Source organism: Bos javanicus, chromosome 3 (genome assembly GCF_032452875.1).
Source record: "Bos javanicus breed banteng chromosome 3, ARS-OSU_banteng_1.0, whole genome shotgun sequence".
NCBI lineage: Eukaryota > Metazoa > Chordata > Mammalia > Artiodactyla > Bovidae > Bos > Bos javanicus.
Window position 1 is genome coordinate 119,773,408 of NC_083870.1, and position 123,879 is coordinate 119,897,286.

Consider the following 123,879-nt stretch of genomic DNA (forward strand, 5'->3'; position numbering starts at 1 on the left):
TCATCACGGCCCTGAACTCTCAACATAATCGTCCGCTGACAACACTGCAGAGAAATACTTTCAATTCTATAGTCATCCAGGGGGACAGCAGTGAAGAAAGGATAGACCTCTGCCTGTCGTAACCTGGAGGAACTTCACAAATACAATTGGAGCAAAAGAACCACACACGAAAGAGCTGGCACCGTATGAATTCGTTTACGTAAAACACAAACCCAGACAAAACCCACTGATGGTGACGGAAGTCAGAGAGTGGTAGCCTTTGGCGGGGGAGGATAAGGGAGGGGCACCGAGGGCTGGTGGGAGTCTGTTCGGTGCCTTCGTCTGGGCGTGGTTCCATGGGTGTGCTCGCTTCTCAAATGCGTCAGGCTGCAAGTTGATAATCTGTGACCTTGTCTGCATACATGTTATTCTTCAGGGAAAAGCTCACTAAAATACCCTGCCCATGAAAACGTATGCGCAGCGTCTGAAGTTCAGGGATAATTTGCTCGCCCCAGACGCCGCTGCAGTCCACAGCAAAGACGGCAACTGCTGAGCCCACAAACCAGCAGCCAGCAGAGACGGCGGCTCCAGGCCCGCCGGAGCAGCCCGCCGGCCCAGGAGCTGCGAGTCTGCGTGCTGCACTCAGGCGTGTCTTCACCAGTCCTCCGAGACAAGGGAGAGGAAGGGCTTGGGAGGCTTCTCACGTGCCGTTCTTGCTTCGCCACTCAGTTGCTCCCTGCCAGGAGGTCAGCTCTGCAACGCAAACCTTGCCGTCCAAGGGTGAAGCTGTCTTTCGGCTCCACGCTCTGATGAACCTGAGGGGGGAATCACTGCTCAAGATCAGAGCGTCCTCCGTGCAGCCCACAGCCAATTCTAGGAGATCCGGTGCTGGACGGGCCCAGGGGCCAGCCCCAAATGGGATGAGTGGGGGCCTGAGGGCACCCCGCGGCCCTCCTCACAGCCAGCCCCTGCCTGCACCAGGAAAGGGAGGCCCCCTGGCTGCACCTGGCTTCCTCCCGGTCTCTCAGCTCAGACTCAAGCCCCAGTGCTGCCCAGCCCCGCCTCCAGAAAGCGCATGCTCACTGCCGGCCCAGGACGTGGGGCTGCAGGGTCAGTGGCGGGACGCCAGGTACCGGGACTCGTCAGAGGGAGTCATCAAGGAGCCCTGAAGGCCGCCAGGAGCACCCACCGCCCCGGGAGGAGCCGCTGCGTCCCAGCCGGGACACTCGGCCCCAGCAGGCTACCCTGGACGTGCTGTCTCACCGTCCCTTCCCTTCTCTTTGCCGTCCTGGTCTCTCGGCTGGCCGTGGGTCCCTGAGGGTGGAGCCCGTCTGGCACCCTAGGCCTGCCGTCAGAGCGCGACACTCACCCGGGTCTCCAGGGGAGTGAGCAAGGGGCTGAAGGGCAGGCCCAGCTCCCGGGTCGGGCCAGCCGGCCGTGAGGTCCTTGCAGGCCGCCCCTGTGAGGAGCAGCGTGCAGGGCCCCGCTGGACACGGCCAGCACCTGCGTGTGGCGGCCTTCCCCACCCCCACTGCCCCCGCAGGCTGCCTGCCGGGCGGTCCCAGGTGGGCCTTGGGGTCTCCTGGGCCTGGGAGGCCGCTGCTCCCTGTGCTCCGGCCCCAGCATGGGGCCCTCAGTGGGTGCGGGAACAGGTCTGGCGGGGACGCCCTGTCCTCAGGGTTCAGGACACAGCTTGCAGCAGGCCCAGGTCAGGCCCACCCAGGGGCGCTCCCAGGGCCCACGGGGGAGGGAGCCACGTGAGGACTGGGGCGGGCATCGTTCTAGGGGAAACACCGAGTGAACCAATTCTCAGTACATCAGCTGCGAACACGCCCCTCACAGCAGGCCCAGAGGTGGAAGGAGACGCTGGGTGCTCACTTAAGGACAGGAAATGGGGGTTCCACAGGACCCCACAGCCTGCCTCACACCCACCGCCAGCCTCAGCCCCGCCCCCAGGCCCCTCCACACCGGTCCTGGGCTCCCTTGGGGGCAGGCCCTCGGCTGCACAGCCCGGCCAGGCTCCACGTGGGTTCCGCGATGGCCCGGCTCCAACACACACAGCATGTCCTGCTGTAGGAGCAGGGCTGGGCCGGCCTGTGAACACTGCCCGGCTGGGAAGGCTCACGGCGCCAGGCCAGCCCAGAGGAAACCTGTCAGCCCTCCCCCAGCCCTCGGGCCGCCGCAGGCCTGGAGAAGCAGGTGGCAACGGGGGTGAAGAGGACTGGGGTTGGGGGGCCTCGGGGCGCCCGAGGGGGTCGCCCACCAACAGGGCACCACCACAGGGGTCTGTGGCCCTCCCAGGGGGAGGCACAGGAGTGCGATGACCCCGGGTAGCCCCCCAAGGGCTGTGGGGGACCACTCCAGCCTGGAGACAAGGGGGCAGGAAGGAGACCCCAGTCCTGAAGGGACTGGCAATGGAGGAGCTCTTGGAAGGTCTTTGGAAACTCAGGGGAAGCGGGCAGCCCCAAGGCCAGGTCAACACAAAGCGTCCAGGACAGCACGCATGCAGAGACGGACAGCGGAGGGGTGGTGGCCGGGCCGGGAGGGGCGGCGGGGAGGGACCGCCCCAGTCGCGGGGGCTCCTTCCGGGGTGATGGAGGTGCTCAGGGACTGGATGGTGGCGAACGCTGCACCACTGGGTGCGCACACGTAAAAGCCCCTGAGCTGCACGCTGTATGTGGGTGAGCTACGTGGCGAGTGAATCATTTCTCAAGGAAGCTGCTATTAAAACAACAGGGCGAACGCTTTCCCTGCTCCAGACCTGGATGCGGCCACTTCACCAAAAATCCCTGGGAGTGCCCGTCCGCACAGTGCTGTCCAGACCCACGCGTGGGCACGTGTGCTCAGGCCATCAGCTGCCTCCAATTCCTGCCTTTTCTGGGCCGTAAGCTGGGAAACACACGTGTTTGAGAAGAAAAAAAAGATGAATTCGTCCTGACACAACTCAAGCCTGACAGTCAGGATTTTAACAAACTTCTTCTCTCCTACTGTGTCTCGTCTCTTTCACTAAAACCCTTGGCTCCTCATCTTCTACAACAGATATAAACCCTGGAGGAGGAAATGGCAATCCACCCCAGTGTTCTTGCCTGAGAATCCCATAGACAGAGGAGCCTGGCGGGGCTACAGTCCATGGGATCGCAAGAGTTGGACGTGACTGAAGTGACTGAACACACACACACACCAGATATAAAAACGTGCACACACGTGGTAAGCATTCACATAGGGCTTCTAACAATTAAACTAAGATTTCTTTGCAGCTCTGTTATCCTAGAACAGTCAGATAACTTGAAATCACAGATAAACATAACCTTGGCATTTCAATCAGAACATTCATGTTTCAATCGTATCTGAACACTGTGAATAAAAAAGCCTTAATGTCTACCAACACATTTCAAGACTGATGAATCACCGAGCTTTAAAACAGTCGAGTCATGCCATCACAGACGGCTGGATTATAAACCTGACGACTCCTGAGTCATCTTCAACTCCCAAGTCACCACGTCCCCACCCGCAGACCCTCAGGGCTGGAAGGGGCCCCAGAAGTCGTCCCCATGGGAGAAAGCCTGTCTGGAGGCCTCTGGCCAAGGCAGCCCCCATGCTCCCACTGGCCGTGGCCCCACAGGGGGAAGGCAGCAGGAGAGGGGGAGAGGGGGCGGCCCAGAGCAAGAGCCCTGAGAAGCAGCTCCTGACACGCCGCCACTGGGACCCTCTGCAGCCACTGGGGGCCCAGGCCCTGTGCCCACTCTGAACACACAAGAGGAGGCTTGCTCAGGCTCAGGGAAAGAGGGGGCGGGTGTAGGCCCTGCCAGGTCAGGAGCACCTGTTCCTCCCACGGAAGTTGGGCCCCACCTGGCAAGGCCTGCAGGCCCACCTCCCCTCTCACCGAGCCCGCAGGAGGGTCCTCTCAGACAGAAGACACGCCAAAGGTGGCCAGAGCTGCAGGCCTTCCACAGACCAAACCTGGCACGGCCAGCGCCGTCCACCCCAGACAGCGTCACACAAAACGGTTCCGGCCTCCTGGCCGCATACACAGGGAAACGAGGCGGGCCGGGGGGCCAATGCCCCCAGCCATCCTGCATGGATGTCAGAGCCGTGACTTGCAGTTCAGCCCCGAGCAAGCCGTCCAGAGGGAGGTCCCGCCGCCAGGCCCCAACAAGGACCGTGGGGGCTCACCAGGCCCACGCAGCAGGAAGGCAGGACCCTCGGGGCCCTGAGTGGCCTCCAAAGCCTCCAGCTGGGGCGGGGGATGGCCAGGACATCAGGCAGTCCTGGCCCAGAATACAAAGGGTCAACGCTGGGCTCCATCCCGAGGGTGACCCAGGCCCCGCCGCTCCTGGGGAGGACCTGTCAGGCTGCTGCATGGAGAGGGCCTGTGGCAGGGCCATCCGGGGGCTGAGCAGGGAGCAGAGATGACCAGGCCTACAGAAGGCAGGAGCTGGGGCTGGAGGAGAGGGGATGCTCCTCTGGAGTCCCAGGGAGCCTGGCTCCCCTGAGGGCGTCTGGGGAGAAATCCCGGCAGTCACCATGGAGAGGTGTTGATGGCCAGGGTTCCCCAGCATCAGGCTGTCCTAGAGGCCGTGGAGAAGGGTGGGCCCGGGAGCTGTGGTTGTCCAGTCGTTCAGCCGTGTCTGACCTTTTGCGACCCCATGGACTGCAGCACGCCAGGCTTCCCTGTCCATCACCATCTCCCAGAGCTTGCTCAAACTCATGTCCATTGAGTCAGCGACGCCATCCAACCATCTCATCCTCTGTTGTCCCCTTCTGCTCCTGCCTCAATCTTTTCCAGCACCAGGGTCTTTTCCAATCAGGGTGGCCCAAGAGAGGGGTCCCCAAGTGTGTCCCAGAGGTCAGGCCTGGCTTCCTGATGGCTGCGGACAGCAGGACACACAGGCCTCTGTGAGGCCTCCGTGTGGCCAGGCAAAGGCTTAGGAACAAGCATCCCGCACTTGAGGGACACAGAGCCCCCTGCTTCCTTGGGGGTGCCCATCGGAGCCTCCCAGTCCCCCAGTTGCATTCATGCAAAGGCAGGAGCATGGAGAGCAGACAGTCTCATCTTATAAGATCAAGGCCCAAAGAGCTGGGTGCGGGAGACCCGCCCGGAGCTGCCCAACTTTGTCGGGGTCCAAGAGACGTCCCTCACGCTACGGATTCGGTCTGACTTCGGTGAGCTGCGTGAGGGCTTTGGGTGCGGGCCTGGGGCGGGGCTGTTCCAGCTTGTCTCTGGGGAATGACCTCATCTTCAGGGGTGCTGAGCGGGGTGAGCCAGTCCCCCATCATCCTACCCCGCCAGTCCGCCAGGGCTCGGGACACAGGAGGAAGCAGCCACAGCACAGAAACAGCGCCAGCAGCGAGACCCGCCTCTTAAGTGTCCAGGACAAGCCTGGGCATCCGGGGGCTTCCCGAAGCTTCTGTCTGACTGCGATCACCCCAGGGAGGGCCGTGGGGTCTCCAGGTCCTTGGCCATGGTCCTCCCCTGATCAGAGGCCAAGTCGCCACAGTGAGAAATCACCACAAAAAAAGTCCAAGATGTACAGCGTTTGGTCCCAGATCTCCGAAGCTACTGTCCAGTAGATGGAATGTACTTTATCTAGACAGTTATTCTCAAGCAGCTTAGTGGGTTGGAAACTTAGATGGCAGAGCCCAAGATGCCAACCAAGAAAGCACCATCTCCCCTCCAGTTTAGGGAACAAACCAAGCTCACAGGAGACCCAGGCCAGCGGTGTGATAGGAAGGGGGCTCCCCAGGGCAAGGCGAGTCCTTAGAGGGGAGAGGGCCCCCGACACCCTCCCGCACCTCTTCTGAGGGCCAGTGGGGTCTGTGCTGGACGTGGGATGAGCGCTGGGACTGTGGACTTTCCGGTTTATTTTAGAATCCATGCTGAGCAACCACAGATGCGCTGAGGCCTGGGGTCTCGCGTCTCCCCACCAACACCGCCTTCTGCAGCTTCGGTGATGGGGGGTGATGTGCTAGGGGCCCCAGCGTGGGTCCTGGGTCTCCTGACCTTCGGCACCACCATGGAGACACGCAGAGTGACCTGGGCAGTTCACTGATGGAATCACGTCCCCCACCCACAAAGGTGACACAGGGTGTGTGCAGAGCCCAGGGAGCCCTGCACCCCAGGGACCCGGGGGCACGCAGCCAGCTGTGTCCCGAGATGGTGGCCCTGCAGCGGGCCGGTGAGGCCTCTGTAGTGGACGCTGCATGCGCTGCCCAGACACCCCTGCAGGACCGGGGGTGCGCGAGAGGGAAAGGACGCATCCTGCACCTCAACGAGGCCCCGGGGCTCCCACCCGAGGCCGCTGGGGGCTCAGCAGGCAGTCCCTCCCAGTGGGTGGTCTCCTTGAAGGAGGCTCCTCCCCAGCCCGGGCCGTGAGCTACCCACTGTCCACCTCCACCTGACAGGCTTGGCCGCCGTGGCCGGGGCAGGAGAACGCCGGAGAATGGCTGCATCTCACCCAAGGGTCTGAGGTGCAGGTGCGGAGCTGTGTCCGTGGAAAGGACACAAAAGCTCCCAGCTGCCTCCAGACCTCAGCCTCATCTCTCGCACCCCAGAGGCGGACCTCTGACCCTGGTTGCACTAGAGAGCCTTGGAGGGGAATCCTGGACTCAGATGTCCAGGGAAGGCGAGGTCTGGCTTCCCTCTGACCCCAGTGAGTTAGGGCTCTCCCAGCTGCCTTGGTTCCGCCCCAAACTGCCCTGCGGCCACACGCCCTCCAGGGCTGAGTGCGGGCTCACCGCTCACCCAGCAGGCCACGGGCTCACAGTTAGCTCTCCATCCCTGAGCTGCTCTGAGACCTCGTCTTCCAGCAAGATGGCTGGTCCAGCCAACATGGGGGCCAGACCCATACAGACAGGGGCTCAGACACAGGATGTCGGGACAGGGGCCCAGCCAGGCCGGCCCCGTGGGCAGGCAGGGCCCTGTGGAACCAGCTTCCAGATGTGTAAGGCTGGGGTGGGTGCCACGACCCCGCAGAGGGGTCTTGCTTGCAAAGGTAGGGGTGGGTACAGCCTGAAGCAACACAGGGCATGCAGGGCTCCCAAACAGGGTCCAACCACCATGTGCGGGGCAGAAATGTGATCAGAAACTCCACGTTGCCCCCACGCCTGGACATCAGCTCCAAGCAGGCCAGCCAAGGCCTGGGGTCCTCAGACCCGCCCCCTCGGTCCCGGGGATTGAGGGCGCTCACGCTTGAGCACAGCCTGGGGAGCCAGTGAGGAACACCGAGCCCTTCTGCGCTAGAGCAGGGCTCACGGGCCCTCAGGGGAGAGGGGAGTGGTTCCCGGCACCCCAGGACACGCCGCCCGGCCCAGGCGGGCAGCACCGCTCTGCGGCTCTGCCCTCGCTCCTTCTGGAAGCAGGGCTGGCTGAGTGCGGAGGCTCAGGGCCGGCCCCAGGAGGCCGTGCTGAGGTCTAGGCCCACCGCCCCTGCCCCAACCACCCCCACTTCCAGAACCAGCCCCACCCTGGGCAGTCCTCCAGAGGTGCCCCCGCACCAGCCAGCAGTCCCCCCGACTTCCTGCAGGCAGGCGGGGGCTGGGGCACCGGCTGGTGGACAGACGTCGTTAGATCGACTTTTCCTCTTCCCTCTGCTCCCAGTTCGACTTCTGCCCCTGCCCCAGCCCCAGCCAGAGACCAAGGGGAGAGGCAGGCACGCCCTGAGGACCTCGCCCTCCCGAGGAGCTGTGATGCGGTCTTCCCCACCTTCACCGGGAGAGGCTGTAGAGAGAGGGTGAGGGTGAGAGGGGCCAGGGTCGTCCCCTCCCCGCCCCGAGTGAGGACATGCCCACCCCTCTGGGGCTCAGAGCCCACCCCCCAGGGCTGTCCTCCACCTACCTGGCCACAGCACTGTCTCTTTCAATGGCACCTTCCTGCTGAGTGAGTGCACGGGCCAGGGTCCCACGGGGAGGAACCCCACCTGAGTGACAGCAACAGCTCAGAGAAGACGGGGCCACACGTGTGATGCTAACAGCGCCTGGCACGAGGCGGGTTTGGGGAACTGGGCAGCGTGAGGGCAGCTGCTGCAAGGACTTCCGAGGGCCCCTCTCCTGGCAGCCCCTCCCTGCCCCATGCAGCTGGGAAAGTGGCCCATCAGGCGCCGTGGAGGGTTCAGCACATGACCTAGGGTCAGCGCCCTCCGGGGAAGGCGGGGCAGGCGGAGGGGAGCCGCAGTAACTGACAGGCTCCAGGGGAGACCTGAGCACAGTCGGCAGGTCTGGGAAGCCAACCTCCAACCCACAGCCCCAGGAGGGCGCCCCAGGGCGGTCATCACTGCAGCAGGGCCCTCGGCCTGCCAGGAGGGAGCGGGGTCCTGTCTGGGCCCACAGGCCCCGCAGACTGGCATTCCCCGCTGCAGGCCCCCAGCCTTGCCCATCCAGGCTCAGAGGCCAGACAGGCCTGGGCCCCTCTACCCACGCCCACGATCCCGCCTTTGTTCCCACATCTTCAAAGCGAGCACAGGAAATGCCGCCCGCGTCCCTCCCTAAGCCTCCTGACATCTTGAACCACTTGGCGGATTCCAGCCCCGCTGTCCACATTCACTCCCTGAAGCCCCAGCTCCCTGGGAGCGGCTGAAACAGGGTGTGACCCGCTGGCCCCGCGTGGGTCCTGGGCCCTGTCCACCGAGACTGAGGGAGGGGCCTGCGCTGGTCCCCGGTCACCCGCAGGGCAGAGGAAAGGACTCCGGGCAGGGCGGAGGAGCGGCAGTGAGCACCCAAAATGGCAGGCCTGCCCCCGCTGAGCTCCTGGGTTTCCTCTCTGCCTTCTGTCTGGAGCCGCGTCTGAGTCTCTTTCACTACAGGCAGGACTGCAGAAATTCACACAGAGCCGCAGCCTTGAAGGGGCACCGCGGGTGGAAGGCTGGCATCGCCTGGGGCCCAGGGGAGGCAGGTCGGGGAGGCTCAGGACGCAGGGCCAGTGCTCCCGTGGGGCATCGAGGAGCTGGGGCAAGACGATGGTTCCCTGAGGGCCAGGCCAGGCCAGCCCCGTCACAGAGCCCCCAGGGGCTGCTCCACGGCCCCGTGAGGCCTTAGGCAGGAGGGCCAGGCCACTTACTTCAATTCAGTTCACTCGCGTCCAACTCTTTGCGACCCCATGGACTGCAGCACGCCAGGCCTCCCTGTCCACCACCAACTCCCGGAGTCCACCCAACCCATGTCCATTGAGTCAGTGATGCCATCCAACCATCTCATCCTCTGTCGTCCCCTTCTTCTCCTGCCCTCAATCTTTCCCAGCATCAGGGTCTTTTCAAATGAGTCAGCTCTTCACATCAGATGGCCAAAGTATTGGAGTTTCAGCTTCAGCATCAGTTCCTCCAATGAACACTCAGGACTGATCTCCTTTAGGATGGACTGGTTGGATCTCCTTGCAGTCCAAGGGACTCTCAAGCGTCTTCTCCAACACCACAGTTCAACAGATCGATTCTTTGGCGCTCAGCCTTCTTTATAGTCCAACTCTCACATCCACTCAGGCCACTCAGGCCTCCACAGACCCCAAGAAGACCCAGGAGCTGCTCTGCGCCCACCTCCACTCAGCCCCCGGGATCCTGGAGCTCCGGCATGGCCCTGCTCCCATGGAGGGTCATCCCCCCGACCTAGGAGAGGGGACAACAGTGAGTGGGATCCCAAGTGCACCCTCCCCTGACGCCCACTCCCAGGGGCAGGGCTGGGGCATGCCCCCCCAGGGTCCCCTCCAAGCCTACGGAGGGTGGGCGCATCCAGGTGAGGAGGTCGCGGGCATGGTCCCCTGGGGGCAGGGTAAGACCCAGAAGCGGTGTCAGGCCCACTGGGGTGACACCAGCCCATCACTTACCGAGCGGGTCACTCAGGCCGGCAGCTGGACCTCTGAATCTGGTCTGCAGGGTGATGCCCGCTGGCCCGCGGGATCTGGGGAAGACTCAAGGAGCAGCTGTGCAAAAGCTCCGCTTCCCCAGCCCCCACCACCATGACCACTGGCCCCGCAGACCAGGCATCCTGTCCCCCAGATGAAGCCAGGAGTCGGAGGAGGTCCCTGCCCAGGCCCTCTGTCCCCCAGCCCCCCCCACCCCCATAAGAGGCTCGCCTTCTCTAAGGACAGAGGGCAGTGGGCGGAGGGACCTGAGATCCCAGGAGAGCAGGGTCTGAACTGGGAGGGGGAGGCCCAGCCTGGTACCTGCCGCTGCTGCAGCCGCAGCCCGAAGGTGGGGCCAGCATGCCTGCCCAGGCAGGGCCCGGCCGGGCGGGACCTGGGACACAGACATCAAAGGCGCCAGGCTGCGCCTCGCAGAGCAAGACAGGCTGGAGCATGGAGGGCCACAATGAGCTGGTCCCTGAGAGCCGGGGCGCCCAGCACCCCAGCCCCACCCCGGGTCAAGGCCACCTGCCAGTGGGGCCTGCCCAGAGACCCTCTCCCTGGGAGGTGCCACCTCGGGGCGCTGAGCTGCTACGGGGGGTGCCCGCCCTCCGAACGGCCTCTCCAAGGAGCACACGCGGGTCCTCAAGCGGATGTTTCAGAGTACAGCCAGGGGCCCCCCTGCCTGCCCCAGAGGTGCCCCGTGTGCGTGGACATGGGCACCCCCAGCCCTGACCCCCAACACACACACAGGCACCCACGGGGACAGCCGGTGCATCAGACCGCAGCACCCGAGGGTCTGGGGACCCCCTGCCCACCTCCCCTCACCTATGGACAGGACGTGAGGGTGCCGGGGTCCCTGGCCGGGCGAGTCGCCTGTCTGACCCCCCAGAACAGGGCTGTCACCTGCGATCCAGACACCCTGCCTCGTGCCCAGCAGGCAGGCCAGAGGCTCCCCCCGGGGGAATGGGTGCCTGGGAGGGAGGGGCCAGCAGGAGGGGCAGCAGGAGGTCTGGGTGCCACCTTCCCAGGCGCCCAGACCCCCAGGTGCCTGGGCAGGAAGCTGATCCAGCCCTTCTACCCCTCGGGGCGACCCCGGCAGACAGCGGCCCATGGGCTCCACACAGGGGCAAGAATGCACTAGGAGCAGCCCCCAGGGATGGCAGAACCCGGCCCGCAAGACATCCCCATCCTGAGACTCAGAAACCGCGACCGTGTCCCCCCCGGGAGAGAGGACACTGCGGGTGGGACTACGTGGAGGCCCCCGAGGTCCCACTGTCCCCACGTGGGGCCTTGTGAGAGGGAGCCCCGAGGGCCAGAGAAGGAATCAGGCTCCGGGTGAGGGGGCCTCGGGTTGCAGGCACCTCCAGGGGCTGGAGGAGGCCAAGAAGGGACCCCATGGCCCCGCAGGTTGTGGACTCTGACCTCTGACCTGGAGAGAAGGCAAGTGCTGCCTCAGCCACTTATCTGGGGGATCAGCCCCCAGGGGAGGCCGGGGAGGGGCTGGGGGCTGTGCTCTTTGCTCCGCCCACCCCAGGGTAAGTGGGGGCAGGGGCAGGAGTGCCCACCCCTGGGGCCAGGGCGTGTCACCCGGGGAGACTGGCGGGTCTGGAAGGGCTCAGCTATGTGGTCTGGGTGTGTCCCGATTGTGAAAACTCAGCCACCGGACACGTCGATTTCACACTTCAGGAATATCAGGGGTGAGATGGAGGCCAGAGAGGGCTGGGGGGGCAGGGGGCGGACAGGCGGGACGCTGGGGGCTGGCCGCACACCTCCGCTCGGCGCAGGCACCGGCCGTGGACAGGCCCTGGCTCCCACCCTGCGCCCACCGCCAGCCCCCCATGGCCCCCTGGACCACGAGCGCCCACCCCGCCTGCGGTCAGCGCCCCCGAGGCTCGCAGCACAGCCGCGGCGGGGAGCTGCTCTGACCCCAGAGTCCGCCCCAGGCCCAGGTGCTCAGTCAGAGCCCAGGGTGGGGGACGAGCCCTTGGACCAGCCCTGGGGGCTCCGCAGAGGCTAGACTCTGCCCCCTACGCCCCAGGGACCCTCCGTGGGCTGGGCATCGCTTCTCTCATCCCCAAAGATAAGGCCCCACCCCGGCCCCACACACCCGCGTCTCCTCTCCCGGAACCCCTCACCCAAAAAGCCTTGATTTCCAGCCTGGCACCCCACTGTCCTCCTCCTCGCTGCCTCCCCGTGGGGCTCTCCCCACGCGTCCACCTCCCCTATCCCCCCACCCGGGTCTTCATGCACCCGCCCCGGAGGTCATGCCCGGCCCTGGAATGAGGGTGCACCCCAGCCTCCGCCAGCCCTCTCGCCCCAGGTCCCAGGCAACGGGGCGACGTGAGCGCTGAACGCTGGCTCCGCTCAGCATGTGCAGCCCTGGAGAGCTGGCAGCTTGGACGGAGCACCAGGAGCGTGAGCGCGCATGGCCAGGGCCGGGACGCGCACGTGTCAGATCCCGCGCACGTGTCAGATCCCGCCGTGGAGCTGTTTCCAAAACACACAGAGTCAAAGCAACCCTGAGTGATTAAAGCATCTGAGATGTGGGAAACAATTCCACGTATCAAAGACTGAAAAAACCAAGGAGCAAGATTTACAAAAGTTTGTCTTAACACCCAATGTGATCCTTTGCTATGAAACTGTTCTTTTATATCAGATGCCGTGCTTTACTTCCTGAATACATTAATCAAAATTCAGACTGGCTACCTACGGCTAACCAACTCATTGGAAAAGACCCTGATGCTGGGAGAGATTGAAGGCGGGAGGAGAAGGGGACGACAGAGGATGAGATGGTTGGATGGCATCACTGACTCAATGGACATGAGTTTGAGTAAACTCAGGGAGATGGTGAAGGACAGGGAGGCCTGGAGTGCTGCAGTCCACGGAGTCACAGAGTCAGACATGACTGAACAGCAACAACCCACATTCAGCGTTCGCCCAGAGTGTCCAGCTGTCCTGCAGGCCTCCACACGCTGGGGACTGTGGCCAGCTTTTCCTAGAGGACTCCTGGAAACACGTCCAAAGTTAAAACGTGCAGACCTTTGACCCTGCCTTTCTGAGAATTGCTTTTAAGAAAACAATCGTGCAAAGATGTGTATGGCAGGAGCCTTTGCTATAACAATGGAAAAACTGGAAAAAAGCCCCCAGAACCCGGCTGGTGGAGGGAATAAATGGTCTCCCCACAGGGTGGGGTGGGTTCGCTGTGTGCATGTGGCTGGGAAAGCTGCTCCTGGGTTCCAGAAGTTACAGCAAGATCTCAGCTATGTTAGGAGGGAGCTGCAGTTCTCAGCCAGGGACAGGTTCCCACACCACCCCCACCCCCCGGGGACACGGCCACATCTGGAGACACTGTGGGTGCCACGACTCCTGCGTCTAGTGGGTGGACAGCACCCTCCCATGAAGCACGTCCCCCACAGAGTCAAGGTTGAGAGACCCCAGAACACAGCCTTCGGGGAGTCTGAAAGTCTGCCGGCCACATCATTAACAAAGTTGGAATCCGAGATGCAGGGATGAGAGTGGAGGGTTCGGATGAGACTGACTGTCTACATATTGTTTGAATTTTCAATAAATTACTGTTTTACATGATAGGAGATTTGTCTCCAAAACACTGCTGTGTGTCCATTTCCCTCAAGGCTCCTACTCGGGCACAAAACAGCCTCAAGGCTCCTACTCGGGCATGACGCACTGCTTCACGTGACCCCGACCCCTCCTTCCAAGGCTCGTCTCTGCCCGTTCGGATGAGAAGGCCATGTGCTGAGGCTGCTTCCTTTCCCCCGTTCCACTGGCTTCGCCGGGCTATAATTCACATAACCGTGAAGTCCACTCAACCTAAAGCGCACAGTTTGATGGTTTTAACACCTTCACAGAGTCGTTCAGCCGTCGCCACCATCTCTCTTTAGAACGTCTTCATCGTCCCCAAAAGAAGCTCCGTTCCACATTGCCCACGGCCCTGGCCAACCACACCTGCTCTGTCTCTTCAGATGCGTCTCCTCTGGATGTTGCGTAAATGGAATCGTACAACCTGTAGCCTCGTGGGACTGGCTTCTTTCACTTAGCATAACGTGTGCTGGGTGCACTCACGTCATAACTCGGATCAGAACTCCAGTCCTTTTTGTGGCCGAATGATATTCCACTGTACGAATAGATGACATTTTGCTTATCCATTCACCCGCCGTCGGACATCTGCCGTTGGGCTGTTTCCTCCTTTCGGCTACGGTGGATGACGCTGCTGTAATCGTCCGCGAACAAGTCTCCGCAGGAACATGTGTTTTCATTTCTCTTGAGCACACGCCCCGGTGGAGTGGCGCTGCCGGGTCACGGGGTGACGCCGTGTTTAACCTTCCAGTGAACCGTGGGGCCGTTTTCCAAAGCGGCTGCACTAGCAATGCACGGCATCCCCATTTCTCCGCCTCAGATGCGTCCTTCTGCTCTTAAACAGGAACGTTCCAGGAGAGCAGGCGCTTGACAGCAGCCGCCCCACAGACCCTGCAAGGAGAAAGCACTGGCTACCTTGTCAAATCTGTGGACATAAATGTGGAAAAACTGGATAAAATGGGCACTCTCCTAGGAAACATAATTTACCAAAACTAACAAGAGTGGGGGGAGAGATCTAAACAGAACAATTGCCAGAAGAAAGAGAAATTCATTAAGCAGCAATGTTCCAAAAAGTACGAGACCCAGGCTACGTAACCCAGGAAGGCTGCCTGACCCCCACCCCCCTAGAAAAGGATTGTTCCAGCGTCATTCAGAGTCTTAGAGCGCACAGAAAAGCTCCGGTCACGCCCAAAGCAAGCACGATACCCATGTCAAAATCCAACCTCTTCATAAAGGTGGATCTCTTCTATGAAGATCCACGCAAAAATCCCAAATAAAACGCAAGCAAGCAGGTTCTAACCTGTCTGCACATTTGAAACACCACACTCCATGAGAAGCAGGGCTTACTTCAGGGGCAGTTACTGGCATAGCTCATGGATTTGATGAAGACGTTTGATGAAATGGAACATTCATTCTCATTTAAAGTTTAAAAATGAAATAGAAAAAAACGTTTTAATGAAGTTTTAATGAAACAAATAGGTAGAAACCCGTGTCACATGATAAAGACACCTATCTCAGCCCCACACCAGCATCGTGCCTGATGGGTCTTTGTCCCCAAGACCTAAGCAAAACAAAGCCACCGTCCGCCCTATGTTTGGTGAGAGAAGCATGCATGCATGCCCACATGCTGTTGTGTCCCACTCTTTGTGACCCCATGGACTGTAGTCCACCAAGCTCCTCTGTCCATGGGATTCTCCAGGCAAGAATACTGGAGTGGGGGGCCATTTCCTTCTCCAGGGGATCTTCCCAAACCAGGGATCAAACCCACGTCTCTTGCATCTCCTGCACTGGCAGGCAGATCCTTTACCACTGGAAAGCCTGAGAATAGCCCAGGGGCATTCAAATTGAAAAGAGAGAGGTACAAGTAGCACTATTTTCAGATTACATGATTGCATACTTGCAGAAGTAAATAAAATCAACTAAATATTGTTATAAAACAACAGAGAATCTTGCATGATGACCAAGTCCAAAAATGCTGTACAGGAATCAGTTCAGTTCAGTCACTCAGTCGTGTCCGACTCTTTGCGGCCCCATGGTCGCAGCACGCCAGGCCTCCCTGTCCATCACCAACTCCCGGAGTTCACTCAGACTCACGTCCATCGAGTCAGTGATGCCATCCAGCCATCTCATCCTCTGTCGTCCCCTTCTCCTCCTGCCCCCAATCCCTCCCAGCATCAGAGTCTTTTCCAATGAGTCAACTCTTCGCATGAGGTGGCCAAAGTACTGGAGTTTCAGCTTTAGCATCATTCCTTCCAAAGAAATCCCAGGGCTGATCTCCTTCAGAATGGACTGGTTGGATCTCCTTGCAGTCCAAGGGACTCTCAAGAGTCTTCTCCAACACCACAGTTCAAAAACATCAGTTCTTCAGTGCTCAGCCTTCTTCACAGTCCAACTCTCACATCCATACATGACCACAGGAAAAATCATAGCCTTGACTAGATGGACCTTTGTTGACAAAGTAATGTCTCTGCTTTTCAATATGCTATCTAGGTTGGTCATAACTTTTCTTCCAAGGAGTAAGCGTCTTTTAATTTCATGGCTGCAGTCACCATCTGCAGTGATTTTGGAGCCCCAAAAAATAAAGTCTGACACTGTTTCCACTGTTTCCCCATCTATTTCCCATGAAGTGATGGGACCAGATGCCACGATCTTCGTTTTCTGAATAGGAGTCTGTAGCTTTCATCAATACCCCCAATAAATAATTGTAGAAGATAAAATAGAAGACCCCACTTGAAATATAAGCAACAAAAGCTGATAAAATCCTAAAGAATACACTTATGGAGACACGTACAAATTCTACATGAAGAAAATGTTTAAATACGTCTGGGAGACACAGATATGTTTTGAACAAATAAAAAATCAGTCTGTGCCCTTGTGTAGATATGTTCAACATCATAAAGATGTCTGTTCTCCACGGCTTCATCTAAAACATTAATGTGATTCCAACAAAAACCTCAATAAAACATTTGAAACAGAAAAGGAAAAGTTTAAACTAAGACGTGTCTCGAGGCATCACTTGAAGATCGGGAGGTCCGTCACCCGCCTAACCAAGTAGGTGCTGGACGACGCAGTCTTGGGACCCACCCCAAACACACGTGACCACGTCATGCATGCAGAGACGGGCTGTTCGGCGTGTGACAGGGCACGCTGGGACAGATGGAGCCGGCTGGGGGACGGCTGAGATACGGATCTCACATCTGACACCAGAGAAGTCCCAGACATTAATACAATGAAAGCATGAACATTAAAAGGACCCGTGGGAGAATATTCCATTTCCTCATCTCAGGGTGAGGAAGGCCTTTCTGCACAAGGCAAAATCTGAAGCCACAAAACAAGTGTGGTACAAAGGAACTGCCCAGGGGCCTTTTCTCATTTAGGATAGAAGAGGTGACGGGGAACACCACTCCCCCGAGACGTGAATAAGCCTTCAGAATCATCGTTGTGGGGTCCCTGGGCGCAGAGGTGGAGGACAGCCAGGGGAATCCCGAGGACAAGACCATCTCTGGCAGAACAGCCAAGCTGGGAACACCAAACGACTGGCATTTCGGCAAGTTCTGAGGACCCCACAGGGGCTGGCGTCCGTGTGGAAGCCCAGGAGTCCAGACCCAAGGGTGCGTGCGCGAGCGGCCACGCTTTTTAGGTCCTGGGGTCCGCCCTGGGCTGGAGAGCCGCCCCGCGGGACAGGGCAGGGGGTGTCCAGCCAGCCGGGTGGGGGGTCAGGCTGCGTCTGCTGGCAGGCAGGCATCCTCTGAGGCAGGGGACAGGGACCCTCTTGCCTTCGGGAGCGGGATGGGGTTCAGGTAAACCCTGGCCTGGGTACCCAGGGATGGGGAAACGGGCAGAGAGCGCCCTGGAGGCCCGGCACGTTCCATCTCAGGCAGCAGGTCCTGTGTCTGCCGTTTAGGTCGGGGAACCACGAAGGCTGAGTGTCAGTGTGGACAGAGGGACTGTCCCGGCATCGCGCGAACAGTCTCCCGGAACTCTCCAGTAGTCAGCACCCACGTGCCGACAAGTTGAACAAACGCCAGCACCGAGGAGCGGCTCCCACGCCGTTCCCCTCCTGCAGCCTCCATCCAGCGCAGCAGAAAAGGCAGCGGTCCTGCCTCTCAGGTGGCGCTGGTGGGAAACAGCCCGCCCGCCAGGGCCACATACACAGGAGGCACGGGTTCCATCCCTGGGTCGGGACGATGTCCTGGAGGAGGGCATGGCTACCCACTCCAATAGTATTCCTGCCTGGAGAATCCCATGGACAGGGGAACCTGGCGGCTACAGTCCAGGGGGTCACAGAGTCGGGCCCGACTGAGCGCTGCTTGCCAGTGGACACCGGCGCACATCCTGGCACGGGCTCTCCCCGCCTGCTGACCCTCGGGCGCTCGGGGCACCAGCCCCCACGACCGCCACCCCTGCCCCCACCCCGCTGCCTCCAAGTTGACAGCTGCATTTCGAGCCCCCGCTCTCTGGTTCTCGCCCTCCCCTCCGCCCAGGTCAACCAGAGACCTTCTCTGCAGACCCCAGAGCTGCACGGGATGTTCCTGGCTGGAAAAGGAGAGGGGGTCCTTCCAGGAGGAGGACGGGCAGGTCAGACACGGGGGGACCAAGGGCCCGCTGGCCCTGCCCTGGGAGCCTGTGGCCTGTTCAGACCTTCTCTCCCTGTCACTGATCCCAGGCCGGCCAGGAGGGTCTGGGGGAGCTGGGCACGTGGCCCCCTGGGGCCTGTGGGCTCCATGAGACCACAGCAGGACGTGGTGTCCCAACCCTCCCCGCGGTTGCAAGCCCCCAGCTCATCCAGTCAGCACCCCACAGGGCACCCCTGCCATCCTGCCTTCCTTCCCTTCCCATCCCTCACTGGGTACAGTTCCTGAGACCTGAAGCAAAAGCCACCCTGGCTCGTGAGCGCCCTGCCCCCGGGGCCCCAGGCACCTCAGCCTCCAAGTCCTCATTTCTAGGCTGGGGGTGGCTGCTCCTTCCTCCAGGTCTTAGGCTGTGGAGGGAGGGGGAGCAGGTGGGGGGTAGAGGGGGGACCCCGGGAGAGGCGTCTGCCACGGCTGCACTTGCCGCCCCCACAGCAGGCTGCCCCAGCAGCTCGGGCCCAGCCTCAGCCTCCTGAGGGGCCTGGCCCACCCCCTCACAGTACAGCCACCCTCGCTTCCCGCCCGGGATGTGGCCGTGTCCCCGTCCCCGGCGTCTGGGCAGAGTGGGTGAGGGGGCTTGCTGTGACCTCCCCACTGCAGCTCATCTTTGCCATCCCCACTCCCGAGGGTCCAGGGATCACGAGGTCACAGCAATCATGCCCTCGAGACCTCAGACACGCAGGCGTGGTCCTCCCCCTGCAGTCTCCCCTTCCCACCAAGGGGGCGGCCAGAGAGGAGTGAGACCACCTGCTCCTCACCACCCCCAGGGCGGGAGAATCCCAGGAGGGGCTCAGGCCAGGCCTCGGTCACCGGGTGGATGCTGGCAGGGAGGGTCAGTCCAAGAGGGGAGACGGAGGGCCCCACAGGACACTGTAGGGCCGGGCTCCCATGTGCTCGGTGGGGCGGGCAGCAGCTGGAAGGACACAGGCTGAGTCCAAGCACTGGACCCCAGCCTGGCCCTCCCCCAACCAGCCACATGGCCCAGCCGTGGCCTCATGTGGAAGGTGAGTGGCACAGGCCTCTGCCATAGGATGTCTGCCACGTATGGGGTTTGAGGTTCAGAGCCCCCCGGAGGCCATGGACCTCTGGGTTCAGCGAGGGGTGGGCGGGGGAGAAACTCTCAAAGACGGGTCCTGGGCCTGCGGGGACCTGCATGGGCCTGCGGGGACCTGTGTGGACCTCTGCCTGTCCCCTTCCCTCTCCGCTGTCATCAAGGGGCTGTTGCCCAGTGACAGCCAAGGGTCCTGGAGCAGAGTTGGATGGGGTGAGGGTCCAGGTCCACTCCTCGGTACAGCTGCACAAGCGTGGGGCCAGGGTCTGCCCTGCCCTCCCTCACCAGGCCCAGGGTCTGCCCCACCCTCCCCGGCCCCCACCTTGAGTCCAGGTCCCCAGGGACACCCTGGGGACGGACAGCAGAGGCTCCTGTGGGGGGTCCTGGAGCTCGGAGCCCGGGTGTCCTGGGGGCAGTGATCAGTTCACGTGACTGTTCTGTTAAGCTTTGGTCCCCGTGGTTCAATCACACCAGAACCCAGGTGCTGCTAGGAAGGCATTTGTACGCAGTACCAGCGTCCAAGTCAGCTGACTTCAGTGACCCCCACACTTCTGGGCGGCCCCCAGAAACCCAAAGTTGCTGATAACAGGTGGTCTTGGTTTCATTTCTCTGACACAGCGGGTTTTCAAGGGCAGGGGAGAGCCCCCTTTCGGTGTCATCCCGAAGATCTGCGGGCCTGTCCTCCTTATAGACTGAGTGGGGGTCCCGGGGAGTTACTCTTCAATTAAGACTTCTCTGCTAAAAGCAGAGCTTTCAAGCCACTGATGGAGCCAGACCTCAGCAAGGCCCAGAAGGAGGCCGGGCTGGTCCAGGACAAAGCCAGGCGCGGCACTCCTGCGCAGGTAGCGCGTGGGGGAGCCGGCCGTGCGCGCTGAGGTGGGAGAGGGACCCCGCGGAGATCCACCCGCGGCCGCGCCAAGCTGCCCGCCTTCCCCGCTGGCAGGCAGCCCCAGGCCCGTCTTCAGTCCCCAGGGAGGATGGAGCCGCACTTCGGGAGGACTCCGCGCCGGCCTGCTTCACTGCTCCCGCTTTCTCCAGAAGGCAGCTGGCGGCCCAGAGCTGCAGGTGGCCCACTCCGTCCCCCACCTGCACTGACCTGGGCGGGGGCTCCAAGCCATTCCCCCCCGGGCCCGCCCCCACGTTCATCCCAGGGGGTGCATCCAGGGCCTGGGGAGGAGGGATGGCGGTGGTGGCCCCGGGGCTTAGGGGCTGCTGCCCGCCTGCTGCCCGCCTGCTGCCCGGGAGACAGAGCTGGGCGCTCCACAGCCTGCCCTAGGGACAGGCCAACCCCAGTGCAGTCTGGGGCCCACGGGGGCTTTGAAGCCCCAGCACTCTCACCCCAAGGGGCCTGCTCCCGTTCCCTCTCTGCTCTCCACTCTTCGTCCAGGGAACCCCTGGGAGGGCGGCCCCAGAGAAGGGGTGACCATGGGGAAACACACAAGAGGCAGAGACGCCTCAGAAGAAAGAATGCTGGTCCCAGTGGGTCCCCAGACACCCCCAGGGCCAGCCCGCCTAGCAGAGGCTGTGCCTGCACGCTCGGACGCTCAGTCGTGTCCGACTCTGTGACTCCACGGACTGTAGCCCGCCAGGCTCCTCTGTCCATGGGATTCTCCAGACAAGAGTACTGGAGTGGGCTGCCATTTCCTCCTCCAGGAGATCTTCCTGACCCAGGAATCCAACCCACATCTCCTGCATTGAAGGCATATTCTGTACCACTGAGCCACCAGGGAAGCCCAGCAGAGACTCTGACCTCAGCCAAAACAACCGGCCACTGCCCCCAACTACCAGGAGGTGACCTCTGTGCCCTTTCAGGTTCCACCTGGCGGGGCGCCTTTGTTCACCTGGAGACCTTGGGCCATGCCAGACAGTGCCAGTGGGGTTTGGGGTGCTGCCTTGGGGTCACGTGGTATCAGTTGCCCTCGCAAGGGCCTGGACCGTGAGGTCAGCCACTTGGACAGTGAGTCAATGAATGCTCACATAAGGGCCCCAGGAAAAACCTCTGGACTCAGGCTGGGTTGACAGTCCTCCCCCACCATGTCCAGGACCCCCAGGACAGTAGGACAAGTCTTCCGCAGCAGCTCTGGGGGGTGGGGTCCAGGGTTTTACCTGGCACAGGTCGGCAGGACCATCCCTGCAAGACCACTTCTGACATGAGTGGCAGGTTTGTTTTGGGAGTTGGGGCAGTGGCTCGGTTGTTTTGGGCAAAGTCAGATTCTCTGCTGGGCTTCCCAGGTGAGTCAGTGGTAAAGAATCCACCTGAAATACAGGAGATGCGGGCTCAATTCCTGGGTCGGGAAGATCCCCTGGAGGAGGAAATGGCGACCTACTCCAGTCTTCTTGCCTGGGGAATCCCCAGGGACAGAGGGGCCTGGGTGCCAGGAGGCGCGCCATCCCAACTCCAGGAGAGGATCGTGGAGGCTTCCTGTCCGGCATTCTCCTGGGCTCTGCCCCCAGCGTCTGCCCAGGCTGCCTTTAATCTCTGTCCTTTCCTGGGAGGAGCCATAACCCCGAATGCAACAGCTTTGCTGAGTTCTGAGTCTTTCTAGAGAATCACAGCACTCCAGGGGGGCCCAGGGACACACACTTGGCACTGATGTCGGGAGCAGCATCATGTGGATGGTTCCCTTCAATCTGTGCCAGGTAAACCCAGGATCCTGGGCTTCCCTGGTGGCTCAGTTGGTAAAGAATCCCGCCTGCTGTGCAGGAGACCATCTGCAACCCAGGAGACTCAGATTCGATCCCTGGATCGGGAGGATCCCCTGGAGGAGGAAACGGCAGCCCACTCCAGTATCCTTGCCTGGAGAATCCCATGGACAGAGGAGCCTGGGGGCTACAGTCCATGGGGTCGCAAAGAATCAGACACGACTGAGTGACTAACCACCGCCGCCTCCCAGAGCTGCTGCGGGAGACTTGTGCTGCTGTCCCGGGGGTCCCGATCGTGGCGGGGGAGGCCCTGGAGATGGGCCACTTGCTCCCCTGAACACAAGCGCCTGCGTGGTGGGTGGGGTGAAGGTGCAGAGGGGTCTGTAAACACCTGAACGAGCGCTGGCACTGCCCCTCCAGGACTCAGGGTGCCGAGCTGGAGGATGGCACGGGAGGGGAAGGGTGGGGGGGTCCGCCCACCTAGGCCACCCCCCAGGACACTGCGGTCACACTGGGGGGCCCGGCCCCAGGCTCCACCTCTGCCCGGCGGGCCCATCTGCACAGACCTCAAATATCAAACAGAATCAAAGTCTTCTTAGAGTTTGGGCAAAAATCTTGTGATTTTTTTTTTTTTCAAATAGTTTGGGCTTGGCAACTCCTGAACTAGACTCTGCCAAGTGCTCCTTCCTCCTGTAATTTAAAGAAGAAAAAAAAATAAGAAGCAAAACCACTGTGCATTTCAAGGGAAACGTGGTCTGCGGGCCGGTTCTGCAACGTCATCAAAATCACAGTTTGGAGAATCGGCATTGGGTCCAACTTGTCTCAGAGCCCTTCCCCAGCTTCGTTCGTTTTCTATTTGATAGTTTCAATCCACCAGTGAGGCGCTGTCTCTGCAGGGCATTAGGAGCTGGCCAGGCCGCAGGGAGCCAAGATCCCCTCCTCGGGGCGGCCAGGGAGCCAGCGGGCTGGACCCCAACCCTGGGCGGGGTGGGCACAGCCAGTGAGGGGGTCCTGGGTTGTGAGCAGCCGCCCTCGGTCGGCCTGTCCACTTCAGAGGCCAGGGACCCAACACACACTTTGCTGATCCCCTCCACGTACCGGGTCAGACAAAGACTGGCCGCCGCCACCCACGGCGCCCGGAGGGCCCCCAGGGACTCTGCTCAGTGCTCCTGGGGGCAGCAGGAAGGGGCTGGGGAAGGACGGATGAAGGCCATGGGGTCACAGCTGTGCTTGACCTGCATCTTGTCCTCTGAGGCAAATAAAGGCTAGAAGGACAGCCTCCTGGGTAAGCAGGCACCAGGCAGAGAGGCCCGGGGGTCTGGGACCCCAGAGGACTGGTCACCCCTGGAGAGCTGGGACCCCGGAGAGCTGGGACCCCGGGGGGCTGAGACCCCTGGAGAGCTGGGACCCCGGAGGGCTGGGACCCCTGGAGAGCTGGGACCCCGGAGGGCTGGGACCCCTGGAGAGCTGGGACCCCGGAGGGCTGGGACCCCTGGAGAGCTGGGACCCCGGAGGGCTGGGACCCCTGGAGAGCTGGGACCCTGGAGGACTGGGACCCCTGGCTGAACTTTATTTCAGGATGGTCAGGCAGGGTCCCGAAGATGCCTTCGCTGTCTGGGTTGCCCACCCCGTGCTGCGTGTCCTTCACTGGCAGGTTTTCTGTGGCCCTCGGGGGAGGCGGGACCCGGCAGGCCCCCCGACAGCTGCCGAGAGGCGGGTGCCAGGCCCCAGGGAGCCGCCGAGCTACACGCCCACAGGTAATGACAGGGCACCAGCCCGCTCACAGGTCCAGGAGCCAAGGGTCCCCATCTCTGAGCTGCGGTCTCCAGTCGGATAAGGGTTGAATGGTTTCATTTCCGCCGTGTGGCCCCTTCTGTGGATCTACCCAGGGCGCCGGCCCGCTGGGCACAGCAGGCCCACGAAGCCAGGCGCAGGCCGGCATCCAGACCTCATGAGGGGAGGCCTCCGCCCTCCAGCCCTTGGGCAGCCCTCAGCTGTGCACCCTGCCTTCAGTATTCCAGAGAACCAACTAGGAAGACGCAGGGGGAGAGGCCGCAGGCCCCTGGGTCTCAGAGGCTGGGCACGGGAAGGTGGGGGGGACTCTGCCCGCTCGGGGTGCCCAAGGCCCTGGACCTGCAGGTCCTCCGCTGGGCTTCTGCTCAGAGACTTGCTCAGTCAGGAGCCCCCCCTCCCGAGCAGGCGGGGGACACAGAGTCCCTCCTGCAGGCCTGCACCCGTTTCCAGGCAGTCCCTAGGAAGGCCACGCCAGGCTTCCTGAGGCAGGACGGCCCACCGTGAGCACAGACGGTGCTGACCAGGGACACTGAGTGGGCCACGGGAGCCCAGGGCAGGACGGGGTGGGGGTCAGGGCTCTACAGGGCGCATTCCAGACTGGGGGACACTCAGGGCCGGAAGCTGGCTGAGGCAGGCCAGGCCCGACAGCATCCCTCACACCTTGGCCAAACAGCAGCCAGAGGGACACGGGGGACAGAGCCACGGACGCCCACCACCCCCTCCCACCCGACTAGTCCCGGCAGAGTGACCACCTACCCTCAGCCCAGCGAGGAGGGAGAATTCACCCAGACCATCGGAACTGGGGAGCTTCGGGGCTAGCTGCAGCAAGCCACAGCCCCACAGGATGGGGTTGAAAATGCCTGTATTCACATAGGGTTCAGCCCTGGGGTGGAAGGACACTCAGTATCAGTAAATCTATAAATATAACCCACGAGGCTCAGTGAGGAGGAAAAAAATGACATGATCATCTTGAAGGTGTTGAAAACATTCCAGATCCTTTCCTACCAAAAACTCTGAAAAGAGCTCTCTTAGCAAAAAAAAGAAAGCAGTAAACTTGCCCACCTTGATAAAGATTTCTTCTAGAAACCCTCAGCCAAAGTTGTGATTAACAGGAAAACTTTAAAAGTACCCCTTTAGAGTCAGGGGGAGGGGCGGCTTCCCTGGTGGCTCAGATGGTAGAGGATCCGTCTGCAATGTAGGAGACTCGGGTTCAATCCCTGGGTCGGGAAGATCCCTGGAGAAAGGAGCAGCAGCTCGCTCCAGTATTCTTGTCTGGAGAATCCCACAGACAGAGGAGCCTGGCGGGCTACAGTCCATGGGGACGCAAAGAGTCGGACACAACTGAGTGAGTAACACTTTACAGTCAGGAGAACAGATGAGGGTCTTCACCATTTACAATACTTTTGATACATTTATCTTTTACCAGTATTATACTAGAGGTGATAGTCAAGGCATTAATAAATGTACTGTTTTTAAAGAACTGAAAGGCTAAAACGTTTGAAAATAAAAAGATCAAGCCATGACTAACTGAGAAATCAGAAGTGGACCAACTGAAAAGCTGTTAGAACTAATTACATAATTTATTCAAGTTGTGAGATCAAAAAGCAACATTCAATAGTCATTAACTTTCCTGTACAAGTAATGACCAATGAAAATACACCTTCAAAGCTACTGCTTACCAGAGTCCCCAAAAATCTAAAAATAAATTTAAAAAAATGTAAAAGGCTTCAGTTCAGTTCAGTCACCCAGTCGTGTCCAACTCTTTGTGACCCCATGAACCGCAGCACGCCAGGCCTCCCTGTCCATCACCAACTCCCGGAGTCCACCCAAACCCATGTCCATGGAGTCGGTGATGCCATCCAACCATCTTATCCTCTGTCGTCCGCTTCTCCTCCCACCTTCAGTCTTTCCCAGCATCAGGGTCTTTTCCAGTCAGTCAGCTCTTCACATCAGGTGGCCAAAGTATTGGAGTTTCAGCTTCAGCATCAGTCCTTCCAATGAACACCCAGGACTGATCTCCTTTAGGATGGACTGGTTGGATCTCCTTGCAGTCCAAGGGACTCTCAAGAGTCTTCTCCAACACCACAGTTCAAAAGCATCAATTCTTTGGTGCTCAGCTTAAAAGGCTTAGATAGTAAAAATTATAAAACTTAACTGAAAAGCAATTTTGAAAAACTGAATAACGTGAGAAATTTGCAATACACAGGATTCTCAATTTTAATTAAAAAAAAAAGTCAGTTCTCCCAAAACTAACCTACAAATTCAGGGCAATTGATGAGACTTAACAGGTTGAGCCTTAAGTTCTTACAGAGGATAACATCTGAAAGAAGAACTAAGAAATTTTAAATTTTAAGAAATGTGTGTCCAGGATTCCCCCAGTGGTCCAGTGAATAAGACCCCATGCTCCCGAGGCAGGGGGCCCAGATTCAGACCCTGCTTGGGGAGCTAAGATCTCACAGGTCACAGTGAAGTCTGTATGCCACAGCAAAGACCCAGCACAGCCAAAATAAACGCTAAAAAAAAAACGAAGCTAAAGAAAAGTGTGTCCATGAAACTGTGATGAGGTCTTGGTGCAGATGGAAATCTGCAGAGACTAGAGGATGGGCGTCTGGGAACGCACACATGTGGGTCAGAAATCGTCCAGACTAATTCACGTGAGGGGAGGGAGGGTAACTGCCTCCGGGACTCAAGTGAGAGGCTGCATTTTGATCCACGGAGAGCTCCTCAAATATCAACACAGGAAAACAGTCTGGCACCTTCCTAAACACATACAGTTACAGCTCAAATTCTACTTCTAGCTGTTTACTAAGGACAAAACACACGACCACCAAAAGACTCTTGCACGTTTAAGGCAGCTTAACGGGCAAATAATGTAGGTGGCCTCAGTAGATGGATGGATGAACTGTGGTCTGTCCACAATGGAATCCTACTCAGCGATAAAAACGGAATGCTTGCCAGTACACGTAATATACTGGCAGCCACAGTTGAGGGAGAGAAGCCAGACACAGAAGAACACCTAGCAGGAGATTCTGCTTAACATGTGCAGAAGCAAAACTAGTCTATGGCATCAGAAACTAGATCAGTATTTTCCTGGGTCAAGTAAGCTTCGGGGAGGAGATCCACTACAAAGACAGAAGTTTCTGGCATGATGGGAGCTTTCTGTATCACGACCTGGGTGACATTTACATGAGTATATACACTCGTCAAACCTCAACAAGTTGTAAACTTAAAATGTGTAGCAATGATACCTTAATAAATTTGACTACCAAGAAAAAAAAAATCAACACAGAAAGACCAACAACGAAGGTGGGAAATGGCAAAGGGCTCGGATATCGGACCCTGGGACACTCTCAGGGTGTGAGATGAGAGCATCTAACCTCCGGGTCCACGGGGAGAGCGGACAGATTTACTCGGGAGGATCACCGGTCGTCCAGGTTGGCATAGGACAAGGGGCTTCGCCTGGCCCGGCGTTCTGGGGAGACAGTTTGGCCATGTTCATTTAAAATATTAAAACACACACCACGTAACTCAGCGGATGTTTTTCTGATCATTTGTTCTACAGAAGAATTCCTGTGCTCACACAGAGTGCCTGGCAGGTTTTTAATGTCGCTTTGTTTGAAATAACAAAACTCTGGGGCTTAAAATAGAGGGAAGATGCAGCCCTTTTTCGGAAATCAGGCAACAGATGGAAAGGAACAAGGGGGAATCACCAGGACATGAAAGTGAGCGTGGTAGCTGCTCAGTCGTGTCTGAGTCTTCGTGACCCCATGGACTGCATCCCGCCAGGCTCCTCTATCCATGGGATCCTCCAGGCAAGAATCCTGGAGTGGGTCGCCAGACCCTCCTCCAGGGGATCTTCCCGACCCAGGGATGGAACCCAGGTCTCCTGCATTACAGGCAGGTTCTTTACTGCCTGAGCCACCAGGGGAGGAATCAGGGCTCAGCTAAAAATGCACCAGGACAATGTGCCTAGCAGACCTGAGCTACCAGGGTCTCTCGGCTGCCCAGAGACGACTCACAGAAAGTTCCAGAAGGGCACGCCTGCAGTGTTAACCTCAATACTCTGGGTGGAGTGTGATTTGAGTTGTGAACAGGGACTATTCTTTTTCACACTTCTGAATTTAGAGTTGTAGCAATCACGCATACATTACTACTAGAGACATTTTTTTAAAGTTTTTAGGAAGTTTTAAATTCTGGCTGTTGGTCATGCAAACTGGATCCTGTCTGAGAGCAGCAGCCTTCAGCCTCCTGGGGCCTCCGCCCACTCAGGCAGGGGCTGCAGCAAACACTCCCCCTGCCTGAGACCCTCCTGAGGGTGGCGGACCCTCCTGAGTGGGCAGGCCTGTCACCTGGAAGCCCCAGGGTCCCGGCCCACCTGCCACCCTGCACATGACAGCAGTCTGAGTGTCACCCGGACCCAACCCAGGCAGGGGACACGCTGGCTAACGGCTGCAGGGCTGGGCAACCAGGCCCCAGGCGAGGGCTCTGGTTTTGAAGTGTATTTTCTACAACTGCAATTTAGTCAAAATACCCCACCTGGACAGTTTGAAGGTGCAGACCAAGAAATGGCCTTTTGGCGAGACTAGCTCCTTCTAGGAAAATCTGCAGTCAGGGTGGGAAGGAGCCTGAGGCTAGAGGTCTCTCTGAGGCAACGAGAGGGTCGGCACGCCTGCTGGCCGGAGACCACGGCTCTGAGCCCCATTCTGAATGACTCTGAGGGGCATGTCCCCTCCCCACAGGGGAGGCCCCCGAGAATGCAGAAGCAGGATGTGTGGGGGGTGCCTTCCGGGTCTAGACCAGAGCACAGGGCCCTCGTGCAGGGCGAACGCTCAGGAGAGGGCCAGCCTGTGGGTTCAGGGCGGAGGTGACTGCCCCCCAGGAGCCACTGAGCTCGGGAGCCAGAGCTGGGGTCAGGGTAGGAAAGGAGGGGCTGCAGCCTCGATCACCTGCGGCTGGAGGAACAGCGGACACATCAGCTCCGCCGCGAGCTCCAGGCCCCCCATGGCCCGTGGCCTGGGAGGGACGGGTCAGCGGCACCCAGGGCGGCCTCTGTGGCTCTAGTCCATTATGCAAGTGTCACTCCACCCCCGGGGGCTGGGAGAGTAAACACTCAGAGTTTGAGAAGCTCTCCTCTTGCCAGGCGCTGCCCCTGCCCACCCCGAGCCTCTCTCCATCCAGGGAACCTGCCTTCAGGGGCCGGGGGAGCTTCGAAGTGACAAACGCAGGTCCCCATCAGGGCTGGAGCCACGGTGGACACACTTCCGGCTGCTGTCCCCATCCTGGAAGGTGCTCGTCACAGGGACGCCCTGGGGGATCGCTGACACCAGGCACACCCTCAGGCTTCACAGAAGTTAACCAGATGTACGAAGGACGACATCCCTGGTTTGGGGAGGGCGGGGTGGGTTAAGAAAGCTCACAGAGTATGAATGAACCGTTTTAAAGACTCAGCAGCTTCTGAGGCACTTGCAATGTGGTGCAACCGCCTCCTCCACCTGGTTCTAAAACTCTCTCATCACCCCAACAAGGTCCCCCCAGCTGACCTCACGAGCAGTCAGCCCACGTCTCAGCCCCAGCCCCTGGCTCCCACCAACCTGTGGGCTGTCACCTGGGATTTCTCTCCTCCAGACGTTTCACGTTAGGAGGGGGTTCCTGTGACCTACTTCTTTCGCGGAGCCTAACGATCTCGAGGTTCAACCAGGTTGTCGGCTGAGTCAGCACTTCCTTTTTATGGCCGAATACAACTCGCTGGACGGCCAGAGCACACGTGTTTATGCTGTCATTAGCGGGGAGACATCTGGGTTGCTCCCACCTTTCATCTCCTGTGAATGACGCTGCTGTAAACAATCGTCTTCGAGGTTTTGCTTAATCACTGTTCTCATCTCTTTGGGGTACGTGTACTTAGGAGCTAGGTCAAACGGTATTTCTGTTCTTCATTTTAGGACCCGCCAAACTGCTTTCCTAGTGGCTGCACCGTTACACACGCCCATCAGCAACGCATGGCCTTTCCAACTCTGCGCATCCTGGACAACGTCGGTTACCTTCCGTCTTTTTTATTACATCCACCCTGGTGGGTATGAACAGGTGCCTCACTGTGGTTTTGATTTGCGTTTCCCTCACGGCCTAACTGCGCTGAGCCTCTTTTTATGCACTTTTTGGCTATCTACATATATACGCGTCTATCAACCCTATCTATGTGTTAATTTCTTCATACTATACATACACGAGATCTTTATCAGTGTGAACTGCAAACATTCTCTTCCCCCCCAGGGGCTGTCCTTTCCTTGCTGCATAGAAGTTTCTAGTTCTGACGAAGCCCAGCGTATCCGTGTTTTTCTCTCATCGCCTGTGCTTTTGGCGTCCTGTCTAAGAACCTATGGCCAAATCCAAGGGCATTAAGATTGACCCGTTCTCTTGGGAGTTGTATGGCTTTAGCTCTTCATTTGGACCTGGCTTTTGCGTGTGGTGTGGGGCAGGGGCCTCCCTTCGTTGGCCTAGCCCCACGCGCTGAAGGCACCAGGCTTGCTCTCAGTGAACAGTCTCAGCACCCGTGGGGAAGCCGACTGGCCACAGGCCCCACGGGCTCCCCCATCTCAGGGGCCTGAGTTTATGCCAGTCTCAGGCTGTTTCATTACTGGCTTTGCAGCACGGTCTGAAGTTGAGAAATGTAACCCCACACACACTCTGTTGCTCTTTTGTAGGTTATTTGGCTGTTTGGGGAACAACCCTGTATTGTGCCCATTTTTCCGAGAAAGTGGAGAAAGCAAAAGACATGTCGCCCTCCTGGGCGGCTCAGCGGGTCACTGTCAGTGTTGGGACCAGCAAGCCTGCAGGGGAGGAAGGAGTGGGCCTGGAGGCCAGGCCAGGGTCTGTGGGGCCAGGAGCTCCTTCGGGGACTGCCTCACCCCAGCTCTGGGCTGCCAGGGCTGAGGCCAAGAGCACAGCAGACAGGCATCCCTCTCTGCCCTCCCCGGCTCCAGCCCTGGCCTCAGGCCTGGGGAGCACTTGGATCAGGGCCCCTCAGGAAGGGCCAGACTCTCACTGAAGGGCTGGTGTCAGGAGCCACGCATGCTGGTTTAAGCGACCACCCACCTCTGGGGAGGGGACGCTCGACCTCCAGTGCCCCCGCCTCCCAGGAAGGGTGGACCACTGCCCTGTCCCACTCGCCCAGAACCGACCAGGGCTGGGCACTCGGACTGAGCGCGGCCGTAGGGCTGACTCCACGGCCAGTCATGGCACAGGCTGTGGCCCCAGGCCTCCCCTTAAAGTCCAGCAGGCGCCGCTTTACGTGTGGGGATGGCCTGGCTGTGCTGGGGGACAGAGGGGCTGCAGCCTCCCATGAGCAGTGCTGGGGCCGGGACCCCCCACCCTGGGCTGCACCCACGACAGCCCCCTCCCCCAAGACCTGCAGCATAACCCTGACTCTGGAAGCGCCCCGCCTTCCACGGGCTTCAGGGCCTCCGCGTTTCGCCTGCAGCCTGTTCTCCTGGGCCGGGGGACCCGGGCTCAGCATCAGATGCCCCCCACCCAAGTCTGAAGGGCTTTCCTCTTGCACAGTCAGGCCTCAGCAGTCTCAGCAGCAGACCGCGTGGGGCTGGAACCTTCTTGTCTTGCAGCCTCACTTGCCAACGCCTCCCCTCAAGGTCCAGAAGAGCCCTTAGTCTGCACCCAGGTCTCAGCCCTCCTGCTGAGGTTGCAAGACCCTGCTCCTGGGACCCTGCAGAGCAATACCCGACTCCACCCCGGAGAAGGCCCTGCTCTGCCCCCCAGCATCACAGCTGGCAGGCGGCTCTGGGCCCTGACACCACACAGGTGGGGTCCTTCTCAGCCTGGTGTTCAGGCCCCCAGCCTGCAGGCTGCCCGCCAAGGCCACCGAGGCCACAGTCACCTCCCACTCGCCAGTCCATGGTGCCTGGCTCCCAACAGGGGGACGGCTCCCCCCAGGCCAGCTGACCAGGGCCCCACCCTGGCCCCCTCCCCTGCCCTCCCCGGAGAAGACCCTCAGAAACACGGCCCTGCCCCCACAGCCCCTTCGTACAGAGTGGCAAAGGTGGGGCCAGGTAGCCAGCGTCGGTTCCCAGGCACCTCCCTGCAGCCACGCGGCCCAGCAGAGTCCCCGCATCCCAAGCCCGTCGGCATTTCGCCTGCAGGAGCCCAGGGCACACCTGGGTGAACGAGCAAGGTCCCGTCCGGGGGGGCAAGGGGATGGCCTATTTCAGACACGGGTTTGTTTCTTCCTACAAATGACGGCTGGGATCCCGGGTCTCCTCCAGCCACATGGTGGGGCTTCTGGGCCAGCTCCGCCCCAGGGTGAGTCCTCCACTGGCTTCTCAGAGGGCACCTTGAACTTGGCCAGGCCCTGGAAACTGCTCTTTGTTTGAGGGATCCAGAGGGCTGTGCACACCCTTTGGGCAACGGTGAGGAAGAGACGCCGGGAGACCTCACATTCAGACCGCCTTCACCAAGACCCTCAGGTGCCACCCCTGCCTGGACACACACGCCCTGGGCCCCAAACCTCTGGAGCTGGAAGCAACCTCAGACCTGCCTGAGACTAGTGGAAGATTCTGGGGCAAGCCACGGACGTCTGGGGAGGAGAGGGTGGCCTGGTTTGGTTCAGTGGGCTGGTTGGCCGGTCGGCCGCGAGGTGAGGAGCAGCTGGGAGCTCGCCGGCATCACTAGCAGGCATGGAGAAGGACTGGAGATGGTGCACGGCGGACAGACAGAAGCCAGGCGGGCAGGGAGGGCTGGCAGGGCCCCAGGAAAGCAGCAGCTCCCATACCGGGCACACCAGGAGGGCTTCCCCCAACATGTCAGACAGTGCCTGGGCGCCTGGGGTCCCAGCTCAGCCCTTCCTCCAGGGCCAGGCCAGGAACCTGGCAAGGAAGGAGGCTCAGGGGAGGCTGTGCCAGGCGGGCCCAGAGCTGAGCACGCGGCCACCTCCTCCTGGGGGTGCGCGGACCCCACACTCAGGCACCCGCCCACAGCTCCTGCCCAGCCCCGCCCGCGTGCCTGAGCCTCGCGAGCTTGGAAGGCCTGCCCAGGTTTCTGGCTGATCAAAGGGCCCCCACGGAGCTGAGCGGGCTGCCAGGATGTCTGCCTGAGGTCCGAGCCCTTGCAGGAGTTGGAGCAAGGGACGGAGGATGGGCAGGACCGCCCTTGGGGGATGACGGCACCCCCGTTTCGTCTGACCTGCAAACCCCGTGCTCAGCGTGGGCCTTCTCCACCCTCCCTGCTTCTGAGGGGCGTCCCCCACCCTGGTTTGGAGGAGTAGTTCAGACTCAGAGCCGAGTCAGCCTTCTGGGGGTTGGGGACGAGACCCTCGCTTGCGGGGCCTCCAGGACACTGCTGGGCGGAGCCCAGGCCGGGGCCACACCTTGGGGACTCTGCACTGGGGCGATCCTGGGGCGAGATCTTTTATAAGGACAAGAAACATGTTCCCAAAGGGATGCGTGAGCAACTAGAAGCGTTGGCCCACCTCCCCGTAGAGGCAAGGAGCAAGAGAAAACCAGCAGCAGCCACGAGGCCTGGGAGGGCGCCCCCTTCACCCCCAGGCTCGGGGAGCCGTCAGGGACCCCGATGACGCCTGCCCACAGAAGCCTCTGCTCCGCCAGAGTCCCATTCCTCTCCTCCGGCCACACCCAGGGCGCCCACTCCCTCTCTCAGCCTGCTGCCCGGCGGCCCCCAGCGCCCTACGGAGGTGGGGGTACCCTGTGTCCTCTGCAGACCCCCAGGCCATCACAGCAGCTCTGGGGCCGCAGCAGGTCAGCGGCAGCCCAGCTGTCCTGGGCCCAGCGCCCCCTGACCCCGCCCGGTCCTGCCAGCGGGACAGGGTCTTGCTGGGGACATGTCGGGCAAAGACAGTTCTGTGGATGGAGGCGACCTTAACTGCTCAGTCTACCTGGACACTTGCCTTGGGGGTCCCGAAAGGCGCCCACCAGAACACAAACCCCGTTACTCCCCAGCGGCCGCAGGGGGAGCCCCAGCTGTTAGGGCTCCACCGGGGTGGAGCCCTAACAGCTGGCTCCCATGGCTTCTGAGCAACCCTGGCTGCCTGCCCCTCACCGGCCAGAGACAGGAAGTGGGGGGCAGGAAGTGGGCTGCCCTCCAGGACTCGGGGTCACTCCTCGAGGAGACGGAAATGTGGGAGAGCACACGCCCCCTTCTGAGATGACTCTAAATGATCCTTTTCTTCTAAGCCCGCACTCTGTGTCAGCAGAGGGCAAATCCAGCCTCCATCACACACCCACTCGACAGGGATGATGCTGTTTTCTCTTTATGAGCAAACCACTCACGCCTTCCTCCCTTCGCACATCTGTGCCCAAACGTCTGGCAGACCGGGACACCAGAGCAGAAGATGGCGGTCTTGGCCGGAGCCACAGCAGCCACCTGTGGGCTCATGAGGCCCTCCCCAGTGCAACCTGGCCCTAGATCCTGGAGACCCGGGCTGTGCGTTCTCCTGAGGGGGCGCTCAGTCTGCATAGCAGGCCCAGGGCCATGACTGGGGGCAGGGCACAGGCAGCTGTGTCTTAGGAGCAGTGGACTCCCAGCAGCTGGCACTGGGGTGTTATGACCCCGAATGGGGCCCCTTCCCTCGCCCAGTAAGGGGTCAGCATCTGAACTCAGAGAGCACACCCCTGGGTGGAGCAGCAAGGAGGCAGGCTCTGCAGGCCAGAGAGCGGGAAGGGAAGAGAGGAAGGAACATGGGGGTGCAGATGGCGCCTCCTCTCCAGGCCCCAAGGCCTGTGACCTGCCGCCTTCAGCAGAGCCACCCGGAGCCTCGACCGCCTAGCAGTCAGCTGCCCCTGCGCCTGGCCTCCAGCTCCTGGTCACAAGGCTCCTGGCAGGTGCTGGACCCATCCGGAGCCAGGGGGACAGTCCCCTGCCTCCCCGTGGACACGGGCCGACACCAGGCCCTCCACAGCATCCCCTGGCCCCGAGGACAGGCCCTGTACCGGGTCTCTGCAGCAGCTCCAAGCCTGCTTGGGCACAGCCAGGCCCCGCCCTCAATCCTCACGAGGAGACACGGAACCTGGTTGAGTACGGTGTCTGCAACCACATGGCCAACGAGTGTGGGGCTGGGACTTGAACTCGGGTCTGCAGCTCTCACTCTGGGATGGAACCAGGGAGCCCGCTGGCGCCGGTGATGAGACAAAGCATGGGCTTTCCCTCCCACTGCTTTCTGTCACCTTCAATCAAAGACCTGGTGATGGAGAGCCGGAAAGATGGTACCTGCGGGAGGCGCGGTGTGCCCCGGGGGACCCTGGTCCTCAGCCCACACCGCACCCTGGCCGCCCTACCACCTCCCCAGGCAGCCCCCCAGCGTGGGATGGAGCAACAGGGGCGCAGGCAGAGCCCCACGCTCCCAGGAGGTGGGGGGGCCGGCGGCCCTCGCAGCTATCCTCCAGGGGGGACCGTGCCCCTCGCTTGCCCGGCTCGCCCCCACGTCTTGGCAACAAGACGTCAGAACTGCCTGGGTACAGTTCCTCACTAGTGGAAGGACCCTGGCTCTGAAGGGGAAAGAACACAGGACCTTAGGGGCGGTGGTGAGGGCTCCTCTAAGGCACGGAGTCAGCACACACCTGGGAGGAGCCAGGGAGGGACTGTGCCCACGACCACCACATCCGGGAAGCCAGCCGCATGAGAGCGGCCCCCCAGGCTCTGGTGCACTGATCCCACCCTGAGGAATCGCACGGTCTGGCCGACTTGACAGGTGACAGACCCCAGTAACTACAGCGAGGGTGGGTGACCCCACCAAACCAGGTGGGGTCAAGTTTAGCCCTCAGGCCAGGTTTAGCCCCCCACCCCCCTCCTGCCTGATCCGGAAGCAAAGATGGAGGGGGGTCCTGGAGCGGCCGCCCGAGGGCTGCACCCCGAGTCACCCACTGCACAAAGCAGCAGGTGCACGCCGAGAGCTGGAGGCCTGCACACCGCGGGGGCCTCACCCCTGTCTCCACACAGTGACTCGAGGTCTCTGGGTGAGGGGCTAGGAGACACTAGGGCTGGGGCGCCCACCACTCTGGGAGCCCCAGGGGAGGGATGGGCCCCCCTTCCTCCCACAGTGAGCAGGCTTGCTCCTGTGAGATGAGACAGTAAGGCCCCAGGTTCAAGGTCCAGGAGCCTTACTGGCTCACGGTGGTGATTCGGGGTCCTCTCCCAAGGGTGCGGGTTCATTTGCTTTCACCCCATTTCTGCCCATCAGGCATCTGGGCTTGGAGCCTGGTGGCCTCTGGGTTCGGCGCTCACAAAGCAGGAGAGCAGGAACGCGAAGCGGGGGAGGGCAGCCGCTGGGAAGAAACGAAGGAGCCCTCTGGGTGCCAGTGCCCAGCTTCTGATCTCCCTTCCCGCGCCCCCCACCCCGCCCCTTCTCCCTCTCCCTGCGGCCGACAGCACTGCGAACCCCCAGCGCGCGGTCCCGGCCACCCCCTCGGTCTGCGAGCGCTCCCCGCGCCCCCCCCCCCCCACCTGATCTGCTCTTTGCCCAACCCCATCCCTTTCCCCAAGAGGTCACCTGCCACCACCCGGCGGCCCCAGCCCTCGGACAAGCCTCTGCCCCGCTCTCGCTTCTCGAGCATCCAGAGCATCACGTGGAGGGGACAAAAACCGGCCGACGATCTCCGGCAACTAAGCAGCGGGTTGCCTCTGCGCGTGAAGGCGAGCGGGTGCAGGCTGCACTCTTGGCTCGTTTCCCGCGTACAGCCCCCCACCCTCCTCAAAACAATCAAGACGGGGCTGGAGCCGCGGGCGAGGAGGCTGAAACGGGCGCGAGGGTGAGGGGCCGGTGAAGGGGTGAGGGCCAGGTGCGGACGACGGACACTGGGGGCAGAGGAGGCTGCGGGACCCGGCGCGCGCGGCACGCTGCCAGCAGGGCGCAGGCCGGCAGGGCCGGCGCGGGGCCGAGGGAAGCTGGGAGGGAGGCCGGCGGGGGGCGGGGAGGCCCCTGATAGGCGCGCGGGAGGCGTGACGTCACGTCCGGCGGGGGAAGCCCTGCCTCAGCGCCCCCGCCCCGCCCCCGCAGGTGGTGTCACCGCCCCGGGCGCCGGGCGTGGGGGGCCCGCCCTGGGGACCCCGGACGCGGCCCCGCGCTCTCCGCCACCCCGCTCTCCTCCAGCTCTTGGCAGATCCGAGCGAGCCGGGCAGGCCCCCGCCCCAGACCCGGGAGCCGGAGGGGCGCCCCGTGCGCCTGGGATCGCGCCCCCGCGCTGCGCCCCGCCCCGCGCGCCCCGCGCGCCCCGCCCCGCTCGCCCCTCCCCGCGCACCCCTCCCCGCCCCTCTCCCCGCCGCCCAGGGGCCGGGCCCGGACTGCGCGCTCGCCTGCCGCGCTCTGGGGCCGCCCGAGCCAGCGGCCGGACCTCGCGCCCCGCCGGCTTTTGTTGTCTCCGCCTCCCCGGCCGCCGGCGCCTCCGGACCGCCAGCCGAGTGCGCGGGGACCTTGGCTCTGCCCTTCGCGGGCGGGGGCTGCGCGGGCCCGGCCGGGGGCGCCGCCGGCCCCGCCATGGAGCTCCGGGCCCGAGGCTGGTGGCTGCTGTACGCGGCCGCCGTGCTGGTCGCCTGCGCCCGCGGGGACCCTGCCAGCAAGAGTCGGAGCTGCGGGGAAGTGCGCCAGATCTACGGGGCCAAGGGCTTCAGCCTGAGCGATGTGCCCCAGGCGGAGATCTCGGGTGAGTGACCCGTGCGCCCGGAGCGCCGCTGCGCCCCCTCTTCTCTCCCGCCCTGCGACCCCGCGCCCCGCGCCGCCCTCCCTCTGCCCGGGTCTCCTCCACTCCGCCCGGCCTTCCCCGGCCGCCGGCGCGCACACACCGGCCCCTTCCCCACGGAGCTGTCCTCGCCGCGCAGCCAACGGGGCGCTCCCCGACCCGGCGAGTCCTCCAGGGCAGCCTGGGCTGAGCCGCTGGGTCGGCTGTGGGGGCGCAGCCGACCGCGGCCGTGGGCTCGGGACTCCCCCGGGGTCGTGCGGGCCTTCCCCGGAGGCTCCTGGCGTCGGCCCGGTGATTCCTGGGGGTCCCCAGCAGAGACATCCTCGGGGCCCCGGCGAGGCAGGGAGCGAGCTGTGCGCTTGGGGAGGGGCGAGGGCCGGGGCGGACGGGCGCGACCTCGGCCAGCGGGAGCGGAACGCCACCTCGCAGGGACTCCTGCCTGGGGAACTTGTACTCGCCTGGCGCTCCGGGCCGCCTCCGGCGGGGAGTCCAGCTGCAGGTGGTCGGCGCCTTGGATCCCGCCCAGGGGCCGTGCCGTTTCTTTGTAAGAGCAGCGCCGTCGCAGGCGGCCTGGGCCCTGCAGCTGCCCGCAGTCCTGCACACCCTCCCTGCGGGCCTCGGAGGAGCTGTAGGGACCGGAGAGGGGTTGAGAGGGGAGCGCGGAGTCTGCGGAGCTCGCAGACACTCCCCCCACCCCCAGTCTCCTTCCTCAAACTGCAAACGTGTCCAGAGCCGCACCGGGTGTGCACGGCGGTGCAGGGTTCCCGGGACCCAGGGTGGAGGGGGGCGGCCGGGAGCAGAGCTCCAGGCTCCTGTCCTGGGGACGCCTCCCAAGCCGGGGGGAGGGGGGTGGCTGGGAGAGACCACACTCAAGTGGAGACACGGGGGACAGGGAAGGACCGCAGCCACAGCAATTCTGAATGAGAGAGGAGCGTGAGGGCCGCGTCCATGGCCGGGCCTGGCTGGGGAACGGGAGGGGGGAAGTCAGCCAGGCCCTTGACCCCTGCCCCCAGGAGGACAGAACCCACAGAACACTGCCTGGGCTCCTTGACAGCCCCCTGCCCAGGGCTCTGGAGATCCCCCCTCTCAAGTCCCCCAGGCAGGCCTTCCTGTGCTTCTGCTGACGGAGCCCTGCCATTGATCGTCAGAGCTGTCTCCTCCCTTGGAGGGGCGATTTTGGTGGGTGCGTTTGGGCACCCCGGACCAGCACAAGACCCCCTGCACAGTCGGTTCAGGCTCTCCCCCGACCCTGCCCCATGCAGGGACCGGGTGCCTGGAAATGCTTGAGCTTTCGGGTGAATCCCCGAGCTCCAGGGTCTCCCAGCCCCAGTCTCGGCTGGCACGCCCCCAAGTCCCCTGGACCCCACAGCCCTGCCTCAGATGTCCACTCCCACGCGGTCTTTGTGCCCTTGGGGGCCATCCTACTCTGGATCGCATCCACAGGCCTCTGTCCCAGTTAGGCTGAGACACAGAGTGGCGGAGTTTGGGCCGCCGCCAAGGGCTGGGAGCGCGACGGGCAGGCTGGGGAAGGCGAGGCCGGTTGGCGGCCGGGCCGAGTCTCGGCCTCCTTGGGCTGCAGGGTGCAGGGCTTCAGGGCCCAGGACCGGCAAAGCGCGCTGCTGTGCATGTGATGGGGGACTTTGCAACTGGGGAGCGTGGTGCCAGCCGGGGCTCCGGGTGCCGCCCTCACGGAGCCTTCCTGCCTGGACTCCCTGTGACTCCTCCGCCCCAGCTCCCGGGGGTCCTGTGGCTGCACCCCGCCCCCCGTGAGTGCCCCGCAGGGCCCAGGCACCGAGAGGAGTGCCAGCGCCACGTGGGGTGAAGGAAGCGGGGTGACCTCCCCAGGCAGCGGCCGGCCCTGTACGCTCCTCCTGCTCCGGCAGCTTGGCGCGGCTCCGCGGGCCTGGCGCCCCCTGGTGGCCGCGTGGCGGCACGACGCTCTCCTGGAGCCGGGCCTTCCGTGTAGTCTTGGGGGCCGGTGGGTGGACTCCTCTGGCCTGGGGTTCCCCCGGGGGTGGGCGCCCGAGTTGGCTGGTGGGGTGGAGGCTCCGTGTTTCCCAGGACTGGAGGGGAGGGAGGGCAGCCCTGGGCCTGTGGGCGACCTTTCCAGCCTCCACCTCCCCAGGGGGGTAGAAACTCTGTGGGCTCACGAAAGAAGGGCCATCAGAGCACAAGGGGCTTCTGTTCATGACGTGTGTAGTTGTTTGGATGGACAGCCAGGCCCAGCCAGGGTGAGGAAGGCAGTCATCCCATTTTACAGTTGGGCCTCCCCCCAGCCAGAGCCCTGCATAGAAAGTGAGAGGGAGCCGCCCCTCAACCTCTATCCGTCTGCAACGGCTGGGAAAAGCCCAGCCCCAGGCTGCATCTCACTCACAGGACATGCACACACTCGTACACACATGCACACACACACATGCACACACGTGTGTGCATACACGTGATACACATGTACACACACCTGCAGGCCCATGCACACATACATCTGCACCTGTGCACGCGTACACGTGCACACACGTGCATACACATGTACACATACGTATGTATAGGTGCCTGTGGTCTCCCGGCCTTTGCCTAGGGGCTTGCTCCCGGGGCGCCTGCTGGCTCTCCTGACCCTTTGACGCCACGGTTCATCATGATCTCTCTGACCCTTCGCTAGGGTCCTGGGGCAGAGGCGCATCTGTCTGTTGTGTTCTCTGCGGCAGCCGCAGAACCTCGCCCGGTTCCTGGCACGGAGTCGGTTCTCAGTCCACACCCACACACGTCCCACTTTATGCCCGGCCACGGTGGGGGCCGTGGGAGGTGGAGGGCCCAGGCCGAGGAGGAGGGACCTGGCTGCCTGGCTTTGAGGTTGGAGGTCAGAGGGGGAGCCCGGCACTGTCAGCGGCTCCTCTGCTCCGGGACCCCAGCTGGCCGGGGCCCCCAGCAGGGGCCACCGCTCAGGCCTCCCAGCAGAAACCATTGCTTCTCCGTGCGGCCTGCCCAAGGCTGTCTCTCGGTCATGGTCAGCGGGCCTCGCATAGACCACCTGGTTTCCAGCCCAGCCCCAGACCAGACAGTGTGCACATCCCGCCCCGTTGAGAGGGCAGAGGCCCAGGGGCCTGCCCTGGGTCCCCAGGTGGTCTCCAGCCTCCACTGAGCTGCTGCTCTGGCCCCTCACCCCTGGAGCTGCTACAGTTTCATCATCCCCAGCCTGAGGACAAGGCTGGAGGGAGGGGGAAGAAGGGTGGAGGCCCAGGGGAGCCAGGAGCCGACAGGGCCACTGCATGATGCAACAGCCTGGGCCCCTGCCGGAGCCCCGGACACGCCACCGTGCTCCTCAGAGGGGCAGGGCGTCCTCCCTGGGCCTGGGCGCAAAGGCCAGCCCTGTTGCTTCGCCCGCCCTCTGCCACCTGGGCTTTCTGGCCCCGTTTCTCCACGTGTGACAACGGGCATAGGACCGCCCCAAAGGCCGCAGGAGTGGGGAGCGTGCCGACCCTGTGCGCTCTGGGGGCTGCCTCCAGCCCTGGAGCCCATGCAGGCCCTTCCGGCAGTGGTGTCTAGCAGGTGGGAGCTCTGTCCTGCCCTGGACGCGGGGGGTCACTCCCCAGGACCGTCTGGCAGGTGCAGTGGGTGGGGTGTCTGGACCTGACTCAGGGGTCACTCCCTGGGACCGTCCAGTGGGTGGGGGTCTGGACCTGACTCAGGGGTCACTCCCTGGGACCGTCCAGTGGGTGGGGGGTCTGGACCTGACTCAGGGGTCACTCCCTGGGACCGCCCAGTGGGTGGGGGGTCTGGACCTGACTCAGGGGTCACTCCCTGGGACCGTCCCGCAAGTGCAGGGGTGGGGGTCCTGGACTTGACTCAGGGGTGAGTACCCAAGGCCACTGCCACTTCTCCAGCTCCACACGCACCCACTGGGCGCTCAGGTCCAGAGCCCGGTGTGCTGACCCCCAGGCCCATGGCACTGCCGCCGAGCAGTGCTGGGCTCAGGCTTCTGGCTGCCTCATGCCACCCCAGCCTGGAGGCCTGCCGTGGGGCCTCATGGCCCAGGCCTTGCTGGGCCGCCAGCTGCCCTCTCCGCAGCTCCCCCAGTCCCGGCCCACCTCTCATGCCAAGTGGGAAGCCTCTGCACTGACCCCTCCCGGGTGCCTCCCTGCTCCTCCCTCACTGAGCTGACGGCGGCCCGGCCTTCCCAATGGGTGCACCCCTGGCCAGTCCCGGCACCCGGCCAGTGAAGGCCCGCTGCCCCTACCCTGCTCAGGAGGGCTCCTCCAGGGGCATGACCCGAGGGCGGCACAGCTGTGACCCTCGGGGCAGGCCTGGCGTATCCCCAGCACCACAGCAATCCAGGTCCCCCGGCAGTCATGGGGATGTCCTGTCCACTCTGGAGGGCTGGCCGGCAGTCTCGGTAAACTGGCCCCATGCTGGCCCTAGTTAGGAACAGCATGAGCCTGCAGTGGACAGGTCTCCTGGCAGAGGGGCTGGGGCACACTGGCCAGACGGCAGGTGCACCCCGGAGCCGGGGAGGGGAGCACAGAGCGGGTGTGGGTGCACCGGGCCTGTGCTGGGCCCCCCAGAGACACGGGCACAGGTGTCAGCCAGGCCGGGCCAGGCCAGGAGGACAGGCCAGGCCAGGGGGACAGGCCTCACCGGGTCAGGTCGGGCCCTGGCCAGGACTCGCCCCCTGGAGAGAGGCTGGCCGGCTCTCCCCAAGGCCTCAGCTTATTTCCGGAGCGTTTCAGACCAGGGCTCAGGACCAGGCCCTTGCCTGGTGCCCGCCCTGACCACGTCCAGCCACCAGGCTAGTCCTGTGGGGCAGGCCCCTGCCCACGTTCGGGCGGGGCTCCCGTGCAGGGCCACCCACCCTGTACCGGCTGGCGGCCTTCTCATCGCGCGCATCTAGGAACAGGCCTGGGCAGGAGTCCCGAGCTGCCTGCAGCCTTTGGGCAGGGCTGGTTTGGGCGGGGTGGGGGCCGCGGTCGTCCCCTGTCTCCCCCTGTGGGGTAGGGGGTGCTGGCCTGTCCTCCCTGCCGTGGCCTCTGCCCTGGGGGCACAGCCGGGGCCTCCCGCTCTCCTGACTATTCCTGCTCCAGCCGCAGGTGCGGGGGCACCCTGGGTGTGAGGGGTGCGGACCTGCTCTGCTGGCAGAAGCGTGGGAGCCTGGGCAGGTCGGGGAGCCCCTGCGGGGCCAGGCCAGCCTCAGCCCAACCCGCGCCTGCCTGTGGCCTTGGAGTCAGCTCCCACTGTCCTAGCACACATGCCCCCTCCCACAGGCCAGCCCCCTGGCCCACCTGCACGGGCATCCCTCGGGGGCGTGGTGCCCGGCGTCCTGAGTGCCCCCCCCACTCTGGGGGCTCTTTGCCCCCCAGGGTGCTCCCCAGACTGGACAGCCTCAGCAGTGAGGTCTCTGGGCACCGGCTGCATGGCGCCGGGCTGGGCTGGGCACTGGGACCCGGGCACGAAGCCGCTTCCCCGGGGCTGCCCATGGAGATGCCCCAGGCTGGGCGGCTCCACGGCAGGGGGCTGCGGTCTTGCAGTGAGGGGGCTGGAAGTCCGAGATCTACGTGGTTCCTCCCAAGACCGTACGGGAAGACTTGTTTGGGTCTCTGCTTCTGGAGGTGGTGGGCAACCCTTGGTCTGGGGGTCTCTGCTTCGTCTTTACGAGGCCTGTGCCTGCCTGCGTGCAGATTCCACCTTATGGAAATAAGGACACCGGTGCCTTCAAGTTAGGAGCAGAGCACTTACGTCTGCAAAGACCCCACACTCAAACGAGGCCCCATCCTTGGGTCCGAGGGTTTAGGACCCAATGTGTGGACTACAGACAGGATTCAGTCAAGGTCAGGGGCGCTTCCCATCCAGTGAGCAGGGCTCCTGGGCTCTGGGTGTTCCATGGGGGGTGGGGGGCTCCCTGGGCCAGGGCCTCAGTGCAGCTGTGGGGCCTTGTGACGGGGTGAGAGGGTCAGGCCATCCTTAGCTCGCTCCTCACCCCCACTGGCCCACAAGCGTCTCAGGAAGCAGCCAGGGCCCTGCCCCGTGGGCCTGAAAGTCTCCATCAGAGTCGGGTGGGGAGTAGGGAGCAGGGTCCTCTGCCTCTGACCTTCCCTGGCACTCAACCTGCTGAGGTGTCTCCCTGGTGGTGGGGACCACCCAGAACCTGGTGGGCAGTGAGGGCCCGGAGTGAAGACCTCCACAGGAGGCAGGGCCACCGGGCCGGGACCGTCGTGACTCAGTGGTGCCGATTTGCGTGGACAGGCTTGGGGTCCCTGCCGACGCATGGGAGGCCCTGGGAGGGGACACTGTGGGGGGCGGGAGTCAGTGTGTGGGGCGGGGCGGGAGTGAGTGTGTGTGGGGCGGGGCGGGAGTGAGTGTGGGGGCGGGGCGGGAGTGAGTGTGGGGGCGGGGGCGGGAGGCTGGCTCCTGGCTCCGCATCCTGAGGACCCAGGCTGCTCCTTTGTGCTGAACGCTCCTGGGTTCTGGAGGCTTGGCCGGATGACAGGACAGCTCTGGGGGCTCCCCCACGAGCTGTCCCCCCACCCCCGACCTCAGCCCCCAAGAGGCCCAGAGCCCCACCCACCACCCCCGCCTCAGCTGGAAGGAGGAGCCCTGGGAAGCTGGCGGGGACGGCCAGAGCTCTGGGAGGCTGTGCTGTGCCAGGCCCTGGGCGCCGCAGGTGGACGGCGTAAGCACAGCCAGGCCTGGGGCCGAGGGGAGGACGGGGCTGGAGCTGGCCATGCAGGAGGCCCTGCGGAAGCACCAGCTCCGGGCCCTGCCTTCCGCAGCCCGTCTTCCCACCAGGTGCCCGTGAGCCAGGCCAGGCCCGGGTTTGTGGCCCTGCCTCCTTCCTCCACGCCCTGGCCTCTGCCTGGCCCTTGCCTGGCAGCCAGCCCCACCCAGCCTTCCGGAGCTGGCAGGTTAGGGGGCTTGCAGGGCAGGCTGAGCGCCACCTGATCCAACCGCTTAGTCGGTCAGGGCAGAAACTGGGTCCCAGCGAGGGGTCCCCGCTGCTCAAGGCCCTGGTCCTGGAGTGGCTGCTCCCCCATGGCCTCCCTGCCCTGGCCTCGCTGTGCCCCCGGTGCCTGGTGTGAGCATCGACGGGGTGTCCCAGAAGGGAGCAGGTCAGGGGCGGGGCCATCACGCAGGCCCCATGGGGGCGCTGGGGGGCATCCGTGTGGCTCTGTCCATGGGCTCTGGGCACGCGTTCCAGGTTGCGGGGCATGGTCGATCAGAGGATGGAGCTGGGGGTGAGGTCACAGAGCCCCTCGCACTTGCCCGCAGAGATGGGCCCTGGCAGACCCTGAGGACCGACTTCTCCAAGGCCGGGGGGCAGGTGGCGAGTCCCAGGTGGGGCCGGGTGGGGGTGGGGGCCAGGAGAGGAGCGGGGCCCATGAGAGCCCCACGTGGACCCGGGCCACAGGACAGCCTCCTGAAGTCAGAGCCGGTCCTGCTGACAGTGCCTGAGGTTCGAGCCCCACCCACCAGGAAGTTCCAGCAAGAGGCGAGGACCCTCACCCTCCCACCCATCCATCCTTCACTGCTACGCACACACCCGTAAGCCACGGGCCCCCTCCACGAGGTCAGGGTCTAGTGAGAAGCTCAACCAGGGCTGCGAGGCCCCCCAACCCCCACAGTCCAGGGCCTGGCCATCAGCGGCTGTACCACCCGCCTTTGTGCCCAGCTGTTGGCCCCGCGGTGCGTGTGACCACAGTCACACCCTCAGTTCGCCCAGCAGCCTGAGGGGTAGGTCGGCATGTCTCCCTCCCACATGGGCAGCCAGCCCTGGACAAGTGCCCCTGCGCCTCCCCGGGGGCGACTTTCCTTAGGCTCACTGTCAGCCCCAGAGGCTTTGGGTGCCTGGGGCCCACGCACACCTTGGGGCACCTTCCCCAGCACCAAGGACACTGTCTGACCCTGGCTGTGACCGCCCAGGCTCATCCCTGTGTCCAAACACGTCCTGGGCACCCAGGGCCGCCAGCAGCACTCTGGCCCCGGGGCTGAGCCGCGTGCTGCAGCTGTGTCCTGCAGCAGTGGGGCTCCGGGCGCCCATCCAGGCTCCGGGCCGCAGGGAGTGCCTCCCGCCACCTGTGACCGCCCGCAGACCCCCGGGACACAGATTACGCCACCTGGTGCAGGGCTGGCTCAGGCGTTCACACCCGCCTCCCGTTGCCTCGGAGCTCGGGATGCACTGGACCCACAGCCGTATTTTAGAGGCTCTTACAATGTTTAGCCCCACCATCCCCGACCCCCTCCCTTGGCCTGGCAGTGGCTGCCCCCAGGGCAGTCAGGCACCATGGCAACCTCTCTTCAAGTGACCTGATACCCAGGTGACCTCCCTGTCACTGTGTATTTGGGGGCTGGGGGGACACTGGGGCAGCTGCGGGTCAGACGCACAGCTAACCACCCTCCCCCTAGGGTAAAGCGGTGTCCCCAGCCAGGAGCAGTTCCCTGGGGCCATGTTTGGTCATCACTGTGTGCAGGGCAGGGGACAGGGAGACCAGGGGCCCCGTGAAGTGCAGGTCACTCCTGAACAGGTCAAGGGGCGGCTTCCAGAAACACCGGTCGCACCGCACGGGAAGCACTTGAACCACAGCTCTAGATGGGACGCAGTCAGCGGCCGGGGGAGCAGGGCGGAGGGGGCGGCCCTCTGCTTGAGGCCAGGACAGGCTTTGGGGTTGGGGGTGGACTCAGCTCTAGAAAGATCGGTGAACTGCGGTGGACAGATTCAGGTGTGAATTTGAGGCTGGGGTCCTTAACCAGGGTGCCCAGGGGAGGCCCAGGCTTAGAAATCCAGGAGTTCGTGAACTCGACTGAGAAAGACAGTACATCTCCTTTTTTGCTCACCTTTAGCCAGAATTTAGCACCTCTTGTCATTATGAACAACGTGGCGATGGCATTCTGGAGTCCAGGGCTCGCTCACCGTGGACCGCTGGGTCCCCATGCCCCTTTACTTCTCGAGCAGATGTCTCCAGGTGCCGCTTCCACTCATGCAGCTTCGCGTTCCCCCTTGCTTGCCCATTTATCACATTTCAAAAGCCGCGTCACCGCACCTGCGGCTTCCTTCACTACACCCTGCACAACCTTTCTTTCCTAAGCGTTATTCTGAGAAAGGGTGTGCTGGCTTCAGTGGACACTCAAGGGCGCAGAGGAAGGAGGCCTCTGGGTGGTGGGCTGGACCCTCAGCCCAGGTCGAGTGCTGGCGGGGCCCTGTCTGCTCCAGGAGAGCCTGTGGGCCAGGGGTGGGGGTGTGGGGCACACAGTCTGAGCCCTTCGGAGTGTCCTTGAGCGCCTACTGCATGCCCGGCGCTGTCCTTGGTGCTGAAACATAGCCACAGCGCTCTCTCTGCAGGCACTGGGCGGCCGTCAGAGGTCTCATAAGCTGCAGCTCTGCCAGCCGTGGTGACCACGTGTTACTTTTGTAAGTTACAAGTAGAGAGAACCCGTGCAGGGTTAGATGGATGCATGTGGTTTACAGGCTTCACAGCTGGCAAAGAACCCACACGCTAATGCAGGAGACAGACCCAGGTTCGATCCTCTGGTGGGGAGCTCCCCTGGAGGAGGGCATGGCAACCCACTCCAGTGTTCTTGCCTGGAGCATCCCATGGACAGAGGAGCCTGGCGGGCTATGGCCCATGGGGTTGCGCAGAGTCAGGTATGACTGAGCGACTTAGCGTGCACACGTAGTGCACCATCATATACGTGTCCCCACCTTGACTGTAAGCAAAGACCTCTCCCAGCCTGGGGTGGCCCGGGGCCCAGCACTTCATGACCACTCTCGCTGAGACGTGGTCTTCCTGCCCTGTCCTCCCTGGGGACTTGAGATGCTCGTTTGGCCACAGCTACCTCCCAGCCCCAGGGCCCTGCGCTGCCCGTGCAGGACTCTTGCCCTGGGTGGACCACCCACCCCCGGCTGTTGCTGGTGCACGGAGCCCAGCCCCCACCCCCTCTGCTGTCTGGAGTTTCCACCTGGAGGCCAGGGATCGTGCGTGCACTTGGTGTGCAAGGCCAGAGACTGAGGAGGAAGATCCTGAGGCTGTCCCCCACCCAGAGAGGGGGACACAGAGGACCGCTCTGAGGAGGGTGGGCACTGCCCACAGCGCTCTGAAGGAGGCAGCCTGCTGGGCTAATGGGCAAAGCCCCTCCCCTGGCCCAGGGCCAGGTCTTTCAGATCCAGTGGCCATTCCCAGTGGCCGATGTCTTGGGAAAGAGGTGGGGCCGTAGCAGAGGCTAAAAGCTGGCTGCCCGGACCCAGCCGTCCTGCCAGCGTTCAAGCCTAGCTCCACGCTTGAGCGCTGTGTGACCTGGAGCCAGTACTGAACCTTTCTGAGCCTCAGAATGCCTCTGTATAACGGGGATGGTAGCAGCGCCTGCCCCGTGGAGTGGCTGTGAGACTGGGCTCTCGTGTGGCACGCACAGCACAGGGCAGCCAGGTGCACGTGCGTCGTGGGGGCATCACGTCAGGGCACACCTGCTGGAAAGGCCGGCCCAGCCCGTGTCCAGAGGGGGGGCACTGCCTGCTGGGGTGAAGGAGATTGGCCAGCCCCGGGGCCCTGCTGGGGGTCGGCGGGGCAGGGGCTGGAGGCGGGGGGACTGTCTGCTGGGGGTGAGGGAGATCGGCCAGCCCCGGGGCCCTGCTGGGGGTCTGCGGGGCACAGGCTGGAGGCGGGGGACGGCCTGCTGGGGGTGAGGGAGATTGGCCAGCCCCAGGGCCCTGCTGGGGGTCTGCGGGGCACAGGCTGGAGGTGGGGGACTGCCCACCGGGGGTCAGCGGGGCACGGGCAGGAGGCGGGGGACTGCTTGCTGGGGGTAAGGGAGATCGGCCAGACCCGGGGCCCTGCTGGGGGTCTGCGGGGCACGGGCAGGAGGCGGGGGACTGCCTGCCAGGGGTCAGCGGGGCACGGGCAGGAGGCGGGGGACTGCCTGCCCTGGCCAGGCCCCAGGGCCACACTGGGGGTCAGCAGGGTGCAGGCTGGAGGCGGGGAACTGCCTGCTGGGGGTGAGGGAGATCGGCCGGCCCCAGGGCCCTGCTGGGGGTCAGCAGGGTGCAGCCTGGAGGCGGGGGACTGCCTGCCGGGGGTCAGTGGGGCCCGGGCAGGAGGCGGGGGACTGCCTGCTGGGGCGGAGATTGGCCAACCCCGGGGCCCTGCTGGGGGTCAGCGGGGCACAGGCTGGAGGTGGGGGACTGCCTGCCGGGGGTCAGCGGGGCGTGGGCAGGAGACGGGGGATTGCCTGCCCTGGCCGGGCTCCAGAGCCACGCTGGGGGTCAGCGGGGTGCAGACTGGAGGCAGGGGACTGCCCACTGGGGGTCAGCGGGGCGCGGGCAGGAGGCGGGTCTCCCCGTCGCCACCGCCGCGTCCTGGGCGGCGCCATCTCTTGGTGTCTCTGCTCCCACTCGGCTCGTCCAGAGAAGCTGGGAATTTCAAGAAGCATCAGCTCTGGGCCCCCCAGGAGGAGCAGCCCACAGTGTAGGAGGGTCCCTTCTGCCCCCGCTTCCAAGCCCAGGGCCAGCCAGGAGAGCTCCTGGTGCAACCTTGAGGGTGGCAGCTGGCTTTCAGAAAGGAGTCCAGCAGAGTCTCAGAGGGCGCTGCAGAGAGATGGGAGGCGATGGGGAGAGGTGCCCACAGGACCCTGCTCATGGTCAGCCCACGGCCAGTCTTGGGCCCTGGCGGCCCACATCAGAGGAGGCCTGTCCTTGCCCAGCTCACTGGGGCCCACCCCTCACTGTCCCTTTGTCCCCTTTTGAGGATGGGGTTGTCTGCCCCAGGAATCCCAGCTGCCCCGGGTGAGGCCATCCTACCTCTGCCTGGTGGACGTGGCTGGACAGAGTGGGGACCGAGACACTCACTGGGTGCTTGGGGTTCCAGATTCCCTGCCAACCTAGAGACCGTCTCTGACAGATGCTTCAGCTTGACCATCCCTGAGGACCTGAGCTGGAGAAGTCAGGAAGCAGGCAGGTCCCACCTTCCCACTTGCCCCCAGGACCCAGAGGAGGCCAGGGTCCCACCTCTGGGGAGCCGGGCAAGCAGCACGTGCTGAGCTCAGCTGGCTGCCCAGGGCTGGGAGCCCTCTGCGTGTCAGTTTTGGGGGCCCTTTCCAGTGGCTGTCCTGGCCCCTGTCCCTCCCGGGTACAGGTGGGGTGGCTGCTGGCCCTGCACGCTCCTGCCGGTGTCCTGGGTCACTGAAGGGATGGTGCAGCCAGCAGGGTGGCCAGGGCTGTGTCTGGTGAGGCCCACTCTGCCCTCATCTTCCAGGAGGCTGGTGGGCCCCTGAGTGCCCAGGACATTCATCTCCTCCCCTTCAGTGAAGACAGGGAGGCCTGAGGGCCAATAGAAGGAGGCAGCGTTAGGCAGCAGGTCTGAGCCATCGAGCGAGTCTCAGACGCCTCCAGCCTCAGTCTTCTCATCTGTGAGATGGGGATAATTGTATCCTCCTGTTGACAGAGACGGTGAGGCCCATCATTCTCCAAGGAGGCTGGGGGCTGTGGGAGGGCAGGGCCCCCTCTGACGTCCACCTCCCTGCTTCTGCTGCTCGCCTGGGCGGGGTCTGAGGGCCTCAGAAAGGAGTACACACGTGTGCACACCCACACATGGTGGGGACCATGGGTGACTCAGTCAGGCTTCTCCCCACACCCCACAAGGACTGCCAGATTTAGCAGATAAAACTATCGGAGACCCGCTTAATAAATTGGTATTTCAGGTAGGTAATCATTTGAGGGCATATATCTTGAACACTTAAATTTTGAATAAATGACAAATGCGTTTTTAGGATAAACGTCTCCACGTATGTAGTGCAAGTATGTCCCAGATGTTGGGGAGGGGGTGTGCGTGCATTTTTGTGGTGAAATACACATAATAAAATTTCCCACTGTGACGATTTTGAGCGTATGCCCGGTGGCACTGCGGCACCGACGCTCGTGCAGCTGACCCCACCGTTTGCAGAGCTTTCCTCTTCCCCAACTCCGGCCCCACTGAACAGCCCCACGCCCTCTCAGTCCCTGGTCATCACCACGCCGCCGTCTGTCTCTAGGGGCCCTCGCTGAAGCGGAATCCTAAGTGTTTGTCGTTTCAGGACTGGCTTTCAGGCTCCGCGCCGTCTTTGGGGTTGGTCCACACTGCGGTGGCTCGGCGCCTGGTGACTCCCTAAGGCTGTGTGGCGTCCGGCCCCTTGTCTGGCTGGGCCCCCATGTCTATCACTTCACCGGACGGTGAAGTGGCCGCTTGGGCTCTTTCCACCATTTGGCCTTCTGCCCAAAGCTGCTGTGCACAGCGGTGGACAAAATCGCATTCAGGTCCTCGCTGTCAATGCTTTGGGGCCAGATACTTTTATTCTGGAAAATAACGCATCGTTGATCTGAAGTGCACGTGTAACTGTGTCCTGACCATATCTGTGCCCCACCCCAGTCGTGCCTTCCAGGCTGGGCTCGGAAGCGCCCACGCGCGGCAGGGAGGTGGGCGATGCTGTGCCTGGAGGTGCTGCCTGGGTGGCGATGCTGAGTCAGCACCGGGGGTGGGGGGCACCCCACCTGCTCCTGCCCGGGGCCCTCCAGGCAGGCGGGCCACGGGTGACCGGCTCGGTGGCAGAGCATGTCAGCTCCTGCCTCGGCCTCCGCCCTCCTGCTCAGGAATTCCCCTGGGACTGGAATCAAGGGCAGCCTTTCGCTGGGAGAGGCGGGGAGGCCTGGGTCCTTCCGGGTCCTGTGCAGCACTCCGGGCTGAGTGCCCTGGGCCCGTGGCTCGAGCTCCCTGAGTGGCTCCAGCAGGAAGAACCGGAGGGGACAATCATGAGTGTGAGAGGACCCTCGGACCATGCGGGCCCCCAGTGCGCTCTGCACCTCGTCGGGGGGTGGCGGGGCCCCTGGAGGAATGAGGGGGTCCTCGTGGGTGGGGGAAGCGCCCCACCACCCCCCTCATACCAGGGGGAAGCATACCAGCTCTGGGGAGGGGTCAGGTCAGGGGGGTGCTGGCTTTCCAGTGGAGACGGAGGCCCGAGGCTGCAGCTTGCGGCCACGCTGCTGTCCAGCCTTGTCTCCCAGAATGCTGGCACAGCCCAGAGAGTCTCTCTTTGGACACAGGTCCCTGAGCACCAGGTCCAGCTTGGGCCTGGTCAGAGAGGCCCCCACCAGCAGGCCCAGCAGCTCTCCGGCTGCCAGGGAGGGTGGCCAGGCAGGAAGCCCCCACCGAGGCCGCTCACGCTCCGAGAGGTCAGAGGCTGCGCAGGCGCTTTGGCTCAGAGGAACCTGGAAGGCTTCCTGGATGAAGGGCTAGACGAGTGGGTCTTGAAAGAAAAAGTAGGGCAAAGGGGAGGGTGCGTGCGACCCGGGGGCTGGGGGAAGCAGCAGGTCAGACGGGCGCCAGCAGGGGCGGCTGTGACCTTGGACTTGGCTGCCAGGTTTCTTGGAGCGGCTGGGTTGGGGGGATTGGTGAGCAGCCGAACCCATTTGTCCGCTCCGTCCTCATTACTGGGCATGGCCGGGGACAACTGCTGTCCCCAGAGGCTCCTGCAGTGGCACCGGGGTCTGCTGTGTTCTGGCCCAGCCGGGGCTGTGTCCACTGCCTTTCCGGGGTGGACAGACAGGCCAGCATGGAGACTTTGTGGGGAACCTACCGAGAGGAACCTGGGGCTGCAGCACCCCCTTCTGCTATTCTGGGATCACCCGGGCAGACGCAGCAGAGGTGGGTGGCACCAGTCCATCTCCTGGGCTACTTCCGGCCCAGAGGTGGGGTGGTCAGGCGAGGGAGACGGGAGAGCCATACGGAGCCCGTGTTCCTGGGGGCCCCTGTCAGGGACGGGTCTGCAGCATCTCGAGTGAGTGCCCTCTGCAGCCTGGCCTGAGAGAGCCGCACGGAGCTCACCCTGGTGGGCGAGGCTTCCGAGGGGTACCTCACTCCCGGGCCCCGAAAGGCTCCCTGGGCCTGCGTCCAGGCCCACATCCGGGGGCCCTACCACCTCACCAAGGCAGCCCCCAAGGCCAGTGCCCACTGGCAGGGTGGCCTGCTCAGGGGTCTCTGAGCAGAAAGCAGGCCGCAGGGAGCACCCTTGTGAGCTGCCTGGTGGGGCCCCCTGCTCCTGGACCTTGGGTGCTGTGGGCTGCCTTGGAGAGGCCACTTTGCTGAGAGCTGCCTGTCCAGCAGGTCTCTTTGCAGGCCAGCCTGAGGGGGGGGGGGGGCGTTCCAGGGCATGCGGCGCTGCGGGGAGGGGGCCTCGGCTGGCAGGCCCTGCAGTGGGTCTGGCTCGTGCTGTGGCAGCCAGGACCAGAGCTGGGGCTGCGGGGAGTGGCGGGGACGGGGGAGAGCCAGCCATGGTGACCGCCTAAGCGTGTGGGAGGGGGGCCCAGGAGGAGGTGGGTACTGGGCCGGAGCAGGGCGTGGCCAGGCAGGGGCCTTATATTTCGCAGGGGAAGTAGACAGGACGTTAGCATGCAGACCGGGATCACCGACTCAAGACTAGGGGCGGGTAGAGAGTACGGGTGGCTGATGGTGGCCTTTGAGCGCCCAGCGTAGGGCTCTGGTCGTTGTCATGGGGAGAGGGGGCTCGCTGGCGGGGGGCTGCCATGCTCCATGGGGAGCGAGCTGGCGCCCCCCTCGCATCCCCACGCCGGGAGGAGCCCCGTGGGGCAGGAGCCAGGCGGAGGCCGGGGCCGCGGGAAGCTCCGGGGCTGAGTGCGGCCGCCGCGGTTTCCGGGGGAAGGGGACGGCGCGGCGCGCGGCGGGGCGGGGGCTGCGGGAGGAGGCGGCCCCGGACCGTGCGCGCCCGTGCTGCGCAGGGCTGCGCGGGGCGGCGGCCGCCAGTGCGTCCTGCTCTGCTGCGCTTCCGCTCGCCCGCTCCGCAGCCTCTCCCGGGCGGACCCCAGACCTCCATGCACCAGCGCCTGGAGTCGCACGCCGCCTGCCGGGACCGCCGCCGCCGAGAAGGGGGTTCGGGCTAAGCCCGGGGCTGGCATCCAAGCGCGGGGACCCGCCGTCGCCCGCGTCCCTCCGCACTTCCATCCCCGGGCGCGTCACCCCAACCCTTCCTACTGATCTTCCTCGCCGCTCACCCTGTTGCCCCCATCACCACCGCCCAGACCCCACCTTCAGTCCGGCCTACCCCACCTTCGCCCCCAGCGCAAGCCCCTCGCCGTCTCCGTGTGCGCCCCATCGGGCCCCCGTCCTCACCGCGCCCATCCGTCCCCCACCTTCGCCCCGTTCCCACGCCCCACTCCGCTGCCTCCTCGCCACCCATCCGCGTTTATGCCGCAGCCCCCTCCTGCAGCAAGCCCCCCTTCCTCCTCCATCAAGCCCGTTCCCCTCCCCTTCGCTCTCGGCAGCCCCCGTGCGCGCCCCGCCTGCCGCCCCCAGCCAGGCCCGCCTCGCCCACTGCGGCAAGCCCCTTCCCCGCCAATCACAGCGCCCCCGGCCCCCCTCCTGCGGCGCGGCCCCCCTCCCCTCGGCGCTGCCGCGCCCACTGCGCCAGCGCCCGCTCCTCGCTGCGCCAGGAGCGCGGCCGCCTCTCCAGACCGCGCCGGCTGCGGCTCCGCGCGTGCGGCCCTCTGTCCCTGGCCGGCGGCCGCTGAAGCCCGGGCGCTCGGCCTTTGTCCCGCCGCCCGCGCTGCCGCCCCGGGGCGGCGGGGTCCCGGAAGGGCCGGAGGGACGGACCCCTCCCGCCGGGCGCCGGGGTGTCGCAGGCGACACCACTGGGTTTCGGGTCCCCGCCGGTGACGGAGGCTTGGCGGCGGCTGCGGGCCGGCTCGGTGATGCTGGCAGGTGGCCGGAATGGTGGAGGGGCTTGGGGCCGGCGGTGAGGTGCTCCGAGGGGGCTAGGGGAGCGAGGCGGGGGCGGTTGCGGGGTGTGTTGCCGCGTTAGGAACCGGGGATGGTGGCGGTTGAAAAGCCCTGTCCGCGGTGGGTCTGTGGCTGCCCCCCGGGTGGACCCCAGCCCTCAGGGCTGACCTGCCGCAGACAGAGGCCAGGCTCAGACGCCTCTCGGGTGGGAGGTGGGGCGGGGTGAGAAGATGCAAAAAGGCGGCCTGGGGATCCCACGGTGGGCGGTGCCCAGGGAACCCGGGGTTGCTTGTCCGGTGCCTCCCCACCCACCACGTCCAGCCTGATGGACATGCCCGGGGGGTCCTGCAGACCATCGGAGCAGGAGTGGGCACGGACAATCGTCCAGAGAAGGATCTGCGGCTCTGGGAAAGCCTCTCCCCACCCCGCCCCTCCACAGGAGGCCGGCGGGGTCCAGGGCAGACTGCAAGGGCGGGGTGGCTAGGGGCCCCTCCCTGCTCTTCCAGCCCCGGCCTCCCCTCTGGTGTTTGGGGGCCCCGGTGCCCGGAGCTGCCCGCATAGCTGTGTTCCGAGGGGTCTGGGGAGGCTGGCTGTCTCCACTGAATTAGCCAGTGCATCCTGGGGGTGGCTGGGGGAGCTGGTGCCTAGCACCCGATCGTGGCTTCAGAGGCTGGTGCCGCAGGCGGTCTGCGTGCTCCTGTGTGAGCCGCAGAAGCTTCTGGAAAGATGGGCTTGGCCTGGCGCCATCTTCCCGCTGCAGTCTCCTTGGGAGGGCTCCCAGGCACCAGTCAGGACTGCTGGGCTGGGCCGGCACAGACGTGCACTCTGTCCAGCCTAGGAGGCGAGGACCACCGCTGGCATGGCGTCTTGGGCTCCAGTGCTGGGGTCACAGAGCTGGTGGGCGTGAGGAGGGCTGTGGCCATGTGCGCAGGTGGCCGGAGGCGTGAGCCTCAAAGATGTTTAAGCTGTAGAGATGGGATCTAGCACCGAGGAGCAGGAGTCTGGGGGGACTCCAGGAGGCCTGAATATGGGGGGGCTGGCTACGTGGTCTGCTGTCCAGCAAGGGGAGGACCTGCCATGGGGTCAGGAAGCGAGTGCGGGTGTTTTAACCTGGGGAGGGCAACGGGGTGGGGGGGGCGGGTTCGGAAACGTGGGGGTGGGGCCCAGAAGTGGGGGAGCAAACCCAGCATGAAACAGCCCTCCCCTCTCACCCCCCCCCAAAACCTGGATCACGAAAGAAGGTGTCACAGAGACAGAGGAAAGGGAGAATTCTAGAAGGATCTAGGCGGCTGTGGAAAGAGCAGCTGCTGAGAAAGAAGGAGGGACCGTCGTGGACCAGCCGTGGACCAGCCGTGGGGGGGGGGGGTCAGTGCAGGTGGGGCGGGTCAGCGGGCAGAGGGGGCATGCTGATGCCTCCCAGAGGGGGCGGGAGGGGGAAAGTGGTGATGAGAGGGGTGGACTGGGCCGCTCTAAGGTGGACGGGAAGCCAGCCGTGCCCCCACCTGGCCCAAGGACCCCTCCCTACTCTCCAGGCGTTTAACCGAGAAGAGGTGGGGTTTGGGGATGGAGATTTGAAATGATGGGAAGAGAATTGCATCCGTCCGCCTTGCACACCTCCAGGGACCTGGAGCTCATGCCCTCCTCACACTGGCAGACCCCCCCCCCACTATTTGGCTAAGATGGGGGGAGCAGGCCTACTGTTCAGGAAGGCGCCCCGCAGAGTCTGCCCTCTGCCCGGGAGGTGTCCCGACCCACAGGTGACCCTGGAGCGCGGGCCCTGACCACCGGCCACGACATCCGCCCCGCAGCGGCTCGGGGTGCCTCGGCCCAGCCCGCCCGGGGCCCCAGGCCGGCGCCCAGGCTCTGGCTCCGTGTCTTCACTCCCGTGTGTGTCCACCGAGGGAGGGAGGGACGGGGGCTGTGCTGGGGCGGCCGGGAGAGCGCGGGCGCCCGGGCGGCTGGACGAGGTGGCGGGGGCGGGGGCCAGAGCGGGCAGCTCCCTCCCAGCTGCGGTGCCCAGGAGCCCCTCCAAGCCGGCCAGAGAGGGCTTCCTGTGTGTCCTGGATCGGGTCGGGGGAGGGGGTCAGGTTCACCAGGGGATCGGGAAGGTTGGGGAGGGGAGACAGGAAGCCTGGGACGCTGCCCCCAAAACCCACCCCGTGGCGCAAGTGCTTAGGTGCTGGCAGCCTGCAGCCCCCTGCCCGCCTGCCCCCAGCTTACCCCCCACAGGGCTGGTGGTCCCAAGCAGCAGGGAAGGCGTGCTCCTGGCCCATTGTTGGTGGGGAGGTTCAAACCCATCTGGCTGGGTGCACAGCCTCCAGCACCCCGGAGACGGCCAGTCTCTGCCAGCTGGCCCTGCGGAGACCCCAGGCCCGCTGTCCTGCCCCGCCTGCTGTGAAGGGCCAGGCCTAGGTCAGAGTCAGCAACGGCCGAGAGGAGGCCTCCGGGCGCCTCCTCAGGTCCCAGCCCCTCTGCCGGGTGCTGCCTGCTCACCCCCACGCTGCTCCCACCCCAGAAGCTCTGCTGGTCAGACCGAGTGCCCAGGCCCCCGACCCCAGCCCCACATGGCCTCCATCCAGGCGGGACCCCTGAGGCCACTCCATTCTGCCCACCCCAGGCCGGCACAGGAGGGAGCCTCCTCCTGCACTGCTCAGACAGGAACTGTGGCTGGTGCGGGGTGGGCTGGGAGTCGGGGGTGGGCTGAGGCGGCCCAGTGGGTGTGGGGCCTGAAATCGGGCAGCCTGAGCCGCGTGGCCCTTCACTGTGTAACTTTGGACACGAAAGCTAACCTCAGCCAGCCTGTTTCCTGGTCTGCAAAGTGGGTTCACACTCAAAACCCGGACCAGCACGTTTTGAAAGGTGCGCCCTTCACCACAGGGGCCACCGGGCCAGCCTCAGCGCTGTCCTGGCGCTGCTGTGAGCTGGGCCACTGGGAGCCAGTGCCTGGGCGGCAGCAGGGGACGGTGGAGGCCCTGAGGGGCGCAGGCGTGTCCTACCGAGCGGGGCAGGGCTCACAGCAGGGCCCCGCTGGACGTGTGTCCGCTCATCCTGACGAGAGGCCCCTGCATCTGGCCAGCCCAGAGCTATGGGTGGGCAGCCCCCCAGCTTGCAGGGCCTCCTGCCCTTGGTGGGAGCTGGCACCCCAAGCTGCTGTGGGGAGGCTGGGGCTGTCCTGCCCCTCAGGCGTCCTCTCGTCCCCCTGCCCTCAGCCTGGACGCCGGGGAGGGCTGCCGGCAGTCCTGGACGCCCCTCGCCCTCCTCCATGAACCTGGAGTCTGGCGGGCCCCCACCACCACAGGCCCTGCGGCCTCTGTGCTGAGTTTGGGAGTTGAGCTGAGCTGCTCGGGGCGCCTGGGACACCTCTTCATGTGGATGGGGGCAGGGAGGGGGGCTGGGAGCGGCACCCACACCCTGCCCTGGCTCTCAGGGCCCTGGGAGACGAATTCTGCCGAGGGCAGCGTGGCCCACGTGGGGCCCAGGCCCTTCCCGGGTCTGCCTCCCCTGGGCGGCCCCCGACCCCCACTGTGCCCCCTCCTGGGGCCAGCCCCCCCCAGCCCCTCCTCTCCCTCACGCCAGCCCCTCCCCACAGGTGAGCACCTGCGCATCTGCCCCCAGGGCTACACCTGCTGCACCAGTGAGATGGAGGAGAACCTTGCCAACCGCAGCCGCGCTGAGCTGGAGACAGCACTTCTGGAGGGCACCCGGGCGCTGCAGGCCACGCTGGCCGCCCAGCAGCGGGGCTTTGACGGTGAGCAGGCTCGGGGGCCACGGACACTCGCGGTGGAGGTGGGCACCTGAGGCCTCCCCCGGGGGGCGGGCCAGAGCGGGCGTGGTGGCAGGTCGCCTGCGGGCCTCTTCATCTGCTCAAGGAGCCAGCGTGTCTGTCCCGTCAGCCCTTCGGAGGGGACCGTCCACCTCCAGGGGCTCCCCGGCACCCAGAGCTCTCCCAGCGCCTGCCAGGGACTGGCCTGGGGCGGGCCACCCCAGGCTCTGGAGCTGGGAGCTCTGCGTGAGGACAACAGGGCGCCGCGAGCGGGGGCCCGTGGCGTGGTCCCGGTGTCTGTGGGTCAGCGGTTCCCTCCGGGCGTGGCTGTCACATCTGGCCCCGGAGCAAGGAGTGGTGGGACGACTTGGTGACGTTTACTGTGGGCCCCTCGGAGGGGGCGGCAGCAGGGGCCCCCGGAAGCGACCAAGCTGTCAGAGCCTGCACGTCACCCACTCAGGACGCTCATCTGTGTTAAAAGCGATTCTTCACCCTCTTCCAGTCCCACCTGGGCCCCCCAACCCTCTGCGTGCCACTTCCCACCCCAGCCCCACTGCTGCACCTGGTCCGGCCACCCCAGGTCTCCCAAGCACCCCTCCCCAGGCCGCCCGCACCAGGGGGCCCTGGTCTGAAGTATTCCAGGCCCTGAGCCCAGCGGGCGCATGCTGGCTGTGTTCCAGAACACAGCTCTCCAGCCGCAGTCACCAGGGCTGTCATCTGAGGATGGGGCAGGGGGCTGGGCATGTGCGTGGCGGCCCCATGACCACCCCCTGTGCTGCTGGGCTGGTCGCTGAGCTTTCTGGAGGCCAGGCTGGGGTGGGGACCAGGCCCCTGGGGGGGATGGGAATATGGACTGGCTGCTTCCTCCCACAACCCCCACCCAGGGGGCTGCACGTCTCAGCCAGGGCTGTGCCAGGGTCTCCTGCCCGAGGCCCTGGGTGGGGCGGATGTGGGCACTGGTCCAGGGGCTACAAGCCTGACATCCCCATGGCCTCAGAGCAGAGCTGAGCTGGCCTGGACACCCGAGGGTGGGCCTGGGTGGGAAGGGGTGGCCACAGCTCCTGAGGACGCATCTGCATGGGCGGGTGGTGTGCCCTGTCCCCTGCAGTCTCCCTGCGAGAGAGGAGGACGATGTAGGGGCCCCGGTTCTCAGCACATAGGGCAGAAGCATTTTCCCCAAAGCCCTGGGGTCTGCTGCCCACGGTCACCCCGCACCTCCACAGCCCTGACTGGACTCTGGACGTGTCCTGAGGGCTGCAGGGGGCCCTCTCCAGACCCCCAGGCAGGCCGGCTTCCAGAACCAGAGGGAGGGCCACGTAGAGAGGCGGGAGGGCAGGAAGCCCAGGAGAGCCTCAGAGACCCGCAGGGTGAAGGGTGGACAGAGACACCCTGGGGGACTGAAGACTCCCCAGGACGGGGGACTGGCTGGGTGACAGTGGGGGTAGAAAGGAGAGCTGCTGGGAAGGAGAGCAGGTGAGGGGCACCTAGGGCCTTCCCCCCAGTGGGTCCCACCCCAACTCTGCACCTTCCTGCCCTCGGAAGCAGTCCCTTCCAGGTGCTCGTGTGGGGCTCAGGTCAGAAATAGATGCTGGACACTGCAGTCTCCAGGCCAGGAGGGGGAGGGCTCAGGACCCCGTGGGGGCTGGCATCCAGGGCCCCCACAGGTTCTGATGACTCAGAGCATCGGGGGTGTGGGGGCATCGCTGGCAGAGCCCCCAGGAATGCCAGTCGGGGCTGCTGCAGCACGTGGGGTGGGCAGGGGCCCCTGAAGGCCTCACGCCCACCTCCCCCCGCTCCCAGATCACTTCCAGCGCCTGTTGAACGACTCGGAACGGGCGCTGCAGGAGGCCTTCCCGGGCGCCTTCGGAGAGCTGTACACGCAGAACGCCAAGGCCTTCCGCGACCTGTACGCCGAGCTGCGCCTCTACTACGGCGGCGCCAACCTGCACCTGCAGGAGACGCTGGCCGAGTTCTGGGCGCGCCTGCTCGAGCGCCTCTTCAGGCAGCTGCACCCGCAGCTGCTGCTGCCTGACGACTACCTGGACTGCCTGGGCAAGCAGGCCGAGCCGCTGCGGCCCTTCGGCGAGGCCCCCCGCGAGCTGCGCCTGCGCGCCACCCGCGCCTTCGTGGCGGCGCGCACCTTCGTGCAGGGCCTGGGCGTGGCCGGCGACGTGGTGCGCAAGGTGGCCAAGGTGCGCGCCCCGCCCCCTGCCCCGCCCCTGCCCGCGGGAGGGGTGGGGGACCTGGGTTGTGAGCTCTGCCCTGGGCAAGGGCCCAGGCCTGTCGGAGCGGGAAGGGGAGGGGCCTGGGGCTGGACGCCCCAGGGGCTCCAGGGGTCAGGTGGACAGGACATGAGAGGGCTGCCCGCTCCCTGGCTGAGCGGTGGAGTGCGGTGTCCGGTGTGGGAGGGCATAAGCGTCAGAGCCCTACGGGGCTGGGTAGAACCCACCTCTCTACCCCCGCACCCCCCCCCACTCCCCCAGCGAGGGCCCTCAGTAAGTCGCCCCGGCCTCGGGGCCCTCGTCTGCATGGCGGGCAGTGTTCTCGCTTCCCCAAGGAGGTTTCGTGACCGCAGTGTTCCCGGGGGAGTCCCAGCATGGTGACCGGACTGGGTGGACTGAGCGCGCTCCTTCACTGCCCGGGGCCGCAGGCCTGCTTGGTCATTTGGGAGGACACAGGGCCCCAGTAAAGGCCCCGCCGTGGTGGGGCAGACCTTGGCACCCTGACTCCCGCCCAGCCCCGCCCGGGGCTCTGTGGCTTCGGGGTCAGACTGCCTTGGCCCTCCAGGTGCCCCTGAGCCCCGAGTGCTCGCGGGCCGTCATGAAGCTGGTGTACTGCGCCCACTGCCTTGGGGTGCCCGGCGCCCGGCCCTGCCCCGACTACTGCCGCAACGTGCTCAAGGGCTGCCTAGCCAACCAGGCCGACCTGGACGCAGAGTGGAGGAACCTTCTGGGTGAGCCCCCACTGCGCGACCGCCTGCAGGGGCCTGGCCCTTCGTGGCGGCGCGCACCTTCGTGCAGGGCCAGGGCCACCTCTAGAGTGGGTGGTCCCCGAGGCTGGGGGGCAGGGTTCCCTCTAATCTCCCAACGGAAGGTGCCATGGCCAGCTGCCCGGGAGGGTGCCCTGAGGGTCAGGTTCCTGTCCTTGCCCACTGAGCGAGCACGCCGAGGTGCACGCGTGAGACGCGTGGCAGGGCGACCCGTGCGCGAATTACCGTGTGCACTGCTGCCATGGGTGAGCCGGCTGGCATGTGCAGACGTGAGGTGGGTCACCAGACGCACTCATGTGTGCATCTGCTCGTGTGAGGTGAGCCAACACGCATCCGTATTGACACCCGTGGTGACACAGGCCAGCACGCATACACGCCCAAACACAGGCTGACATGGACGTGTGATGGCATGATGCGAACACTGTGAGACATGCGGTGACGTGTGCACACGGTGGGCTGGGTGTGTGTGTGCCGGCAGGCGTACGCTTAGACACACGTGCTCAACCTATACCCGCGTGCCAACACATCAGGAGCGCGTGTAAGAGGGCTGGCCTGCAGTGAGCAGACGTGCAGAAATACTGTCTTGTGCGGGCTGACGTGCCTGCGCGTAGCACAGCCATGAGCCAGCGTGTGTCCATGCAAAGTACCCCGTGTTTCTGTTCACGCCTGGGCCAGACTCCATGGTGCTCATCACGGACAAGTTCTGGGGCCCGTCGGGCGCGGAGAGTGTCGTCGGCGGCGTGCACTACTGGCTGGCGGAGGCCATCAACGCCCTCCAGGACAACAGTGACACGCTCACAGCCAAGGTGCGGCGGGGGAGCAGTGGGCAGGGGAGGGGCCCCCAATGCGGCCTGGCGCCCGTCAGGACCCCTGCGTGCTCCCCCAGGTCATCCAGGGCTGCGGGAACCCCAAGGTGAACCCCCAGGGCCCCGGCGCTGAGGAGAAGTGGCCCCGGGGCAAGCTGGCGCTGCAGGAGAGGCCGCCCGCGGGCACGCTGCAGAAGCTGGTGAGCGGCCTCTGCCGGGCTGGCCCGGGGTGGAGAGGTGGGGGGAGGTGGGCGGGGCAGGCTGGCGGGGGCACCTGGTGGCCTGACCACTGCTCCACAGGTCTCCGAAGCCAAGGCCCAGCTCCGAGACGCTCAGGACTTCTGGATCAGCCTCCCGGGGACGCTGTGCAGTGAGAAGCTGGCCATGAGCTCGGCCAGTGACGAACGCTGCTGGAACGGCATGGCCAAGGGCCGGTGAGTGTCCCGCCGCCGCGGCCCCTCAGTGTCTCCGTGGCCCTGGGTGCGCCATGCCCTGCGCCGGGTCTGACGTGGGACACCCCACGGGACCCAGAGCTGGGACGAGGGCCAGATCCCCACCGCATACACAGGCTCAGTGCGTCCACGCTCTGCTGCAGGGGCCCTTGTGGGCTCCTGGCAGCCCTTGAAGTCCTTGGGGGGTTGGGGGGGGTGCTTCAGGTTTGCCACCACCCTGACGGGAGGAGCGGGGGCTGGATGGGTGTTGCTGGGGCCAGGCCCCTTTGTGGGGAGCAGGACAGTGACCCAGGGTTTGTCTCTCTGGCCTCCAGGTACCTCCCCGAGGTGATGGGTGATGGCTTGGCCAATCAGATCAACAACCCCGAGGTGGAGGTGGACATCACCAAGCCCGACATGACCATCCGCCAGCAGATCATGCAGCTGAAGATCATGACCAACCGCCTGCGCGGCGCCTATAACGGCAACGATCTGGACTTCCAGGACGCCAGTGAGGGCGGGCCGGGGGCAGCTGAGTGCCCGGGGTGGGGCCCTGGGGTTGGGGTGGGGATGCCAGGGAGCCCCAGCTGGGGAAGGGTGTTGGGGGAGGGGGCGGCCTCCTATCCCCGGAGCCCAGGTGGCTCTGAAGGCCCGGCTGCTGCCCAGCTGTGGTCCCGGTCCCCCGCCCTATCTCCGACACGGCTGTGAGCCGGCCAGGACGTCCGCCCAGCCTCGGCAGACTCCAGGAACTGCCGTCCCCAGCGCAGAAGGCCCAGGCAGAGGGTTGTTGCTCTCGGGGTCCCCCAGAGCCTCCTCCCCTTTCCTCCCCAGGCGACGACGGCAGCGGCTCGGGCAGCGGCGAGGGCTGCCCGGATGAGATGTGCGGCCGGAAGGTCGGCAGGAAGAGCGCCAGCTCGCGGACGCCGCTGACACACGCCCTCCCGGGGCTGTCGGAGCGGGAGGGCCAGCAGACCTCGGCTGCGGCACCCCCCTCGCCCCACGCCAGTCCTCTGCTGCTCCTGGGGCTCGCCCTGGCCCTTCCGGCAGCTGCGCCCCGGGGGCGGTAACTGCCCCGGCCCCAGGGACCGCGGCCAAGGACCGACTTTGCCAAAACCCGCAGCAGACGATATTTAACTCCCTGGGCCGGGAGGCCCCGGAGCAGGACAGGAGGGGTCGCCGAGGGACCCGGCTTGTGACTGTGCTGGGGATGGGGCGGGGGGCTTCACCCGGCCCCCTGAGCTTTTACTTTTGTATGGGGCCCTCAGGTCAGCCGGGGACAGTGTCCCCCAAAAGCCATGCGTTTCAGAGACCTCGAGGTGCCGCTGGCCGTCTCTCCCCGGAGCCCCTGCAACACCGGGCCGGGTGAGGAGGCCGCCTGGGCGGTGTCCAGCTGAGCGCGGGCTGTGCCCCCCTCCCCCACCACCGAGCACCTGGGGGTCAGGTGTCTGAAAGCCACGCCCAGTCCTCAGGCCCAAGAACCCCCCAGAGGGTATCAGGGTTCCCGCTGGGGCCGAGCGGGCCTTTGGGATTATGCATGAGCCCTGACCCCACCCCCAGGACCCTGTCTGGGCCCCCTCTCGGCAGCCGCGTTGGGCTGCGCTCCTGGCCATTGGCGAGGCCCACACGGGGACTTTCAGAGACGCTGCCTGCCCCTGCCCTTCCCCACCCCCACCCAGACCAGGGCCACGTCCCAGCTCAGGACGACGTGAGCCAGGGCCGCAGCCGACCCCTGGCCGCCGCCTGGCCGCGGGGACGCTGGGTGGCTGGGGAAATCTGAGCTCAGGGCCAGCGAGACCTGGCGCCCATGCCAAGGGCCTTCCCTTCCCTGACCTTGCCGGCCGCAGGCCAGGGCGCTCTACAGTTAAGGGCTTTCCTAGCCGCACCTCCTCTACAGGCCTCTCCCGCCCTTCTCACCCAGAGCTGCCTTCTCGGCTTCTCCCCGGAAGCTTCTGAGGGTCCCAGGTGACCTTCCGAAGCCCTGGGGTCTCTGCAGGCTCCTCCCCAGGCCGAGGCCCGCCCTCCTAAGCCCCATCCACTGCAGGGTTTGGGGAGGGGCCACTCCCTGCCAGAGAGGGCTTGGGCCGGGCAGAGTGGTCTCGAGGGTGGGGGATGCTGAGCCACGTGGCCAGGCCACCCTCCTGACCAGCCCCTGGGCCCCGAGAAGCCTGCTTCCTGCCGCTTTGCTTTTCCTCACGGGGTGGAGGGCTTCGGGCTCTGGGACACGCGGGGTCCAGGGCTGCTCACACAAACACGCCAACCGTATCAGAACCTTGTGCCGGGGCGGGGTCGGGCCGGGGCCTCCCTGCCTGCGGGTGGGAGCCAGCTGGACTCCCAGCCCGGGGGCAGTGTGCCCGGACAGCCACTCGGGCCCGCCCTCCCTTCGTCTCTGGACGGGGCGGCCCTGTGTGGTCAGTGGCCCGGCCAGCTGTGTCTCGGGCTGCACGGCGTCCGCAGGTGACGTGTGTTCTTCGAGTCCTCGTATGAATAAAAGGCTGGAGACCGCGCGTCGCAGCAGTGATCCCGCCGTACCCCACCTGGCAGCAGGTGTGCGCCGTGGGCGTGCCCGGCACGCTGGGCCGGTGGGGAGGTGAGGGCGGGCTTGCACACGGGTCCCCCCTGGTGGGTGGCCCACGGCTGGAGAGTGCCCATCCTGCCCCCCGCCCTGGTCCTTGTGCCGTCCACCCTCCCTCTCCCCACTCTGGACGCACACAGCTGGGCACGTCCAGGAAACTTCCCGTTACCAGTTCCTGCCAAGCAGCCTCAGAGATACCCTGGAGGCCGCAGCGTGGGGGCCCAGCGTCATCCCGTAGCTGGGCCTGGCCTGACATCCTGATGGCCCCGTCAACCCCCAGCACCACAGAGAGAGCCCTGCCTAGCTGGCATCTCTCACCAGAGCAGGGACCCCTGCCCAGCTGTCCTGCCTGCCCAGGCAGAGTCCTGCACAACCCCTGAGTGACGCCACCAGCTGCGCCCTTGCACCCCCATGTGCCCTGCAGCCCCAGTGGGGCAGCCTCTCCAGCCTCATACCGCGTGTGGGCCCCGGACCCCAGCCAGAGGCTGCAGCGGAGGCACGAGCCACTGATGGTCACTTTATTTGGGTGTCGCCGCCCACACTGGCTTGCCGCGCAAGCGTTCAACAAAGCTTCTCGGTCGTCAGGGCCCTGTAGCGCTGAGGGCCCCCAGCCCGGAGAAGGGCCGGGCAGCAGACTCTGGGAGCAGGAGGTGGCTCCTCGGAGGGAGACCTGCAGGGCGCGGCCCAGGCTTCCATGGACCCCGCCGGGCAGCGTGGGGTGCTCACCTGCCCCCCTGCTCGAGTCCTGACAGACCCCGAGCCCACTGGCCCAGCTCCTCCCGGGGCGGAGGTTGCTGTGAAGGCCTTCTTCCCTTGGCAGGCCGGGACGAAGTCTCGGGGTGCTCTGGGAGCCCTGTGTAGTCAGCGGGGCGCCCAGACGCTCATTCGTGACTGTAGGTGGAGTATGATACGCGGCACCTGGACTTGCGTGACGGCTTCCGGGCCTCAGACCCCTGGGGCTCGTTGCCAAGTTGCTTCAGGGGTTTCTTTACGAACATCATTGGGTACATGTTTCCTGTCGGGAAGGCGGGCACAGGTAAGGCAGCGTCCGGCACAGGACAGCCCCCAGGTCAGGAGGGGAGGGGCTGTCCTTGTCCCCAGAGGTCTCTCTGCCTTGTCCCTGGAGCACTGGGCCCTCCCTGCCCTGGGTCAGGCCCGGGGCCACCCTTGAGCTCCCAAGCCCTGCCCACTCCAGGCCAGGTGCCGGTCAGTGAGAGGCTCCCTGCTTGCCTCCTGGTTCCTGTTTGTTTCTCGTGAGGATCCAGAAGTCACAGACCTCCTGACCCACACTGATGGGTGCAGAGCAGCCAGCCTCGGAGCCACCTGTGCTTGGACTGGCCGTGGGTAGACACTCATGCAGGAATGCACTCTCCACTCCCCTCCAGGTGACACGGCATTCCTTTACCTGGAGACAACCCCTCTGTCTAGAAATGATGGTTATCAAGACAGTGCTGCTGCTCAAATTCTGAATGGAGAACTGACTCTCCAACCCTAAGTCCCTAGTGAACAGTGGAAGGATTAGAACCAGAGCGTCTGTGTCCCTACGAGAAAGTGAAGACGTGACAAGTCACGTGTCAGAGCCATCAAAGACGAGGCATCTGGGTGGGATCCCAGGGGACCCCCAGCAGGCGCCCCCTGTGCGGCAGGGACTCCCTCCAGAGAGGACCCAGCCCTCTACAGTGACACCTGTGTGCACGCTTAGTCGCTCAGTCATGCCTGACTCTGACCCCGTGGACTGCAGCCCACCAGGCTCCTCTGTCCATGGGGACTCTCCAGACAAGAATACTGGAGTGGGTTTGTAGTACAAAGCCACAGTTATCAAGACAGTATGGTACTGGCACAAAGACAGAAATATAGATCAATGGAACAAAATAGAAAGCCCAGAGATAAATCCACGCACATATGGACACCTTATCTTTGACAAAGGAGGCAAGAATATACAATGGATTAAAGACAATCTCTTTAACAAGTGGTGCTGGGAAATCTGGTCAACCACTTGTAAAAGAATGAAACTAGAACACTTTCTAACACCATAAAAAAAAAAAAAAGAATACTGGAGTGGGTTGCCATTTCCTTCTCCAGGGGATCCTCCAACCCAGGGATCAAACCCAGGTCTCCCACATCGCAGACAGATTCTTTACCATCTGAGCCACCAGGGAGGCCAAAGTGAGACCTCCATGACCCTACTTCCCTCCTTCCTCTATGTGGCCTAAAAAATAACAAGAACCTTCCCGGTTTCTATTATACCACAAACCTATTTCTATACCCAACCTGAGAAAACAGAGAAAAACACCAGCGAGAAACAGCAAAATTCTCAAAATATGCACCACCATCTACCTGGGGAATCAGACCGACTGGCCCAAGATGAGAGTATCAAGAAAGAGAGGTAAGTATCCAGAAACGTCTATTTTGAAGAAGTCACAGCAGTATGGTAACTGTTGAAATGACCGCCTTCCTCGCAGACACATCAAAATGTTAGGCAAAATCAATATTTATTAATATAAAGTCAATAGCCACCTGAGGTCACAGGGGACCTAAGTCCCACACACTTAAAAAAACCTGTGGGGCCGTAGTGAGTGTGTGCGTGGATATCAGATGCAGCAATAGCTCCTTCAGGGCATCACAGGTGTGGAGCTGGCAGCCCTGTGCAGCCTGGACTGTGGAAGGGACAAAAGGTTCTCCCTATGGGCAGAGGGGCCAGGAAAGCTTTGCTGCCAGGGCTCTGAGCAGAAGCATCTCCCAGCAGCGTGGGCATCCCACTGGTCCTCAGCTGACAGTGGAAAGGAGCAGATATGAAAGAACCTGTAGGCCTCACCTGGTGTCAGGCAGCATGTGATTCCCTTGGGGGGAGGAGGAATAGAAAATCCCTACTGATAGGAGCTCAGGTTTTAAAATTCCAACATGCCAAAGCATCCCAGCAGAGAGAGCGCCCCAAGAACATCAGGTGATGGAAAGTGGCGCGGTGGATACAGAGTGAGGAGCCGCCGACACAGCCCAGAGGACGCGGCCAGGCTCAGTTCAGACCTAGCTCTGCCGCCTAAGCCGCTGGCTCACAGGGCACACGCCCCCACACGAGGACATGCCTCCAAAGTCAGCACAAAGTTTGCATAACCTCGTAGAGACAGACAGAGAAGGCCAAACAAACTGAGGAGACAGAGGAACATGTTCCAAACAAAAGAACAAGATGAAACTCCAGGGGGGAGAAGGACCCTAAAGAAATACAGATAAGTAATTCACCAGATAAAAAGTTCTAAGTAACAGTCCAGAGAAATACTGACCAAACTTGGGGAAAGAATTTAGGGATACAGTGAGAACTTCAACAAAGAATTAGAAAATACAAAAAAAAAAAAAAAAAAAACCAAAAAGAACCAACCAGAGCAAAAGAAGTCACTGAGGTGAAATTCACACAACGGGGAGTCAACTGCAGACGAGCTGATACAGAAGAACATACAAGTGACCTGGGAGACACAGTCATGGGGATCACCCAATCAGAACAGCGGGAAGAAAACACTTCTCTTAAAATGAGGACAGTTTAAAGAGCCTCCGAGGCAACATCAAGCATACTAACATTCACACAGTAGGGGCCCCAGGAGGAGAGGAAAAAGGGGGCAGAAAATGCATTCGATAAAATGATGGCTGAAAACACCCCTTTCCTGAAGAAGGAAGCCGGTACCCAGGTAAAGGTCACGAAGGGTCCCAAACAAGATGGCGAAATGTGGGGGTAAAGAGAGAACTTTAAAGGCAGCAAGAGAAAAAGAGTCACAGACGAGGGAGCCTCCATAAGGCTACCTGCTGATGCTTCACTAGAGGCTTTGTAGGCCGGAAGGGAGTGACGTGATGTATTTAAAGTATCGAAAGGGAAAACCTACAACCAAAGATGCTCATCATTCAGGACTGAAGCAGCGTTCTCCAGACAAGCAAAAACTAAGAGAGTCTGTCTCCACTGAACTAGCCTCACAAGAAATGTTAAGGGGCCCTCTCTAATCAAAAAAGAAAAGGCCATAAAAAGAAATAAGAAAATCTATGAAGGAAAACTATTTCGCTGGAAAGGCAAATATATAGTAAAGACAGTGGATCGGCCACTTAAAATTTAAGCTAGTACGAAGGTTAAAAGACAAAAATCATAAAATTAACTACATAGAACTACAATAAGGACTTAAGAAATACACATAAAGATGTAAAATGTGACATCAGAGCATAAAATTGTGGAGTGGGGGAGTAAAAAAATGTAGTTTTTAGAATGTGTTTGAATTAAAATATGATTATCAGGGTAAAACAAATTAGAGCTATAGATAGATATAGACACAGTTACAGAGAGACGTATGTGTGAACCTCGCAGTAACAGCAAAGCAAAACCTGCAGCAGATGCACACAGAGAAGAGAGGACACCAAACATGACATTAAAGACAGCTATCCAACCACAAGGGGAGAGAAAGACTAAAAGGAGAGATCAGAGAAGAGCTACGGAAACAACTAGGCAGTAAGTAACGGAACGGAGTAAGCACACACCCCTCACCGATCACTTCCATCAGAAAGACATTACGTAGCTGAATGCGTTTGGTTTGGTTTGTTTAACTATCCATATGCTGCCCGTAAGAGATTCATCTCAGAACTAAAGACACACAGACTGAAAATGAGAGAATGGAAAAGGATATTCCTTGAAGACAGATACAAAAAGAAAAGTGGGGTAGTAATACACATATTAGACAAAACAGAATTTAAAACAAAGTCTGCAACAAAAGACAAAGAAGGGCATCATATAATGATACAGTAATTATCCCAACAACAGGATACAATGTTCATAAACATATATGCTCCTGACACAGGAGCACCTAAAATATATAAAGCAAATATTCAGACAGAAAGAGAAAAGCTTACAGTGACCTGACATACATCAATGGACTGTTCATCCAGACGGAAGATCAATAAGGAAACAAGGGCCTTAAATGACACACTCGGCCAAGAAGACTTGATAGGTGTCTATTGAACATTCCATCCCAGACAGCAGAATACACATTCTCTTCAAGTGCATGGGGAGCATCCTCCAGGAGAGATGACACGCTAGGCCACAAAACAAGTCTCAACAGATGTATGAAGACTGAAATGGTATCGAGCATCTTTTCTGAACACGGTGTTATGAAATTAGTACTCTACCACAGGAAGAAAGTGGGAAAAAACATGAAGACTGACCGATATGCTACTGAAAAAGATAAAGAGTCCATGAAGAAATCAAAGATAAAAAGCACCTCAAAATGAATGAAAATAGAAACATAACTTTCCAAAATCTGTGGAATGAAGCAAAGCAGTTCTAAGAGGGAAATTCATAGCAACATAGGCCCTTGTTGTTCTTCAGGCATTAAGTCCTGTCCAAATCTTTGCAACCCTATGGACTGCAGCACACTAGACTTCCTGTCCATCACAATCTCCTGGAGTTTGCCCAAACTCTTGTTCATTGAGTTGATGGTGCTATCCAAATACTTCATCCTGTGTCTCATCCCCTTCTCCTCCTGCCCTCGATCTTTCCCAGCATCAGGGTCTTTTCCAATGAGTCAACTCTTCACATCAGGTAGCCAAGTACTGGAGCTTCAGCATCAGTCCTTCCAACAAATATTCAGGGTTAATTTCCTTTAGGACTGACTGGTTGGATCTCCCTGCTGCCCAAGGGACTCTCAGGAGTCCTTCAGCGCCACAATTCAAAAGCATCAAATCTTCAGGGCTCAGCCCTCTTTATGGTCCAAGTCTCAAATCTGTACATGACTACTGGAAAAACCATAGTTTTGACTAGAAGGACCTTTGTTGGCAAAGTGATACCTCTGCTTTTTAACATGCTGTCTAGGTTGATCACAGCTTTCCTTCCAAGGAGCACCTTTTAATTTCATGGCTGCAGCCACTGTCCACAGTGATTTTGGAGCTGAAGAAAATAAAATCTGTCACTGTTTCCACTTTTCCCCCTCCTATTTGCCATGACTGGATGCCTTGATCTTAGTTTTATAATGTTGCATTTTATGCTAGCTTTTTCACTCTCTTCTTTCACCATCATCAAGAGGCTCTTAAGTTCCTCTTCATTTTCTGCCATTAGAGTGATACCGTCTGCATATCTGAGGTTGCTGATATTTCTCCTGGCAATCTTGATTCCAGCTTGTGATTCTTCCAGCCTGGTATTCTGCATGCTATAATGTGTATATAAGTTAAATAAGCAGGGTGACGACATACAGCCTTGACGTACTCCTTTCCCAGTTTTGACCACTCCATTGCTACATGTCTGGTTCTAACTGCTGCTTCTTATCCTGCAAAGAGGCTTCTCATGAGACAGGTAAAATGGTCTGGTATTCCCATCTCTTTAAGAATTTTCCAGTTTGGTGTGATCCACACAGTCAAGTGGAGCAAATGGAGATGTTTTTCTGGAATTCTTTGCTTTCTCTATGATCCAAGGAATGTTGGCAATTTGATTTCTAGTTCCTCTGCCTTTTCTATCTCCAGCTTGTACATCTGGAAGTTCTCAGTTCACATACTGTTGAAGCCTAACTTGAAGGATTTTGAGCATTACCTTGCTAGCATGTGAAATGAGTGCAATCGTGTGGTAGTTTGAACATTCTTTGGTATTGCCCTTCTTTGGGATTGAAATGAAAACTGACCTTTTCCAGTCCTGTGGCCACTGCTGAGTTTTTCAAATTTGCTGGCATATTGAGTGCAGCACTTTAATACCATCATCTTTTTGGATTTTAGGTAGCTCAGCTGGAATTCCATCACCTCCACTAGCTTTGTTTGTAGTAATGTTTCCTAAGACCCACTTGACTTCACACTCCCGGACGTCTGGCACTCAGTGAGTGGTTATCCAGGTCATTAAGACCTTATATATAGTTCTCCTGTGTATTGTTGCCGCCTCTTCTTCATCTCTTCTACTTCTGTTAGGTCCTGACCTTTCTGTCCTTTATCGTGCCCATCTTTGCATGCAGTGTTCCCTTGATATCTATCTCCAGTTTTCTTGACGAGATCTCTTTCTCATTCTATTGTTTTCTTCTATTTCTTTGCATTGTTCACTTACAGTTTTCTTCTCTCTCCTTGCTATTCTCTGGAACTCTGCATTCAGTTAGGTATGTCTTTCCCTCTCTCCCTAGGCTTTCACTTCTTTTCTCAGCTATTTGTAAAGCCTCCTCAGACAAACACTTTGCCTCCTTGCATTTCTTTTTTTCTTTGGGATGGTTTTGGTCACTGCCTCCTGTACAATGTTATGAACCTTTGTCCATAGTCCTTCAGGCATTCTGTCTACCACATCTAATCCCTTGAATCTATTTGTCACCTTCAGTGTATAATCATAAGAGATTTGATTTAGGTCATATCTGAATGGCATAGTGGTATTCCCTACTTTCTTCAACTTAAGCCTGAATTCTGCAGTAGTTCAGTTCAGTCGCTCAGTCGTGTCCGATTCTTTGTGACCCCACGGACGGCAGCACGCCAGGCATCCCTGTCCATCACCAACTCCCAGAGTCTACTCAAACTCATTTCCATTGAGTCGGTGATGCCATCCAACCATCTCATCCTCTGTGCCCCCCTTCTCCTGCCTTCAATCTTTCCCAGCATCAGGGTCTTTTCAAATGAGTCAGCTCTTCGCATCAGGTGGCCAAAGTATTGGAGTTTCAGATTCAACATCAGTCCTTCTAATGAACACCCAGGACTGATCTCCTTTAGGACGGACTGGTTGGATCTCTTTGCAGTCCAAGGGACTCTCAAGAGAATTCTCCAATACCACAGTTCAAAAGCATCCATTCTTCAGCACTCAGCTTTCTTCACAGTCCAACTCTCACATCCATACACGACTACTGGAAAAACCATAGCCTTGACAAGACGGACCTTTGTTGACAAAGTAATGTCTCTGCTTTTTAATATGCTGTCTAGGTTGGTCGTAACTTTCCTTCCAAGGAGTAAGCGTCTTTTAATTTCATGGCTACAGTCACCATCTGCAGTGATTTTGGAGCCCCAAATAATAAAGTCAGCCACTGTTTCCACTGTTTCCCCATCTATTTGCCATGAAGTGATGGGACCGGATGCCATAATCTTAGTTTTCTGAATGTTGAGCTTTAAGCTAACTTTTTCACTCTCCTCTTTCACCTTCATCAAGAGGCTTTTTAGTTCCTCTTCACTTTCTGCCATAAGGGTGGTGTCATCTGCATATCTGAGGTTATTGATATTTCTCCCAGCAATCTTGATTCCAGCTTGTGCTTCTTCCAGCCCAGTGTTTCTCATGATGTACTCTGCATATAAGTTAAATAAGCAGGGTGACAACATACAGCCTTGACATACTCCTTTTCCTATTTGGAACCAGTCTGTTGTTCCATGTCCAGTTCTAACTGTTGCTTCCTGACCTGCATATAGGTTTCTCAAGAGGCAGGTCAGGTGGTCTGGTATTCCCATCTCTTTCAGAATTTTCCACAGTTTATTGTGATCCACACAGTCAAAGGCTTTGGCATAGTCAATAAAGCAGAAATAGATGTTTTTCTGGAACTCTCTTGCTTTTTCCATGATCCAGTGGATGTTGGCAGTTTGATCTCTGGTTCCTCTGCCTTTTCTAAAACTAGCTTGAACATCTGGAAGTTCACGGTTCACGTATTGCTGAAGCTTGGCTTGGAGAATTTTGAACATTACTAGTGTGTGAGATGAGTGCATTTGGCTGGAGAAGGCAATGGCACCCCATTCCAGTACTCTTGCCTGGAAAATCCCATGGACAGAGGAGCCTAGTAGGCTACAGTCCACGGGGTTGCAAAGAGTTGGACATGACTAAGCGACTTGTCAATGTCAATGTCAGTTGCACATGGATTAGGAGAGTTAATATGTTAAAAATGACCATACAACCCAAAGCAGTCTGCAAAGTCAATGCAATCTCTATCAAATGCCAATGACATTTTTTTCACTGAAATAGAGAAAACGATTCCAGAATGTGTGTGGAACCATAAAAGACTTCAAATAGCCAAAGCAATGTTGAGAAAGAAGAAAGAAGGCATCACACGTCTTGACTTCAAACTACATTACAAAGCTACAATAATCAGAACAGAGTGGTACTGGCACAAAAACAGACGCATAGACAGTGGAACAGAAGGAGGAGCCCAGAAATAAGCCCACTCACACGTGGTCAATTAATCTACAACAAGGAAGGAAAAAATGTGATGGGGGAAAGACAGACTCTTCAATAAATGGTGTTGGGAAAACTGGGCAGCTACAGGTAAAATCCAGGCTGGACCACTGTGTCACACCATGCACAAAAAGAAGTCAAAATGGACTCGAAGGTTAAGACCTGAAACCACATAACTCCAAGAAGAAAACACAGGCAATATTGTCTCTGATATCATCATCCTTAACAATATTTTTACGGATCCGTCTCTTCAGGCAAAGGCTTTTAAAAAAGCAAAAATAATCATATGGGACTATATCAGCTAAAAAGCTTTTGCACAGTGAAGGAAACCATCACCAAGATGAAAAGGCGGCCTGCCGAGCAGGAGGAGATGTTTGTAAAGATACGTCTGATAAGGCCTTACTACCCAAAACATATAAACAACTCATACAAGTCAATATGTTCTAAAAAGCCCAATCTGATTTTAAAATGGGCAGAGGACCTGAATAAGCATGTTTCCAAAGCAGACAGACAGATGGCCAACATACAAATGAAAAGATGTTCAATATCACTAACCATCAGGGAAATTCAAATCAAAAACTCCGTGAGATACTACTTCACACTTGTCAAGCCACCATCATCAAAAAGACAATAGATACGTGTTGGCAGGGATGCGGAGAAACGGAAGCCTCAGGCACTGTCGGTGGGAATGGAAACTGGTGCAGCCACTGTGGAAAACAGCATGGATTAAAAATTAAAAACAACTATCATACGACCTATCAATCCTGCTTAGGTATTTATAATCCAAAGAAAAGGAAAACACTAATTTGAAAAGACATGCACCCCAAAGATGCTGGGAAAGATGGAAGGCAAAAGGAGAAGAGGGTGGCAGAGGATGAGATGGTTGGATGGCATCACCAACTCGATGGACATGAGTCTGAGCAGGCTCCAGGAGTTGGTGATGGACAGGGAAGCCTGGCGTGCCGCAGTGCACAGGGTTGCAAAGAGTTGGACACAACTTAGCAACTCAACAATGACAAAACACCCCAATATTCAAAGAAGCAATATTTACAACAGCCAAGATACGGAAGCAATCTAAGTACCCACTGACAGATGAACGTAGAGAAAATGTGGCCTATTTATACAGTGGAATACTGTTGTTGCTGTTCAGTCACCAAGTGGTGTCCAACTCTTTGCGACTCCATGGACTGCAGCATGCCTCACTTACAGCTGGGGGACTCTGTGGCCTGGAAGGACACCTGAAGCTCCAGGATACACAAACCTGTTTTTCGCGTCCTTCCAGAGACTCACCCCGCGCCCCTGCCACCTCTCCAGAACACAGAATGCTGGCTTCTGGGCAGAATCCCGACACCCACAAATTCCAGGCCCTTTATGTCAGCCACCAACGTTCCAGGCCCAATGCCACCGCCCTTGCCCATCCCAAGCTGCCCCCAAGGCTGCGCCCGTCTTGGGTTCCCTGACCACCCCAGCTCCAGCTCCCCGGCCGTCTCCTCCTGAGGTTCCCCTGACTTTATCTGGCCCAGGCCCCAGCCTCCAACCCCAGCACCGGGCCTCCCCTCATGCTGAAGGCTTGGGCTCCGAGTGTAGCCTCCCCGTGGCCCACCCCCAGCCCCTGACTCCCCTGCTCCAAGAGGGACCCATCAACCGCTCTCCCCACCCACCTCGCTCCACTTCCCAGAGCTCGCCTGCTCTGGGGCACGCCCACCTCGGGCACCGCCGGCCACCCGCCTGCTCGCTGGGCCCTCCGCCTGCAGCCCTGTCTGTCCCCCGTCCTCCCCCACCGTCCTCATGATGGACTCTGAGGGCCACCGCGGCCCCGCGCTCCGCAGTCGCCCACGATCCCCCTGGGACACTGCACCCTCCGCGGTCCTGCCTTCCGCCTGCCCCGCCTCAGCTGCCCTCGGGCCGGGTCTGGGGCAGGGGACAGGGCTTCTCTTCCCAGCCCGAAGGAGGGCCGGAGTCCAGGTGGGTGGAAGAGAGAAGCCTGGAGGGCAGGGAGGTGAGAGTGAGGGTCCTGGAGGGCGGGGTGAGGGGGCATCGGGCACACACTCGAGCTGGAGTCGGGGGAGGGGGGCCGGGTGGGGGAGGGGAGAGGCGAAGCGCCTCGGACCACTCACTCCCCGCAGACTGACTCCTCGGAGAGGCGGCCCCAGGGAACCCGGCCCTTCAGCCACTTGGCATGACCCTCTGCACACTGACAGGTGCACATGGACACACGCTTACACATGCATCTGCCTCAGCTGAACAGGGCAGGAGAAACCCCAACCCACCACGCCCTGTCTCCCCTGTCCCTCCCTCCCCTCCTCCTCCCCCTCCGTCAACCCTTCCTCTCCTGCCCCTCCTCTCCCCTCTCCCCCTCCCCACTTTTATCCGCAGCCTCGCCTCCCAGATGCTCCCACACTGACCATTTCTGCACTGAACTCTGACCCCTGCAACCCCCCTGGCCAAACCGTGACCCCCATCAGTCACTTTGACCCCTGCTTATCACTGCCATGTGGTCCCCACTGCCTGTTGGTGGGCTCGCTCTCTCCTCTCCCTGACGCTCAGCCAAACACCGGAGGGACCAGACCAGGCCAGCTCTCAGCCCAGCCCCCAGCAGGCAGCCTGAGCAGAGGGCCCTGAGCACCGCTCCCCAGGGACCCGGCATGTACCCCACCCACCAGCCTCCAGCAGATGACGGACCATCCCCCACGATGATGATGGGACGGGCCCACAAGGGAGGGTCCGCAGGCTCCCCGGGGCCCAGGCCACAGGGGGACAGGTGGGGCCTCCTTGGCCTGCTGGGAGCCCTCCCGCTTGCAGCCTGAGTGACTGCAGCTCCAAGTTCTCAGAGAGCTAAGGGGCCGGGTGGCCAGCCCAGCAGCCAGAGAAGGGAGGCAGGATACGGGCGCCTCTTCTCACTCAGAGGACAGAAGCCGGGGGGGGGGGGGGGCCTCTGTAAGAGCACAGAACTTTCTGGAAGGGAAGCTTGGCTTTGCAGGAGCCCCAGGGACGAGTGACATCCACTTTGCTCCACGCACACTGGCAGTGCCAGGCCCCTACACGATCTTAGTCTGTCCACGGGAGAGAGGAGCCCAGCCCGAGCCGTCCGCGAATCCGAAATCCCAACTGGCTGCCTGAGGCACTCGGGGCCTGAGGGGGTGGCTGTTGGCTTGGTTGCAACCCCGTTCCAGCCGAAGTCACTGAGGACAGCAATGTGGGAGGGGAGCAGCGGCAGGGAGAACCCTCGGCCCAGAGCTGGGCACGACGAGGGCTGACGGAGCACACGCTCCCATCACCATGGTGACCCCCAGGGGCGTGGCAGGAGGCGCTGAGTTTCCAGGAGAGAGAGGGAGGTGAGCTCAGCCCTGGCCTGTGGCCTGAGGGTGGCGGGGCTGGGGAGACGGCGCCCCACCCAAGTGAAAACACACAGGGGTGCGGACCCGTTCGGAAGCAAGATACCAGAGCAGGGTGCAGCCCACGGGCAGGGGAGATGCGAACTGGGACGACTGGCTTCAGTCGGGCAACCACAGGAAGGCAGGCCGTGAGCCCTGCTGTTAAACCAGAGGCCGAGAGCGCTCCCGGGAAGTCACAGAGGGCGCGGCATCCACCGCGGCCTCAACCAGCGAGCCTGGGAAGGGACGGACTGGGCGTCACGGGCCGCAGAGCCCACAGCCGACCGCCCAGAGAGCCGGGGACAAGCGGCGGCCACGGCTGCCTGCGCGGCTGCATGCTGGGGAGCCTGTGCCCGGGCCCCCGGGGACGGCACTGGGGCTCGCCGCAGCAGCTGCAGGTCAGCCACGGACACCACTCCTGCCCTGGCCGAGGCCGGCAGCTGTGGCCTTCTCCACACCAGGCCTCTGCCTCCTGGAACGTGGGCCCTGCGGGTCGGGGACCCATGTCCTTGGCCTTTGCAGGGTCCTGGGAGCCCGGTACACGCCGTGCAGTGGGGAGGCACTCAGGGCACAGGTACACCACAGAGGAGTGGGCATTGCCTCGGGGGCGGCAGGGGGCAGGAGGGGACACATGGCCGTGGCAGCATCGGGGAGCCTACGATGAAGGCGGAGCTGACCAGCCGGGTGCGAGGTGTGAAAGCAGATGACAGTTACTCCCACGCGACAGAAAGGATTAAACAACGCAACCCGTGGTTGAAGGAAGACAGCACAGGAAAGGGGCCGACTGTCTCCCAGACGAAACACTGAGAATAAGTACAGCCCCCGACAAGACGTTCCCGAACCTGACACTCAATCGACTGAGTGAGTACGGACAACAAACGGTGCGTCTCAGAGAGCAGGAGCTCTGGTGCGGCTGTGCCCGGGGGGCGGGCCAGCACCCAGGACGGGCAGCAAACGGAAGGGGACACTAGTCACCACTAATCCCGGAAAGTGAGCTCCAGCCAGGCGGCTCTCACGCCCTGCACCAAAATGAACTCTAGGCTGACTGTACAGTTACACGTTCAGTTCAGTTCAGTCGCTCACTCGTGTCCGACTCTTTGCGACCCCATGAATCGCAGCACGCCAGGCCTCCCTGTCCATCACCAACTCCCAGAGTTCACTCAGACTCACGTCCATCGAGTCAGTGATGCCATCCAGCCATCTCATCCTCTGTCGTCCCCTTCTCTTCCCACCTTCAATCTTTCCCAGCATCAGGGTCTTTTCCAGTGAGTCAGTTCTTCACATCAGGTGGACAGAGTATTGGAGTTTCAGCTTCAGCGTCAGTCCTTCCAATGAATATTCATGACTGATTTCCTTTAGGATGGACTGGCTGGATCTCCTTGCTGTCCAAGGGACTCTAAAGAGTCTTCTCCAACACCACAGTTCAAAAGCATCAATTCTTTGGCACTCAGCTTTCTTTATGGTCCAACTCTCACATGCATACGTGACTACTGGAAAAACCATACCTTTGACTAGACAGACCTCTGTCAGCAAAGTAATGTCTCTGCTTTTTAATATGCTGTCTAGGTTGGTCATAACTTTTCTTCCAAGGAGGAAGTCTTTTAATTTCACGGCTGCAGTCACCATCTGCAGTGATTCTGGAGCCCAAAAACACAGTCTCTCACCGTTTCCACTGTTTGCCCATCTATTTGCCATGAACTGATGGGACCAGATGCCATGATCTTAGTTTTCTGAATGTTGAAATTTAAGCCAACTTTTTCACTCTCACTTTCATCAAGAACTTCAGTTCTTCTTCACTTTCTGCTATAAATGTGGTGTCATCTGCATATCTAAGGTTATTGATATTTCTCCTGGAAATCTAGATTCCAGCTTGTGTTTCATCCAGTCCAGCATTTCTCATGATATACTCTGCATATAAGTTAAATAAGCAGGGTGACAATATACAGCTTTGACGTACTCCTTTTCCTATTTGGAACCAGTCTGTTGTTCCATGTCCAGTTCTAACTGTTGCTTCCTGACCTGCATACAGGTTTCTCAGGAGGCAGCTCAGGTGGTCTGGTATTCCCACCTCTTTAAGAACTTTCCACAGTTTGTTGTGATCCACACAGTCAAAGGCTTTGGCAGAGTCAATAAAGCAGAAGTAGATGTTTTTCTGGAACTCTCTTGCTTTTTTGATGATCCAGCAGATGTTGGCAATTTGACCTCTGGTTCCTCTGCCTTTTCTAAATCCAGCTTGAATATCTGGAAGTTCACAGTTCATGTACTGTTGAAGCCTGGCTTGGAGAACTTTGAGCATTACTTTGCTAGCGTGTGCTGCTGCTGCTGCTGCTAAGTTGCTTTGGTCGTGTCCGACTCTGTGCGACCCCATAGACGGCGGCCCACCAGGCTCCTCCATCCCTGGGATTCTCCAGGCAAGAACATTGGAGTGGGTTGCCATTTCCTTCTCCATTGCTAGCGTGTGAGATGAGTGCAATTGTGCGGTAGTTTGAGCATTCTTTGGCATTGCCTTTCTTTGGGATTGGAATGAAAACTGACCTTTTCCAGTCCTGTGGCCACTGCTGAGTTTTCCATATTTGCTGGCATATTGAGTGCAACACTTTCACAGCATCATCTTTTAGGATCTGAAATAGCTCAAGTGGAATTCCATGACCTCCACTAGCTTTGTTCGTAGTGATGCTTTCTAAGGCCCACTTGACTTCACTCTCCAGGATATCTGGCTCTAGGTGAGTGATCACACCATCATGATTATCTGAGTCATGAAGATCTTTTTTGTATAGTTCTTCTGTGTATTCTTGCCACCTCTTCTTAATATCTTCTGCTTCTGTTTGGTCCATACCATTTCTGTCCTTTATCGAGCCCATCTTTGCATGAAATATTCCCTTAGTATCTCTAATTTTCTTGAAGAGATCTCTAGTCTTTCCCATTCTATTGTTTTTCTCTATTTCTTTGTATTGATCACTTTTGCTTCTTTTCATAGCTATTTAAGGCCTCCTCAGACAATCATTTTGCCTTTTAGCATCTCCTTTTCTTGGGGATAGTCTTTATCCCTGTCTCCTGTACAATGTCACGAACCTCTGTCCATAGTTCTTCAGGCACTCTGTCTATCAGATCTAGTCCCTTAAATCTATTTCTCACGTCCACTGTATAATTGTAAGGGATTTGATTTAGGTCATACCTGAATGGTCTAGTGGTTTTCCCTACTTTCTTCAATTTAAGTCCAAATTTGGCAATAAGGAGTTCATGATCTGAGCTACAGTCAGCTCCCAGTCTTTTTTTTTTTTTTTTTTTTTTGCTGAATGTATAGAGCTTCTCCATCTTTGGCTGCAAAGAATATAATCAATCTGATTTCACTGTTGACCATCTGGTGATGTCCATGTGTAGAGCCTTCTCTTGTGTTGTTGGAAGAGGGTGTTTGCTATGACCAGTGCATTCTCTTGGCAAAACTCTATTAGCCTTTGCCCTGCTTCATTCTGTACTCCAAGGCCAAATTTGCCTGTTACTCCAGGTATCTCTTGACTTCCTACTTTTGCATTCCATTCCCCTATAATAAAAATCTTTTTGGGGTGTTAGTTCTAGAAGGTCTTGTAGGTCTTCATAGAATCATTCAACTTCAGCTTCTTCAGCATTACTGGTTGGGGCATAGGCTTGGATTACTGTGATATTGAATGGTTTGCCTTGGAAACAAACAGATCATTCTGTCACTTTTGAGATTACATCCAAGTACTGCATTTCAGACTCTTTTGTTGACTATGATGGCTACTCCATTTCTTCTAAGGGATTCTTGCCCACAGTAGTAGATATAATGGTCATCTGAGTTAAATTGAACCATTCCAGTCCATTTTAGTTTGCTGATTCCTAAAATGTCAGTGTTCACTCTTGCCATCTGCTGTTTGACCACTTCCAATTTGCCTTGATTCATGGACCTGACATTCCAGGTTTCCTGTGCAGTATTGCTCTTTACAGCATCAGATTTTACTTCCATCACCAGTCACATCCACAACTGGGTGTTGTTTTTGCATTGGCACCATCTCTTCATTCTTTCTGGAGTTGTTTCTCCACTGATCTCACAGCCATTGGAGGGACTGTGAGGAGATACCCCATATCCAAGGGCACAGCAGAAGCCACAGAGATAGTAGGAGGGAAGCCGTGTTTGGAGTCATCCCCATACCTGCCAGAGACGCTTACAGGGCTCCAACATACCTTGTGCACACGAGGACCCAGAGAGCCCACAGATACTGAGTCAGATCTGTCTTTGGGTGTCTCCTGCGGAGGTATGGGTCAGCATGGCCTGCTTGCAGTGGTAGGGGCTCTAGGTACCGCACACTTGGTGTGACATAAGCCCTCTTGGAGGAGGTTGCCATTAACTCCACCATGGAGCTGCCAGAACTTAGTCAGGAAAGGGGAAACAGACTCCTGGAGGGCACAAACAGAACCTTGTTCGCACCAGGACCCAGGAGAAAGGAGCAGTGACCCCACAGGAGGCTGACTCAGACTTGCCGTGAGTGTTCAGGAGTCTTCGGCAGCGGCGTGGGTCGGCGGTGGCCTGCTGCAGGGCCGGGGGCGCTGAGGGCAGCAGTGCATCATGGGACCTTTGAAGGAGGTCACCATTATCCTCATCACTTCCACCATAGTTTGGCCTCAGGTCAAATAACAGGGAGGGAACACAGCTCCACCCTTCAACAGAAAATTGGATTAAAGACTTACTGAGCGTGGCCCCGTCAATCGGAACAAGACCCAGATTCCCCCTCAGTCAGTCTCTCCCATCAGGAAGCTTCCATAAGCCTCTCATCCTTCTCCATCAGAGGGCAGACAGGATGAAAACCACCATCACAGAAAACGAACCAATCTGACCACATGGACCACAGCCTTGTCTGTCTAAATGAAATTATGAACCATGCCATGTGGGGCCACCCAAGACGGACGGGCCATGGTGGACAGTTCTGACAAAACGTGGTCCACTTCAGCACTCTTGCCTTGTGAACCCCATGAACAGTATGAAAAGGCAAAAAGGTAGGACCCTGAAAGATGAACTCCCCAGGTCAGTAGGTGCCCAACATGCCACTGGAGAAGAGTGGAGAAATAACTCCAGAAAGAATAGAAAGTTACAGGTAAGCAGGTGAAAACCACAGTGTAAGAAAATCGTTTGTAGAATCTGGGCGCAGTCTCGTACAGTCTCATCCAGGGTTGCTTCCTAAGCATGCTAGCAAACTGGGCCCTCAAGGACAGGATGGATGGAGTGGACCGCAGAGTAGACACTTCCACATGGCCAAGTTCAACCGGGAGAAGGCCCTTCCCGTGGCAGCCGGAGGCGGGGTGGGGTGTGCTTTAGGGAGTCCTCACGAGTCAGGGAGAGCAAACCTCCCCAGGAGAAGCAGGCAAGAGGAAAAACAAATGCAGAATCGACGTGTGGAAGTGAGCTGTGAGCTGAGGCGTGCGGCACCCCAGGGACTGGACAGGCCGACACCACCAGAGCCCAGGGCTGGCAGGGCGGGGGAGGGACACGACCAATGACCTCCAGAGGGTGAGCCCTGGACGCAGAACAAAGGTGTGAAGAGCTAATCCCCGTGAATTTAGACAAAGTGGAAAACGGGCCAACAGCGTGCGTGCAGCGGCCTTGCACACGTGGACGGTGAGCCTCCAGGCCCATCAAAGGCGTGTCGGGCAGACGTGCTGGGGTTCCTGTGTGGGAGCGACAGCACCCCACAGGGCGCTAGGATGGCAAGCTGAGGCTCAAAGTGAACCTTTCTTTTGATGGGTGGATGGACAGATGGAGTGCATGGAAAAGCACACGTGTGTGCATGGAGTGCTGGAGGACATGTGTGCACGTGTGCACAGATTAAAATCTAAACACGTTCGGGGCATTATCCTTGAGTAGACTGGGATGCTTTATGCTGAGTTCATCTTGCACAACCAGAATGAAGACTGTCTTCATTTGGGGAAAATGATGTTGCAGATAAATAGCACAGAAAGATGTTCAGGGCCTAGACTACAATATGACCATGCTCCCGCTTTAGATGTGCATCTGTGTGCGTGTTGTGCACACGCATTACATATGATGTCTTCTGTTCAGTCGCTAAGTCATGTCAGACTCTTTGAAACCCATGGACTGCAGCACACCAGGCCTCCTTGTCCATCACCAACTCCTGGAGTTTGCTCAGACTCATGTCCATTGAGTCGGTGATGCCATCAACCATCTCATCCTCTGTCGTCCCCTTCTCCTCCTGACCTCAATCTTTCCCAGCATCAGGGTCTTTTCAAATGAGTCAGCTCTTCACATCAGGTGGCCAAAGTATTGGAGTTTCAGCTTCAACATCAGTCCTTCCAATGAACACCCAGGACTGATCTCCTTTAGGATAGACTGGCTTGGGGACTCTCAAGAGTCCTTTCCAACAGCACAGTTCAAAAGCATCAATTCTTCAGCACTCAGCGTTCTTCATGGTCCAACTCTCACATCCATACGTGACTACTGGGAAAACCATAGCTTTGACTGTACAGACCTTTGTCAGCAAAGTGATGTGTCTGCCTTTTAATATGTTGTCTAGGTTTGTCATAGCTTTTCTTCCAGGCATCTTTTAGCTTCATGGCTGCAGTCACCATCCACCGTGACTTTGGAGCCCAAGAAAATAAAGTCTGTCACTGTTCCCACTGGTGTCTATATAGACTCTCAGATGAAATTGGAAGCACACACACCAGTGTCGACCATGGTAATTTCCAGGTGCTGGGATAACTTATTTCCCATTTCTTACTTTTGTGTATACATGTTCTGTAACTTGTAAGAAGTCATCGTTAGGAAGGTTTCCTTCTGGCAGATGTACCAGGAAGGTGCTCCACAGCCACGTTATGTGTCCCAGGGTGGCTTGCAGCCAGAACTGGCTGAGGCAGGTCCAGAGGCCCACCAGCAGCCTCCACGGGGAGCCCCTCTGCACAGCTAGCCCAGCTCCAGGGCGACGGCCAGGCCCTCTCCTCTGCCCAGCTGCCTTCCTCAGCCCTGCCGGGAGCAGCAGATGGGACGGCCCCCAGCGAACTTCCCTCGGGGAAGGAGGGAGCCCCACGAGGGAGCCCGGCCCTCGACAAGACACCCTGGAAATCACGTCAAACCAGCACGGCTGCAGACACCGCCCTGACCAGCGAAAAGCCTTCTGGGTTGGGGTCCTCCCCTGCTGGGCTGCAACCCCCGCCCCCGACCTCCTCTACCACCTGCTCACCCCGCCCCCCACCATTCTGCTCTCAGCAGCAAGCCCCTCCCTGGAGTACCTCCCACCTTCCTGCTAGAAGATGGGGTCCCCGGCCCTCACACCTCACCACCCCTCCTCCTGCCCCTCCATGGGGGCAGACGCGCCACCCGGGACCCCCATTCTTGGTTCACGGTCACCCTCTAGTTTCCCCCTCCATCTCAACTGGGGGTGATTCCCACATCCACCAGCCCCCCTAGAACAGCCCTGGCAAAGCAGATGTTCAGTAAATGCACGTGGAAGAAACGGATGCCCTGGCCACTAGTGGGCATCCTGGAGCCCGTGGGCAGGAACGGGAGGTGCCACCCCACCTCCTGTGAGCTGTGATGAGCCCAGACATCCCCACCTCCCGGCAGCACCTCCAGAGCACACTCCAGTCCTGATGTGCACACACTGCCCTCCTCTCCGACAGACAGCCGAGGCCAGGGGGCCAACGAGACCAGATGCAGAGCCCCTGGCCTGGGTAGGGCTGCATGCATGCCTGCTGTGGCTTCAGTCATGCTGAGTCTTTGGGGTCCCATGGACTGTCGCCCACCGGGCTCCTCTGTCCCTGGGGTTCTCCAGGCAAGAACACTGGAGTGGGCTGCCATGCTCGCCTCCAGGGGATCTTCCCCACCCAGGGATCAAACCTGCGTCTCTTATGTGTCCTGCACTGGCAGGCGGGTTCTTTTACCACCAGAGCCACCTGGGAAGCCAGGTCAGGGTGGAGAGGGTTAAAACCCCTCCAGCGGGGCTGCTTTATTTCAGGGTCAGTGAGCAGAACCCCTGCCCTAGAGTCCTCAGGGCCAGCAGCCCAGAGGCGGCCCCACAGGCGGGTGCCAGCAGAGGGGACCGGCAGCCCAGCCTGCCTGGCCGCAGAGCCCAGCGCTGCTTCTTCACTGAGATCCGTCCACCCTCAAGGACTCCTCCTCCTGCTGCTCCCCTGGATAAGAAACTGGCAGGGAGCGGGGAGCCTGGAGGTGAGGGACCGGGATGTCCCCGAGGAGCCCACATGCCCGCACAGGACAGTGGCAGCTGCTGGAAGCACCGCCCAGAGCAGTCTCTGCTCTTGGGCCTCCCCTCTTTCCACCACAGCAGGGGTACCCGGAGCCCAGGGCCCGACGTGGGGTGAGCGCTGCACAGGCACGCTCTGCTCAGAGCTCACACGTGTGCGGGATACACGGTGAGAACCAGGTAACTGCTCCTCAGAGATGAGGCCTCTGTCCTGCAGCCCCTGAGGTGAGGGCGCTGTGGCCAGATCCAGGGTGCCCCCCACAGCAGTCTGTTACTAAAAGACCCATTTCATAGAGTGGGAAATGGAGGGGATGCTCCAGGGGCACGGGCCCAAGGGCAGGGGTCCGTCCAGCCTTCACTGGAGCCGAGGACAGGGTCTAAGAAAGAACAGGGCATCCCTGCTTCCCCCCACCCCGACCCCAACAGGGCCCAGGCTGCCTAGCCATGTCCCAGGGGACAGTTCTGCACAGCGCCCCACCCACCAGCGGCCTCACCGTAGCAGCAGGGCCAGGGAAAGTCATCGCCCTCAGCCCCGGGCTCTCCTCCCTACGTGCCTCCCTGTCCCCACACAGCCCCCTCCCGAGGAATTCCACAAAGTGGCTTGAACTGGGGAGATTTCGGGGCATGACCGGGGTCACCCTGCCAGCCCTGCAGCAGCCCAGCCACCACCTGGACTCACCGATGGCCATGAGGGCATTGCAGTCCTTCTTGTGGAAGTCGGACCAGGCCTTGGTCTTGCAGTACTTGCTGCAGGTCAGGATCCCATAGCAGCGGGTGCACGGTGCCAGGCGCACCCCGATGGAGCGGCCGCACTGGTAGCAGAACTTGAAGAAGGGAATCCTGCAAGGGAGCGGGCAGGCAGTCAGGGGGCACCCGGCACGTGTGCCTGAGGCCCAGGGGCCTTCCCTGGGACCCGCCACGTCCCGCGCTCAGAGCGGCCGGCTTGTGAGCCCTGGTCTAAGCATGTCCAGCCCAGTGCTACCAAGAACAGGAAACAAACCCCCACCCTGTGCTGGCCAACCCGAGCGGGCAGAAAATGACACCCCCCTACTCGGAGACCCTCACGTCATCACCATGGCAAGGGGGTGGAAGGAGTCTGCAGTGGGGGAGCCAGTTCTGGGCGGGCCTGCAGGGGGCATGGGGCAGTGAGCTGGGTGCATGCCCTTCCCCCTCCTGCCCACCCACCCCCACCCTGCCCACCAGGGTTTCCTGGGCAGAAACTATCTGGGATGCCCATGGGGATAACACAGCACTGGGCATCCAGAGACTGCCCCCAACAGCAGGGACGGGGCAGAGCTGAGGCCCAAGGGGGCCAGCAGCGGAGGGGCAGGGAGGGTGTCGGGCGCAGGGCAGCACCTCCGCCTTGACAGGGGTGGGGGGCGTCTCCGAGCAGCAGAGCTGGGCTCACCCCCACTTAGCCACTCCCCCCGCCGGGGGCCATGGAACCCACCCAGAGCCACAGAGGCCAGTCCACAGGTGAGCCTGCAACCCCCCCACCCCCATCCTGGCTTGAGCCATGGCCCGCAGCAGAGCTGGGCCTCTCGGGAGCGACCCTGCCCCGGGCAGGGAGGTCGCAGCGGGCTCAGCAGCACCACCCAGCCGGGCAGCACCCAGCACTTACTGCTCCTGCTCCGGCAGGTCCTGCCCCTTGGGCATACCGCCCCTCCGCTTCAGCCGGAGGCAGGGGGCCAGCTCCGCTGCACCAAGAGAGACCCACGTCAGGCTCCATGGCCCCTGGTCGTGCCTGATGCCCACGTGTGGAGGGCGGCACTGTGCTGCCCGCCTCCACCACCCAGTGAGCCCCCTCCCTGGCCCTGCAAGGCCGGCGGGGTGGGCAGCACAGTGCTTGAGCGGCCCCCAGCAGGTCCGAGGGCGCAGAGCAGGGTGCGTCCGTGAGCTCTGCAAGCCTCCTGGCCGTCGGCCCCAGCTCCAGGTTCCCGACTCCACCTTTAATGGCCACGGGGCAGCACCAGGTTCCCTCTGGCCTTGGCCAGCTCACACGCCCCTCTGGTCTAGAGACCCTTGGCTCTGCTCTCTGGCCACTGGCGGCAGGACGCCCAGAGGGCTGGGGGACAGGAGAGCAGCGAGCCCCCCACAGTAATCAGCTGATGCTGAACCGCACCCTCTGCTTTCCCGTCCTTAGACAACGCATCAGTCCTCTCAGGGAAGGCCACGCATCCTCCACTCCCCCGGCACCCCTTATCACGAGGAGCCCCACAAAGAGACACCCGTTGGCCAGGAGAGTAGAGAATGTGGGAGACCCTCCTTCCTCGCTCCTCACGCCCCCCAGCCCCCAGGACCACTCCCCATGCCGTTGTGGGGGCCGGAAGCAGCTCTGTGAGTGACAGACTGGGCAGGGCCAACGTACCCTCCCGAACCAACTGGCACCAGAGTGACGCTTCTGGGGGAGCTGGCGATAAAGCAAGATGTAACTTTAACTCTCCTTTGCAAATCAGATGCCTTTCATTCATTTTTCTTGTCTAATTGCATAGTTTACAATTCTGGTACAGTGTTACACGGAAGGGGGGAGAGAACACGTTTCCGTCCTCTTCCCGACCTTGGGGTGAGCGTGTGCCCAGCCTCTCAACACTGACTTGATGTGTGCGGTGGGGGTTTTTTCTCAGGCGCCGTTCATCAGGTTAAAGCAATGCCCTTCTCTCCTTTGTTGTGTTTCATCATGAAAGGATGTTGGATTTTCTACATCAGTTTTCTGTTTTTACATCAATTGAATTTTTTCTTTCATTTTAATAGTGTAGTATATTGCATTGACAATTTTGTTGTTGTTAAAGCATCCTTGCATTTCTGGAGTAGATTCCACTCAGTCACGGTAGGCAGTTCTTTGGCACGATGCTGAGTTTGCTTTGCTGCTGTATGTGTATTTCTGGCCACAGTGTGCAGCATGGGGATCTTAGTTGCCCAACCAGGGATGGGCCTCGTGCCCCTGCCTTGGAAGCACAGAGACTTAGCCACTAGACTGTCAGGGAAGTCCCAGTTCATTAGTATTTTGTTGTAGATTTTTGCATTTATATTCATAAAGGATATTGGTCTTTAGTTTTCTTATAATGCTATTGTCTGGCTTTGGAATCAGTAATGAGGCTTCGTAAGTTAGGAAGTGTTCCTTTCTCTTTAATTTTCTCATGAAAAGGATTTGTGCTAATTCCATGTTAAATGTTTGGTATACTTTACCAGTGGAGCCATCTGTACCTGGGTTTCCCTTTGTTGGGAGGTTTTTTGTTACTTACGCAATCTTTTTAATTGTCATAAATCTGGGCAGATTTTTAATTACCTCTTTAATGAGTTGGGGTACATGCTATGTTTTCAGCAACTTGTCCGTTTCATCGGTGCTCCAACTCGTTGTCATAAAGTTGTTCATAGTATTCTCTCATAATTCTTTTCACTCCTAAATGTTTGGTAGTAATGTCTACTCTTTTAATTCTGCTTTTAGTAATTTGAGTCTTCATTTTTTTCCTGGTAAATCTAGCCAAATGTATCCGTTTTCCTGATTTTTTCAATGAACCATTTCCAAGGTTTATTGATTTTCTCTATTACTTTTCTATCCTCTATTTCTCTAATATTCTCTCTAAAAGACACACATACATTTATCTAGTGGCAAACTAGCTTACTTCAGGTTTAGTGAGCTCTCCTTTTGCAGGTGTTTTAGGGAGCACGATTAGGTTATTGATTGATATTTTCCTTTTAATATAAGCATTCATAGCTATACATTCCCTGCAATCACTGCTTTAGCTGCATTCCATGAGTTTTGATATGTTGCCTTCTTCTGCATTCATACCAAAGTACTTTCTAATTGCTTTTTTAATTTCTTCTTTGACCCCCTGGTTATTTAGAAGCATATTGTTTTATGTGATATCTCCAAATGTCTTCCTGTTATACTCATTTCTAATTCCATTCTGTTGTGGCCAGAGTACCTAATTTGCATTCTTTCTATGCCTATAAATGTATTAAGAGTTTGGGGGGGGGGTGTTCTTTTGACCGGGCACATGGTCTGCCCTGAACAACATCCCACATGCACTTGAGAAGAATATGCATCTGAAGCTTGGTGGTTATAGTGTCTGTAAATGCATTAGGTCTCGTGGTCCAATGTGTGTGTGTGTGTGTGTGTGTGTGTGTGTGTTCAGTCAACTGAGTCGTGCCCGACTCTTTGTGACCCCATGGACTGTAGCACGCCAGGATTCCCTGTCCTCTCTAGTCTAACAGTATTGCTCAATCTTCTTTTCTCTATGATTTTGTGCCTAGATTTTCTACAGATTATTGAACATCGGAAATTGACATCTCCAACCATTTTATTATTGAATTATTTATGTTGCATTTCACGTGTGTCTTTTCTGCTTTGTTTATTTGGGTGTCTGCTGGTAGATGTATATAGGTTTATAATTACTTTATCTCCCTGATTAACTGACTCTTTCATCATTTAAAAATGTCCCTCTTTATTGTCCGTAATATTTTTGCTTTAAAGTCCACTTTTAGGTGACATAAGTGTAGCTACTCCAGCCCTTCTCGTGGTTGTGATTTTCATGATGTAAGATTCTGTTTTCATTTTACTTCCAATCTCTTTGCATCACTGAGTCTAAAATATGTCTCCTGTGGGGAGCATGTAAATAGACTTTTCTTATTTTTATTCGTCTAACGGTTTCTGCCTCTTGACTGTATTATTCGGTCCACTCACACTTGGCGTTATCCCTGACATCGCTGGGTTTACTGGTTTCTGCCTCTTGACTGTATCATTCGGTCCACTCACACTTGGCGTTATCCCTGACACCGCTGGGTTTACTGGTTTCTGCCTCTTGACTGTATCATTCGGTCCACTCACACTGGGTGTTATCCCTGACACCGCTGGGTTTACTGGTTTCTGCCTCTTGACTGTATCATTCGGTCCACTCACACTGGGTGTTATCCCTGACACCGCTGGGTTTACTGGTTTCTGCCTCTTGACTGTATCATTTGGTCCACTCACACTTGGCGTTATCCCTGACACCGCTGGGTTTACGTTTGCTGTTTCACGTTTTGTTTTCTGCGTGTCTCGTATTTTCGTCCTTCTACTCCTCCTTTATTTACTTTTTTGCATTAAGTGAATACTTTTAAATGTAATGTTTAATTTCTTTAATTATTTTAAACTATACTTTTGTTATTTCCTTGAAAGTGAAAGTCACTCAGTAATCTGACTCTTTGCGACTCCATGGACCATACAGCTCATGGAATTCTCCAGGCCAGAATACTGGAGTGGGTAGCCGTTCCCTTCTCCAGGGGATCTTCCCAACCCAGGGATCGAACTCAGGTCTCCCACATTGCAGATGGATTCTTTACCACCTGAGCCACCAGGATTACAATAAATAAAATCCATACGTATATGCTTATAGTAATGTTTCTATAAAGTGGTTATATATAAATCATGCAAATTTCTTTTTAAACCTGTTAAGAAAACATGCATTTATTTTTTATTTTTACAATTAGCTCTGCCAGTGCTCTTTATGCACATGGGGGACTTGATTTCCATCTGGAGTTACGTGCTTTAGTACTTCCTGTAAAACAGGACTACGAGGGACAAATTCTCAAGGGTTCCTTCTTCAGGAATGCCTTTCTGTCACCTTCCTCCAGCTTCGCTGGATCTAGGATTCTCAGCTGAAGCTTACCGCTTTGAGCACTTGACTATGACATACCACTGCCTCCTGGCCTTCGTGGCTTCTGACAAGGGGCCAACTGCTGACTTCACTGGGGTCCCCTTGTGACGAATCATTCGGTCTCAGTATTTTAACTGTCGTGTGTCTGTGGGTGTCTGTGTTTATCCTATTGGGAGTTCATTAAGCTCTCTGGGTATATAGGTTGACAATTTTCAACAGATTTTGGGTGTTTTCATCACGGTATCTTCCACTACATGTCCTGCTCCCCTCTCTCCATTACGCCCATGTGGCTGTGCTCAGCGGTGCCCGCGTTTCACTGGGGACCTGCTCATTTCCCATCATCACGCCCTCTCTGGGGCTGACAGTCGTCATTTGTGTGGTGGGCGGTGTGCAGGTGACAGGGTAGGGGAGGTTTGTGTTTGAGTCGGGGGCAGGGGGGTGTTATGGACACACCTGTATCCTTCCAAGATTAATTTGCTGAAAGCCTAACCCCAACGCCACGAGACTTGGATGGGGGCTTTGGGGTGATGGGGCAGACCCCTCTGGTGGGATTAGTGCCCTGTAAAAAGAGGAAGTGCACGCTCTCCCTCCCGTGTCGAGGAGCCAGGAAGCAGCCCTCCCCAGAACCAGCCACGCCTGCTCCCGGAGCTCGGTCTCCAGCCTCCTGAACTGAGCAAACACCCGCTTGTTGTCTAGGCATCCCCCGCCCTGCTGAACTCAGGCCATGGTACCTTCACAGCCCCTGACCCGACAGGACAGGGAGGTCATGTGTGGGCACGCAGCTATGAGGTGGTCGGCGGCCACGAGCCGGTGTGAGGGTGAGTGGACGTGCGTGGCTGTGGGTGGGCTGGTGAGCGTGGGGGTGGGGAGGGTTATGATGGATGGTGGGTGTGTATGTGTAACAGGGTGCAAGGCGGTTCTGTGGGGAAGGATGGGATGAGTGTGCATGTGGGGAGGAATGGTGTGGGTATGTGGGGGGTGAGGGGGTTGGTTCCTGGGGGCTTGTGTGGGGGCTGGGCTGGGGTAGCAGGTGTGTGAGGACAGGGGTGTGAGGGGTGGTGGAGGTGAGCAGTTGGTAGGGATGTGTGTGAGCATGTAGGTGGGCATCTGGTTAGTAACTATTTGTGGGCTGGGGAACAGGGGTCTTATTTTGTGTGTGCAGGAAGTTTGGATATTGGGGTGTGTGTGCAACAGAGGTGGGTGAGGAGCTGAGGGTGCGCAGGTCTGTGGGGGATTTGGCAGGTTTACGTTAGTGTGTGAGTGTGTGTGCAGCAGTGAGGAGTGCTGTGTATGGAAGGTGGGCATCTCGAGGCTGTGGGGTGCAGACAGACAGTGTGTGGAAAGGTGGGTGGGTGTGGGCTTGGAGGTTGTGTGTGTATGGACGTGTGTGGATGGGGGCCTGGCAGGTGGGGGAGGTGGGGAGGCTGGTCCATGTGTGTGTGAGCACACGCATGGGTGGTGGACAGGGCGGCGACGTTGCTGGGGGGCTTAGGGGGTGGGGTACGTGTAAGGGAGTCGAGCAGGGCAGAGCATCGGGGTCCCCCCGCCCAGCTGCTCTCTGAGTGCCCCCGGCACCATTTCTGTCTCCCCATCACCTGCTGTGCGGGTTCCGGGCAGCGGACAGGAGCAGAGGTGTGGCTGAGGAGAGGCCACCAGTCCCGGCCTGCCACATAGGCAGCCGTGCCCCAGGCTCGCCGCTCGCCCTGCCCCACCCCCCTCTCCTGGAAGGCACAGCCCCTCCCCTGGGCCCATGGGCTTCCCCGGGAGTCCACTCTCTTTCACCAGCTGAGCCAGGAGACAAGCTCCTCGTCTGTGTGCCATGGGGTTCTGGATCCTTCGCCCACGCCCAAGGACCCGCCTGGCTCTCACTCAAGACTGCAGCTCAGGCTGGCTCTCCATGGGGCTAGAACACGCAGGGCCCTCGGGAGAGGGTGACCCAGGGCTTCACCCCTCGACCAGGCTGTCTACCAGCTCCACCCCCAGGGCGCAGCTCACCAAGCATACCGCAGGGCAGGGTTCCTCGCCCCCACCCCCAGCGCAGGCGTCGCCCCTCCTCAGGTGTCTTATCCCCCACCGTGGCAGCGGGGCCGGCAGGGGCTGGGGCCGGCTCGGACACTGGACAAAGGTGATGCTCCCAGACCTGTGATGGGGCCCCCCAGTTTCTCTCCCCAGGCTCACCTCCCCAGCCCGGGAACCCCCTTCTCAATTCCCCTTGCAGACATCCTTGGCAGAACATGTGAGGGCCAGGTGGACACTGGCCCAGCAGGCATGTCCCTTCCTGGCCCACCCCACACAGCCTCCTGGAGCCAGGCCTTCAGGGGATGCCCCACACAGCCTCCTGGAGCCAGGCTTCAGGGGATGCCCCACACAGCCTCCTGGAGCCAACCCTTCAGGGGATGCCCCACACAGCCTCCTGGAGCCAGGCCTTCAGGGGATGCCCCACACAGCCTCCTGGAGCCAGCCTTCAGGGGATGCCCCACACAGCCTCCTGGAGCCAGCCTTCAGGGGATGCAGCCCCTAGCAGAGGGCACCCATGCTCTTCCACGACGCATAAAGCCTGTCACACACACTCAGGCCAAGGGGGCCTCCGGGTCGGCTCTGAGCTGCCTGAGGAGCCCACTGCAGCTGCCCACCCCGCTGGCAGCCCACCACGCCCACGCCCCCACCCTGCCCGAGCGCCCGCCACACCCACCTCTCTTGCTCAGATGCAGCACCTTTGGGTCCCACTGGCACTCCTTGGCAAAGACAGCCTGCCGCAGCTGGAGGCCCATGTATTCCAGGAGCTTCTTCCGGGCCAGAAATGTCTCCCGCTCCGCGGGCATCAGCATGTGGAAGGGGCAGTGGGCTATCTTCCGGTCCTGCAACCCAGCGCCGGTCACCACCTCTGAGTGCGGCGGGGCACCTGGCCCCCAGTCCACAAGGGGGAGCAGGTCCAGCAGCCCTGGCCCACCGCCGACACGGGGGCACACTGTGGTCGCGGCGATGATTGTGAGGACAGACCGGGATAACGCTCAGAGAGCCGGCACACAGGCAGCCATGCTGGCAGCACACGCTTGGGGGCCCTGGATTTTCCCTTCTAGGAAGCCAGGGAGGACTTTGGTCAGAGGCACGAGGGACCTTTGGCCCGCCTTGCCCAAGAATTGCTAAAAGCCCCAGATCCACCCCATCGCCAGTGAGAGACCCAACCCACCTGGAAGAATCTGAAGTAGCCATAGTCAACAGCTGTGCCCACGGCCGTTTTGTCCCCCTGTGAAAGTGTCACAGGGTTCAGGATGTCCGCCCCGTAATTAATGAGCCGGTCAATCTGTGGAGAACAGAGCCCACGTCAAAGGCTCGCATTTGCCCCAGCCACCAGGGGGCTCTCACCCCCAGCAGGAGAGCAGGGCCACCCAGCTGGGCACCCTCCCAGGTGTGCGGAATGTCAGCAAGACAGACAAGACAGACGGACAAGACATTAGGGTGGTGTGTCCTCAGAGCGACCCTCAGAGCAAGGTCCTGGGGCGGCCCTCCCTGACCCAACCGCACCCCCAGGGCACCCTGCTGAGGTCTGGCCCCACTCCGCTAGTTGTAACTGGCAGGAGGGCAAACCCCGAGCCGGCCTGTTTGAGAGACTGGGACCTGGGCCCCTTGCTGCAGTGCTTGCACCTGGACAAACGTCTCCTTCGGAAACAAAACACAAAGAAACCAAATGGACTAAAAATAGCTGGGTGCAGGTGCAGTTGAGGCAGATTATGGACAAGATACAAAAAGACCAGAAACCCAGCTGCCGCTTCTAAAGAGCCAGGGGCAAAAGCAGGGTATGCGCACGAACCCTGCGCTCAACACCGCCGAAGGGCGGCAGACCACCTACGCCTCCAGACTGAGCCCTGGACACACCCCCATTCACCCCGTGTAGGAACAAGCTCACCCCGCCTCGGGATGAGCAAGGGAGCCCGTGACTCGTTCTCAGGTTCTGTACGTTAAAGATGCCAAAAGCCCTAGTCCGCACATGTTCACCATCCATCCAACCACCCGGGGCACTCAGTAAGACCACAGGTGCTGTGTGCCTGGTTGCAGAGACCAGCTATGTGTGTGTGTGTGAGTGTGTGGTGCTTGCACACGTATTCAGAGGCATGTGGATGTGTGTGCATGCATGTGTGTGGCTGCAGAGAGCAGCTATGTGAGTGTGTAGGGGTGGGTGCTTGCACATGTGTGCACAGGAATGTGGACATGTGTGTGTGGTTGCAGAGAGCAGCTATGTGAGTGTGTGGTTCATGCACACGTATGCACAGGTGTGTGGACATGTGTGTGCATGCATGTGTGTGTGGCTGCAGAGAGCAGCTATGTGAGTGTGGGGGGTGCTTGCACACATATGCACAGGCATGTGATGTGCCTGTGCATGCACATGTGTGTGCATTTGGACCCCTGGCACACCCCGAGGCAAGGTCCTCCGCTCCTGACGCAGCACCAACTGCATTCATAGCAAACAGCATTCAGAGGCGCCCACCCAGACCACGACAAGGAAGGATGCTGTGCTACACAGAGGTTCTTTGGTTTCACAGTTTCATCGAGAAATGCTGACAGAACCACAAACCACAAGGCTCGATGTGACAGACAAGAATCACGCTGTCATCTACAGGAAGTTCAGAAGTCACACTTGCCAAGCAGGCGTCAGCAGGGTCGTTATTTGGGGAGACACAAGGCGGCCTCAGTGACTCACCAGCCTCTTATCACTCAACCTTCCTTCTTCACAAACAAAAACCCTGGGTTCTGGGGGCACTGCCAGTGAAGCTTTGCTTCCAGCAGAGAAAGCACCCTGATCCAGGACACAGCTCCCCATCCCCCGCACAGGACACAGCTCCCCATCCCCCACTCAGGACACAGCTCCCCATCCCCCACCCAGGACACAGCTCCCCTATCCCCGCCCATGGCACAGCTCCCCCATCTCCCACCCAGGACACAGCTCCCCCATCCCCCACCCAGGACACAGCTCCCCCATCCCTCACTCAGGACACAGCTCCCCATCTCCCCCACAGGACACAGCTCCCCATCCCCCACTCGGTACACAGCTCCCCATCTCCCACCCAGGACACAGCTCCCCATCCCCCACTCAGGACACAGCTCCCCCATCCCCCCGCCATGGCACAGCTCCCCCATCTCCCACCCAGGACACAGCTCCCCAATCCCCTACTCAGGACACAGCTCCCCCATCCCCCACTGAGGATACAGCTCCCCCATCCCCCACCCAGGACACAACTCCCCATCCCCCACCCAGGACACAGCTCCCCATCCCCCACTCAGGACACAGCTCCCCCATCCCCCACCCAGGACACAGCTCCCCATCCCCCATCCCCCACTCAGGACACAGCTCCCCCATCCCCCATCCCCCACTCAGGACACAGCTCCCCCGTCCCCCCCCACCCGGGGCACAGCTCCCCATCCCCCACCCAGGACACAGCTCCCCATCCCCCACCCAGGACACAGCTCCCCCATCCCCCATCCCCCACTCAGAACACAGCTCCCCATCCCCCACTCAGGACACAGCTCTCCCATCCCCCCTCCACCTGGGGCACAGCTCCCCATCCCCCATCCCCCACTCAGAACACAGCTCCCCATCTCCCACTCAGGACACAGCTCCCCATCCCCTACCCAGGACACAGCTCCCCCATCCCCCATCCCCCACTCAGAACACAGCTCCCCATCCCCCACCCAGGACACAGCTCCCCATCCCCCACCCAGGACACAGCTCTGCATCCCCTACCCAGGACACAGCTCCCCCATCCCCCATCCCCCACTCAGAACACAGCTCCCCATCTCCCACTCAGGACACAGCTCCCCATCGCCTACCCAGGACACAGCTCCCCCATCCCCCATCCCCCACTCAGAACACAGCTCCCCATCCCCCACTCAGGACACAGCTCTCCCATCCCCCCTCCACCTGGGGCACAGCTCCCCATCCCCCATCCCCCACTCAGAACACAGCTCCCCATCTCCCACTCAGGACACAGCTCCCATCCCTACCCAGGACACAGCTCCCCCATCCCCATCCCCACTCAGAACACAGCCCCCATCCCCCACCCAGGACACAGCTCCCCATCCCCCACCCAGGACACAGCTCTGCATCCCCTACCCAGGACACAGCTCCCCCATCCCCCATCCCCCACTCAGGACACAGCTCTCCCATCCCCCCCAACCCGGGGCACAGCTCCCCATCCCCGCCGCCCCCCATACAGCTTCTGGATCCCTGCTCATCTGGTTCTGTCACTGAAAACTCTAGAGTCCTGCAGCCAGACCAAAGCCAAGCCCAATGTCTCTCAAGACAAACTAGGGACTCTTGTCTGGCCTTTTGAGTGGGCTTGCCACTGACATATTTTAGGTCTATAAACTATAAAAGGCAAGAATTGTTTGTACTTTCTCAAGTGTTTGGAACATCAAGTCTTGAACACAGAGCAAGAGCCCACGAAGCACCATGAAGCACCTTGCTGCAAGCAGGGCCAGACAGAGGGTCCAGTGCAGACCCCAGACCCTACCCGCCAGGCCTCCGCCTTTCTACCCTCCCGCCCCAGGGCCGGCCCCGCCCCGGCTCACCAGGGCCAGCCTGCTCTCCAGGCTCCTCTGGCTCTCATAGGTGATGTCACAGGCGACGCACAGGGCGCTGCCCAAGCCTTTGGTCAGAAGCATGTTGGGGTCAGCTCCGTAGGACAGCAGCTCCTTCACAATCTGGACACAGACAGGCCTGTCAGCACCCGCTGCGCTCCCTCCCGTTGAGCGGAGGAAGCGCCTGGAGCCAGGCCATGCGGGGCGGCTTCCCTGCTTCCCACCCCCAGGGGCCGCGGCTCAGATGGCGAGCCTGGGGCGGCCAAGCGGCTGCTCCCTAGTGAGGGCTCCCACTCCCCAGGGCAGCCCAGGTCCAGGGCTTCCTCAGAACAATATCCAGTTGCTCAGAAGTGGTCCCGGTGCCTCTCTGCTTTCCACCCGGGGACGCAGCCGGATCCTGCCGGGCCTCTCACCCCACAGGGTCAGGCACACGTCCTGCTGGTCCATGTCCCTGGGACCGGCCTGCCTCTACCCGGGGCAGCCAGTCACCGTGATCACCTGAGCACGTGCAGAGGAAGGGGCTCCCTTGCTCCCTGCTGCATCCCCAGTCGCTAGCCCAGGGGCCCCCGGGGAGCCCGGAGTCAGAGCAGCTGCTCCAGACACACGAGACACCGAGCTTGGCCCTCCGGGAGCTTCTGCGCCTGGGGTGAGGCTCTCCTCCAGGCTGCCTGTCCCCCACTCCAGGGCTGGTCATAGAGCAGGTGCCCGCGTGACCCGCTGAGTGAATGACTCGGTGCACAAGCCAAGGCAGGAGGCGGAGGGGCCAGCAGAAGGGACACGGGAGCCCCAGCCCCTCACCAACAATGGCTGCCTCAGGCCTCCCCGAAATGCCATCTCACCAGAGAGGCCCTCCCGCCACCCAGCTGAAGGAGCCCCCGTCATTCTCCTCCCCTCACCCATCATCACTTTCTTCATAAACTTACTGCCTGACACTGTCGCACACCGGACTGTGGTCCATCTGCCCCAACTAGAACGTATGATCCCTGACACTTCTGTTTTATTCAACACCTAATGCCTGGAATGGTGCCTGCCTGGTACATAGACCATGCTCAAAAAATAACAGCTAAATGAAAGGATGAATAGGTGGGTGGATTATAGATGGGTAGATATAAAGGAATACCAACAACCTCAGCTATGCAGACCACACTACCCTAATGGCAGAAAGCGAAGTGGGACTAAAGAGCCTCTTGATGAGGCTGAAAGAGGAGAATGAAAAAGCTGGCTTAAAACTCCACACTCAAAAAATGAAGATCACGGCATCTGGTCCCATCACTTTGTGGCAAATAGATGGGGAAAAAACGGAAACAGTGGCAGACTGTATTTTCTTGGGCTCCAAAATCTCTGTGGATGCTGACTGCAGCAATGAAATTAAAACACACTTGCTCCTTGGAAGAAAAGCTATGACAAAACTATACTGTGTATTAAAAAGCAGAGACATTACTTTGCCAACAAAGGTCCGTCTAGTCAAGGCTATGGTTTTTCCAGTGGTCACCTATGGATGTGAGAGTTGGACTACAAAGAAAGCTGAGCGCTGAAGAATTGATGCTTTTGAACTGTGGTGTTGGAGAAGACTCTTGAGAGTCCCTTGGACAGCAAGAAAATCCAACCAGTCCATCCTAAAGGAAATCAGTCCTGAATATTCATTGGAAGGACTGATGGTGAAGCTGAAACTCCAATACTTTGGCCACCTGATGTGAAGAGCTGACTCATTTGAAAAGACCCTGATGCTGGGAAAGACTGAGGGCAGGAGGAGAAGGGGACGACAGAGGATGAGATGGTTGGAGGGCATCACTGACTCAATGGACATGAGTTTGAGTGAGCTCTGGGAGTTGGTGATGGACAGGGAGGCCTAGCATGCTGCAGTCCATGGGGTTGCAAAGAGCTGGCTACGACTGAGCTACTGAACAAGACAGAAGGAGGGATGGATGATGAAGAATGGAGGGGTGGAGGGGTGGGTGGGCAGGTGGATGTGGAGGTGGATAAATGAATGGAAGGAAGGGAAAGTGCAGGACTGGGAGGATGGATGAGTGGGTGACCGAGTGGATGAGTGGATGACTGGGAGGATGGATGGACGGCTGACTGGGTGGACGAGTGGATGACTGGGAGTGTGGAGGGATGGATGGACTGCTGACTGGGAGGATGGGTGAGTGGATGACCAAGTGGATGAGTGGATGACCAAGTGGATGAGTGGATGACTGGGAGTGTGGAGGGATGGATGGACTGCTGACTGGGAGGATGGATGAGTGGGTGACCGAGTGGATGAGTGGATGACTGGGAGGATGGATGGACGGCTGACTGGGTGGACGAGTGGATGACTGGGAGTGTGGAGGGATGGATGGACTGCTGACTGGGTGAACGAGAGGATGACTGGGAGTGTGGAGGGATGGATGGACTGCTGACTGGGAGGATGGATGAGTGGATGACCAAGTGGATGAGTGGATGACCAAGTGGATGAGTGGATGACTGGGAGTGTGGAGGGATGGATGGACTGCTGACTGGGAGGATGGGTGAGTGGGTGACCAAGTGGATGAGTGGATGACCAAGTGGATGAGTGGATGACTGGGAGTGTGGAGGGATGGATGGACTGCTGACTGGGAGGATGGATGAGTGGGTGACCGAGTGGATGAGTGGGTCACTGGGAGGATGGATGGACGGCTGACTGGGTGGACGAGTGGATGACTGGGAGTGTGAAGGGATGGATGGACTGCTGACTGGGAGGATGGGTGAGTGGATGACCAAGTGGATGAGTGGGTGACCAAGTGGATGAGTGGATGACCAAGTGGATGAGTGGATGACTGGGAGTGTGGAGGGATGGATGGACTGCTGACTGGGAGGATGGATGAGTGGGTGACCGAGTGGATGAGTGGGTCACTGGGAGGATGGATGGACGGCTGACTGGGTGGACGAGTGGATGACTGGGAGTGTGAAGGGATGGATGGACTGCTGACTGGGAGGATGGGTGAGTGGATGACCAAGTGGATGAGTGGATGACCAAGTGGATGAGTGGATGACTGGGAGTGTGGAGGGATGGATGGACTGCTGACTGGGAGGATGGATGGATGGCTGACTGGGTGGACGAGTGGATGACTGGGAGTGTGGAGGGATGGATGGACCGCTAACTGGGAGGATGGATGGACGGCTGACTGGGTGGACGAGTGGATGACTGGGTGGGCTAGTCAGAGGGGTGGCTGGATGGGTGGGTGGAAGAACAAACACCTTCCTTGGCAGCTGGGGAAGGTGAGAACCACCCAGGGTGGCCTCCCAGTGCTCTGAGGCTGAGTCAGCACCTCCCGGGTGTGCCCTCACCTTCATGTTCACTTCCTCCCTCCACCCTTCCCTCTGTAGGGCGCACCCCCCATCCTCGCGGGAGGGGACCCTCCAGCAATCACACCATGCTGTCCCTGGGGCACCTCAAGGACAGCACATCCCAGAGCCTGTGTTGGAGATGGGGCACGAGACAGACACACGCAGGTACACCAGCAGGGTAGGACTTGCTCACCAGGTCATTGCCACTGGCGATGGACAGGGAGAGCGGGGAGTGGCCGCTCCACAGCGAGCTGGGGTTGGCTCTGTGGGCCAGCAGGAGCCGGACGATGTCCCTGGCGCACTGGGCAGGAGAGAGGCGGGACGGCGGGTTACAGGGGCGCGTCCCCTCCAGGGGAAACTCACACAGCGTGCGGTCAGCCCGGCCACTGACTGCTCCTCCCTTGTACTAGGGCCCTGCCTGGCACACCAAGTGCCCTGAACGCTGGATAGTGAATGGTGGGTGGATCCTCAAGCTGAGAAGAGGCTTTCCAAACGTCGATCATTTAAGATGGAAAACAGGGATGTCGGTGATGAGTAAGTTGATTTGAAGAAAAGAGGAGAGTTGGGGCCGCTCTACTACGGCTATTGCAGACTCTAACAGAGCTGTTGCCTCTGTATCGGGACTACTGCAGCTGGGCCGGGCACACGGCAGGTGGGGCAGAGGATGAGCCCTTCACCAGGACACACCAGGAGCAAGGAACGCAGGGGCACTTTCAGCCCTTCGCCCCCAAGGAAGCTATTGGCTTCCCCCTCCTCCTCTCTGGGATGTGCCCGCGGGAGTTGACCCGGACTCTCCTCACCACAGAGCACTCGGCTGAATCCCTGCTGCCCTGCTGCCCTGCGGACCCCAGGGGCCAGCTGGGCCACCCTGCAAGACCACCCCCTTTGCCAGCCTCACTGGCCAGGCCAAGGGGAGCCCACAGAAGTGTGCCAAGGGGTTCCTGGGAAGCTTCCCCTCTTCTCACTCTCCCTGCTGGAATGCAGGCATGATGGCTGGATGGCTGCAGCCTTCACATCTTAGAACTAGACTTTACACTATTGATCTGTCCTTGATCTGATGAGGATGTGGCCTATGGTGTCTCCTGACTTTGTTTCCTCTTAACTTTTTTCCAAATCCAAAATCAGTACAAACGACAAAGACGTGTGAGCTAGAAAGAGCTGTGCTCCAAGCCCAGGGCTCCAATTTGCTGACCATGGGCCTTGGGCAGCCCGCCTTCCTGGAACCTTGCTGTCCCCAGCCTCAGTCTGGGCTCGCCACCCCTCTCTGGGAGGGCAGTGACACATCCTGAGGATACGCTGGTGAGACAGGGGTGTTCCGGAGCAGGTGGTCCCTTGCCAGCATTGTGTGGGCACCCACCCCCACTCAGGCCCTCACAGCGCCCATCGAGGCGGCACGTGTGACCCTCATCCTGTGCAGTGACAAAGACCTCCTGCCACAGGCCCACAAGGCCGCTGCTGTCTCATTGTTTAGGCAGGTAAACGGAAGCTCCGTGCATCACGCACTCGGGGGTTCTCTGGTCCGGCTCCCCAGCTCCCCTGAGGCCCCTTGCACCCATCCTCCAAGGGGTTCCTGCACCTGCCGCATGCGAGCTGATCCCCAAGGCGGACAGGAGGCAGCGGCGCCAGACGGGGTCACCGTCCGGGGGGCGATGGGCTCACAGCACAGACGTGTGTGACCGCCACCTGCAGTAAGACAGTGACTTCACGAGGCGACCCGGGCCCCCACGCCCAGGTACACAGGCCTGCGTGTGGACGCGTGTCCCCAGCACGTGCTCTGAAATAACACATCCGTGCACACGAGTTCCATGATGCTTCGTATCCTATCTCAACACAGCATGTCCCAGCTCACTGCCGACCTGACCCAGTCCCCCGAGTCCGGGGCCCACTCAGGGAGGATGACCTGTAGCTGGGGGACCCTGGTCTGGGCCACAGCAGCCAGGGGCAGACACGCCCAGGTCTGCTCGCGTGGCCACGGGGAGGCCTGGCTCAGCCCACCAGGGCTGCGGGCTCTGCACACGGACACACACGCCTGCACACAGACACACGCACACTCATGGACGGGCACTCACGGGTACGCTTCAAGGCGCCCGTGCACACCCCCCGGCCCACCTGGAAGGCCGCCTCACCCTGTGGCTGTCCTCCCGCTCACAGGCCACGTGCAGGGCCGTCCTGCCCCCCTCGTCGGGGACGGACATGCGCTTGCTGTAGTAGATGCTGGGCGGGCCCGCTTCGTTGTTGAGCTTCAGGCTGGAAGGCGGCAGGTTCAGCTGTGGGCAGACAGAGGGGTTGAGGGTCGCCCTCGAGCCCGTCCCCCGAGAGTGCAGAGACCCACCTTGTGCCGCCCGGGCCCTGTGCCCCCTGCAGGCAGCAGCTCACACCCAGGGCTCCCCCAGGGCCACGCGCAGCGGTGCCGTGTGAGCCACCCTGACTTCTCAACACGGCCCCATGCCCTCGGGCGCTGGCGGCTGAATGAGGCTCGGGTGGATGCTCAGGGGCTCAGCCTGGAGGAGGAAGGCTGGGAGGGCTGCATGGCGGAGAGGGCCTCGACATGGCCTTGCTGAGGCAGGGGTATCGCTGCATGTGCCAGGACCAAGCTCTGCCTCTCCAGCCCTCCGCCCCAGAACCCCACCCAGAGGGCTCCATGCCCCACCTCTGGCCCCCAGGCCCTTCTGCAGTGTCAGTCACCCACTCGGCAGCCTGCCCCGCCCCCTGAGGGTCCATTCCCCTCCCCATCACGTGTTGGAGCAGGTTGGCAGGGGGCACTGGGCCCTGAGCCCTGGTCTGGGGACACGAGGCTCCCTGAGGGCGGGGCAGACCTGGAGGCTGCCTGAGGAGGCCCACAGCCCGACTCCCCCAGGCACCTCGGGAGCTCAGAGCCCGCAGGGCTCCAGGCCGGCCTTCTCAGATGGCAGCAGCCTAGAGGTGGCCCAGGGGACGGAGGGGCGGCTGGGAGGCAGGAGGGGCAGGAAGACCCAGCCAGGGAGTGCGGCCCTGGGCAGACGTGTCTCCAGGCAGAGGGGCACCCCCGAGTGGAGTGAGACAGAGCTTCCTACAGAATGCCCTCCCGGGGGCCCGGCTACCCCGGCAAGGACCCCCGGGCTTTGTGAGCTGCCTGAAGAAGCAGGTTCTCACTCACATTCATCAAGTGTGCGTGCCTCTCCCACACTACAGGCCTGTGTGCAGAGTGTTCACACTTGGTGCCCAAGCCACACTGCCTCCCTCTGCCCAGACAGGCCCCGGCTCGCACAGACGACTGCGGGTGTGACCAGGCGCACGCTGCCCAGATCCAGGCTGGCCTGCGGCTCACAGGGTGCCAGGCACCCTCCTGTGGGGACCTCACAGCGCCTGCAGAGGGACCCCACCCTCCACAGGGCGGACGCCCACCTTGCCCTGCTTGTACACGTCATCCTGGTCGGCCGCCCTGGCATCCACGTCGGTGATGGCATGGAGCAGCAGCTCCGTTATCTTGACGCCCTCCTCCCCGGGGAGGGCGGCCGCGATGTGGAGAGGGGTCAGGGCCCCCAGCTGCAGAGGAAGCACAGGCGGTAAGGGTGCAGCCCCAGGTCCCTGGGGAGCGACAGCCGGCAGCCCGAGGGTGGGGCTCTGTGTGAACAAGGCCCGTGGGGCCCCCGTCCAGGGTGAGAGCATGGCCGTCTGCCCCTCGCCTGCCTCGGGTCCCCAAGGCACCACGTTCCCGTCATCCCGGGACATTCGGGACAAGAGGCCCGCCCACAGCGGCCCACAAACACACCGCACGACCCCACCCGTCTGCTCTAACTCATAAGACGCTTTCGTCCGCCAGGGTGACACGGGCACCAGGCCCTGGTGCCCCAGCTTCCTATTAGACCAACTGTCCCCGCCCTCCTCCAGGAGGTTTCAAAGATGGAGTCCAATCAGTGAACCCAAAAAGTTCTGTGAGATCCTCCTGGGTCTTCAGTGACACCTGCACTTACACCCAAGAAAAAAGAGGAAATAAACGACCAGGCTCAGGGGCCCGGAAGGTGAGCAAGTAGCCAGAGCGAGACTGGCAGCCTTTTCAAAAGTCGACACCCTCTGAATATGAGCGGCCTGAGTGACTGACAAGCATCGACACAGCCAGGGAGGAAGAGCAGACGCTACGGGTGACCGTCGGAGTTGGCCCGGCCCCCACCGCCGCCGGCCCCCGGCGCAGCCCACCTCGGGCGGGAACTGGATGTCCGTCCTGGCCCGGTTCTCCAGCAGCAGCCTCACCCCGTCCACGTCCCCGGCCTTGACGGCGAAGAAGAGGACCTGCATGGGCGCGCGGCACAGGTTGGGGTCGGCGCCGCGGTGCAGCAGGAGGGTGATGGTCGCCCACCTGCGCCTGTGTCTGGAAGGAGCAGGGAGACCGTCACAGGCTGGCGGAGGGGCACGCGCGGCCCGCAGCCCAGACATGCCCCGGGCCGGAAGGAGACCCCGCCGCGGGTGCTGGCGAGGCCTGATGCGGAGCACGCCGAGCCCGGGGCCCTGCCTCACCAAGACTGCAGCCCTTCTCTGCTCCAGGGCAGCCCACCCCGAGCGGCCCAGCCTGGCCAAGCTCAGGTCCAGCTGCGGCCCTGCCCGACTTCAGCCCTGGTGCTCACTTAGCCTGAGGTCACCTGTGATACGGGCTGGGGGTGGGGGCCAGTCTCCCTCCTGGGGCGGCCGTGAGGGGACGATGTACATTGCCTGGTGCCCATAGGGTCCAAGGTTGTACACACACAGCAGACATGCACATACGTATGTAAACACACACCTACACACACACAGATACAACGTAGCGTGTAAAATCCCACGGACAGAGGAGCCTGGTGGGCTGCAGTGCATGGGGTCTCGAACAGTCCGACACAACTGAGCAACTTCCCTTTCCCTTTTCACTTTCATGCACTGAAGAAGGAAACAGCAACCCACTCCAGTGTTCTTGCCTGGAGAATCCCAGGGACGGGGTAGCCTGGTGGGCTGCCTTCTATGGAGTCGCACAGAATCGGACACGACTGAAGCGACTTAGCAGCAGCAGCTGCAGTGCACACACATGCATAGCACACGGCATGCACACACAGATGACACACATATACACACAGGCACAACACGGCACGTACACGCAACCACATGTGTGACACAGTGCACACACGCCTACAACACACACTCACATGGCACACATGTCTCTCACCAGCAGCACAGAGCGGCACACACAGCCTCTTGTGCGGACGCTGTGAGGGCTGGGCGGGTGGGGGCGGCAGGGAGAAGGTCGGGGAGGAGAGCGGGGTGTGTGGAGAGGCCCATCGGGGGCAGGTGGGGGCCCGCCTTCCCACTGACCGCCGGCAGAGCAGAGGGAGAGAGGAGGCTGGGTCAGTGTAGGGCAGCAGCGCTCAGATGGCTTGCCCTCCGACCCCTCCGCACTTGTACAATCCGTCCAGGCCCCCAAAGGGCTTTATTTACCTGGGTTCTAGCCATCCCTGTCCGCTGTCTTACAAATTAAGACTGAGAAATGTGTTCAAATATTTAGTAACACATTCAAAAAGTAACACTAACCATTGCATATTCACAGAGATAACCAGTTTTTATGAAAAACTTGGCCACCTCAGAGCCCTCGCCGTGAGGCGCCGCTGGCCCTGAAGACATTCTGTGCGTTCAGGACTTGGTGGAGGGGCAGCCCTGCTTCAGTGAGAGGCTCCCCAGGCGTGGTGTGCACGCACATTCACGATGAGTGGCTGTGTGCGGGCAGGTGTGCACAAGAGCACGCGTGTGTCCCTGGGTGACTGAGGGTGAGTGCCCGCCTGTGCGTCTCCGGTGCCAGCGCCCCCATCCCACGCTCGGCCCGAGGGAGGGCGCAGAGGCCAGCCGCTGGGAGCCGCCCCCGGCGTGCAGAACCGCCCTCCCGCGGGAGTGGGGCTCACAGCTCCCCCTGAGGCGCGCCCTGGGCCCGCCACCTACTGGACCATGTCCAGCGCCATCCTCCTCATGATGCCCCGGTCGGCAGGCGCGGGGCCCGGGGTCTGCAGCAGGCTGTGCCCCTGCGCGCTGCACTCCAGCAGCTCCTGCGGCAGGTCGATGCGGAAATGGCGCACGGCCCGGCTGGACTCGAAGTCCGAGTCGTTGCTGCAGGCCGAGCTCCGGCACAGTGTCCCCGACGCCGCGCCCCGAGAGTGCCCCGAGTCGCTGGCGCTGCTCCTCCCCGACGTGGAGCCCCGCTCCCGAGCCCCGCGGCGGCTCTCCTCGATGTTCGGCCTGGCGGAGGACTGCTTCCGCTCCGGGCCTCCAGGAGCCGGGACAGGCTCCTCCAGAACCACTGGCTCTGCGGGCGATTCCGGAATTGACAAGGAACGCTGGGTCGTGGTGATGGGCTTCGAAGCTTCCTTTGGAAAGGACCGAGAAAACGTCCTTAGGACAAAGCAGAGAGTGCTGACCCAAGCAAGCCGCCTCCATCTGCAGGGCCGGCCCACGCCCCCCTTGGCACCCGGACCTGCCGCGCTAAGCAGGCCCCAGCGCGGGGACCAGGCTGGCGCCACACAGGCTCCAGGCGCAGACCCCCCGCATTGTAGGCGAGGCGACTGGAAAATCAATGCCAAATGTCTCCCCATGGGCCGCTATACTGATTACACACCAGAACGGGGAATTCTGGATACACGGGTTAAAGAAATGTCATTATTATAGTGAATCCCACCTGTCCTGCCTTTTTCTCACGTGAGCCCTGAAAACGTCCAAATCCAGTGGCTGCCGGCGGCATGCTCTGCGGCTTGCTGCCGCCCTCCACCCACCGTCACAGCCTCCTTCTCAGCGGTGGCCCAGGGACGGGCGGCAGCAGCGCCAGAAATGCAGGTTCTCGGGTCCCACCGCGGACCACCCCCAGGCAGAAAGGCTGCGGCTGGGCCCAGCCCTCTGTGACTAACTGCTGCTGAGGGCCCGGCAGTTCCACCCTGAGTACCCGCCCAGAACCACTGGAGCAGGCACCCTGCAAGGCTCAGGGGCGCCCAGCAGTGCCAGTCGCCAGAGGCCAGGGTGGGCCCTGTGCGGGGTCCACGGCGCCCTCTGTCCTGAGGCCCCAGCGGCTGTGCATTGCCTCCTAAAGGACACGTCTGCTGTGTTGTAGAACAAGCTCAGGGCACCCAGTGACCACGATGATTTCCTCCCATTTCCTGCCTGCCCACCTTAGCATCAGTTCATCCCATTTGAGCCCGGTCTGCACAAGAAGGCCGGGGAGCTGGGGGACTGGGGGACAGGTAGACAGGTGAGGGACGAGTGGACCAGCGGACAGTCGGACAAGGGAGAGTTGGATGGGTGGATGGGGGATGGGGAGGGGGGAGGGGGGCTGAGGCGGGGGGAGGGGGGTGGATGGCAGGGGATGGGGAGGGGACGGGTAGATGAGTCTGGGGTGCTGGGGGACGGGGTGCTGGGGGACAGGTGGCTGGGGGTGGGGGGGCGGGGAATGGAAGGTAGGCGATGGAGGAGCGGGGACCACTAGATGGGGAGTAGGGGGCTGAGGACGGGGGGTGGATGGCAGGGGAGGGGGAGGCGGGGGGGTGGATGGGGGTGGGGGCCTGAGGACACAGAGATGGCAGGGGGTGGGGGAAGGGGACAGCTGTACGCGTGGACAGCTGCATAGGGGACTGGTACCCAGGGATGGGGGTGGGGATGGGCTGGCGCAGACCCTGAGCCAGGGCGCAGCACCCCCAGGCTGACCTGGAGCTCGGGCACCGTTCTCTCAGCGATGTTGGGCTTGAAGGACGTGGTCGGGTAGTGGAGGAGGAAGCACATGCTCAGTGGGGTGAGGCCCTCGTCCGTGCGCTTGTTCACGTCAGCCCCGTTGTCCAGCAGGAGGTTGATGATGTCAATGTGACAGTGAACCTGCAGGGAGGGGGCCAGCCTGGCGAGGACAGCGGGCGCTCTCAGCAGGGGCCAGGACCCCAGTGAGGCCCCCCGCCCCAACCAGCTCAGCCAGGCGAAGGCACCCTGCCCCTCTCCCCGTCCGACCCCGCACGCCCGTCCCACAGGCAGGCTTCAGAGGGGAAGGGGGAGGGCAGCCCCTGCCTACGAGGGGCCACCGCCCAGGGCCCTCCGTGTCAGCGGTCCTGTGAGTGACCCTGCCACCCGCACAAGCACCCTGTGGGGTGGGGCGCTCACAGCAGCAGCGGCGAGCACCGTGTAGCCCTTGGCATCGGCCACGTCGGGGCTGGCGAGGTTGTCCCTCAGGATCCCGTAAATCCAGTCGTAATTCCCTTCCTGGGCCTTCAGGATCATCTCCTTGGAGAGCCGCTCCTTGGGCCCACGGCGCGCAAAGCCGCTCCGCCGCCCCTCCAGGATGGTGTCCATGTTCCAGCTGCTGTGAGCCCTCTTGTTCCTGGCAGTCAGGGAGCCTCGGTGGGGGGAGCCCGATTCTGGACGCCAAGCCCTGCCACGAAAGGGGCCCTCCCTCCCGTCCACACTTCCTCTTTCATACCTCTGCCCAGGACCCCGCCTTCCCCCCCATCACAGTCTGCTCCTAGGACACCCTAAGCCCTAGGCCTGCACGGCTGGCCAGCTGCTGGGGGACACGCTGCCCACAGGTGAAGATGCTACGGCTAAGCAAGCATCTTTCCTCAGCAGGAAGAGCTGTATCACTTTAAAAATAAAAAAATTTATAGGCTCAGCTGATCTTTGCATGATGGATAGATGGAGGGGTGATAGATGGGTGGATGGATAGGTGAAAGGATGGGTGAATAGATGGATGGATGGACAGATAGTGGATTGATGGGTGTGTGGGTGTGTGGGTGGGTGTGTGAGTAAATGGGCAGATGGATATGATAGGTGGATAGATGCATAAGTGGGTGGATGGATGGACGAATAGATGGATGGATAAGTGGATGGAGAGGTGTATGGATATGATAAGTGGGTGGATGGATAGATGGATGAATGGATGGGTGGATGGATATAAGTGGGTAGATGGATGGATGGATAGATGGATGGATGTGATAAGTGGGTGGATGGATGGATGGGTCAATGGATGGATGGATGGATAGGTGGATGGATGGATAGGTGGGTGGATATGATAAGTGGGTGGATGGATAGATGGATGAATGGATGGGTGGATGGATATAAGTGGGTAGATGGATGGATGGATATAAGTGGGTAGATGGATGGATGGATAGGTGGATGGATGTGATAAGTGGGTGGATGGATGGATGGGTCAATGGATGGATGGATGGATAGGTGGATGGATGGATAGGTGGGTGGATATGATAAGTGGGTGGATGAATGGGTGGATGGATGGATGGATGGGTAGATGGATGGATAGGTAGATGGATGGATAGGTGGGTGGATATGCTAAGTGGGTGGATGGATGGATGAATAAATGGATGGATAAGTGGATGGAGAGGTGTATGGATATGATAAGTGGGTGGATGGATGAATGGGTCGATGGATGGATGGATGGATAGGTGGATGGATATGGTAAGTGGTTAGATGGATGGATAAGTGGGTGGATGGATAGGTGGGTGGATATGCTAAGTGGGTGGGTGGATGGATGGATGGATGGATGGGTGAATGGATATGCTAAGTGGGTGGGTGGATGGATGGATGGATGGGTGAATGGATATGATAAGTGGATGGATGGATGGATGGGTGGATGAATAGGTGAATGGATGGGTGGATGGGTAGATGATGCATACATAAGTAGCATTTATGTTCACAAAACATGCATTCCAAAATAGTTTACAGATATTTGAGGACAAAGTGTAGGAAAGGGGTTAAAATATTCTTCAAAACTTTAACTTAAAAAATAAGTCTTCCTCAAGTGGCTGCTGACTTCCCCAGGGATGCCGGGGCAGGTGGCGGTGATCTTTGGAGACCAGCAGAGTGCTCCATCTTTCCCCTGCCATCTGTGGAGAAACCAGAGGCCGAGCCAGCCGCCCAGCCTCCTCCTGCTCTGCTCCCCGCCAGCGCTCGGCACTTGGGCAGCGCGTTCCAGCTCCAGGCACAAGCTCCCCAGCCCTTCATCACTGGGCTGCATTGGTTAGTCAAACAAGACAAGCCTGACAGCCAGCCAGGACAGCCAAGTTGCGGGGCTGGCCGCCAGAGGCCTTCAGGACCCCCGGCCTGAGTGTGCCCCCATCAGAGGACAGGAGCCCTGGGGGTGAGGAGAGAGGACGGGCTGGGTTACCTGAACTTGTAAGCCTGCTTCTGGATTCTGACCATCAGAGGGGTCTCGTTTCTGATAAACCAGGGCTCTCCGTCATCAACAAACGGAGGGATGTCGTTCAGAAAGAGGCGGGCGTCCAGGTCTTTGCGGAAGGAAGAGGTCATGGGCAGGTGGCTGTTGTCGGTCGAGTAGATATAGATTTCCGGAGGCAGAGTGAGGTCGTCATTCAGGAGAAACCGCTTGTAGTCGTAGAAGAACGGGTCCTGCCCCTCCTCTAGGCCCCAGCCCATCTTCTCCTCATCCGTGAGGGTGACTGTGGCGGGCGTGTGGGTCAGGAAGCCCGAGAACTCGGGGTAGCTGTGGATGGAGAGGCTGTCGGGGATCTCCACGCACAGCTTGAGGAGGTGGTTGTGGAACCACAGCCCCACGTCCTGGCTGCCATCCCGGTAGGTCTCGACGCCTGGCCCGAATCGCTCGTCTGCCTTGTACAGGCCCTGCAGGACGGCACAACGGGGTAGAACAGGTGGCTGGGCAGGGCCTGTGCTCTGCGGCCAGTTTCTTAAATCAGAGGAAGAAAGCATCATCCTAAGAAACATGTTCATTCAATCGACAGTTTGCTGAGGCTTTGGACGCTCCAGGCCCAAAGCACGGGCGTCGGGACAGACGCGTCGTGGGCAGAAGGGCTGCGGGCTCGGGGGCCTTGTGCAGGGAAGCTGGGGATGCTGCGTGCAGACTCATTTCAGGGTGCCCCCGGCTCCTTTAACATGGTGAGCCTGGCCTAGGCACCCATCAGGCTGGGGAGGAGCACGCAGGTAGAGGCGCCGGGCGCCGAGTCAGACACACCCCGGCAGGTGTGAGCCGAGGAGGAGCACTCAGCTTGGCTTGCCTCGAGCCCAGCAGAGCGCAGCCAGTGCCGGGCGGCTCTGATGCTCCTGCTGGCATCGGTGCCCGGGGGTGGGTGTGAGGAGCAGGGAGAGCCAGGAGGGTCTCAGTGAGACACCAAGCAGCAGTGCCTCCCTCAGCGAGGGACCTGGGACAAAGGGGACCTGGGGACCGCAGAGACCCGGCTTCCCGGGGAGGACGGGCTGCATCTTCCCTGAGACGGAGTCACGGGATGATGCCTGGAGGTCGCTGGGCAGGCAGAGGAACCGCCCAGCAAAAGCACAGAGGCCTGAAACCCCAAGGGCACACACGTCAGTCCCTGGAGCTGCGCCCCCACCCCCTCGTCTGCGAGCCGCACGGCAGCCTCACTCTCGGGAGCTCCCATTGCCCGTGGAGCACCTCTGCCTGCAAGCCTGGGGCTGGGCACTGTGGACGGAAGGCCCTGCCCACAAGAAGCTGGCAGGCCAGACCAGGCGGCAGCAGACGAAATGAGGGAGGGAAAGCGTGTGAGGACCACTGCACAGGCTTGGGCTGGGGCTGCAGGTGTTTCCAAGAGAAGCTGTGAATGGACCGGTGACGGGGCAAGAAACACCATCAGACTCGGTGAAAGTGGCGGGGTGGGGGGACAGTCCCCCAGGAGCTGTGAGCCTGGAAGAAAGCCTTGGGCAGGGAGACAGGTGTCTGGTCAGAAAAGCAGCTGTCCCAGGAGTCCGCTTCTAGGAATCTGTCACAGGAAGTCATCCCAGCTCATCAAAGCTATAATATGTTCACAGCCTTATGCGAACAGCAGACGATGATCCAGGAACCTTGATGGTTCAATAAAGAGGGGCTATCCAGAGGTACTGGCTTTGAAAATTCTTTTCTTAACATGTGTTCACTTTTTAACCAAAGAATCCTGCCTCTAGGAATGCATCCCAAAGATCACAGGTGAAAACATGGAATCCTCAGTGAGGAAGGCTGCCTGGAGACGCAGGCCTTCAGGAGCTGCTGGGAGGGGGCAGGGCTCTGGGAGCAGGTGTAATTGCAGGTGGAGCACAGGGAGGACAGGATGCCCTCGGGGGGAGGACCGTGTGTGCCCGTCGCCCATCATTTGTAAATGCAGAGACAGAAGTACAAAGATGATCACCAAGGACCAGGGAGGCTCGAGAAGGAAGCGAAGGGACTCCTGTGGGGGGGACCATATCTGATGGATTTGACTTGGAAAAAGCATCCGATTTTTTCATAATCACAAAATGAAATCAAAACAAGATTTTAAAAATAGAATGCCAAAAATAACAAAAGCAAAATAAAGCAAGTGACTGCAGCTCTGTACCCAGTGGTGGGGGGAGGCGGTGGGGTGACCACACAGAGAGGAATTATTTCACGTGACTGGACCCAGCCTCCCCAGTGGGGCCACCCAGGGGACAGAAGGACAGCAAAGGAAACTGAGACTGTTTTTAATCATCAGAGGGGCGTTGATGAGGCTCTGCCCTTTTCTGAAACTCGTATACACGTGTTCAGAGATAAAGCAAGCAGGAAATCTTGTTAGAAACCACGATTGTTAAGACGAAGAGAGAGGCAAACAGCACCACAGCTGTCGAGGGCAAAGCCTGCACCCCTACACTGACGCTGGAGATATCAGTGTGAACTGATGATGCATTTTCTCACTTAAAAAAGTGTACTTTCAAACAAAAAAGGAAGCAGAGACATGGGTACAGATAACGATCTAGTGGTTGCCAGTGGGGAGAGGGACGGGGGAGGGGACGGGGGGGGGGGCACAACAAACGGTCATCCAGGGGTCATACGAAATCATGAGCCCAGGAGAGTGAGGCTGCGGAAGGAAACTGAAGAGCCCAGGTGAAGCACCGCGGCGCTGGAGCAGACGCCCACGAGAGTGAGGCTGCGGAAGGAAACTGAAGAGCCCAGGTGAAGCACCGCGGCGCTGGAGCAGACGCCCACGAGAGTGAGGCTGCGCAAGGAAACTGAAGAGCCTAGGTGAAGCACCGCGGCGCTGGAGCAGACGCCCAAGAGAGTGAGGCTGTGCAAGGAAACTGAAGAGCCCAGGTGAAGCACCGCGGCGCTGGAGCAGACGCCCAAGAGTCCTCGGGGCTGCAAGGAGGTCAAGCCAGTCAGTCCCACAGGAAATCAACCTTGAATGCTGATGGGAAGGACTGATGCTGAAGCTGAAGCTCTGATACTCTGGCCACCTGATGTGAAGAGCTGACTCACTGGAAAAGACCCTGATGCTAGGAAAGATTGAAGGTAGGCAAAGAAGGGGACGACAGAGGATGAGATGGTTGGTGGCATCGCCAAGTCAATGAACATGAGTTTGAGCAAATCCCAGGAGATGGTGAAGGACAGGGAGGGCTGGCGTGCTGTAGTCCATCGGGTCGCAAAGAGCTCGACACAACTTACCGACTGAACAACAGCAGGATTTTAAAAATTGTTCGATTTTAAAACGCTTTAAAAAAAAAAAAAGAAAAAATGTCAAAATAACACGTGGAAAAAAAAAGTTTTGAAAGGTGTTTTCAAGATATGCTATTGAAAACACCTAAAAATAAAAACCAACCAGTGCAGCAGTGATGAGCAGCCAAACCGTGGTTTCTAAATACTGCATCCCACTAAAGCAGCCAGGCTCCACCCAAAGCAGGGCAGGAAGCGTCTGAGAGAGGCTGGAGCTCCTTGCAGAGCAGGAAGCAAGAACACGGGAAGCCCTGCAGGGCAGAACCAGGCTGCTGACACCTGCGCCCACCTGTCAGTCCTGACATCGTGTCACGAAAGAACCAGGCAGCTGCCTCCAGACGTGACTTCTGACAAAGAGGAAACAGCTGGGCGGGAGGTAAGTCAGTCTTTCCAGTAGATGGGCTTGGAGCACCCGGACGTCCCCGCGTGGCAGAGGAGGGAGCCTTACTTCCCGTGACACACCAACATTAACGCAAACACAGACGGGCACGTTATGGCAAAACCATAAACACAGAAGAAAACGCAGATGATGATCTCATGACCTGGCAAAATTATAGGCAGAAACGGAACAGCCGGGCACTGGGGGCAGGAGGACACCTGCTCCAGAGGGACCGGGTGCATGTTCGGGGCTGACGGGACTATTGGGACCCTTGACCGCGGTAGTCATCACACAGCACCATGCTTGTCAAAACTTTCAGCAGGAAAGTCGCTCAGTCGTGTCCGACTCTTTGCAAGTCCATGGAATTCTCCAGCCAGAACACTGGAGTGGGCAGCCTTCCCCTTCTCCAGGGGATCTCCCCAACCCAGGGATCGAACCCAGGTCTCCCACATTGCAGGTGGATTCTTTACCAGCTGAGTCACCAAGGAAGCCCGAGAACACTGGAGTAGGCAGTCTATCCCTTCTCCAGCGGATCTTCCCGACCCAGAGATCAAACCAGGGTCTCCTGAATTGCAGCCGGATTATTTACCAACTGAGCTATAAGGGAAGCCCCAAAACTTTCAGCACGACCTGCTAACGGGGGCGAGTGTTACTGTAATGAGTAAGGCGGGGTTGGGGGAGGAATCTGTATTTGCAAAGGCAGGAATGTTCTCCCAGAAAAAGGGAACTTCCAGAAGAGCATGTGCGCAACGAGCCAGTCTACGTGTAGAAAGGTGAATGTTTCCGCCGAGCTCACTGCTTCATCTACAAGATGCACGGCGGCTTGCTGGAAACCCCGGGCCCAGTCCGGGGAACAGGACAATGACCGGCTCTCATGTCCTCACTGTGCGACATGTCTCATGTCCTCACTCCCCTTCATGCGCCTTATTACTGGCACTATCACATTCCCTTAGACTAAGAAAGCCGCTTCTCGTCAGGCACACCCAGGACCCAGCAGCGCCTGCAGTGCCGGCCAGTGGCCTGGATGCCCAGGCCGACCCCTCACCTGGAAGAGCCTCTCCTTCAGGTACATGGTGCCGTAGCCCTCCCGGGCACTGAGGTAAAACGTGCCCGTGAAGCTGGAGCCATCCGGCCACATGTAGGTGCCGAGGCCGTGCCGGTGGTCCCGGTAGAACTGCCCGTGGTAGGACTGTGAACAGAAAGTGGGGTGACCGGTCTGTCTGAGGAGCAGCCCCTTACTGCCCCAGAACCTTCCAGAACGCCCTCCCAGCTGAGCCTCTGGGCCTGGGCCACATGGAGCGGGGCTCTGGGTCTGCCCTGGGCGCACGAGGGGAGGTCACCCGACTCACACAGAGCAGGCGCCAGGCACACTTGGCCCCCCGATGGCCATGCCGCCCCCGTCTTGGCTTGGGTGGGGAGGCTGTAGGTGTCTGCACTGCCTGGGCTGGGGCACGACCTGTCTGCAGGCGTGAGCCCTGGCCCCGGCTCCGCCCGCACCCCCCAGGCTGGCCCAGGGAGTCGGGGGCTGCCAGCCCGGGGGTCACCACCCTGGCCCTGACTGAAGACTCCTGGCTTCTGAGGCCACGCACTTGGGCTGCTCTGGTCCCGAGCCCCGGGGGGTCTGATGGAGGTGCCCCAGGAGGGAGAAAGGACACAATGTCCATCCCAAACCCTTCTCAGTCTCCAGCCCTGACTCACACGTCAGACGGCCACCTTCCAGCCAGAAGCAGGCGGGCCAGGCGCTCACGTGGCCGACGGCTGTGCTCACAGACCCCTCCCCACCCCACCCCCACCAGCAGGCCGGCGACTGCCACCTGCCCAGTGCCCCATCGTCCTTTGGCAATGGAGACAAGTCCCCACAGGTAGGTGGCGCCCTGGCCCCAGCCTCCCTGGCATGAGTGGCCAAGCAGAGGGCTCCCACCCCCAGCCCTGACTTGCGTTTGGCCACAGGACCCATCCCTGAGTCACACCAGTGTCCACGGGGCCTCTTCTCTCTTGTAAGAGGCTGGGACCCCAAAACCGTTCCCCTCTGCCAGGTGGCAGAAGGTCAACTTTGGCCGCCGCCAGGGAGAAGGGAAGAAGTGACCTGATGGAGTCTTGAGAACCCCTGGAACCAGCCAAGCCTGGGGCCCTGGGACCCAGTGACGGGCTTTCCAGGCACCACAGCCAAGAGAGGTGTTTTCTGGCTCATCATTTCACTCCTAGAGAATGGCTGGAGCAGGGACACGGAGAGCAGAGAGACACAGGGCAGGAAACGGCCCATCATCTGCCCACATTCATTTCATTGGGATCATCTGTGGGGCTTACAGAGTTTACCCAACTGAAAGAAGTCCCGAGTTGCAGATCATCTGTGTAGAACTTCAGGAAGAATCTAACCGCTGCTCTTTGGTTCACCCATAGAAGATGGGGTTTCTGTCCACCCAGGAGGATCCTCCCGATCCGTGCTCCACACAGACCAGGAGCTTCATCTGACCAGACCGATGGATGCGCTGGGGCCCGCTCGTCAAAGACGCTGCCCTCAACCCCCCGTGCCCTCTCGCCTTCCTGCTCCCTCTGGTTCCGGAGCCACTATGGCGGCAGGAGCGTCTGTTCGGTGGACCCAGAGGTCCCCCCAGGCTGTACCGAAGCGGGTGCTCCGCCTGCCACCGTCTCCCTGCGCAGGGACGACTAGGGCTGCAGGACCTGTCAGCGGGACGCCACCCCCACAACCAGGAGCTCACGGTGTCTGACCACTGGACCCGTGTTGGGGCAAAGAAAAGCCAACTTAGGACTAAAGAAGCAGATGCCGAACAAAATCAGTGCTGCGTCATCGACAGCAAGGAGCCTCGCGTGCCATGTCAGAAGCTCGGGTCCCGGCCTCTGTCCCCTGCTCTGGGGGTGCAGTCCAAGTGGGACTGGGCTGGGAGCCCCGAAGCTCCGCCTGCGCCTGCAGCTGCTCCTGCCGCCTCGCCCTGCCCGCACCACTCCCCAGGCTCCAGCCCAAGACCCCTGTGCACCTCCTCCCCTCTCTTCCCTGAACCAGGAAAGCTAAGTGCGGGAGGTCAGGGACTGGGTGAGGTACCACAACCAAGCAAACGGGGCCGCCGCGTGGAGGAGGACAGAGCCGGGACCCTCGCAGCCCCTGGGAGGTTGTGCCACCCAGTGCCCGTCTCCCAGCAGGGCTTCGGTGACAGGGGTCCTGCCCTCGAGGTCCCCAGGGCTTCCCCAGATGCTTTTATAACCCCCCAAATGCAGACCTGCATTGCCTCCAGACGGTTTTTATGACTTGCAAGCAAAGACCAGGGCAAGCAGCGCGGAACCCGCCAGCAGTGCAGATGCGGCGGGAGGGGAGGGGCCCGCACAACGTGGGAAGCCTTGAGAACCCAGCTGCCCGCCGGGGGCGGGGGGGGGGGGGGAGCAGTAAGCCCGCAGGACACGCACACCCCCAGCTTCGCCTCACACACGGCTGCTTCTCCCCCAGGGACAACAGGTGGCGCCAAGAGCCCTGCCACGGGCCCCTTAGCGTCCCCACAGACCCAAACTCCGCCCACCGCGGGCGCACGGAAGCGCGCGTTCACTGTGTCTCTAAGAAGACCCATTTCTTCTGCTCAAGCTTAAATACAAGGCAGTGTCACCACTGCAAATATACAACTCACTGCAGTAGTTGACAATTGAAAAAATTTGCCTAGAATAAGAATTTATCTTCTGAAGGCACAGTTTCCCGAGCTGCAGCCTGGGGACACCAGGTGAACCTCGGACGTGATCTCAGGAGTCTCTCTGGGTGCTGCTCACACAGGGACGCTTGCCTAGCCTCCTTCCGGATCCACAAGCTCACAACACACGCCTCTTCAAAGGGGCCGGCCGGGGCTGGCCGTTACCTCGCCCGTGGGCCAGGAGAACTCTCCGTATCCCAGCTTCATGTCCAGCCCGAACTCCCCCTGGTAGACGCAGCCGTCTTGCCACTCCTGCATGCCCCGGACCAGCTGGATGTAGGCGCCCTTCAGGTCCTGCTCCCTGAGCGGGCCCTCGGCCTCTTCTTCCTCCTCTGGGGCCTCCGGGAGGAGCCTAGGGAGAGGAAGGGGGCGGGGTGGGGAGCCCGTTGCCCACCAAAGGTCTTAAGGGCCACCGAGTCCCGAGAAGCCGTGCTTCAACCCGACAAGCCCCGAGGCCAGACGGGCGGCTGTCCCTGCTCTCCAGGGAGGGGAACGGAGGCACCGGGAGCATGGAGCATGCTCAGGGTCACGCAGGAAGCGGAAAGGGCAGTAAGTGTGCAGCTGTCTGACAAGGCTGAGCACCAGAGCAGGCTGCTTTGTTGTTGCTCTTACTGTCTCAAAGTGCACATCCTGACTTAAAGTGGGCCCGCGCCTGGCCCATCACACACACACCCACCTGTCTCCCAACGCTAAAGGGCTCTCTGGGGTGCTGCAGTGGGGTGTCTCAGGGCTGGCTGGGTGGGGTGCACACACACGGGAGCCCTCAGGCTCTGAGCCCCTCCACCAGCTGGTCCTCAGATGCCAGCCGTGAGCCACGGGCACTTTAACAAAGCACCTGCCCGACTCCGAAGGGCTGCAGCTGCTGTGAACATGAAGGATAGAGACCCTCATGCAACAATGATAAAGTCTGGGGGCTCAAAACTGGTTTGTTTTCCTTTTTCTTACCTGTAGCTGTGGGTTGAATTGTGTTCCTTCCTCGAAATGGCAACTCACTCCAGTGTTCTTGCCTGGAGAATCCCAGGGATGGGGGAGCCTGGTGGGCTGCCGTCTATGGGGTCGCACAGAGTCGGACACGACTGACGCGACTTAGCAGCAGCAGCAGCAGCAGCCACGCACCCCACACCCCAAATTCATATGTCAGAGTTCTAACTCCCAGGGCCTGGCTGTGTGACTGTGTTTGGAGTCAGAATCTTCACAGACGCTGTCTCCAAATAGTCAATTTATGTAAATAATCAAATTAGAGGTCATGAGAATGGGCTCTAGCCCAGTGTGACTGAGGTCCTTATATCAATAAAAGGGGAAGTCTGGAGGCAGGGAAATGCGTGGAGAGAAGATGAAGTGAAGACTCAGAGAAAGGACAGCCGTCTACAAGCCAAGGAGAGGGGCCAGCCCGATTCCACGCCCTCGCGGGAGGGCTCCCACACCTTTTGGCGCCAAGCATGGAGCTCTCCAGTGTCCCGGCGGCCGCAGGCACGCTGCCACCCTCCTCCACTTGGTTTTCAGAATTCCCAACCTTTGGGACCTCGTCATGTGGGACCAAGGAATAACGATATTCCATGTCTCTCCTCTTTGAACCTGGAAGCAAAGTCGGAGAACCACAGTCTCCCTCGGGGTTCCTGGCGGGCGCCCGGACCGCCGACAGCACCGCGCGCCTCAGAGAAACAAGGACCCCTCCTAAAACGGCGGACGCCCGGATCCTGTTGGAACGCCCCCGCCCCCAACACAGAGAAACCCCCTCCAACGCCTGAGGGTGTCCCTGAAACCAAGGAAGACAGCCTGGGCCACCTCCCGCGACCTTAAATTAGGGCCACGTTTTGGGCGGCAGACAGTAGGCCCCTTCTCCCCCAGAGAGCCTCGGGAGACGGGGCGGCGAGGACGCGGTCCCCACGCAAGCCCGCATATAAAAACAGGCTCTCACGCACGTCGGGCCCCAAACCTCCTCTCCGCCGCTCCCAGGGAGAACGGCGGGCCGGGCCCAGGGGGCGTGGGGCCCACGCGCCGATTCCCCACCGCCGCCTCCGCGGAGCTCGGGGATATCCCCGCTTATCCCCCTAACAGGGCCGCACCGAAGCTCAGAGAGCTCTCACTGACCGCACAGGGTCCGCGCAGGGCTGTGGCCAACGCAGCGCAGCCGCGCCTGCCAGCCTGCACTCTGCACCGCTCAGGGTGCAGAAGAGTCAGGTTTCCCTGGAGACCGGGCCACCGCCCACGTGCCCAGGTTCCGCCAATCCCCCCGCCCGGCCCCGCCCCGTCCCTCCAGGGCCACACCCCCTGGCGCCCGGCCCCGCCCCGCCCCTCCAGGGCCACACCCCCTGGCGTCCCGGCGGGGCAGGGCTCCCCTCTGTGACCTCACAGAGACCCCCGCCCCGGCCTCCCACTCCCGCTCCCCGCCGAGACCCTCACCCCCGGCTTGCTGAGCCCAGGCCGGCCGTCCCACTAGGACACCCATCTCGAGGTCAAGCGGGGCACGGTGGGTCGGCCTCTGGGTCAAGCCTCCCGGACTCCAGAGCCGGTTGGTGGCTCTGTTGGTATTTATGGAAGGCGCCGAGCTCACAGCCCGGTAGGGGGACAGGATCGGGGGCAGCCGGGGCCACAGGTGAGCCTTTACGGGGAGAGGATGCCTAGGTATGGTTTCGGGGGATGAGTAGGAGCTCTCAGAACAGAAGCGAGCACATTTCAGGGAACTGGACTAGAAGCAACCGGGAAAAGCGCGAGGGCTTTCCGCGGCTTCCTGGACAGAGGAGGGGTCTCTGGAGGCGCAGACCGCCCCTTCTTAGAACAGCGAAAACGGATGACAACAGCTGATGCCCCGGCCGCCCCCCCCGCGAGCTGCAGTGGCCGGAAGGCGGCTGTACCCGGACCCCAGGGTTCCGGGGGGCGCTCCCCCCACCCTGCAGTCTGTCTCCCAATTCATCTCTTCTCCCCTCGGCCCCTCGGCCCCTCAGCACCACCTCGGCTCCTAGAGCCCTTCTCTACCCCTTAATCCTTCCCCTCACGTCCCCTCTTTGCCCTGCTCCAGCTGTTGCTTGTGAAGCTGAGCAGAGACAAACGGAACCACCTTTAAAATGTTTCTGAAAAGAGAAAGAAAAAGTCACCTAAAACTTCCTGTTAAAGCATACCACCTGTGGTGGGTTGAGCAGTGGCCCCCCACCCCGACCCCAAATAATAAACTGAAATGAAGTCCTAACCCCTGAGAATGAACCTTATTTGGAAAATAGTGTCTTTACAGATGTAATTGAGTGAAGACCAAACAACTGGTGTCCTTAGAAGGACAGGGAGATTTGCAGACAAAATACAGAAAAATACATTTCTGTTGTTTGAAGCCTACTGGTTGGTTGTGATACTTTGTTACCCTCAGCTGAGTTCAGATCAGGTGCTCAGTCGTGTCCGACTCTTTGCAACCCCGTGGACTGCAGCACGCCAGCCTTCCCTGTCCTTCACCAGCTCCTGGAGCTTGCTCGAACTCGTGTCTATCAAGTCGGTGATGCCATGCAACCATCTCATCTTCTGTAGTCCCCTTCTCCTCCCGCCTTCAATCCTTCCCAGCATCAGGGTCTTTTCCAAGGAGTCAGTTCTTTGCATCAGATGGCCAAAGTATTGGAGTTTCAGCTTCATCATCAGTCCTTCCAATGAATATTCAGGACTGATTTCCTTTAGGATGGACTTGTTTGATCTTCTTGCAGTCCAAGGGACTCTCAAGACTCTTCTCCAACACCACTTCAAAAGCATCAGTTCTTTGTTACACTGATTCTAGGAAACTCACATACTGTGCTGTACTCTGTTGGTTCCGACTCTGCAACCCCACAATCTGTAGTCTGCCAGGCTCCCTGTCCATAGGATTGCCCCAGCAAGAATACTGGAGGGGGTTGCCATTTCCTCCTCCAGGGGATCTTCCCTGCTCAGGGATGGAACCAGTATCTCCTGCACCTCCTGCATTGCAGGCAGATTCTTCACCACTGAGCCACTGGGGAGGCCCCAGGCAACTCACATGAAAGACTCTATAAACAACAGCTAACGGTATTTGTTTTAGGAAACCTTACAATTTCAGAAGACTGACAAAGCAATTCTAAATACTAAAATGTGGCCACAAAAGAAAAGGTGTTCTGCAAGCTTCTATAAACTGGAAAAAACACAATATAAAATGCTGAAATGTTACTTATGTTCATAAGAATATATGCACTGGTATTTTTAAAAAACAAAGATTAAAAAGCCTTATTTCCATAAATTGATACAAATCCTACAATGATGCTAAAGAGTATATCCAAAAAGAAAACATTCATAGGAACAATATGTTAATAGTAATTGACAATATTCAAGAATAATAGTTTAAAAAGTTTTTGGTGAATTGGTAAACTTGATAAAAATTCAGCAAATGGACCCTAGGAAGACTGGTTTTCAGCGTGTTAGTTGCTCATGTTACCAGTCATAGTGTTTGCAAACCTGAAGGTGCTGGCTGAACCTATCATAGTTACGAAATTTAGTAAAGTATGACTGACGACATGTGGATGGGGAAGCAGAGTGGCGTTTCTATTAAAATTCAGGTGAAGGCTTTGAAAAGTCAACAAAAGTCACTTTAAAAAACCGCTATCAAATTAGATGCATGTGAGACTACTGTAAAGGATTTATGGGGGAAAAGTCTTTTAAAAAATTCCAATTCGGCAGACTGTTTCTCAAGTGCCTTTAAGCTCACAGGAAGAAAAGAAGGGAAACTGGAAGGTGCAGCCCGGAACGGAGTGCGCTACGAGCAAAGCCTCTGCTGACCCCCAGGGGAAAGCTCTAAATGACTTTTTACACTGACCAAATCATGCTTAGATTTTTATCTTGTATCAGAATCACTGGACTACATGGTAACACATAGCTTCCTGTGTCTCACTCCTGGAGCTTCTGGTTCAGCAGGTCCGGACTAGATAAAGCCTGAGAATGTGCATTCCTACCATGTTCGAACCACTGGGCCAAGGCCTAGTGGGCAGCTGGTTTTGACTGAAAAAATTGCCCAACCCGAGAATCTTGAGTTAAGTTTTCAGTACAGTTCAGTTGCTCAGTCGTGTCCAACTCTGCGACCCCATGGACTGCAGCACGCCAGGCCTCCCTGTCCATCACCAACTCCCAGAGCTTGCTCAAACTCATGTCCATTGAGTCTGTGATGCCATCCAACTGTCTCATTCTGTCGCCCCCTTCTCCTCCTGCCTTCAATCTTTCCCAGCATCAGTCTTTTCCAATGAGTCAGTCCTTTGCACGAGGTGGCCAAAGTACTGGAGTTTCAGCTTCAGCGTCAGCTAAGTTTATTGCGGGGCAAAATAAGGATGATACCCTGGGAGACAGCACCTTAGACAGCTCTGAGAAACTGCTCTGGAGAGGCACTGGGGGAAGGTCAGTATAGAGGTGATTCTGGTGAAGACGGAGTACCTGCAATCCAGCATAAATTTTTTGCAGGTTACTGCTAGTGACAAGGAGCAGACATCACCATGAAGGATTTGAGTGCCTTTTTAGACATGAAAAGATACAAGAATTGGGCTCATAAAATTTCTTCTCCTAAAAACATAACTGTCTGAAGAACTGTTCTGCCAATTTTCCCCAGAGCACAGAGTGCCTCCATTACTGATCTCCACCCTGAACTCCTTTC

The 123,879-nt window shown here is 60.1% G+C and overlaps 4 protein-coding genes and 1 long non-coding RNA gene across 13 annotated transcripts; 3 read left to right on the plus strand and 2 right to left on the minus strand.

The window, feature by feature from the left end:
• Window positions 1-4,865: 4,865 nt before the first annotated feature.
• LOC133244973 (uncharacterized) lies at window positions 4,866-9,018 on the minus strand. Its single transcript, XM_061412842.1, has 2 exons — window positions 7,814-9,018; window positions 4,866-7,696 (listed from the first exon to the last, which is right to left on the minus strand). Exons 1-2 carry the CDS (start codon window positions 8,512-8,514, stop codon window positions 7,684-7,686), a joined length of 714 nt encoding a protein of 237 aa, XP_061268826.1. The 5' UTR covers window positions 8,515-9,018; the 3' UTR covers window positions 4,866-7,683.
• A 27,778-nt stretch (window positions 9,019-36,796) lies between these two features.
• On the plus strand, window positions 36,797-64,438 carry GPC1 (glypican 1). Its single transcript, XM_061412860.1, has 9 exons — window positions 36,797-37,176; window positions 57,535-57,693; window positions 59,509-59,900; window positions 60,496-60,661; window positions 61,373-61,503; window positions 61,584-61,703; window positions 61,804-61,937; window positions 62,270-62,445; window positions 62,766-64,438. The coding sequence occupies exons 1-9, from the start codon at window positions 37,011-37,013 to the stop codon at window positions 62,999-63,001; spliced, it is 1,680 nt and encodes a 559-aa protein (XP_061268844.1). The 5' UTR covers window positions 36,797-37,010; the 3' UTR covers window positions 63,002-64,438.
• Window positions 64,439-64,991: 553 nt separating this feature from the next.
• On the minus strand, window positions 64,992-120,494 carry ANKMY1 (ankyrin repeat and MYND domain containing 1). 9 transcript variants are annotated; one of them, XM_061412846.1, is made up of 18 exons: window positions 120,348-120,494; window positions 119,681-119,831; window positions 118,422-118,608; window positions 115,610-115,753; window positions 110,883-111,355; window positions 108,869-109,085; window positions 108,428-108,592; window positions 106,682-107,103; window positions 104,927-105,098; window positions 104,135-104,275; window positions 102,877-103,017; window positions 100,944-101,051; window positions 97,436-97,567; window positions 94,059-94,172; window positions 93,561-93,726; window positions 86,854-86,929; window positions 85,912-86,072; window positions 64,992-65,521 (listed from the first exon to the last, which is right to left on the minus strand). In XM_061412846.1, exons 2-18 carry the CDS (start codon window positions 119,812-119,814, stop codon window positions 65,388-65,390), a joined length of 3,087 nt encoding a protein of 1,028 aa, XP_061268830.1. In that variant the 5' UTR covers window positions 119,815-119,831; window positions 120,348-120,494; the 3' UTR covers window positions 64,992-65,387. The 9 variants fall into 9 exon arrangements, with proteins under 9 accessions (XP_061268830.1, XP_061268829.1, XP_061268831.1 ...); XM_061412845.1 differs by having other exon boundaries at window positions 120,323-120,494; XM_061412847.1 differs by lacking the exon at window positions 120,348-120,494 and adding an exon at window positions 120,179-120,316.
• On the plus strand, window positions 68,139-75,922 carry LOC133245059 (uncharacterized). The gene is made up of 3 exons (XM_061412976.1): window positions 68,139-68,183; window positions 75,221-75,598; window positions 75,760-75,922. The coding sequence occupies exons 1-3, from the start codon at window positions 68,139-68,141 to the stop codon at window positions 75,814-75,816; spliced, it is 480 nt and encodes a 159-aa protein (XP_061268960.1). The 3' UTR covers window positions 75,817-75,922.
• A 46-nt stretch (window positions 120,495-120,540) lies between the features above and the next one.
• Window positions 120,541-121,443, plus strand: LOC133244983 (uncharacterized). The gene is made up of 2 exons (XR_009735576.1): window positions 120,541-120,852; window positions 120,937-121,443. It is a non-coding gene; the product is annotated as an uncharacterized LOC133244983 (long non-coding RNA).
• The last annotated feature ends 2,436 nt before the right edge of the window (window positions 121,444-123,879 follow it).

What these genes read in the sequence shown, in the direction of transcription:
- LOC133244973 (XM_061412842.1), bottom strand. Translation starts at nt 8,514, where the DNA reads ATGTGGACAGCGGGGCTGGAATCCGCCAAGTGGTTCAAGATGTCAGGA.
- ANKMY1 (XM_061412843.1), bottom strand. Translation starts at nt 119,147, where the DNA reads ATGAGGGTCTCTATCCTTCATGTTCACAGCAGCTGCAGCCCTTCGGAG. An exon ending in GAACGGTGCCCGAGCTCCAG is followed by an intron (nt 107,104 to 108,427) that starts GTCAGCCTGGGG and finishes TCCTTTCCAAAG; the next exon opens with GAAGCTTCGAAGCCCATCAC. An exon ending in GCTACTTCAGATTCTTCCAG is followed by an intron (nt 93,727 to 94,058) that starts GTGGGTTGGGTC and finishes GCTGGGTTGCAG; the next exon opens with GACCGGAAGATAGCCCACTG.
- GPC1 (XM_061412860.1), top strand. Translation starts at nt 37,011, where the DNA reads ATGGAGCTCCGGGCCCGAGGCTGGTGGCTGCTGTACGCGGCCGCCGTG. An exon ending in TGGTGCGCAAGGTGGCCAAG is followed by an intron (nt 59,901 to 60,495) that starts GTGCGCGCCCCG and finishes TTGGCCCTCCAG; the next exon opens with GTGCCCCTGAGCCCCGAGTG. An exon ending in GTGACACGCTCACAGCCAAG is followed by an intron (nt 61,504 to 61,583) that starts GTGCGGCGGGGG and finishes GTGCTCCCCCAG; the next exon opens with GTCATCCAGGGCTGCGGGAA.
- LOC133245059 (XM_061412976.1), top strand. Translation starts at nt 68,139, where the DNA reads ATGGCTGAAAACACCCCTTTCCTGAAGAAGGAAGCCGGTACCCAG. An exon ending in AGAAGGAAGCCGGTACCCAG is followed by an intron (nt 68,184 to 75,220) that starts GTAAAGGTCACG and finishes CTCCGAGTGTAG; the next exon opens with CCTCCCCGTGGCCCACCCCC. An exon ending in GAAGGAGGGCCGGAGTCCAG is followed by an intron (nt 75,599 to 75,759) that starts GTGGGTGGAAGA and finishes CACTCCCCGCAG; the next exon opens with ACTGACTCCTCGGAGAGGCG.